The following is a 142816-nucleotide window of genomic DNA, read 5'->3' as shown; positions in this document are numbered from 1 at the left end:
TCCAGATTCTTGACTTTATTTATTGAATGACTACGACTTTCATTCTTGATGAACACCAGCAGATGCTATGCGGATGTGACAACTAACAATTTGTGTTTTCTGATTAGTTAAGGTATTTTTAAATTGTTTTACTCCCTTCCTTCCTTCCTTTTGATTCCATAGAACATTAGATGGAAACAGCTTATGCAATCTAACATCAGAGGGACTGTTGACGGACTTTTCCCTTCTGCAATATTTGTAAGTGTTTGAATTGTTAAGTATTGTGTGAAAGGCATGAAAGTAATTATGTGGTAAATTTTTTCTTATAATAATGTCCAGTGACGAAATGTGTATTCGCGTGTTCCTAAGTAGAGTGGCATCAAAGGTTTTATTGTGCTACTGTGCGTCTAATTCATAGCAATAATATTTTTACATGCCCAGGTTTTCTCGTTCCTGTGGAGAAAACAGAAATGGGAAAAAAGAAATGAACAAAAAAAGAGAAAACATCCTTATGACGCTTATTAAACATTACCATCCACATCCTGTTATCTTCATGTTTTTTTATTCTTTCTTTTTCGAAAAATTAAAACCTATCTTCCACCACGTTCGCATCTTCAATATTTCACACCTCCATAAAAAATTAAAACCGCATCTAAAAAGTACACAAATTCTCAGCACATTCCTATGAATAAACTATTAAATTTGTTTCTGCTTAAAAGGAAAATGCTCCACAAACGCAATACAGTAAAAAAAAAAAACTCGCTGCCGTGAATAATTCAGCCTAAAGAGATTTCTGAGAAAAGCCGTTTAATGGACAAAGGCAGGAAACGGAATTATTATATATTGCCATTGCATGACTTTTTTACTTGAAATAAGCAAAAAGTAAATTATCTGACCACCCAATACAACTTGTGACTTAAAATCGCAATTCACGAGTTAAAAATAAACATTGCAAATAATGGAGCTGATTTCAAATTACAATTTAGAGAGCTTTCCAACTTTTACGTTTGTTGCCTTTTGTTTCAGTTCTGTCTGGTTTGATACTTTTAAATAGCTGTGCAGGATTTGTTTTGATATTTTTATCAGTTAGTAGATTAAACGAGTGCAAAATCCATTAACGAAAAAAGGTTATTCTATTGCGGTGACTGTTTCAGGTCACTTCAAAGGAACTCCATCAGAGATGTGGACAGCAAATTCTTTAGAGGACTAAGTCGGTTGAAATACTTGTAAGTATCAGAAACATATCAGAGAATTACGACAATGAAGCCGAATCGTTTAACAAATGCAGACACTTTGAGGAATAGGAGATTATCCCCATGTGGTTCTTTCATTATCAATACATTTCGTCTTGCTTAAATTTGAGGATTTGGTCAAGTATACTGGCCTACCAACACGAGCAACGTATTCTTCGCAAGATCAGAGATTTTTTCAGTCTAGTCCCTTAGCCAATCAAGTGCAAATTTAAAAAGCAAAACCCAATAGTTACTTGGCATATTTTCTTGGTTTGATATTTTTAATGGCTCTGCACAATTTGTTTTAATATTTCCACCAGTTAAAAGAACGAGTGCTAAATTTAATGAGAAACATTTTTCTTTCTTCCACAGAAATCTGAGCCTGAACAATATAAAGAGTTGGACTGGGAACCAGTCACAAGGCACCCATGAACTTGAATACTTGGACATCACTGGAACAATCGACTGGGTCCCGGATGAAAACATCCTAGCCCTTCCAAGGCTCAAAGAACTCAGGGGGGTCACCTGGTGTAAATTTTGCCCAAACTGTACTGTAGTCAACCCACAAAATCTTGTGAACGAATCACAGCGAAAACGGAAGGCAGAAGAGTGCCTTCGAGAATTTGACGAGATGAAATTTTTAGAATTTGGACAAAAGGACCCTACACGATTTATAAGACACCGATACTTACCTGAATGCATGTGCGTGAAGCAATCGGATTGCGAGTTCCGCCATGTTGTGATGCCATACTTTTTGACACGCACTTTACTTCCACAGACGTTATTTTACATAGAATATGCTGTCAGTCCTTTTACAATCCTGCTCAACATGGTCGTTATTGTGACAATTCTGTCATCTCGCTCTCTGCGAACGGTACCTTCATTTATCTTGATAGGCCACACGGCCGTTATTGACTTCCTAATAGGTATTTACTCGATATGGGTGGCTCATGTAAACATTACGAATATTAATAGCGTTCTTGAAGAAGTTATGTGGGCAGGGAAAGAGTTGCAGCCTTCAACTGGTCCAATCTTTATCTCTGGACAACTGATCTCGGTTTCTATTTCATTGCTTCTTACACTTGAAAGATATCTTGCAGTTGTTTACTGTGTGAGGCCCTCAAAGCGCATGACAGCTAAAAGTGCTCACATCTCGCTGTTTTTTGCTTGGACCATGGCCATCACTTTTGCGGTGATGCCCATATTTGGTGTTGGCGGTCTACATTACAACATCAAACGTGCCTGCACTCCTTTGAGTTATGATGAGGAATTCAAGTCAGGGTCCTCGCTGATTCTCCTGGCTTCTCTTGTGTTCATCGTGTTGCTATACCTTGCAAATCTTCCGTTGTATGTCCAACTTTTCAGGTTTGTAAAAAAGAGCAGCAATCAGGCTGGCGTGAAGAAAGAGTTGTCGCTTGCCAGAAAAATCGCCATTTTGGTTCTCACAAACTTCATTTTCTTTGCTGTACCCATAATACTTATTCTCGTGTTCTCCATCTTTGCCAAGCTTGACAGCAACCCGTTTGACTTCGAAGGCGATGCTTTTCAAAGCACCGTTTTCAAAATTTCTATTGGTCAATGGCTCCCTGTCACGTGTCTGAACATAAACTCCCTATTGGACCCGTTTCTTTATGCTTTCAAGCATTCCCATTTTAAGAGGGAGATCAGGCGCAGAATTCACCATTTCTCCAGAAAGGTCTTTCCTTCTTGGGCGCCTTCCATGAACTTGAACTCCGTCGGCGATTCAGTGACCAATGAGCCACAAACAAAGAAAATGTCAAGAATTGACGGCCAGCCGACCGCAAGTAACACCAAGAATAAAACTGTCCCCGATGACAACAAAGAACTGGAATTCCAAGAAACAGACAAAGAGTTATCTAAAACAATGTAAGAGACTAACTTCCCCGTCTGATAGAAGACTGTTGGAGGTAAAAGCAAAAACGTTTTGAGTGAAATAAATACACAACTAATAACCAGAGCTAAAATAAAACTCTAACTGAGATGGAAGCATTAAAAAATCATAATAATAGTAACACTAACACAAACACACAAAGATAACCGCCCATAGGAGGGCACTTCGGGTTGGGGGCAGTCTACTTAACAAATAGTTTCATGTTGCTGTGTGTCTGTTCAGTAATAGATCACAGATGGTATCAAAATGAGGTAACAACAAAAAAAGGCACACGAGCCGTAAAGAGAGTGGGCCACTTATTAAAGAGGCAATGAGCCAATCGTGTGGAAAGGTGTTTCAAAGTACAGCGACGGTTTAACTTTAATCTCCACTTAAGGGAAATCTTGGGTAAAAAACAGTTTTGTTCCAAATCACAAGCTGATGTTTGTGTTAAACTGTGTCCGCGATTTAAAGTCGATAATTGTTTGCCTATTTTCAATGCTGGGTGTTTCGCTCAGGTTGTTTTAGGATTTCAAATTTCCTGCGCGGCCATGTTTACTTTTGCAAAGCTTGATGGAGATTATGACGTCAAGCACAGTTGGACGGTTTTAAAAGACAAAATTGCGTGAATCTTGACATATAAAAGTGCTTCTGATCGTTTATAATCCATGTCTGGAATGAATATGCAGTTCCAACTAGAAATCGTCCTTTGGAGACTTTAGATTGAGATCTCTGACCGCTCAATGACGTCATCAATTACTATAAAGTAAAGATGACCACGCCCAGGTGATTTAAACTGAAAAGCAAACATTTCGTATTCGAACCATTCACACAAGTTCAGTTAAAGAGAACCAGCGGGAATACTTTGGAACTTAAACTACTTTTCAGCCAAGATTCCCTTTAATTGTAAAGTGTCAATATTACATTGCAGATAAATATGTTTACAAATATTCATAGAGGTTTTTTTTGCCCCGTACGTCAACAACTCCGAGGCAATTTACGTGTGGCCACCAAACCGAACGGAAGTTCACAATTTTGTAATTATTTCTTAACACCTTTTGAATCCAAGAATATTTGAAGTGGGAGCTTGGGTCGATATCGATCGCGCTGTAGAGCGGTTTCAATTGACGGTATCGTAAAACCAAAACCAAAGTAATCACTCTAACCAATCACAAATTAAAGGACACAGACAATACAGTGAACAAATCAAGAGTGAAAGTAATTACAAGCAGCTGATGCAAAGGGCGGGAAACGTATGTGAGCGAGTAATGATTAGTTTTACTTTTGATTGGTGTGTTGTTTTGAGTGGCGTGAGTTTTTTCAGCCAATCGTGTGGTGTGATGCAAAACCAATCACTTTTGCCGCTCGAAGGGCCCCACAGACTGGACACTTAGTTGTCGACAACTCTTTGTTATCGACAACTAATTGTGTTCGATGCGAGCATTCCACACATTGGAGTGCTAGTCGTCGATAAGTAAGTCAGGTCAGCGAAACCTTGGGAGCTAACGTTCACTACGCATGCTCAAAACACAATACGCGCGCTCAAATGTGTGTCATGTTTCGATAGATGTCGACAACTAAACCAATGATTCCCAATTCATTTTTTACTAGTCGTCGTCCTCGGCGCGTCGTCGACGTTGCTTAAACTCCGTATTAAATAGTTGTCAACAACTAAGTATCTAGTCTGTGGAGGCCCTAACGTAGTGATGTGTTCCTTATTAGTTTAGACGTGATTTGTGTTTGATGTAAATAACAATTTACTCACATTATGGTTCAATCAAGTGCAGGCACATTCTTAAATACTATGTTATACTTACTTCATTGTACCTAGATATTTAACAGTGTCTATGCTTGATGACAATGCCTCTACCTAGGGTAAAGATAACTCAGTGACAAGCTTGAAAAGATTTTTTTGTTTTCCCGATCACTGTGAGAACTCTGTAAATGATATCACATAATGTAAAATAATGGAGATTTGTGTGAAACCACTGTAGTTTGTGATCAACATCTGAGAAGCATCGTGGCCAATCATTTGTAAATATGTAGTTAAAAATCACTTATTAAAACAAAAAAGATCACGAGAACTTTGTGTTTGTTCAGCTACCGACAGGAAACTCCCCCATACTTGAAATTATGTATATATCGCCCACGGGCGATATTCTCGTCCCTTACATAAATCAAGGATTTACATTCAGCCTGGAAGTATTGTGAAAATATGTTCGGGAAGATTCAAACAGTAATTGAAGTCGTGGCAACTACGCATCTTGTTCCCGGTCAATTTGAATTTTGTGGACTCAACAATTCGGGCCAGTTTACCTTTTTCGCCTAAAAGAAAATACAAAACTTCTGCTAGTTCAGTCAATAGGGTGAAATCAAAAGTGGCATTTCATTGAGAGAAAACAACAATCACAAGTGATTATATCCCGAGAACCAATCAGTGCTTTTACGGAATTTTGGATCGTTTCAGAGGAGAGTTGAGGGTAGTTTTCACAAGATTGTTTGCACATCATAAACCTGGGAGTATCTCTAAATAGTACAAAACGGCCGGACTGTCAGGTTGTAGAGACACAATTAGAATGAGATTACAACCTACTTTAAATAATCAGAAGCAGAAGGAATTATCCATTTATCTCTTTTATTAGAAATATAGCGCATGGCCAATAATGTGCCATTGTTAGTTTAAAAATAATTGACAAATTCACAAAAGATGTCGCCATTTCTTTCAAGATTTCCATAACTTTCTATTAGTTAAAAATATTTGGTTAAAGAGTATATAAATTTCTTATTTAAAATTCTAACAATTTATTTTGTCTAGCAATTTAATAAATAACCCTTACTTTGTAATATTTCACTGACAGGAACAAAAAAATATATATCTTCAAAATTTAAACATATCACAAAGAACAAAAGAAAAGTTTTATTGATTAACATAAAAAAAATATTCTACAATAAGTCATTTCAGGTTAAATATTCCTGTACTACATCCCAAAACATATACCTGAAAACGTCCCTGAAAACTATCTAAACTCTTATCAATTTTTTAATCAGTTTTGTGAAAACTGTAAAATTCCGTCATGCACCCACTATTTGGAAAACAGGTGAGATGAAAATCGCTATGTTTGCCCATTTTTTTTTTAAAGAACATCACAGAAATCCTTACAAATTTTAAAAATTAATATGGTGTTTAGGGACGCCGTCCTAAAATTAGAAACGTTTGCATGGATTTTAAACCATGTTTCAAGGTCCATTACTTAGTCTCTCTTTAAGCTAAAGGCATTATACTTGGTCAAATTAACAATCTGAAAGTGATATTTCATGTGGTGGTGCAGTTTGTCGATTGGTTAGAATTTGAAACTCACCCCAGCTCCCTGAGCAACTCCGAAATGGCCAGTCGTTGTCTAGCCCTGTGGCATTACAATTACAATTTAATGAAAACAGTGACAATTTGCAATGAGGAAATGAAATGTAAGCAATTAAGGAAACGAAAATGACCACACTGCTAGAAAATTAGCTGATAGCAATAGGATACACGCTGTTGACCTGTAACAGCCTGGTGGTGAATTAAAGTATTCACTTAAAGGTATTGCTTGATTCATCAAGAACTATTACACATGATTAAACAACACCAGTGTAAGTTCCAGATTGGTCCCGTCCCCTGAGCAAGGGTTCATTCTCTCCTGCACCCGGGCTGTCATTTTCTGGTTCATCAGACGCTTGAACCTGTACACAAATCACAACGTTTTACGCTTTTCTGGTTTGCCTTTATACAGCTACATTGTAGGTGTTAACAGCCAAAGTCGGCTGGGGTGAAAAAAGCTAACTAGAAAGTCACAAGCTATATTTGAATTCCCGATAAAATTTTATATTATTTTTAGGATACCACAAGTTTCGAGCACAGAATTCAAATCTTTTCATGACAATCGGTTCAACCAGGTACTCTACAATACTGTTAAAACAAGTAGCTCTTACACAGGAGGCGAAGGTGATTCACATACACCAAATCTCAAGTTTTGTTAGTTTTAAGTTCCAAGTCGCCTAAAATGAAGACGATTCAAACTGCAGTTTGTTATTAGCGAGTCACAAATGAAGGTCAAAAGCTAATAAAGGAAATCACCATCGTTAAGTTCTTGACCTAAAAATCTGATGTCATTAAGGCGTTTAACCTGAATTAACCTAGTACAGTGCAGCTATCCTATCATGATGAAATTACCTGTTGTGGTGGATCAGGCTTAGGCATCAAAGGTGGAATTATTAGAAGCTCATTGTACAGGGCGGTGCCAAGCAACAGGAATAGAAATCCATCAACTGTAGGAAATAGATAAACTGTACATTGTAGTATAAATAAACTGTACGAGGCACAAAAGTAGAATATTATGCCAGCGTTATTCAAGATATATACAAGGTATACATGTACAACCGAATGTTCAGTTTCAACATGCACGTATCATTTTCAGTCATAAGAGCTCTTCTTAAAAAGCCTCACAAATAAGTGTGCGGAGACATTTGAGTTGAACAAGTTTTCAGTTGCTCATCTTCTTGCCATATTTTATAATTCATACATTGCACATTAAAATGCACTGCATTTCCTATCTGTCATAACATCGAAAAAGGAGATTACAAACAATTACACAGGAAGACACGTTCTCACCTTGAAATATGCCATATTTACTATCCCAAGCTTCACCAAAACTCTATCAACATAGAAACAAGTTAAAAAAGAAACATTAAAACGTTGAGATAAAATTTACAAGGCTTTGTCAAAACACACATTACTTTCTGATCCTTGTTATGGCCCTCAAAAGGTTTGACTGAAATTATGGAGATTGTTATCACTTTAAAGACCTTTCAGAGCATTCCAGCATTCCAATCGTCATCGTCATCGTCATCGTCATCGTCATCGTCATCGTCATCGTCATCATCATCATCATCATCATCATATTTGAACATATTTGAACATATTTGAATTTACTTCCTTTCTGGATGAAGCTCAATGGAGCTCACTTAAATGACATGACAGAACTTCATGTTTTGCAAGTCACACACTACAGCATTGTAACTCATCAAAGACGACCACAATTTGTCATATAAAATACTTGTGTTTAGTGAGAATACCTTATCAAAGACGTAGTATATAAAAAGGTCGACAGCCCACACAACAATGGTTCTACAAGCATCTACTAATGTTCTGTGGACAGCTAAAAAGATAAAAGTACACAAAGAAGAAGATGGAAGACAGATTTTAGTTCAATACTGAAAAAACAGTTTGTCAAGTAATATATCAAATACGAAAGACAGGTGTTTGATCACATTAATTTTCCAAACACCGAGAAGAGAGTTGAAAACGCGACGCATAGAGGAGTATTCAGTTTTTGACGAACTACGAGGTGTTTGGAAATGTGGTCAACAACTGTCTTGAGTGTTTGATATATCTTCTCAATCGAATTGATTAATAATACTAAACAATTATTGGATGAGGTTTTTGTGATATCCGGAATAATCAAGGTCGAGGTAAGTGTTATCAGCCTCAGCCTTCGGCTTCGGCTGATAACACTAATAATGATTGTAATTGTTTCATGATCACTCCTTCCACTCACATCTTTCAGTCATTACTTTGCAAAAGGCGAAACTTAATGATAAAACGCCTTGCCGATAAAACAGAGCATAGAATAATACGGTGATAAGAGCAAAACCATTTCTCTACTCAACTCATAGGTACAATTTTAAGTTTCTCACCTGTTAAAGACTTTGTGACTGACAATCCAAAGAAATTGTAAAACGAGATAGAACAGATATACAAAACTGCAAAACAAAAGATTCAAAAAATAGATATGTCAACTAGGATTGTTGAGGAGTTTTCTACACAGTTAAATTCTGTTTCCATGAATTAATTTCTCTGCGGTGCTGGGAAGTGTTTTGTACATACTTACATGTAGGAAACTTTTAGTTCTTGATAACTTTATTTCTTCAGGATCACATACATGTAAACTGTATAAATATATACTCTTTTTTTTCCTGAGAGCGGAGGGCGTAAGTGCAAAACACTTAAACTCCTACTCAAGGTTCGATTATTTAAAAGGTATTTCAAATGATAATTGTGATTTAGATTCAGTATCGTCAATGCCTATTGTTCATACTAAATTGTTTTTTTTTTTTTTGCAACTTGCATGTATATCCATAATTGTTGCTTCCCGTAACATTACTTCGTGGTCGAAAAACACTGTTTCATCCTCTATTCTTAAGCAGTCATTGACTTCTAAATAAAATTTAAAAACTGTTGGTAAAAATTCCAGGAGATTTTCAAAAAGGAGAATTGTTTCCATTTTCAAAGGATCTCGCCAATTTTCAAGAACTTTTCTGGCTTTCACAAACTATGTGAACACACCTGACATAATTAACAATTTAGCATCATTCTTCATCATCAATAGAGCATCGAGACTGTTCTCGTAGCTGTGATGATTCTGATCTCCTGGAATGTAGTACAGCACAGGAAGGACTATCTACAGCATAGACATACAAAAGAATCAAAACGTAAAAGATAAAAGCAGACGAAGAACTAATTTTTTAAAAACGATCAATCACTTACAGTTTGTGACACAAATACGTTTACGATATATTTCAATCGTTCAACGATCATCATCAGTTGTAAGTTTACATAATGATTTTATAACAGCCATTATGTACATGATGTATGTAATATGATTTAAAACTAACGTACAATATTCTAATGCGCGAGACATGTGACAATGTGTAGTTCAATACAGTTTCGGATATCCGATAATCTACAAGACAAAAATAATAAGACAGAAGAAGCAGGATTGCATTGAACATTTTCAACTTCTCCCTGAACACATCTCAACTCATGATTAGTAAGACAGGCCGAGCAGCACTCAGTAGACATACAGTTTGCACAGGTATCGTTAATTAGAACTGAAAGTAAAAAAAGGTCACAATGTACGTCTAGATCTTTAACTACATGTACTTATTTATCGACAGAATCATCAACTTACGGATTTCCAATTACAACCCACGCAAAGGAGATACTTACAACACTCATGAAAATGACTCCAAAGAAACCTTCCATTCCAACAACCTATAAATTGCAGATTGTATAACATAAGAGGCTAATAAATAACCACAACAAAAATAAAAACACATTAAAACACATACTTATTATCATGTCAAAAATAATTTCCAGATATAATATCCTTTCCAAATGTAAACCTAAACATTCCTTTGCATAACATTGCTAACATTCCTTCTGATAAGCTTCTATCAGTAGAATTATGACACATGGACGTAAATTACACACTATTTTATTCTTCTTTTAAGTCGTAAATGACAAGCGAACACTGCCAATAAAAGCTCTGAAACTTTGTAATCACAGTTAATCTAAGTAAATGGTACAGGTGTAAGCATCAGTTTTCTCTAACCTCTGTAACTACTACCCACTGAATAAAACAAAACATGATTATCACATGCAATGTAAAGCAAGTGATCAAGAGTGGAAAATAACCACCATCTAAACTTAAAAATATATACTATTTTAAAATAAATGATGAATACCAACACCGTGGACAAAGTTTAAATAATAATAATAATAATAATAATAATATTATTATTATTATTAGACAGCCGACTTCCAGTATTATCATAACATGATAACAATAATAAGAATAAGAATAAGAAGAGTAAAAAAAACACTATCCAACATATACTAAAGTTTTGATGAAAATAAAAATATAATAATAAACGTACAATAATAATAATAATAATAATAAGAGAAAAAACACTATTCAACGTATACTAAAGTTTTGTGAAAACAAAAATATAATAATAAAAATATAATGATAATAATCAGAGAAAACAAACACTATTCAACATATACTAAAGTTTTGATGAAAATAAAAATATAATAATAAAATATAATAACAATAAAATATAATAATAATAAAATATAATAATAATAATAATAACAATAATAATAATAATAATAATACCTGTAGAGGATGGAACTTCCTTTTCTTCAAGAATAATTCTTCTACAATCATCTGAGTGGCACTAACACTCTGACCAGCCAAGATCAAAACAATGCCTGGTCATAGAATAATTGAGGATGACATTAAAAGGGAAAAGCAAACTGAAATACTTCATGTCTGTTAAACCTAGTTAAAAATAAATCAGACAAGTACCAACAACTTCAATATTTTGCTCAATGGTACTTTTTGCCAATGGTTCAATTAAGGTAGCTCCAGAGAGTGAAAAAAGGAAACATTTATAAGACAAAAACAGAACACAATCCACTGTAGGAAAAAAGATGGCGGCTGTACATTCTACCACAATGCCTTGCAAACCTAACACAGCCAACAAGGCACAAAGAAAGCCAAATTTTTACAAGATTTGTCCCTGTACTAAGGACATTAAGTAGCCTAAGTTTGCAGATTTTGTAACGTTTCTGTACGTTTTTATGAACATTGTAAAGGTTTTCGTTCGCTAAGCACTATGGATAAATGTACCAGTTGCCATCTTTTTTCCTATGGGGGATTAAAACAACGTGATGTACAATGTAGATTTTGCTTGAGAATAATGGTCAGCCACTAGGCGAGGTGTGTGTAGTAACAATTACCAAGCCTGATATTATTCCTACACAAAACTGCACACTTTAAATTAATATGTAAACAAATTAACCATTCCACTTTGTCTAAGAAAATATCCATGGATGCATTTTTTTTTTTTTTCAGAACTGTACATTTGATGTACATGCTGAAAACATTATTCTGTAGATTTGCAGCTCTTTACCTAATACAACTTGTCCTTGAGAGGAACCTTGATGGTTGTCTCTGAGAACACTTGACAATCCAACAAGCACCAAACCAAGCTGCAGACATTTAATTTAGAGAGTAAACTCATTCAGTTATTATAGTAATTAAATTTAAAATTGTTAATAAAATCTTGATCACTGAAAACCATCTTCTAGCATAGTTTTACGAAATAGAATATCAAATAAAATTTCCTAGCATGCTATAAATCAAATAAATGACGTTCACGAGACCTTAAGACCTTATGAAGTGACAAAAGCAAAATCATAACGAACAATGTACAATCATGTACAGCATGTTCTTGTACTACAGCAAATAAATTCTGTAACAAGGACAAAATACATTCTACATCTACTCATGATCTCAAAGAGTGGGCAAGTTGAATCAAATCCTATGCTACGATAATGGTTACCTGATCATAAAGTCACGCTGGGGCGATCGCAGCAGCTCAGGATTATAATATAATTATTATGCAGTGTCTTGTCAAAGTATATCAAGAGTCATCTAGGTCAATACAGTAAATTAATACCAAATTCAAGTATGAATTTAAAACACACACCATAGTGACCATCATGCCAATCCAGTGAATTGGCCATAACTTTCTCTTGAGAAATATTTTCTAAACAAAAAAGAGAAACTGGATTAAAACTCACTGACAATTTGTTCCTATGTCAAAAGTAAAAAAAAAAAAAGATCAGCGTGAGAAAACAAATTTATACTCACAGAAAGCACACCAGTGAAAATAATAATTGAGCCTCTCAGCATCTGCCATACAGAGGCATTGACATAAAGCAGACCAATTCCTAGTAATGAAAATATTAAGAATGGGGGGAAATGCAGTCTAATTCTCTATTTTTGTAGTTAACTGTGGCAGTCTTCACTACCCTTATTCTATATAATTTATTTATACTGCATGAAATCTCTACTCTTCTATACACCTGCAACCTGAAACAGGCACCATTTCAGGTGCATCATAAATATTTACATTTACTTCAATCCAGCCAAAAATACAATCATGTGCAGGCCAACCTAATTACACGTATAATTATACATGTATAAAAACTTACATGTACATTAAAAATGGGAGGTTTCATTTTAAGAACAAGTAGTAAACACTGTAATTGATATGAATACAATACATCTCATTTCTTAACTTTACAGTAATTGCATGAAAGTTAAATTAAATTTTAGTAACCCATTCTGTTGAACATTTTTAACCTAAGCCAAGATGTATCTGCTGGATAAATGTCACCTGATATTCAGTCACATGCAGGAACATTTATTTAACAAACATATATATTTCTCTCACCTCCTAATGTGGTTCCGAACAGATCACAAATTGTAGGAAAAGCAAAGATCCATTGGAAAACTCTACAAGGATAAAATGCAATGCACAAATGCAATATATTTCATCTTTGGATCAAGAGGAAATATTTTTAGTTTACTCTGGATGTACAGTAGTGTAGTTAAAACCACTGTTAAATAATAATGTGACTATATTGTTATGAGTCCAGAGGCACATCTGGCCAGATGACAACTTGGCCTTTGTTAAATAGCAGGGATGGAAGAGCTATCAAAAATGATTGCTAAGTCAACAAGGATATAAAATTGTGATATTACAAACTTTGAAGTCAGTCGGTGTTGGCTGAGAATGAGAGCTGCCTCTTGAACAGGTGCATGTTTCTATGCTAGAGAATGAAAAACATGACTGTCGTTTTGTCCCAACACAGATAAGAAGAATTCAGCTATAAAATTATATGTCCATGTGACATGGCCCCACTCTAAAAGTAATATGTACTCATGATGTTCAGTACCTTGGTTGTTGACTAAGTTCTGCAGAAGGTTCACCAGTGCTATTACTTTCACCTCTATTGACACTCATTAAGTTCTGGTTTAGGACAAATGAAAAACATTTTTCAGTAATTCATGGCCAACATACATGTACCAAAGTTAACTGAAGTCTGAATCTTATAATAGGACTTTATATTAAATACAGCACTGCATGTACACCAGGAAATTTTGGCTAGCCAAAATTGTTTTAGAACAGGCTCTCAAAAAAGGCTTTTAAAAAAGACTTTTTCAGAAATATACTTTTGGATTGTGCAGTAATGTTGTGTAATAAAAACATACATACCGTATGCAAGAAAGTAAAGGTTTCGTGTAGTGGAAATAAGTTAAATGATAACAAAAAATGGAATCATCAGCATGTGATTTTAGAATCATCCCTGATTCACTGAGCTTCTCTGAATAGCTTGGAGAGTTTGGACATTTAATATAAATTCTATCCTCATTACTTGCAAATGTATTTCAAGATAAAAAAGTTTTCAATCAATAATAAAGTGAAAAAACGACACGTACATACAAAGCCCATGTACAAGATAAAGAGAAGTACATTTAAGAATATTCAAACCTGCCGTAATTTCTGCCTTTCTCTCCTCCGATGAAAATATAAGCCAATCAAACACATTGTTTCCCCTGACACAAAGTAAAAGAAAAACTCTATTAAAATCATCACAAATATGTTATGCCTGCTTTCAGGTACATGGCTCTTATAGCATGGCCAATAGGAAGTACCAGGTATATGTAATATACAGTGTGTTTTCATCCTAAGTACACGTAAGTTAATCAAGTAAACAGACAGTTCAACTTAAAATACTATTTTTATCGGTATTTGTTGTTCCAAAAGATATTTTGGTTTGAATCTGCTCAACCTAACCTCTAACCCCTCAAGAAATTCCATTTTAGACTTTTCTTAGCTTTTATCATGAAAAAAAAAAAAAAAAAAACTTTAACTCCCGCTTGCCCCAACCTCATTCCCAGGCTCTCTCTCCTCTGCCTTCCTTGTCATTGGGAGAGAGCCTGGGAGTGAGGTTGGGCTTGCCCTTGGGACAAGTAGCTCTAAAATTTTCCTTGCCCTGGGCAACTCTTAGTTTGCTTTAGATGGTAGATGACTTGCTCGATCCCTTGCCATTCAGGCAGGTGAGAATGAAAAATTACTTGCCCAGAAGGACAATCTTCGAGCCCTAGAGTCACCCCAATCCCTAAGAATTTTCAGTAGCCTTCGACGGTATGGGTAGCAATTTTTACTCAAACTAGGCAGTTTGTTTCAATAGATATATTTTATTTTGTTTCCTTTATTTAAATTGTTAATCTTACCAATAAACATGAGCCCAGTTTGAAACCATGGGTGGTCAAATTTGTGGACTTCATTTCCATGTTCATCTTTAAGTCCCCTGGCTCTAAGAAAACAAACTGTTATTTATAATTATAAACACTCAATTTGAAGCATTGCCTGTCTCAGAGAACTAGCAACAGGTCATCATTGACACTGCAAGATGAGTGTGTTCAGCTTCTAACTATAATAATAATAATAATAATAATAATAATAATAATAATAATAATGCCAATACACACAGACAGGAAAATAACAGCCAACAGACCCGATATAGTGATTAAAGACCACAAAACAAAAACCTGTAAATTTATTGACATGGCAGTACCATCAGACAGAAACACATCCGTGAAAGTCAGTGAAAAACTATCCAAATATAAGGACTTGGAAATCGAAACAAGCCGAATGTGGGGCATGAGAACGGAAACGATACCAGTTATCATTGGAGCACTTGGAGCTATCAAAAAGGGACTAGAAACTTATCTTGGAAGAATTCCCGGCCAATTAAGCATCAGTGAACTACAAAAGATAACCTTGCTAGGTACAGCACACATTTTGAGGAGGGTGCTATCAAGCTAAAAACTGGCTATCCCCTAGTGCCCCAGGACCATGGTTTGGTCTCGGCCCTAAGGACTCTAAGCAAACATTACGTGAGGACGATAATAATAATAATAATAATAATAATAATAATAATAATAATAATAATAATAATAATAATAATAATAACTGTGGCATCACAGGGTGCAATGTCATCACTCCGCATTGAATTCACCCAGCTGACTACCTGTCTTAACAAACATTATAATACATAGATTTGTGACAGGTGCGTGACCTTGGAGAATTGAAAAAAGTCTGGATATGAACCAAGTGGCCCATCAGGCTGGCGCTTATCTATGGTTTCTGTAGCACAAAGTGACTAGGAGTATTTCTACTCCCCCTAGATGGGATGCTGGTCCATTGCAGGGCTACCCCCAGCATTAAATTGGCCGGTACCCATTTATACACCTGGGTGGAGAAAGGCACTGTGACTCGAGTACAGTGTCTTGCCCAAGAACATTACACAATGTCCCCAGCCAGGGTTTGAACCTGCACCGCTCTATCCATAGTGACACTAACCATGAGGCCACCACATCTCCCTTGGAGAATTAAAACTCATCCAACAAACCATGACAAGAAACAATATACTTTTGCCTTGGCTTTTAGCCAGGATTTTTAAAAGTGGGCATCCAAAATGTGCTATAGGGCCTGCTCAAATTAGCTAACAATTTATAAGGCAACGTATGAAAAGTAAAACGATTGTGGCCATCCACAGGACGCCTGGACGCCCATCTGAGTGTGGGTCAGACCTTGACCTAATCTCCTTTGCAGGTGCTATATATGGGCTTACCACACAATCTTCCTCTCACACAAATGTCTGCTAAAACAAAGAGCACATACCTTTCAATTTGTTCATAAAGATCTGCTGGAGATCATGTGAAAATTACTTTAAAGCCAATCAGCACCAAGTCATCATGTAATAAAAAGCCAATCATAAACTGAACAGGCTTCCCAGGGGTAATCACTACAATGTGTACTATTGCATGTCACATCAAATTCAATGGCCACATTTCAAAGTAAATATGAATCAAAAGTGCAGTTTTTAAAATCCAGCTGACTGAGTTCATAGAATAAAATTTCTTTATCTTTCTCACAGACAGGGAAAAACACTTACTATAAGTTTCTTGAACAGGATTTAAAAGTCTCACACACTCACTGAAAGGCCACACTTGTACAATGTAGTTTGATGTCTTGAGATCATCTCTCATCAGTCAAGTTCAAAGCAGACTTCCTGCAAGATTCCAGCATTTGAGTCTGAGATGAACTAGACACATGAATGTCTTTGTGCAAACACATCCATCTCTTTCTTCAAAAAATACTCTACAGCTTCTGCTGTTAAGGATTTAAACACTTGTTGAAATGCCATGGAGGTATCCATTGAAGTCTTTTACAAAGTTTTTCAAGGTCCAAAATTTGTTGCCTTGGTCAGGAAGTGTACTGTGATTAGGCTAAATAAATAGCCCAGTGTTTCAGCAGACATTCATAGGGGAGGAAGATTGCACGAAAAGTCCAAAGAGCATCTGTGAAAGACACTAAACTTGACCCAAATTCTGGCAAGAAGTGAGTGCTTACTGAAACCAGTGGTTTTCTCTCTTGTTGTTTCATGATTCATTTTTTGCAGCATGATCAATCACAAGTTATATGCACAGCAATGCATCAGTCATTGCATGCACCCAGCTGGCACCCATGCTCCCTATTCCCAGGGTTCCCTGTGAATGATGTACGTTGCATCATTCTCCAGGTCTAACATCTCATTTCTCGGTGTCCTATCTAGATGTATTTCAATAAGAAACTTTATTTAAAAAAGCAGGATGACCAAATGCCCTGGGGTAATTGGGTGGAAGGCTACAGGGGTGTATATTAAATGCCCGACCCTTGTGATGGACAATGTGTAAAATACCCCAGGTTGACTGATGCATTAAGCTACAGCTTTTAATAGTACCGTGAATAAAAAGATAAAAGTTGGCAAGATTAAAGTGGCAAAAATTAAAATCATGCAAAGGAAGATATATCGTATTCACATTGTTGTCAATACATCATAGTCAATCTACACAACACTAAAGTGTTTTATCAAAATGTTATAGTTACGAGCGCTAAGAGTCACATGCTGTACGTTGTCAAGCTCAGGATATCCCGTTAAGAAATGTCTTGGAAATCACAAACCTTCTTTTCCCCGTTACAAAATTATTTTTATGTTCTTCCAAAGGCCATCTGTATTATAATTCAACTATGGAACCCATAAGCTTATAAATTAAACTCACGACTTGAGTTTAAATAGAAGAACAACTGAGCTTGCATAATTTCATTTCGCGTCATGGTTATCTCATTGAAGTTCGAAAGCAAAAACGGGACATGCCAACCAAACTTCACACACATCAAGCCAAATGGCACTTACGAGCAGTCGTTCTGTGCTTTCTTCGATAGCGTGTTCACAGATCCTGAAATAAGCATTCCAAGAGCTAACAAAATCTGTGTGCAAGTGAGAGCGGCCATCTTTAGTTATTCGATACACCGCGACAAAGATCTGGGTACAAGTAGACGATTTTGCGGAGAGGGGAAGGGTAAGGGAAATTTGTTCTGTTTGGGTGAATAGAGCTCTTCACCCGCTAAAAAGTTTTAATCGCCCAAACGAATAGGCCTAGCAAAGGAGAAGAAAGAAAAAAGAAGAGGACCTTTTCAGCACAACAGCACTGAAATGAAACAAGAGTTTTGCATTGGTGGAGACAAAGTAACATCATTATATAAACATGATCGATACATGACCCCTTCTTACATTGTTGCACTCGAAATTGCGTAATAAGAGCTGCAATATAGCTTTTTAGGAATGAATACACATTATAAAGATTTTGTCGGTAAAAGTTAGTAAATAGCTTCAGCAAGATAAGGTTGCAGAACATTTTACATCAAATAAATATTGTAAAAAATACGATTATAACCTAGGGAGCCCGGTTAGCTCAGTCGGTAGAGCATCAGACTTTTAATCTGAGGGTCATGGGTTCAAGTCCCATATCGGGCGACCAGAATGTCTTTTTTTTTTTTCTTGAAATTTTTCTAACCTAAACAGATATGCACTTTCCTTTGTTTTAAAAATTCTTTTAAACGATAAATGTGGAGAAACAAAAAAGATTTTTCAGCCAGCCTGTATATTTTAAAATAATCCCTGAAAATCGAGCTTTCGAGGACAGTACCGCTAATATTACTATGAAATTTCCGTGATTCAGAATTGCTCAAAGTTCCTGACTTTCACGATTATTACGTTTATTCAGGTTTCTAAAGATGCCAAGAGAAATTTAATTAATTTCATTAAATTGCGGGGAACAAAGGCTGGCCGAAGAACAGCTGAAATTTTGACAATTCGACGCAAATGGCTCGAATTTCATAAACTCGCAAATGATTGGTTACTTTGCACTTCATTGACCAATCAGAGACGCCAATAAGTACTCTTCTTATATGAGCAACATCGCGGCCATATTGTCATTATTTTGTTGAAAAGGATAACATGGCGTCTAGTCCAGTAAGAGAGGGCGACGAAGACAACTATATGCGAAAGTTAGAGACGATTAGAGATATAAGGTAAGGAAGGCTTTTCAAGAAACAAAATGCTGCTAAATACCCAGCGATATCAACGTTTCCAAACGTTTATAATGATTAGTTTATGCCTCAAAGGCTCTTTGACATGCATCAAATGACTATTCAGCACTCAACTCGTTAACTTAATTTTGTTAAACGCCCAAAATGTTTTCTGCATAAATAGCTACCAGCACTAGGATTGAACAAAACATTGCGCCGTTTGCAGCAAATTTCGAATCAAACTCTACCAAGCTTGCTACGACCTTTTCTCAATCTGGAACTTCCCTGAAATAAAATACTAGAGAATACTGAAGCCCGGGCTTATGCTTTATTTATTGAAATGTATCAGCTGCTTGTTGTAGATAAAATTGCTTCGTTTAATGTTTTGCGAAGTTTGCTTAACCCTCCACAAAGTTTACTTAGCCAACTTTAATTGATTGCTGCATAAAATTGACGGACAAGATCTTTTAGGAGTCTATGGTAGGTTATTGCGTTTTCTTCTTTCTTTCCTTTGTGTTCCACAGTACAAAGAAAGAGCAGCTTCTTTGTTAAAATATTTTTAACAAGGAGTTGTTACTTCTTTGTTCAGTTAGAACTAAAAATCTTACTTTGACGTGTACTTGAAGACAGCCACTTGGCATTGTGTTGTTCAGCAGGAGAAAATAATTTGGTACCATTTCAGCTTTACAGATTGTAATAACAAGTGGTTAATTTGTCTTAGCTCACTTCTGTTTAATTAGATTTTTTTGTTGATCTGAATAACCCAGAAATTTAAATATATACATTTAGCTTATAAGGAAATGAAATTCGGAATTTTAATTTAACACCATTGATCAAAACCAGTGCTATAAAGTAAATGCAAAAAATGTATATTATGCACTGTTAACCAAGCAGGTCAATAATTATCACTCAGTAATGGCCAAGATCTTTTTTGTTGTGTTGCATGTTGATTGACCGAGATGCAGTAGTCGTGCCCTGTAAATTTGCCAAAAAGGATCAAGGACAATATTCAGTCATCTTTAACCAATTTTAAGCTGGGCAATAAAAAGATCTTCCATTATATGGCACGCAGGATACATATGAGTATTATTTATTGAGGAATACTGTTGGGAAATCCTGAGTAGCCAAGATAGCTGTACATGGATGTTACTCTCTCGAGCAGGCAGTCACAACAGAGAATCTGGTTCATGTTACCCACTTGCAGAGCTGAGATATGAATTTTATTTTCCTGTGGTAGAAACAGTACTTTACAAATGAGCACAGCGAGTCAGTTAAGTATTATTTTAGCCTAAAGTTGGTCTGGCTCTGTGCATGACATGCAATCATAGACTGCATCCAAAAAGTTTTTAATGTGTTTTTAGAATCAACAGCATGATGCAGTTGGTAATTTCCATAAAACTCCCAAGTTATTTTACCATCTACTGGTTTCTTTACTAATGAGGGGAGACTTTATAAGAACTGAAAGTAGAGAACCCAAATTATCATAATTTTACATTTCAGAGTCAAAACATCACAGATGGAAAAGCTAAAATCTCAACTGATCCAAGAGTTAGATGCAGCTGAGAAGGAAGGAAAACTTTTGAAGGACTATAAAGCAGAAATGGAAGCTCTTCTGCATGAGAAAATGGCACATGTAGAGGAACTGAGGCTTATTCATGCTGACATTAATTTAGTAAGTCAATATCGTCAGTGCACTAAGTCAACATTGTCAGTAGGACATGATAACTGGCCTTGTAGCAGTACATACATGCTTAAGTGTGGATGCACAGTGGCCTCAAGCAATCCAGGTTGGAGCCCTGGCCAGGGATGTTGTGTTGTGTTCTTGGGCAAGACACTTGACTCTCACAGTGCCTCCCTTCACCCAGGCATACAAATGGGAAGCAGTGAATTGAATGCTGGGGGTTGCATTGCAATGAATATTCATTGTGCTGGTATTCTTGTCTTGAGTGAGAAAAGTGATATGACTTATGGCTTTCTGTTAGCTTGCATTTGGTGTTAGGACAGTGCAGCTTCCCTCACCTGCTGAATACTCCTTGGTTGATTCAAATTTTAGAGCCATTGGTCATAAAATATATACAAGAATGTTTCTCTTTTCCTTATCCAACAACTTTCAACGCCTAAAAAGAAATGTCTTGACAATAAATTAGTACATTTTAGATGAATTGCATAGTGAAGCCCCTGAATAATACTGAGGGTGGCTCCATTTGTAAATGAATACTCTACTCATACCTGTTCATCCCTGTAAGTAGTAATAATACCAAGTTAAGAATTCTTGGTACATGTTCAACACACCAAACAAGTCCAGTTCTGACCAGAAAAGACAGACTGTGGGGAAAATTCCTATGCTCAATATTTTCATCCTGCCAGACCACGTGTAAATGATAGAAATAGCTGCATCAACTGAAAACTGTGATCAAGGGTGGTTGGTTGTGTCTTTGTTTTGCCTCAGTGTGACTGCGTGATGCAGTTATAAGTTCATATGTGCCAACTCATCATCTGAGAATTGGCTGTGTGACTGCATGATGCAGTCAAAGACCCACATTTCACTCTTGCTCACCGTAGAGTCTCTAGTGGCTCAGTGGTTGGTGTGTCTGGCTTGATCACGGAGGATTGTGGATTCATATCCCATGTGGAACTCGGATTTTCTTCTGAGTTTTCAGTTGACGCTACCTGTATTTCTATCATTTAATATGCCTACTAAGACTACTTGTATGTAAGAATAATAATTTTGCCATTTGTCTTTTTCAGATGGAAAATACCATCAAGCAGTCTGAATCTGAGAGAGAAAGAGGGTTAGAAACTCTGAGAAGATTGCATGAAGAATACAAACCATTGAAGAGAGACATTGACAAAATGAGAGGCTCTCTTGGTCTGGAGAAAATAGCCAACCTAGATGAAGAAAGTAGCCTTGCAGAGTAAGTTGCAGTCAAAAGAGATTATAAATTCTGTACATTAGATGCGAAGAGGTCTTATTGCATCGCACTGCTCGCTTTTTTGCCCCAATTATGGGGGTAAACTACCCGGTATCAAAAATCATCGGCCGTTTTCAAAAACACTATACTGTAGGTACATACACGTACAAACGTGATATAAGGTCCGAAGACGATAACTACAAGGGCTATGCCCATTTTATCTTATTATCGATTTTTATGCTTTGTATAATAGTACATGTATATCCGTTTCACATCTGGAGCCTTGTACTTTTCATAGTTCAATAATTTGTTATACTTTTTCAATAAGCTTATGGCGTTAGCGCTCAAATCAAGTTTCATCATCACCGTCAACATCGAATGCCCCGTACAGTTGCGGCGATCTTTTTGATTCAAATCATTGAACGTGATTTAAGTACTTTGTAGCGTCATGCGATCATGTTAATGGTGCTTTCCTTCATTTAGAGACTATACATGTACTTAACATATAGCTTGGTACGGCGCCCACTAATGGTTCTGTTACTTGCCAGGTTTCTTGAACGTGCTCCACCAGGTTGGAAGCCAGAGCCACAGGAACCCCCTCCTCCACCGGTGGCCTCCCAGTTAGCTGCAGCAGCAGCTGCCGCACAGCAGCTGGTCAATAAGCGGGGCCCTCCGGGGGAGAGGCATTTCCGCCAGCAGCAGCCACCTCCCATGAAGGCCTGCCTGTCCTGCCACCAGCAGATTCACAGGAATGCTCCGATCTGCCCGCTGTGTAAGGCCAAGAGCCGCTCTCGACACCCAAAGAAGACCAAGAGAAAGCACGAAGACTGAGAGAACTCGGATTCTGTGTAACACGATAGACTGTATGAAAGAGTGGGAAACCAGGCTTGTTTTTTGGCGCGTTTTCATAAAGAAAAACGTTTCTGGCAAGCTTTCCTATCTATAGTATCTATTCTTCCATCTAAGTGTACAGCATAGATAACTCTTCGTATTGAAGTCTTATGTAGTCGCACAGTTTGTCGGATCTTGCCTAACTTAAATTCGCGAAGCTTTGCTCATTACCCATCTTAGTGTCAGAAGCATATAACCGCATATATGCTTCTGCGAGTATATATACGTCAAGATATATATTAATCTACGTTATATTATAGGCCTTTTAGGATCTTTGCGATATAATATATGGAACCTTATTTATTGAATATTAAGTTAAGTAATATTTATAATATATGGCGCTGAGATTATTAAGCAGGAAGCAAAATCTACGTAAGTATTGTTATACAGCTAGTAATAGATACATGATATCATCAACTGTAATCAAGGCTGTTGAAGAAATAAAATAATGTAACGAAAACAGTACAACGGTATTGCTTACTAGTTAGCTACATGCACCCTATGTCAGGCACCTTTTTCCAATTAACCGTCTGAGCAGATAGCAAGATCTTCTATTCAATGCCTAACCTTTTCAAAACCGGAATAAATTTCTCTCCCAAAGTCAAGTTTTCACTAATGAAAATTAATAGACAAATAGTTGATAGGGAATGGATTTAAGGCTTGCTTAAAAAGACGTTTTCCAGCTCGTCAAGCTCGGAAGATTTTGAGACGATCAACACGTTAATTTAATTAACTTTTTTTTTTTTATTCTTCTATTCTTAAGCTGATTTCTATTATGTTTTTTCTTGTACAATTCAGAGTAAGTAAGCACTTGTGCATTTTCAAAAGACCTCGAACTGCTGTGAAAATTTACTGGTTATTTAGTCCACATCATACTGTGAATCATTTGCCGTGGTTACCTGTACATGTTCAAGTTGTCAAATTCGCTTTGATCTGGACAAATACGAGCTAAATTGAGCGCACAACGATAAGAAACCGAAAAACAAAACAAAGCTTAATTACGTTGTCAACAGACCCTAAACGCAAAACAAAATGCAAAATGACTTGTTGATTACTATATTGTTCACTTGCGTCATTAAACCACATTGAATTTTAAATCAGGATCAGTGAAGAAAAAGAGATTTGTTTTGTCCAAGATAATATTTGTTTTTCAGTATTTATATGTTGAGTACTGAAAAACCGAAAAAGAAACTTTAGGCGCCTTATCAGATTGAAAGACTTGTGGTTAGAAATAAATTCTCAGAAATACTGAACAAAGGAAATACTCAATTTACTTGAAGCAAATTGAAGCAGTAGAGAGACAAAAGAGTCGCCGATTCGCTTGCGGAAAACAAAAGCGCGAAAAGAATTGATTATGCGCAACATGAAGTAATCAAAATACCGCACACTGTTTGGTGACCTTATTTCAGATAGGAACTGCGCCGACTGTAGATTTTTAATGCGGAAAACATAGGCACACGTCTCGTTCACTGGACAGCGAAATGAGGCAGTTTGGAACAGTCAGAAATCTCAGGAAATGGTAGCTAACAGACCTTTAAAAGCCGTCATTTGCTGTAAACTTTGCCTTGTTGCAACTCGTCGCAGAGTTTGGCTGTCATCGCAGCTAGACGATTTTCGTCTGAACGACTGGCTTCAAAGTTTAATAGCATTTGCTTTCGGGATATTAACGGTTATCAGTTAATTTCCGACAAATTTCTGAAGTTTCAAGATGGGCAATGGTAACACAAAGCCTGGCGTCATGCGACGAGTAATGCAAGCTAATAAGAAATTCAGAGCAGTACTTCAACTTTGGGAAGACGATCGTTGGGACAGGGAACCATGGAAAGCAATCCTTAGGAACGGGCCCTTCGTTGTCCACCGCAAAAGGAAGAAACTACTTGAATCGAAAGACGAAGATTTGATGGAATACTTCAACAATCTTCTCCATGGACACATACATGCGGATTCACGATGGAGTCTTCCAACCAGAGAAATTGCTATATTTTTGAGTTCAACTTTCACAGACATGGCAGTAGAAAGGGATTTATTAATGGAAGACGTGTACCCATATTTGCGAGAATTTTGTCGAAGGTTAGGGTACAATTTCGGTGTGGCGGACATGAGATGGGGAGTGCGTGACGAAATGACGGACGAACATCAAGCTGTGGAGATTTGTATCACGGAAGTTCAGCGATGCAGGTGAATAAATTTATAGACGATGCGTCTGAGTTTGTTATTCCAGGAAATTGATACCCGTAGTTGATTGCATCTTCGATAGAGGAAAGGGTTTTGCGCAGCTTTACATAACAATTCAACACCATGTCCGTTACGTGTTGCATAAATATTCACTTAGCTAGAATCGAAAAGTACCGTTGCTTGGTTACCCCAAAATAAATCCATTGTCGTTTTTCAATACTTTCTAAATGGTCAAGAAAGAGGACAAATCCGACAAATTCGGCGGTGAAATATAATTCTAAACCAATCACAGTAAACAGGGATGTAAGGCTGACATGTAATACCACTTTTTAACTACATAAGGCGATAACCTTGCTTGTAAGGAAAATGTCTACTTCCGGGCAGGGTAATATAACCTCTGCCTATGTCCACGAATGGTTCCTCTTCACGGATTGCTTGAATATGACTGTTGATATAATGTATTAAGTGAGAAATGATGTATTTTTCTGGCGATAAGTTGGAGTTTGTGACTAAAAAAAATGGCAAAATTTCCTTCAACCAAACCCATGTATTTTAATTAACTATGTCTGAAAATTTTATCAGTTCTGATCCGTCTCTTTGAAGTCGTTGTTGAAGAGCACTTATCAAACTTCTGGGAGAAATTGCTATGAGAAAATTCGCCGTTGTAGAGTCACTCCTTTGTTATTTGGAAAATTATAGAAAAACCAACAGCAGGCTCTTTTCAGTTGACGACAGGTACCAGGAATTTAAATATTCTACTTTGTACATTACCGATTCTTTGTACACCTGTACATCTTAATTTCAACCTGTGAATTTTAATCTTAGCTCTCTATTTTTAACTTTGGAAACTTCGTAGTGTTGATTAGAATTCGCTATCTTAATTAAAGTATTTTCCGCTCATATTATACGTTAGAAGTTGCATTGTCATATTGTTAACACTTGACGTGTAAGGGATGATACATAAGCAAGTGCGTTCGTAAAGCTTTTTGGATTACATTGATTACACAGACGATTACGATCATTATTGACGTATGCAGAATAAACTACTGTTGGACCAAGTTATTTCTCTTCCTTGACGTCCGTAGTGAAGACCTTTGAAGTAGATCCTCGTGGGCGAGGAAATCGTGACGACTTTCCGATCCCGCAGGCAAGCAGTGCTCTCCAGCATAAACTCCCCCCCAGTTGTCAGTTCAAGGGTCGTCCAGTTAGAAATTTACAGTGTTTGCAGGAAACCTATAGTCACAAAATTCAAAACTGATCGATTTGAGTGTTGAAACCGTAGAATTATTTGGTGATTTTTTCCGAGTGGTACGAATGTTGCTGTTGAGGAATTTCAAATGTACGAAGATCTTAATATATTTCCTTCACGTGAAAGTTCAGTAACCTTTGCACATGGATCTATATATAGCAGCTGACTACTCTGTATATGCAAGATTATTTTGAAAGTATGTAAAAGAGCAAAGTATTGATTGAATGATCCGCTGTCTTTCGTATTGACAATAAAATCAAATCGAACCTCGAATGAATGGGTCCAAACAAAGTTTTTGTTGGTTTTGTTGTTGTTGTTGTTGTTGTTGTTGTTCAGTTGTTACTGTTTTAACACCTGAATGTGTGTACTGGTGTATGATTACACCACTGTACAACAAGAACACACTTTTCCCCCCTGAGTTTGTGTTCATCCACATCATGCCGATTTACCATGCCCATTTATGGAAAACTGATGGTGGTTTGTTTTCAGGAAAGAGTCCATAGGACCTTACATGGTTTGCATCATTGGTGACAAGTATGGCTACAGACCAATTCCTGTCAAGATTGACAAGGAAATCTTTGAAATGCTTCTGGGAAGCGTCAAAAGTCACAGTGGCAGTAAAAATGCTTCCGAATTGTTAGAAAAATGGTACAAACTTGATGAAAACAGTGTACCCGCAGCATACGTCTTGCTGCCGGTTTCAACATTCCTTCCTCACGCTTATAAGAACGTTGTTTACTCAGACGAAACGAAGGCGAAGCAAGAAAGACAACAATGGTGGCAAACTCTGGTAACTATGAGAGAGGCTTTGAAAAAGGCGGCAAGCCAGATCGATTTTACGGCCTTTCCTGTCTGCAACATGACCGAGGAGGATTTTAAGATATCAGTGACAGAAGAAGAAATCACAACTGGAATTAAAGGAGAGGACATGGACCCTAGTTACATGTTTTTGTTTCTTCGGAACCTGAAAGGGTTAGAAGAAGTTGATCCAAACAACAACGGTTTTGTGAAGCGTTTTATGGACGTTGACGAACGTGGGCGTAAATCTCAGATTGCAAATGGAGATGATGCGAAACTCTTGCTAGACAAGCTCAAAGACCACTGCCAAGGGTTTATACCAAGCAATAACATCTGTAGGTAAGATAACCGACAATTTTACCTGTACATGCGCAAGCAATAACGTCATATATGTCATATATTTGGGTTGCAGATCAACTGTCTGGGATAAAAAGTTTCTTTTGGTGGGAATAGTGAAACAACGACTTGTACAATGACGATTTAACTAACACTGGTCGACACTAAAATGTGTCACTTGTTGTAAATGTTTTAATCAAAACCTCTGTGCCCGCTGTGGGTTCAGTTGAGTATCATATTGTGTTCTCTCGGTTTATAGAGTGCTAAAAGTGCTCTCGGTAAGTGGATTCATGATTCACCCAATCTTAATTTGATTTCAACTTTCATAACACAGGAATTTATGCATAGCCTACATGTTATGTGCTGCGACAGGTTTCAGCCGAAGAAGGAGTCTTCGAATAGGGCTCATGTGAGATACGTTTCACCAAATTTCCCTGATGAACGATCTTGAAAGCATTTTGTGCTTGGAAACGAAATCTGTCAGTCATCTGCCAAGCTTTTCATAATCATATTCAAGGAACTTCTCTGCAGTTTCATTGGTGTAATTTGAACATTTACATTGCAAAAACCAAAACAAAAAATCAAACAAACAAAACCAAAAGAAGTGGTCACTTAAACACTCGAATCGTTGGTCCATTTTAGCTGCCAGCAGGGGCGGATCCAGAAAATTCAGAGAGAGGGGGCCGAATGCGGATTGCAAATCTGGAAAGCCTCATTGAATGACGGTTGGACGGATTGGCGTTGTTGGTTACAAAAACGCTTTGAAAATACAAGAAAGAAATGGGGGTGCCGTGGCCCCCTCGGCCCCTCCCCTAAATCCGCCCCTGGCCAGTTATTCTTTCTAAAGCATGTAACATTCATTCTCTCGATTATTTTTGATTAAGAGCTCAATCGTAAACTACGTCCAGATAAAACGCTTGTTTTATTACAAGCAGCTTACTGAACAGCACCATGTGGTATAGACAACAGCTAGATCTTGGTTGAACAGAATGAAATCAACAAATAACGTCCCTTTTTCCAGCGATATGAAATCTATTCAGGAGCACAGACGTTCGGGGTAACACGTTTTGTTTTCCAGATACAGCCTTGAATTTCACGTCACTGAGAATGGCCATCTCGATATGAAACAGAACAAAGAGGACATAAAGACATTCTGTGACAAGTTTTGCCAGTTAATGGTGGATAGCATTCAAGAAGGTTAGATAGTTACTTCTTTATGACTTTACACAGTCAACATAAACAATGATTAGCTCTAAATACTAAAACGTATCCAAAACCAGACCAGAAAATCCATTGAATCTTCTTATATTTATCATTTGATAAGCCATAAGTACAAATTAAAGAGCCTCAACTCCAGGGTCGGGCGGCAGCGCTCGCAAGTTCTCACATGAATGGTCTGATACCCTTTGAGAAGAAAATAGAACAAACAACAGAAACAATGCCCCTAGCTCCAAAACAATAACAACTGCTACACTATGACGACAAGCAGAAGAATTACAAGCTTACGAGAGCTGCTGCACTTCTTCATCTCTATCAAGCATCACTGTTAAATCTGCTTTGATTTAACTTACAGCTGTGGCCAAGCATCGGGTTATTAGTGACCCACTATATCTTGAAGTTCTTCATCACGCAACAATGGCAGAGAAAAGGACGGAGGCATTCGTTGGCAGGGAACATCTTTTGCGAAAGGTACTACTACTGTACGGCTACACTCTCTTAGCTGGGCCTGAAGACCTAGGGCTGATTCACTCAGATACATCTTGTTAACTCAGCCATTCTAATAATTTCGTGATTTCCTGACCCTTGACATGCTTCTGTGATTTACCTCTTTAGATGGAAGCATACCTAAAGCTGGAGAACGGTGAAAAGGTTTGTGGACACATAATTAACACTTCCTTTGGTCGAAAAGTGACACTCAAGCTAAGGGTGCCGATCACACCTTGCTATTATGTTGTTTTCTCTTCTGGCCATAAACGATTAAGAAAGGCATGCAATAATACTAGCTGTTTGGTAGTCTTTCAGTACATTTGTACGTCCAGCGTTTAGAGCTAAGCTGTTGAAAGTGTATTCCGTCTTGATAATGCTTTTTAAATTCTCATTTTCTTTGGGGTCTTATTACTAGACACTACTATGTTTGAAGAAGTTCGAAGTATAGTTTATATTTTCTTTTTAACCTGAAATTCCGGGTTCAACGTTTTGTTAATCTACACGTCTTTGTTATTCTATTGGTTATTCATATTCGGTTCTTTTTTAACTTGGATTTTTATTCTCATGAAGCATCATTATTACTCATTGACCATTCGTTTATTAGCCATTAATTGTTCATGGTATATCTGGATGCGGCAAAACATCTCTTTTGGCAAAGGTGTTCACTACGTCCATTGAAAACTGGAGTGGAGTGGACACTGGAAGGTAATCGTTTCATCCTATAATGAAAAAAAATAAACATCGTAAATACTTGAACTGTAGAGAATTTCAGTTGCTCGTTTTCAATGACCAGAGTGTTCTATAAGGTAGATTAGACGGCCGTAACCAGGAAAAAAATTATGTCTGAGGCAACGCCCGTGCAAAAGATTATGACTGAGGCAAAATCCATGTTTAAACTCTCTTCCTAGTTATTTAGCGCATTTAAATGACTATATACAACAAAATTAAAACGAAAAAAAAAATGACTGAGGCAAGTGCCCCTGTTTGCCTGTTACTAGCTATTGCCCTGGATTAAGAAAAACAATCCGAAATGAATGTGTGACTATAGACTTACGAGTCTTTTTAGAATACACATATGTCTGGTATATGATTATATACGGCATTTTCACTCAGCAATTTCCGATCCCTTTTACACTAAGTATAGCTCTAACTTGCTGTGTTCTTACAAAGGTTCGTTTTTGATGAATTAGGTATTAAAATTTCCGTTTGTAGGCCATTTCATTTCATAAGATTCATTGGAACTTCGCCTTTCTCGTCCAATGTGAGGTCGATGTTGAGGAATTTATGTCAGCAGGTAACGATAGATATAGCTACAAAAACTACAAGTATTTAGTATAAATATGCTAGTGTTCTATCACGAATGCCGCTCTCTGATTGGCTGCGCTACTCACTATCTTTTCTTGTGACAGGTAGTGAGTAGCGTGGCAGTGTGCCCTTGTTGACAAATTGACGGACGCTTCTTGGCGTTTTCGAAGTGTCTGTGAAGAGGATTTAGAGAAAGTTTTGAATGTCCAGTAGATGTATACTAAAAAAAAAAAAAAACATTATTCGCTCTCGATTCTATGCGCGATAGAAATCTCGAGCTCATAATCTAATTGTTTAATTGCTCAAGTTCGCAGGTTAAGAAAACCTGCTGTCCCAGTTGCATATTTTAGATAAAACAGCTTTGTATTCTCTCTCTTCTCTCACTTCTTCTTTATTTTTGTTCTTTTCCATTATTACAGATTTCTCTTGCTCTGAATGATACATCAGCTGTCATTACAGATAACTATGAGCGTCTGGTAGCAAGATTTAGGTCGCTTCTCCAAAGAGCCACAGCAGAAAAACCAATCGGTAACCAATAGTTTCACTTATATTTGATAGAAGTGTTTACCCACTTATTTCTTGAGGGCACCTTGAGAGTGTTGGTGACCCAATGTATAAAAATATTATCAGCTACAAGGAAGAGTTTTCATTTTTTCTCAGTTCTGTTCCTTGACTCTTTGGATCAGCTGTCCGACCAAGATGATGGTCGCTCACTAAGATGGCTGCCGACAAGTCTGCCAAAAAATGTTCACATTGTCGTGAGCACCTTGCCTAACACAGGAGGATGCCTTGCTGTTCTGAAAACTAAACTGAAACCGGAGAGCAATCCTGACTTTTATCTTGAGGTACGTTCAATTTTGTCCTTTTTAACTTCACTTAGCTAAAAGTGCGAACGATCAATGTAGAAGAGGTAGAAAACCTGGTCTAGTGACAATTTTTATTTGTCACATAAAAGATAAAATGGCAGCTGTTTAACAAATATATTTGTCCAACCAGAGGACAACGCTGACTTTTATCTTGAGGTACGTTCGGTTTTGCCTTTTTCCTCAGTTGTAGTTTCTCCAAGTTCACTTAGCTAAAAGGATTTGTTACTTGGAATTTGGCCAACCTTCCTCATCTGCACGAGCAAATAAGAATTGTAACATAAAAATTGTAGATCAGACTTAAATGTGCCTTGTAACTATCGTCCTTTCCAATTTTCAACAACGTGAATGGTTCTTGATGAAATTTACTTAAGTTGGGCAACCTGGAAATCATTATGATACAACTTAGTAGATCTCTACCACACTTGTCATTACTTGCCACATCTCAATGTGGCCAATGCTTTTTAAGTACTTAATTAGTTAAGCGTCACACATTCCCTGACTTTTGACATTAACTCTTAACGCTTAAGCACCTTGCAGTTTTCTGAAAACAAACGTTCAAATTCATGCAATAAGAAAGATATTACCCTTCGTGTGTTAGCGATAAGGGGACAGAAAGTCTTTTATTGAAAGTATTCTTCCAGGTATAGGAAAAAATATAATATTTTAAAAATCTAAAACCCGCAATTAGGTTGATAGCAGTGTTAAATGTCATTTTTATTCACTACTTTTAACAGGTGTCGGCCCTCGAATCGAGTGATGCCGAAAGCATTCTGGACACGAGACTGGAAAACGAGAAAAGGTACAAGTGTCCGCTGATTTATCAGCCAAATCCGACTCAAGTAAACTCAGGCGCTCTTTTATATTAGCAGCATGATTCTTCCGAAACCGCCTTGCTATAGTTATATCCAATGTCTGCCTTAGTTAGACCTTTTCCAAGATAACGCCTACAAATTGTGTTCATCACAATTAGACCTATTTCTTGCCAACTTATCAGAAGTTTTCTTAAGCGCAATCAGTAGTTTCCACACATAAGGCTTAAATATCAGGAAGAGGGCCGATCGCCAGGATCGTATATGCTTCGTCTTAATTCCATTTCCTTTTAAAATTAATTCATTTTGGCAGGAGACTCACGGGAGAGCAAAGAATGCAAGTATTGGAAACCTGCTCCAAGCCAACAGCTCTGTATATGAAGTTAGCCTGTGATACAACAATTCGATGGAAATCATTTTCTGAGAACACGCAGAAAGAACTAAGACCCACAGCTACCGAACTAATCATACAGCTCTTTGAGCGGTACGTGAATCCGGCTACCTTCTTGTGTCATTACAAAGAATTTGATGTGACCTAGGCCTATTCCTTTGTTGCTCCGGATTGGCGTTTATAATTTTTCATTGTGTCATTACAGAAAAGTTGATGTGACCTCCTCCTCTTTTGTTCCAATTGCTCCAGAATGGGTCTTTGTAAGGAAACAACATTCTCTACACTCACCCTCTTTCTCTTGCACCTAAAAAACAAGTTAATTAACCTTGGATACACTTCAGGAGCACCCAACGACCGTTTTCTCTCGAATGCTTTAAACGCTTTTTTTCAGGCTATCTGGAGTACTTTTAAAGTTCCGCAGGTTAATTTTAGGTTAGGCTAAAAAATTTTTATCTGTTCGGTTATTCTAGGGGAACTTGAATATTCTCGAATTTATTAGCGCTTTTTTGTCCATTTCCCGAAAACGTTAGGTCTTATCGCCTTTCCTAAAATGATAGCTGACCTTTTTTCGGTACCCAAAACGACATTAAATTTATCATATCACGAACGTTCGAGGTGACAATTCTCTTAAGAAAATCAGAGGGGATTAAAGGCCTTCCTGACACTTATCTTCCTCATACTGTCGATTTCCTAAGTTAAACCGATAAAAAGATTCCTCGTCGTTATCGTTTTGAATTGATTTGATTTTGTTGTTGTTCCTGTTGTTCACTATCATTTCAGCTTAGTCACCGAACATGGGGAACAATTTGTTCGTCGAGCCCTGGGTTACATTACAGCGTCCAAAACAGGTCTAACGAAGTCAGAACTGGAAGATATCTTATCATGTGATGATATCGTGCTCGCTGACGAAGTCTTTAAATACCACGTTCCCCCAATCAGAAGACTGCCCCCGTTACTGTGGACACGACTCAGGAACGACCTAGGTAACAAACCTTATTTGCCTTAATTGGTAATTGAAATAGAAAACCTGAGGTGATATCTTTCTGCAGTGGTTGTGTATCCTGTTTTACACTTAAGGGAGGTTCGTTCAGAACGAAACATAGAGACTTTCGTAAAAAGGGTGCATTTTCAATATGCCGTCCTATAATAGGTGTCAAGGAGACACAGTCTTCAAGGAAAAGCTTTTCCACGCGAAACTTCTCTATCTAATGTGTTGAATTCACTTTAATTAATTCAACCCAAAATGTACCGACTCATACATTTCTTCTGGTGAATCTCGGCAGGGAGAAACACATACACATCTTTTTTTAGTCGAGAGGCTACCTTAAAAGGCTAATTATTAGCACGAATAAAGGAAAACCTGCTTTTCAGTACCAGAGGTTTCACATTTCTTTATCCATTGTAGGTAGTTACTTAGTCAAAGTAGCAGCAGATGGTCACGTGGTGTACAAGTGGTATCACAGATTGTTCCTGGAGGCTGCGAGAAGTTACTTTCTAGGTGATAAGCCTTTTACAGACTCACTTCACAGAGATCTGGCAAACTACTTCAACGGCAGGTAAATAATAAAGTACGACATGCCTGTCAAGTGTTCCTTACCTCTAACAGGCCATAGTTGTGTTCTCGGAATTGGACTGGAACTAGCTTGCAATAGAGGCTCGTGCGGGGGAATATCATTAAAAGGAGATTAACTTCATTCGCATTTAAAAAGACTCCCCGCATTAATTAGCCTCAGTTGCAGGCTACAACCTTGGTCACAAGGGTTGGAAAAAAAAATCATTCTATACACATTTTGCCCCTCCCCACCTCTGTGCAATGTTGACAAAACACTTTCATCCGACACAAGTTTGCATTTTACCGTTTTCCAACATTGAAAGGGGAAATGGGGGTGTTGACACTTATTATGTAGGTATTACGATTGCCATTTCATGTTTTTGGCATTTTCCAACACAATTTGTCCATGATTGTAGCTACAGTACAATACTGAGAATACGAAAACGGTCTATTATACAGTAATGCCAAGATTTAATAACCCTCGATTTCATATTTCATTCCTGGCATGAATATTGTTCAATATTGAAACTTGAAGTTTTGTTGTGAACTTGTAATTAAACCAAACAGATGTATAAGCATGTGATGAGACAGTAGAAGAGAACTCATGCTTCAACGATCATTCCCAGCACCGTAAGAAAATTGTACAAAAACGAGGACAAACAACAGAAGTAATTTGGCAACAAAGTATAATTGCAAGAAGTTTTATACTTAATCGTATATGCTACAACTATCGATACATTGTTGTTAAGGTTTTAAGACAGTTTCTGTCTTGAAGGTGGGCGCGCGAGGCAAAGCCGTACACAGATAAGCAAGGTAACATAAGAAGTGCTCACAGGATGGTGGCGGACCAACCGCTGATACTAAGTACTGAGGTCGAGGAAAGAATGGATTTGGAAGATGAAGAGGCTGGACCCAGATACAATTTGCGTAAATTGAGTGAGCTCCCTTACCATTTAATACGATCTGAGATGTGGAATGAATTTGTGGAGGTTCGAAATATATTTCATGTTACTTCTATTTAGGTAATTCTATAACGCACATGAAATGCATATTGCAAGGTAATGAACCAAGCTATTTTTAAAACGAGAACATTTTCATATGAATGATATCGCACGAAGACTCGATTTGACAAAAAGGCAAAAGACAGCTCAGAAAAGATCTATTAGGTAACCAGATATTCATTTATATTTTAATCAATAAAGAGAAGAGTTATTTCATGGATGCTGTCAAGTTTCTACGGAATACCACGGCCACTGCTATTGATTTGCGTAAATAGCTACATGTACTGTGTTCTCAAGTGCGTTCAGTTGTACTCAGTGATGTATTTACTTGATGTAATGTTCATGTGCTTTCTAGGTTAAATGACGTTTTTAAAATCCTTATATTCTAGATTGTATGCCAGATTCCGTGGCTCATGGCAAAATGTAAGGCTGGTAAAGCTTTTGAACTCACCCTAGAACTCTCCGAGGTAATTTAGTTACAAATATAATGTTTCCGTACAGTAAAAACACGCATGTAAGAACCCCAAGTGGTTTAAGAACCTGCTGGCATAAATGTGCTATTTTAAAACCCATAAATATACAGAATAACAGTAAGAACCTGTTTAGCCAAGCAAGATCAAGCAGGTTGTTATCTGTGGCTTACAGTTCAATTATGAACTCCTTCATATAAATTAAGAACCTAATTAAGAACCTACTTAGCCTAAATTGCCAATAACTACCGGAAAATATAAAAACCTTTTTGCCAGACTTCGAGGTTCTTACACGTGGGTTTTAACTGTAATGAAGAAGGGAGTGTTATCAAAAAAGAGAACACCATTTAGAATTGTAAGTAACACACACGTAGTTTACTTTGAAGATTTAAAACTTCTCAGACCTCAAAGGAGATAGCTCGAGGAAGAGATAATTAGAAGTAATAAGGATAGAAATTAATTACATGTTGTTTTTGTAGGCCTCGCTGAAATGCGCCAAAGACAAATCAACTATCATCGAAGATGTTTACAGTTGTATTCGAGCCAATGCCCAGCACCTGAGCCAGTTTCCTGAGTTGGTGCCACAATTGTGTCTTAATGAACCGGACATTTCATACTGTACAACTATGGCGCAGGTGAGTTGATTCGATTTCAAAGAGTATTTCAGTCTTGTTTGTTAGGCTTCCTCTACAGGCATGAAAAACGAGTTTTTGTAAATTCGTTTCGCACCAATTGTTTTGTAGAAAAACTCTAATATATCTAATATTGGGACAAAGTTTAAACATACCTCAAACTGCACAGGGTTTTTGGTCAGGAAATGTTCCGAAGATGCCTTATCAGTTCTTTATCTGTTCGCAAGAAACGTTCATTATGCCACTACTCAATGACGCCCGTTCGACTTTCTTTAATGGTGCCGCAGTGTGTAAATTCCATCATCTCGACAAGAATTTGAGTACCCTTACTAATTGATGAGCCTTCTGTGTATACTTTGTGTTTCTGATTACTACTGATGACATGCCATTAGTCTTCAGTATTTTTATAATGGGATCAATATGAATTGTCCAGCAAATAGGTAACAAAGTTGACAGAAGTAAATCATGAAAATAAACCGTCTCGATGCCCAACGAGTTCACGCTAACAAACATTCAAAGAAATGCAGGGCAAAATGAAGCCGGTAAATTTCTTATACTTGGCACATAAAAAGTTAAGCCCTTAGCAGTATTTTTTATCTGTAAGTATTTATAGAAAGTCGTCGATAACTTTCGTCATTGGTTTCTTTTATGTTTCACATCTATTTTATTCTATTTTGCATCTCTTGGTCAGTCCGCTACAAATTAATCTTAACTTAGTTATGAACAGTAACAAGTCCAACCTGACAATTTTCTTCTTTTTGTTTTTTTACAATAGAAATATCTGAAGTCTACCAACAACTTCACAGGTAAGAAAACGTAAAAGTTAACGATAACTCAATGTCTTTGAATTTCAACTTTGTGATTTTGTAGTCGGTCCCATGTACCTTAGTGCGCGAAGTCTTTTTAACAACCAAGGATTAAAAATATGAATGTTACTAAAATGCCTTTCAAATTGTGTCGTTGTTGTCGTCGTCGTCATTGTTGTTGTTCTTAATGTTGTTGTTGTCGCTAATATGTTGTTGGTGTCGCTATTAGTGTCTGCTCCTGGTTTGGGCTAACGCCAAGACCACCAGCCTTGGGGCAGCTGGTACAAAAGATGGTGAACTAATTCAATGAATTTTATCTGGTTCGAAGGTAACAAGATCACTCTATGGCGAGACTTGACAAAACTTGAATCTCGAAAGATTAACGTAGCATCATTTAAGCACCCGGCTGCGGTCCGAAAATGTGTGTTTTCCAAAGGATGCAAATATCTGGCCACTTACGCCGCAGATGGAGTGTTACGTGTTTTCATGGTGAGTTTTATGGATGTTAAGAGAGTCTGTAATGCTGGTGGGACTGTAATGAACTATTGGTCTCATTTCCAACAGCTCATGATTTAATTACTGTGAAAATAACTTAAATTAGTTTCTTCGAAATCATTATTACCCTGGTACACTCAAGGGCCTAGCTAACAGATTTTCCAAAGGACCAGATAAAATCCCGATAAAAAGTGAACTGCAAACTTGTAACTGGCAACTGGCCAATGCGAAGTTGCTTTATGACACCAGTTTCCTTGCCGAAGACTGACAAAAGACCATGTAATATCCTCTATGTAGATGTATTTCTATATAGTTTACCTTCAAACAAGGACAAATGAGTATAAATCCTCTCTCAGATTCTCAAGAAAGTTAAGCTAGGGAGCTTAATCCCCCAACTAGAACATTGTCATCCAGAAAGGATGGATTGAGAGTGCTGCGTGTTTCAGGAAAGGCACTTAACTCTCGGTTGCTCTTTGCCTTTGTTTAGGTTGCTAGTGGCTACACCGTGATGAGTAGACATTGTGACTGTCACGTGATATCGTTTCCAGCAAGTATCGACCAATGTCATTGGGTCGCAGTCGCAGGTACAAAGTCCATTGCCCGTTTCGGCTTAGGCTCTGGAGGCAAACACGAAGGTAGGTTATTCAATCATGATACACTGAGCCGACAGACCAACAGTGTATTAATGATCTCACCACTTTGTGCAACTATCACGTAAACTATTAAAGGAGTTCAGTCAGTCTTTGGGTCATTTTGACCACGTTCAAAATAACCTTTAAATTTAACTTGAAAGTAATAGTTTACTAAGATAGAGAAACACCAGTGAGATAATAATAAACCATAAAGGATCGACTGAACAACGATGGTTTTTAAGGGTGGAGCAGATTAACACGGATTTCAAACGACGAAGATGAAAAATTTAGGCTGAACTTTTCAAGATATGTGCAAAGCGTGACGTTCTAGCTTCATTAAGGATGAACGTGTCAAGAGGCCAGACCATACTTTTGCAATTCGCGGCAGACAGGCCTTCCATCGAAAACAATAAAGTGTGTTTGACGTATTCGCGGCTCTTGTTCATTGTGGTCAATTTTGTAGGTACTTCGCTGCAAGAGATAAAAGTCGATTGCGATATGGACGATAGAGCAAGCATCGCAATTACCAAGAAAGGAAAAGTTTGGGAGGTAAGTGGAATCGAATGAAAGGGATTCCAACATGCATGTGACGTTCTTGGGAAATTATTGTACAATTACTTGGACTTACTCTTTCTTTTGAACTGATCAATTATCTTATTGCTTCTAACTTTTTCAGTTGTTTAATTTTAAATATTTTTTTCAGGTCTTTTTTCCAGTAGTACTATGGCTGCATTCGCATCTATCATCATGTCTTTTTTAGTTGTTTCTGAAGCTATGCCGTAACGATTAATTTGTGCAAGCTGATATCTTTCATTGCAGATTTTTCTGGCGACGTCGCATGGCAAGCTACGCTCATACAGTACTTCAGCATCTTCTCATGGTCAGCCTGTCCTGAAAGAAGAACTCCCGGTGCGTGAAGAGGGCGTTGAGTTTTTAATTCGTTGGTCTTTGATTCCAGAAGACAAAGTGAAAACATTTCTAAGTTATGTTTCTGCTTTAAACGCTGATACATGAATGTGACCAATTTTATGAAATTAAAGCTATTGGACGGTATCTTTTGGTCTTTAACTTTGTTTTCTTTGGGTGTAACAGTTCCATGTCAGGAAAAAAAAAAAAGACAAACAAACAAACTTCGACATAAATAGAAATTGAGCCCAGAACGTCATTTATTCTGATCGTTCTGAAGAATAGAGATCATGCAGCGAGAAGTGATGACTAAGATTCTAAAACAAGTTACACTGTACGACATTCATATTCTGTGGTCATCACATCATGTTTAATTCTATATAATAAAAATAACTATGCATGGCTATATAATCGTTTGCTCTGTTTCAATGGTATTGCTGGAGATTTGCTAATTCATTGAAGCTCGAAGTTAAAAGCATGAACATTATTACGATATGTTAAGATTTTTCCTCACTAAGAAGTTATGCCAAAGGGTACTTATAAGTGTTTTTGAAACTTTCTTTATCTTGATAGAGAAGACCCAAAGTTCTCACAATCTCGCCAGACGGAAATTCACTTGCTTTTGGATCAGACAAGGTGTATTTATGGAGCCCTAAATCTCAAAAGGTACATCAAAATACAAATCCCTTGTCACATCGTTCAGGCTCGATTTATTGACAGCTTAGGAAATGGGATTACGGGAATTGAATCTACACAAGTGACGCGGTTGTGCAGAGCACCTAAGCACAAAACATGATCTCCCGTTTGCACTTGGCTCCGTTAAAATAACGAAGCTAACCAAACGACCACAATTAGTAGGTTATGGTATACAACTTTAACTCTAAATATTTTTCTCTAAAATCTGTAGCTAACTTCAAGTTCTAGTAATACCTTTCATGGTAAGGGTTCCGCTCCCTTTGTCAAATACTAGTTGTTCTGCTCTCAGTACTTTATCTGGTTTCGGCATTTTGAACTTGAGAAACTGCGTCGAGGTACCTTTCCTTTAAGCGTTCCTTAGACTCCACTAGTTATTGTACTTATTGTGGGTATGTCAGGCCAGGTCAATTCATAGGTTCCACCGTGGTGAGCACAGCGCCTAAATTCAAGTATCGTGATTCTGAATGTGTCATGTCAGCCATTATTTAAAAATATATATTTATAAATAAATTATGGTTCTTAATTCCTTTCAACTAGGATGTCAAAGTATTTGAAACTGGTAAGAAGACAACTCCTAAAATGGATGGGGCCAGCTTGAGCTTCTCAAAAACTGGAGCGAAACTTGGAGCTGTGTTGTCAAATGGAACGTACATTTGGAACACACAATCAGGTGTGTTATTTATCATCTATGGAATATCTACCTGTAACTGAAAACTGTGTATGTGCATATTGGTTAAAGAGGACCAACAAGTATTACATTTTTTTCGAATTTGACGTGCCCTCACTTGCTCTGAATACTGAGCTAGATTCCTCTAAGATCAAAGGTCATGGCTTACAACTGTCTTTAAGAATTTAGCCCGGAAAATAAGCGTTGTTATAATCGGTCAATTTCTCTTATAAGAACTTTTCTATATGCTTTCTAAAAGAAATTGATGATTTGAGCTGACTACTTAAAGCTTGCTCCACATCGATCGCGGAACATTTTTCGGCGATGGTAGCGATGATATACGTAGAAACCAGCTTTTAGAAGAGAAGTCTGTAAGATCAAAACCATGCTGAGCTTCAGCTTATACATTGCAGTGTAATATCTATCGGCTAGAAAAGTAAAGCATCTCGACACAAAAATTTGGCTTTTTTATGTTTTTTTTTATCATGTTTAGAGTATGTTAATGTTCTCTCAAACGTTACTTTTACAACAGCAAAGCTTCTAAAGACCCTTGCCTTAAATTGTGTGGGCGTGGAGTTTGTGGTGTTTTCTCCTGAGTTTGACTACATTGCATCTCAAGAGTTCAAAGACAAGGAACATCTTCAGGTATATTCATTTCCTTGTACATTCGCATCTGGGCCTTTTAAATTTTTCGAAACGTGTGTAAAGTTATTTTTTCCTGCAAATTACACCTCCAAAAAAAGCAGTGCATTTGTAGTAGTACTAAAAGCACCAATGTTTTCTGGAAGACACTATCCGTTTCGTTTAGAGAGAAATCCATTTGGAACGTTGAGGAAAACTTACGTTAGCAAAAGAAGTAAATTTTACTGTTATGTAAGAACAATTTAAGGGCATGGTAAGTGTCTATAACAATGTAACTAGCGCTTAACGCGCACAATCTAACAGTTCGCTTCTTCCTTGATACAATTTTTGTCCAGCGCTATATGAAACCAAGCCACTTGTGGTCAAGGCGACAATAACAGAAAGCTGCATGGTGAAGTGTATTTTTTTTACCTTGTAGGTGCTTTGTATGGCGCCACCATACGATAAGAGTCCCGAATGGGAGAAACTGACAGGCCACTCAGCAGAAGTTAGGGCCTGTTGTATTGGAAACAGAGAAAGCGGCCATCCTTTGATAGCCACGGCATCAGATGACAGCACTGTCCAGCTGTGGGATACAAGAAACATGCCTTCACCAAAGATCGTGAAACTTCCAGTAAGTTGCCCTCAGTTACGTCCTCTATTCATAATTTAGTCTTTTCTAGCCCCTTTTGTAATCTCCTTGGATACCCCCGAAACAGGCTATTTACAATAATCAGTTGGAACAACGTTGTTTCTCATCAACACATAAATATTTGTTGCTTAAATTCCATCACTGTCCCCACCGCCCCACCGCCCCACCGCCCCACCGCCTTTGTTTGTTTTTTTAGAATCACAGTGGTCCAGTTCAAGAGTGCACGTTTTCAAGCGATGACAAATTAGCAGTTAGTTGCTCTGCACATGAAATATGGGTGTGGCAAGCCCAGCAGCCAGTCCAGAGGTTGTATCGCTTATACCCCGTTTCTGTTACTGGAGGTAAGACGATAACCTGCTAATCCTGTAATGCCTGCTACGCAGTTAATATTGTACAAGAAGGCCCACTCCCTTCCCGTAGTCTAGCTATATAAGAATCATCACCACAGAACTTAAACGACAAATTAAAGTGCGAGTTGCTATTAGCATCTTATAATTACTGAGTTAAAAACGCTCAAAGACCGAAGAGTTGGTAATGAAAGGGAGTTTTGTTTCTTATTCGTTCTATACCCAAAGTAAAAGACCCCAAAAAATATTTGCAGCACAGGCAAAATTGTTTTAATTCCTTCCAGTGTTGTTTGATTTGCCACGATATTCTTTCGCAGCTTGTGGTACCTGCCCATGTTTCTCTGAAGATAGCGAGTTTGTATCAGTGTTTGTTGAGACTGGAGTTGACGTATGGCACCTCAAGTCAGGACTTGATCCCCATGGGTCAGACAGGAGTCTTCTGATGGGAGCGCACAGGTAAAACTTACACCTTAGAAAAAATGTTGTGCACTAACTGACGGAAGGGAAAAAGGAAGGCTGGATGACTGACAGAAAAACAGATAGGCAGACAAACAGACAGACAGATAGAAAGACAGACAAAAAAGGACAGACAAAGAAACAAAAAGGTTAACTGATGGACCCATCGCCGACCGACCGACTAACTGATTGACACGGACTCAAGCCGACTGATAAAGAACAATTGACTGATTGACTGATTCATTGATTCATTGAATGAATCAATGAATTCATGAATTGAATGAATCGATTGTTTGACTGACTGACTGACTGACTGACTGACTTACTGACCGACTGACTGACTGATTGACTAATTGATTGATTGATTGTTTGATTGATTGAATGATTGGTTGATTGATTGATTGAATGATTGATTGATTGATTGATTGAATAAATGATTGATTGACTGACTGGCTGATTGGTTGTTTATTATAAACCAGAACTCTGACCTTGCTGACAGTAAGACACCTGTTCACCAAGTTTACTTCAGATGGTCTATACTGCTGTTTACACACTGAAAGTGAACCCGGAACAATTCGACTCTACCTTGCTATCAACAAGTACACCCTAGAAAGATGGTCGAAACATGCACTCAAAGATCCACCTCCAAAGGACTTGAATGATCAAGAACCCTTCGAACAAAGATTTTCAGTTGACGAAGGGAATAAGGTAAGAGAGGGAGGTTGTTAGTCCGTGTCCTTCCTTATAAATATGTGAACTCGTGTCGAGTCGCTCAAACAGTGAAGGAAAACAATTTGAAAAGGATCTCTTCATTTTCAAGGTAAAATGCGTATTCACGCATATTTGGATTATCTAACCTGGCTTTGTGACTACCTAACGGACGTGCAAAGAAATTCTTGTAGAAAAACCCATCTGTTCGCTTTTTGTTGGTGTAGTGCTCCAGTTGATCTGGTCAATTTTAATAATCTGACTACCCATTTGTATTAATTTATTTGTACTTTCCATCGTGCGCGGCTCAAGACTTTGTTTGAACTTTCTGATCAGATTGATATGCACGCTAGGTACACATTCACCTAATATTTAATAGCTCGATGAAAAAAATTCCTGAGAGGGAAGTAACGGAATTTTCTCAGAGTCTGAGCAGTGCAGGGGCTAATAATAGTCCTCAGATTGAATCCAGCCCTTGGGGGTGCCCCTACATCTTTATGGTACTGCTCAATATTAGCATGATGTTTGGACTTCTAGAGATTCCGAATGGCGATAACCCATCTGTAGGCAATAGCAGATCAAAACTTTCTTTCTTGCCCCTGCAAACAGATCACAGAGGCAGCCATCTCAAATACCTGCGGCAAATTGGTAGTAATAAGTGTACCAAGGCAAAGCAGCAGTCAGGAATGGATGAAGGGACCCGCGGACTTACACATGTGGGATCTTAACAACCGCACAGACTGGAAAGTCCAGTTGACCTTACATCCCTCTATCAGTCGCCAGCTCAAAGTCTGCTGTGACTATCTGGTGACTTTCGTTCAATGCCAGAAAAATGTCTCTGATGCTGAGAGAATTAAAAGCGGCATGCAAAGAAGGAGAGGCTCAAAAGCGGCTTTTTCTGTTGTCGATGAGGCGGTCATCCAGATCATTGATAAAGACGGATCGACGCTTCAAACTCTTCAAATTCCTGGTAAGTTTTCTGGCTTGAGTGTAGTCAACAGTGAATCCAATTTGAGCAACACATCCAACGGCCTACTGGCATATAGTCTGCAGGAGGGTGTCGTGAAGTTGCAAAATGTCAAATCGACTCAAGTGCTGGGGACTTTTACGGTTAACAACACGGAGATAACAGCCGTGAACATTGCATCAAATGGAAATTCTGCTGTTGTAGGCTGCGCAAACGGAAATGTGCATATTATTCAGAAGATTTGATGAAGCCTCGTATACAAGAAGGGTTGTACTTGGAGAGGACAACGACTAAATACAACGTATACGGCTACTTCGACAAAAGTGTAAAAGCGTACGCGACAATGTCGAAAGGTATTATGGGTGATCGTGCATGGTTCACGTTGCTTGATTGAAGCTCAAAGTGTTTCAGTGTTACAGAGGGAAACAGCTCAAACACGTGCATTCATGCTTTCTTCTTTCTTCTTTCTAAAGCTCCGTAAACCTCAAACAAGCATCGTTAAACTATTATTATTGCACCAGAGAAACATCTCTATTTCGTGGAAGTTGTTACTGATTTAAGCTACTTCACCGTGGGATTTTGCATCTCAGACTTTAATGCGACTCAATTAATTTAGGCCTTATACCAACTCGAAAGTCAGAAAGGCCATTGACTGTGTAATCCACGAGCTAACGGAACTGATTGAAACACATCAACTGGTGGACTTGTTTTCTTTTCTGTCAACGTTCAATGAAAAGTACCGTGGCGATATACTCCACGAATTACATAACCCAATGCTCGACACTAAATGGCAATTTAGGCCAAAACGTTCCTAAGACAAAACGTCCCGAACATACCCAGCCTACGTTTAAAGAACGAGAAATAAACAGTCAGATGTTTCTGTTTTCATTCGAAGATTAATTAATTTTGAAAGGATCGCCTTTTCAGTCATTTGTACATTTATTTCCTGGCTCAATTATTGATTCATTTACTTATTAATTTATTCTTTCACCATTTTTCGCGAATAGAGTAGTTCATTTATTTTTATCTGAGACAGCCAAATAAAGATAAGGTGACTGAGTGATTTTCTTGCTTGTTTGCTCCCTGTTGAAAATCGACTAACACACACCTTGGATTTCTACCTGATGTAAGCTAACATCCGCCAATATTTGAAGACTGAACCATACGTAGAGAACCAGCCGGAAGAGCGTCAAAACTCAGAACAATCATAAGTGCCACATGTACGACAGCATGCTAGGCTCAGTCGCCAAATGAATAAAAGAAGATGTGAGGTTTTCTTTTATAGAAACTGTTGAGTCGAGTCAGCAAGCCTGACTGAAATACTTTGCTATTAACAACCGTTATCTGACGAAGGACTAACGCTCGAAATGTCAGTCTCGCAAAATCGATACGGCGATTAATTTCCCATTATCAACCTCCAGTCAATTAACAGCTAAATGTTTCATGATCAATGGGCAAAAAATCTGACATACCATCTGGCCAATTGTTCTGATTCAGCGCGCTTTTGAGGTTATTACCGCCTTTACTGAACTTACTCGTGCAAAACGAAACAAAAGAAATTCAACAACGCCATTCCCTGCCTGCCCCATGATACTGAAACAATTTAATAACTCATTTTGGAAGGCAAGACAAACATTTTTACCACCAGCCTCGGTAATGCGCTGTTTAACGCAGCAACGGGGGCTAATCAAAGTCTTCCAGAAGGACTTCCCAAGGGGGAGAGGGAGCGGGGGAGAATTAGCATGTTCTCTGCGCGCATGTTTACCCTTCTTCCCTCAAATTAATCCCAAAAATATTCCCTGTTCCACTTAAATAATCCTTTGTTTCCCCCAACCCCCTGAGAGTGACCAGAACTCACAGGAAATCCCAAATTATTTATTCATTTATTTATTTATTTACTTATTTATTTATTTTTTGCTGCCAAACGTTTGACTTGGAAAATGGGCGTATTAATGGCAGAAAACGGCCCTAGCTTCTTAAGTCCTATTCAAAGATATTTACTGACAAAACTAACACAAACATTTACGCCATAGACACGCCTTGAAGGTCTCTGTTTGAAATGTTACGTCGAGCGAGTAAAATTTACACAAGACAACGGAAACTGGACGAAACTCGCTTACAGTAGTGAATACAACCATTTTATGGTCTCACCTGAATCATGGAGTACTAGTAAATAAGCTAAACCTACTCCTCTTGTTTCTCTGCCGACTGTGTCGAGGACTGCTCATTCAACTTGTATCAGTCCAAAAGCTGACAAGCACGTGCCTATCTTCGGAATCGCTGCACTCGACAATGTCAATTTATTCATGTTGTGTGTTGAAGCTTATTTAACAAATAAAGAAGCCTAAGCCGTATATTACACTGTGATAAAACACGACGGGCATTTGAGAACACGAGGGAAATGTAGAAAACACGAGCCACAGGAGAGTGTTTTCTACATTTCTCGATTGTTCTCAAATGCCCGGAGTGTTTTATCACAGTGTAATACACGGCTTAGGATTCTTCATTTGCATCATGATATAGAGGTAATGTGGCGAGAAACAATAAAACACGCTTTTTCTATGCTTTATACTCTGATAAAACATGGGTTTTTGACCAATCAGAGCGCACGCAGGGTCCTATCTGTATTAAAATGAATTATCAAGCATAAGAATTATTGACAAATGCGTCATCTCATCACCTCTGAGCGACCACTGTTTAATCTTCTGCGTGATGAAATCAGGTGTTCCCAAGGCACCTGGGAGAACCATTGAATACCGGTCATACAAGCACTACTCAAAGCAGGAATTTCTCAAAGATCTTAGAGACATTGACTGGGACCAAGCGCTAAACAAAGAGGACATTGATTCCGCTGTCGGTTGTTGGAACAGGCTCTTTACAAACGTAGCTAACAGCCACGCTCCGATAAGGAAATCAAGAATTAAAGGAGTTCATTCTCCATGGATGAATGCAAGGTTATCTGAAGCTATGCACCAACGAGATTTTTACCATCGTAAAGCCCTGAAATCACAAGCTGCCCACCACTGGTCGCGCTATAAAGAACTGAGGAATAAACAGGGAGATAAAGAGGTGTAAATCGGAATACTATACCACTCTCATTACCGAAAACAAATCAAATCCAAGTGCATTATGGAAAACTCTTAATGACATAACATCTCGAAAGGAGAGAACTCCCATATCCTGCATCGAGGCAGACGGTGTTCAATACTTTGACCACAAATCTATATCCAAGATCCTCAATGACCATTTCTCAAGTATAGGAACTAAACTAGCTCAAAAACTCAAGTCTCACAGCTCTTTGTTTTTCTCAAAGTCTCCGGAAAACTTCCATTCACTTCAGAAATTTGTTCTTAAGCCAATTGCAGAAGACTTTGTTCTCCGTCAACTAAAACAGCTGAAAACTAATAAAGCAATCAGACTCGACAACGTCAGTGCGCGCCTTTTGAAAGATTCAGCCTCAGTAGTTAGTGGCAGCCTTACTAGATTGTTTAATCAATCTCTTGAATCTCGCACCTTTCCTTCTCTTTGGAAATTTGGAAAAGTGTCAGCGTTGTTCAAGAAAGGTGATCGCTGCGATGCAAACAATTATAGGCCCATAACAGTCCTGCCAACGGTGAGCAAAATACTTGAAAAAGCTGTACACATCCAACTATACGCTTATCTCACAAACAATAAGATCATTACATCCAAACAGTTTGGGTTCAGACCGAAGTTATCAACTGGGACAGCCTTGGCTCACTTCACAGATAATATTCTCCAGAATATGTACACTGGTATGTTTACAGGTGCTGTATTTCTGGACCTATCCAAGACCTTCGACACGGTAGACCATCATCTACTACTGAAGAAGCTAATAAACATTGGCCTTACCGACTCTACTGTCCAATGGTTTAGATCCTATCTCACGAACAGGTCGCAAATTACAGCAGTTGGAGATGCTCACTCCTTAGCTGCTAAAATGCCTGTTGGGGTACCCCAAGGCAGTATTCTAGGTCCGCTACTTTTTTTGATTTATGTGAATGTTCTTCCGAACTGTCCTTTAGCAAGTGATATCGTTCTTTATGCTGATGATACTGTACTTTACTACTCATCTAAAGATCTTACTGATCTTCAACGTCACCTCAATGTTGACTTAGAGACAGTGTCGAATGGTTCTCCAGAAATCTCTTGACTCTTAATTTATCAAAATGCAACTTTGTCATCTTTGGGAGTCCACACAAACTAAAACGTATCCAGGAAATATCTATTCAAGTAAAGGGTACTATAATCGATAGAACAGAATCATTCCAGTATTTGGGCATAACACTTCATCAGTCTATGTCCTGGGCAGATCACATCGAATCTGTTTGTAAGAAGATTAATCGAAGGATAGGCCTAATCAAGAGAGTTAGAAATCTACTGCCATTTCAAGCCAGGGTCACCCTATACAACACCTTAATCCTACCACTCTTTGATTATGGAGACCTCGTTTTAGGGGACAAGAACAATCTCACTATAATGTCAGAGTAAGTGCTTAATTGGGTCAACAGATTTTGATTTCAGTTTTATTAGAAATCAAGCTGTTCGCTCGCACAATACGAGACAATTGAACGATCTTCGTTTGCCCCTCCCTGGCACTAACTGGGGCAAGCAAATGTTCATTTATCAAGCAGCGACTGGAACAGCCTCCCGCGTGAATTAAAAGACACACGTGTTTTATCTATTTTTAAAGCAAAACTGAAAACTTTTTTGAATGATTTTAGCTGATTTTAATCTTTAGAATTTGAACTTTTTAACTAATACGAACTCTTTTTACTCTTATTTATTTTAGCTTGTAGTGATTTATTAGCTTACTCTTATTTATGTCATTTTTAGGTGACTTTTATTTAGGAGGGCTCCACTGAAAACCGTCTTTGGCGAGTTGGATTCCCTCAATAAATATTATTATTACTATTATTATTATTATTATTATTATTAAAATATAGCGATAACAACACTCAACAAAGCGAAACAAAATTATGCGTATTGAAATTTTATTTCTTCAAATGAAAGGTAGTTCGCAATGCAAGAGTCAGAATATATATAGAGTGGGTGGATCCTACACAAATAAAAGCACGCACTGACCGTATAATGTGCTAGAAATTTAATGGAATGAAGAAATTTTGAGCTCATTATACAGTCAGCAAGTGTATTTGCCTGCGCACAATGCACGAACCGCAATATTCTATCTCTTGAGTTCACTGGGATGCTAAGTATTTGGGGGAATTCTTATTATCTATAAAAAAAACTTGTTTAGAAGTGGTTTCCCTCTGCTGCAGAATTTCTTGTTATGTTACTTGTAGTTCATTCAGTGGTAAGTTTCTCAGTTGTTGTATAATGCTTAGAAATGGGTTTGATTCTGTTGAGAAAAAGAAGAATGGAAAGTATGAGTGATTTTCAATAACAAAAATGTCCTTAGACATGAGAGGGTCATTTTTGTATGGATGTCAGGTTACATATTTTGTTCGATAATTCTTTGTTTGTTTTGTTTGTTTACTTGCATGCTTGTTTTTCTTTTGCGCTGTTGTTGATTTTGTTATTGTTACTGCTGTCATTGTTGTTGCTCTGCTGTTGTTGTTGTTGTTATTGCGATGTTGCTGCCGTTTTGCTTTTGCTCTGCATTTCTTTCCGCAGTTTTGCGCTTGAAATCTAAGCTTGGGTATCGTAAGTGTTTCTAGTCTTCTCCTTTTTTCATTCAAAATTGCTAATATCTTTTCTTTATAGCTGGGTTTTGCACACGACTATGACTCTCCTACCGATAAAATGTAAACACTTAGTCTTCGTGACGTTTTGTTTAAGAATGTCATGTTAAAAGTAGAGATAACAGGAAGTGGTCCACCAAGCTTAGAGGTATGCTGTATGACCTACACAGAGCATGCCCACCTTTTAAGCGTGTACTTTTGAATCCAAAGGCAAGAATAAAGAACAGTGGTAGCCAGAAATTCGTCTCTATGATGAAAATAATTATTTGATAATTAGTGCTTTAGCATAACTGTAAAATAACCCACATGATTTAAAAGTATAAGAAGGCAAGCATTTAGGCTATCCCAATCAATAATGAGTCACATTTTCGTTTTGCATCACGACAGAATTTGAACAATGCACTACAACTTCATTAGCTAGGCAAAAAGTGCTTTTTTTTTTTAAAATAGAACTCACGGTATGAAACATTGCTGTACACAATCTGTGGAATACATAAACAATAGCCTCTATTTGGCGCGAAAATATGCTTGGGTATTTTCCGCGGACATTATCTGTTCCGAGAAACGAACACTATTCTGAGAGCGTAGTTCGAGGAAAACTGTGAGCTTCGAGGAAATCTTCAAATCTTTTTCGCAACGCGCGCAGTTTGGAAAATTGGGGAATATTCTCGAATATTCCCCAGTTTCAGCTGGGGAATATTCGGTCATGTGACGTGTTTAGACCAGTTGCGCGCGAGCGAAAATATTTGATGGATTATAAGAACGAATATACTTGTACAGTGCTTTTTCAGTATGCTAATGCATATTTGCGTATATGTGTCTTACCGTTTGAGACGCAAAGCGAGGTGGTTTGCAGTGTCTGGGACGATTCAGTTTGTTGAATCATTTCTTTACCGTATTCCTAAAAAAAAAAAAATTAAAAAAAAAATTAAAATGAAAACAGTGCATGTTTGTATTTCATTCGTGCCGTTTCTTTCTTTCCTTCTTTCTTTCTTCATTTTTTTTTTTTTTTAGCAAAACGTCTCCTGACATCGGTTTCTGTTTGGTCCCTGATTTTGTACCTAAGACGGACAGAATTGTCACAGCTAACTTAAAGATAGCCTTTCTTGAAACAACCACTTTCATTAGCGAGTTTTCTCTTTCCGTTTATACGACGATTTCTCTCGTTGTTCCCCTCAACCCCCTCCCCCCCCCTCCCTCCTTCCTCTCTATCCTTATCTCTCTCTTTGTCTCTCTTGTCCCTGATGTCCTATGTAATAGCTACCTTATGATCATAAACTTACCCGCTCAAAATATGCTACGACTTCGCTGTTGGCCTGATCGTTTTCATGTGACGCTGTTATTCCACAGAAAAATGACTGCTTCGTTTTGTCAACGTGTCTGATGACAAAATGGCAACAAGCGAAGTCTGTGGCGTTCTCAGGTGTGTTCCATGCATCCTTTGATTTTATCGTCTGCAGCAGAATAAAAGAAGAAAAAAACATCAGTCATCTAACTGTTACTTTCGTAACCAGTTTCTTAACGTTTTTGACACCCAGAAGACGCTTTAGCAGACATTGAAAGACCCAGTAGTGTGTCGTATTCATGAAAGTTCCACTGAAATAAAGTGGTAAGCTGACGAACATCATTGATAAGGTTTAAGCTTGTAACAAAGGGACAAACACTTCTGGCAAGGAAGCAGGGAATGAAGTTATTACATGCCATGCAAAGTCTTTTATGACTAGCAATGAATGAATGAATGAAACTTTATTGTACACTCCCAAAAATGGGGTTTTTCGGTGAACAATACAAATACAATAAAAATACAATAAAAATACAATGAATTAAAAAGTGTATTACTACTGATTCTTGTTTCAAAAACTCGTCAAGCGTCTTTGCTTTAAGATTTTTCTTAAAGTTTACTGAACTTTTGCACAGTTTTAAATCTTTATCTAACAAACTCCATAACTCTACTGTCCTGTATTGAAATGTCCTCTGACCAGCAGCGGTTTTACATTAAGTGCCTACTAAAAGTGAGTGCCAACTAAAGGCGTATTTTATAAAGTTCATAACCACAAGGTGTTTTCCATACCTTCACTTTGCTATCTTTGACCTGAAATCCGGGTTCTAGAGCAGTAAATTCTATTCTGATATCTTCATTAGTGTTGGACACAAACAGTCCAGCGAGAGCTGTCAATAGTCTGTTTCCCATTTGTTCTTCTTTCTTGCAAACGTTCTGTTTATACGAGATAAATAAAGCTCAGTTATACTAAACTAAGAAGAGAACAACACCATCAGACTTTCTGCCACTTTGGTTGCTAAATCAACTGTGCAATCAGATCATCTTGATCGATACCCACGAGGTACTTGGCTAGGAAATTGAAGAATTGTAGACCAGTAAAGTTACTACTATGTTTCCCAGCTTTTCCCTATACAAACAAACCATAATGCAACAACAACCACAGTTTTCCAATTTTTACGCTTTAAAAAGTGGCTAGATACTTTTGGCCAATGGTTAAAGCCATTGAGACCAATCTTACAACAGATATGGGTGCCTTTTAATTTACACTGATTGCTTGTATTTGTTTTCTTTCAGTTATGTTTTACCTTAAAGGCTATTGTTGAATCGTCGATGAGATAAACCCGAATTTTCCAGTCTCTTCCTTGTGTTGGTTTTCTTCCAAAGATCGCCATTTGCATTCGTTTCTGGTCATCATTTCCTGGAATTCCAAAGGCCGCGATCTCAATGTCTTCACACAGTGTTGGTAGGGTCACTTCAATGTCGTTATGTTTCTCCACTACTCTAGCGTCCGGGTACACTTCTGTAACGTTCCTCCACCCGCTTGTCTTTGGAGTCTTTCCCTCGCAGTGGCTTGGCATTGTTCGGCATTTGACCATAATGTTCCATTTGTTCCCAGAAGCTCTTAAACAACAATGCTCAATCAGTACGGGTGATGGACTTGAGACTCTGTAGCAGCCGCTTACTTGATGTACACTTGATTCGTGGTCTTCATCGCTCGCTGATTCTAACTGACCTGAAAGTTGTAAGAAATCAATCAATTGATTTTGATCATCGACGGATCTGATTCTTCTGCAAATTTGAATGAATTTCTTTTAACAAAATCCATTCGTGAATTCCCTCTCCTGATGAGAGGGCAAACCAATGAAAAAAGTGTCGTTCTTTCTTTCTTGAATCAACCGATGGCCGTCAGAAAGCAAGTCGCATAGATTTCAAGAAGCATTGGCAAAAGTCACTTCAATACCGTTACGTTTCTCCACTACTCTAGCCTCGTCTAGCGTATTATTTCTCGTTTAGTAGTTGTTTCAGTTGATGCGATCGATAGGAAAAACCCATGTAAACCGTCCTGGATGAACGCAACATATTAATAGATGATTAAAAAGCTACGTTACCCTCTCAGGTAGCATATTTGTCGAGTCTTGCAAAAACAAAAACATTGCATCGCACACAGACTGACGTAACTTTTGCAGAATATTTCATCATGTTTCATTGTCAGCGCGAATCGATTTTAAATTATAACTTTCATGAATTTGATTTTTTTACGAATTTTCAAGAGAACTGTTGGAAGACAGCAAGAAACAGGTTTTGCGAATCACTGACAGGTGTTTAAGACGAATGTCCTCCCTCAAAGATAGACAAAGTTGATAAATGTTCTTGAACTCACTCACGGCAATTAGAAAATTCGAAATTTTTTTCTGAGGGTCGTCAAGTGGCCTGACCGAATGTAGAAAAAGAAGGCAAAAATCACCGATAAAATTTAATTCATGTTCATAGTATAACAGATCGGATCGGTTAATTCGATATATTAACTCAATTTTACCGCCAAGTCGTGCAACAGCCGTTTTAAATTTTTTACCTGTCAAACAACGGCGGAAAAATAAAAATTCAAAAAAAAAAAAAAAAAAAAGAAACGAATTTCACTTCAGCTATATCTAACAGAACAACAACATTTATAAATCTAAATTTTGTGCGAGTTAAATTTTCAATTTGTATTTTTTTGCTTCTTTGTTTTCATCGTTGCTTCGACTAGGACCAAATTCGACACCACTTTCACTTATATGTTCCATCACCATTATTGATTTTAACTTACTCTGTGACTCGTTCGATACTTACCAGTATCCTTGGAAAATGACTTGGTTTTAACTCCGCCGAGTGACAGTAGCTTGCTTCGGCACATGATGAGCGCAAATCATACTGTGCGGAACGCACAATTCGACCGTATTTATCGGTGAAGGAACGAAACCATTACATCACGTCACCCTGTGACATTGCTATTTTCGAGCTTCACGGACGAGGTGCGCAAGCAAATGCCATGACAACACGCTGATAATCGTTTAAATAGATATGACCACTTAAAAGAAACCGCGATGAGAAGGGATTTTTCCCTTCGCTGATAAAAGGTCTTTGGCTTTGTTTCATTTTGACATTTACCTTGGAAAACAAAGGAAGTACAATAGCTTGTTCAGGCATGTTGTTTCGGTTGTTAATCACGAAGGCAAACGTAAAGAGAAGAATAACAAAATAAAATTGCTGACAATTAATTTCAATTCATTTTAGAAACACTCAGTTGCTTTGAAATTCTTCACAGCTGTATCTGAGACATTTCAAGTGATTCACATCCTTTACGGGCTTGAGGGAATTTTCCCGCTGAACGGAAATAATACCCGCTTACAAAGCAGATTTGGTTGTCAATGAACTGTTGTGCAAACATTGATCGGGGGAATCCCCTAACCACTTTCGACTGCTCTATTACGCGGGCTTTTTCCCGCATAAATATGTCACGAGATCTGTCAAACTCCTTCCTGTCTTTGAAGTTTTGAATATTCCAGAGGCTTCATATGATAGAAACATTAATAAACACAATAGAAAGGCCGATAAATTATCAGTAAAACTTTCGTTTTCCCGTCAAAGAACAAAAGGCGGCCTTGAAAATCCGTAAATAGCAGAACTTCTTACGTCATAAGCAATAATAACAATAATAATAATAAAAAAAACTCCGAACGGTCTTGTGACTGCGAAAGAAAAATCAGTTTATATCAGACTTTGAAAAGATCAATTCGCTTTAGTCTGCTCTCGTGGATGAGGAAGAGAATTATAAAACTTAGCGAGGCATTTTTTTTTTCTTCAGTTCAAAGCTAACTGTCTGTTGTAGCAGTAGTATTGAAAGGGAAGAGAAGAGCGAAGCTCGAGCAGACCTACTGAGACTGAAGCCAACTGTCAAAGGGCCTTTTCGAACGAGCAAAGTTAGATTGGAAGGAGACGGTAAGTACTTTATACGGGTCTTATAAGGATCTTAAAGCCATCTTTTCGATATTTCTTTTCAATTTCGTTCTTCCTTGTTGTTGTTTACAAGCTTAGTGCGTTGTCAATATTTATAGAAAGCTTAAGTTTTATTCGGGTGAAAGACGCGACACGAGGTACCTGTCAGCTGCCTAGCATTTCTAAGCTGCCGCAAACAGATTTGACTAGAAAAACTCAGTCGCGTGGCGTCATATTAATAAAAGACATCTCGTGCACGCAAATTTAATGTCAATCACGCGATGATGCCAAGGGCACTTACTAGAAACTGCATACATTGCTAAACAATAGTTTTCGCCTTAGATTTTCTGATACACTGTAATAATGCACTCTGTCTATAACTGCTGCCCAAAGGGCAACGATTTGCCAAAGAAGAAAGAGACTGAACCCAAGATAACAAAACTGATTTAGCTCCGTTAAAGCTGAAGACTTCAATAAGACAATTTATTATGGTCACGCAACAGAAAGTCGAAAGGTGCTGTGTAATCAAAATGCACATCTGAAGGGAAAAAACCCTCGCGCGATGAACTGATAAATGACAGGGAAAATTGCACCTGATGAAATTACGACACCATCGAAGTGAAAATCTATGTATTGGCATCCTGAAGTATCAAATCATCAATATATTTGTAGCACAGGCGATGTTTTCTCATTGACGCTGACAAGACGTATTTAAGGAAGTGCTTCGCTCAGCAAAACTCAGGAGTGACGGGGAATCCCCTGACAACATGGAAAGAAAGAAAGTATTTTAGCTTCGTAAAAGGACAAAAAAGTTCGATAAAAATAAGTGTGCGTGATTCTATTTTTCAGATATATTTAAGTCGGGTTAGGTAGCAGGAAGATTCTTGATCACCTTCCAGTTATACACATCTTGGTGTCACTAGAGTGCTATAAAAAGACGGTCTATTGAGGCAAGGACAGTGTTCTAATATCAACATCGAGTTAGAAAACGAGAAGTCCATGGAAAGAACATGTAAGATTGAGCAGTCATTTTAACAATGATATTGTTTTACTTTTCACTGTCGCGACTAACTAGCCAATTTAAAATTTATTGATTTCTTTCGATGAAACATTTTACATGGCGAATCGCCATTTTTCAGTGTGAAGGAGATATTTATTTTCCTCTGGAAACTAGTTTTGATACGTAACTGCCTCGTACGACCGATGATTCAGTTCTTTTTTTAAAAAAAAAATATTGCAGTGATGCTCCATCTTATCTCACTGGCTGGTTCACTGTTTTCAGAGATCACGTTGTCACGCCTTAGAGTCAAGTGAAAGTCACGTGACATTCACAAGTCCTCTAACAGACATATGAAAAATGGCCGACATATCTATGGACTAGTTCGTTCATCCTGCATTTTGAACGCAGTCAAACAGAATATCATACATTGTCGAGTAACACATATGGTAACTGAATGACGGTCTGACTTACCGCTCATGATTGAATGACGGTCTGTTTGTCTGACTCACTGACTGTGTGAATTATTGAATTATTGAGCGAATGAACAGCCGCTGTTCATAAAACTGTGAAGGTTACAAGACGCGTCCAAGTGAGAAAGCTATAGAACATGTAAGACAATTCTATACTTATTGCATACCATTTTCAACGAAAATGACTTTCATTTATGAATGTGCTTTTCGAACTCGTTATGAAAAGGCATCCTTCGTTTCGTCCCATATACATCACATTTCCGTGAAAGCTAACAACTCTAAATATAGCTCCTTTTTCAAGGACATTCATCAATAATGCAACAATATCTGTCGTTCATCTCAACAGAATCATGTCGGACAATGTCACAACTGCAAAGCAACGCTCCTGTACAGCTTTGGACTGTGAGCACAAAAAGTATGTCCTCGACATCTTCAGCCACATGGAGCCTGGGCATCACGGACACAATGAGGCTCGTAAACAGCTCTTCCTGTACATTGCAAGAGCGGACGGAAACGGCAGAAAGGCCTTCTTACAGGTGATCATTAACTAACTAACTAACTAACTAACTAACTAACTAACTAACTAACTAACTAACTAACTAACTAAATAAATAAATAAGCATTTTTCCAAGTACCTTTGATGTACCAATTGTTTACCCTCATATATGAAGAGGAGATTTAGACCAATCTTAGCGAGGTTGAAGCTCCGCTTGACCTCTAGAAGATGCTATTCTAAAACAAACAAATAAATAACTACTATAGTGACATAATAACGATAACAACGTCGCCATTGAAGTCCCTTATCTAAGAAGAAAATTGAAGATTTCATGGTTGATCGATTTAATCCACCAACACAGTACGACACAGTGTTATTATTACTACTTCACATGCAACCTTATTCGTAGATGCCTTGATTGGAAAAACAAACATTAGTCATATGTGACAATAAAGTCAATTTAATTTTGCTAAAAAAGAACACAAGCATTCCCGACCATTTTATCACATGGGGATCCCATTAAAGAAAACTGGGCAGTTACAGTTACTTTCATACATTTGCTCCATAAGACAGAATGGAATGATTTATAATTTAACATGACAGTGATTGGCAGAATGACGTCACCCATAAATTAACACTACAGTGACTAATAGTATGACTTGTCTTGTAAATCAAATGGTAGTGATTGACAGCATGGCATGACTCATAAATTGACATACCAGTTCCTTCGTTGTCAGGAGGAACAAATCAGACTTGGTTTGCTTAAAGTCCACTCGGACAGATTTTGCTGGAGCGAAGAAGCACAAGCGGGTACACTCACTGCCCGGTTGGAAATGGGTGATTTCCAAGCTGTTAAAAGGGTACGTCTAGTATTGCTAGTTCATCAACCTCGTTCCCAGGGCGTTGCTATTTCACATTCAATATACAGTTAAATGGCGCCGCGAGAAGGAGGTAGTAGAGAAAGCCAATAGCCCTTGATTGTGAACCTGAAGTTTCTCCAGCCATACCCAATGAACTAATTAATCTGGCTTTTAAGGTGACAAACTCAGTTATCTCTCAAACAAACTATTCACTATTCACGCCTTAATTTTTCTGATGGACTTATACTTAACAAATCTATATAATCTCTAAGCAGGTGGAGAGAAAGAAAATAGACGAGATGAAGCTGCCTGAAAAGCTTACTTACACGCTACCAACTAGTGATGCATCGTCTATGAAAATTTTCGCGAAACTGTTGAGCGGAAGCTTCGAGACGCTCTTGGAAACTGAACAACTGAAAGTCAATCTGTCATTGGTAAGTAACGTGTCAACCATGACTGAACTTGCTTTACATAATGGCTAACAATTAGTGAAAGACATACCAACCTACTATTTATTGATCCACTAACCAACCCTGTCACTCACCTTTAAAAAAGTAGCGAAAAAAATACTCATTTAACGGCTGTAAATCGTAAATTGATAATACTTTATTCTAGTGTCAGTCGGTCATTCGGTTAGTCAGTGGCCAGATAGACACTCAATCAGTCGGTCAGTCGGTCGGTCGGTTGCTCGATCAGTCAGACAGACAGACAGACAGACAGTCAGTCAGTCAATCCACCAGGCAATTATTCAGTCACTGCCTCGCTTATACACTTCTCCCTTTTCAGTTCGTTCGTTCGTTCGTTCGTTAGCTTGTTCGACCGGTGTTTCATATAACTAATTTATTCTGCCATTTCTAGTTTTCCCAGAACGAGAGCAAGCCAGGAATTGAACATGAGTGCAGGGCAAACCAGCCAATGGAAATGGGCAGTGAAACTGACGAACAAATGCTCGCGTGATTTCCCTGCTTTGAAGAGTCAAGTACAGCCACGAGATTTGTCAGCCGGTGGTGGTGAGAAGGAATTCGTCGTTAGATGGACAAGATCTGACGTTTCTGGCAGTCCTCAAGGCGCGAAACCGGTCACTCTAAAGGGTGGTACTTCATGTTCGCCTGAGCAGCATTCGCAGCGCCACTTGTCAGAAAGTGTTTCTAACGAAGGGCAAAAATTATTATCAACTTCTTACTACGTCAACGTATGTTGTGCAAGCTTCTGTACTGGTGAAAACTGGTCTATAGTGATCATTCCATTGTCCAATCATTGCCCTACGTTCAGCCTGCTGATGGCAATGATGTTTTCAACAGGAAGTAAAATACTGATCTTGAACTGTAATTATGCTGAACTATTGATCGCAGGAGCAATTCTTTTTGGAGAATGGGTCTTCTTTTTTTACTCAGTGCTGTAAATATGTACATATTATTTTCCGCGCACAGTTGCATACATGAAAGTCCAGTTTGCTAAACTGTGTGCTACATATTCGTATTTCGTGTTAATGTGAACACTAAACAAGCGTCTATTTGTAACGTAGCGCAACAGTTTGTTCAATAAAGTATGACAAGACAGTGTTCATAGCCGCCGTAGACTATACTGAATACAAGTTGCCATTCCCCCTTTAAATTGGACAGACTGTCATTGCTCGTATGAAGAAGCGTACGTCTTGAAGGAGATAAAGATGCACGAGTCAAAATCGAATCGAGAAGAAAATGTTGTCTTTTCCAATTGTTCATTGATTATTTAGCACAAATCAAGAGAAGATCAATCCCCCATATAGGCCTTATACCCAAGGTAAACCCTCTTGAGTTATTTTTAGACATGGTACCCAGTTCTTCCGAAGTTGTTACTTGCGCAATGCGTTGCCAGCCCAGGCGACTTTCTCGCAACTACCTGAGTTGAAATCGTGACTTCGAAAAGTTTCGTTTTCAAAAAGTCAGCGTTTTCAAATTCCTCCGGTTTGAAGAGGTTTTCGAAAAGCTCCGTTTTCGTGGCAGACTAGTGTGGACAAAAGGCCTAACCGGAGAAAGGAAGCTCCATTTTCAAATTCCTCTGGCGTTGTGTCTACGGGACCTCGGTTTTAGGGAGTTTTTAAAGAGTTTGTTCACAGAAAACCATGCCAGGCAGGAGGTGATACAGCTGAAATCCCCAATTTCGCTCAAACTTGGTCCAAATGTTGAGTTTGGTGAATGTGGGAAAAAAGTAGGTCAAAATATTTCATTCCCTTCAAGTTGTAAGGCCCCTCGCAAAAGTAAACATTTGATTTTAATTTATGCTTAATTAACTAGTTGTCTTTGGTTTAGTATTTTTGCAACAAGAAAGGCCATTTGAAAATGAAATCCCTTGCATCACGTTCTACAATTATCAGTCTCAAAGCACAAATATTCATTTAAACTGGGCGATTTGATTTCTCTCCGTGGCTCCATCTTAAGTGAGGTGTATATTTCATTGGGTTGTGAATAGCCTCTCATCCATGGTAAATATCTGCAACGAGCAACTGCCAACAAATACGAGCGAATTGGTTTGTATAGCTTTGATTTCTTTCTACGTATTTGAGAGAAACCACTTAAAACTTAAAATTTCTCAAGTTTCACAAAGAAACTCAAATTTCATTTAATCCGGTCACAGCTACTTTGACAATGTTATGACGAAATTCATGATCAATAACAGGACAGTCCCATGAAAAACTGACGTCAAGTTGTTAAATAACGGTTGTAATTTTTTTTTTTTGGGGGGGGGGGGGGGCTGGTGCAACATTTTTGCTCCTAAATCATGCTTATTGTAGCAAATAAGTATGTCAAACAATCAAAATCAGGAGCCATAATCGGGGACGGAGACCGTAAGCGCGTGCCATTTCTAGTATTGGGGTTGTCCCCATGATATGGGACAATTTTTCTATTTTTAGAACAAATTTCGCCATCGCCTGCGGCACACGCGCGTACATGCTGCGAAGATTTTTGCGGATGTCGCGCGAGGGAAATGGTGTCCGAAATTCCCGGAATCTTTTACGCTTTTGGCCCACAACTCAACGCGTTAATGTCAGTTGGAATTTTGCTTAATTAAGTGTTTTCGTCGTAAGCTGCTCCTGTTTGAGTGAAGTAAGTCAGGGTCGAATTTATGTATGTCCCGCTTTAAGCTTATATCACTGACCAAGTTGTGTTCCGCTGCTTCTTTTACAAGAGCTGTACAATACTCCATTCTAAATTTCACATATGGTGAAGATTAACAGATTTTCCATAACACAGCAAAAAACTAGTTGGATATATTTGGATATAGCAGAATTACAGGACTTCAAAGTTTCCTAGCTCCTCTTGCTACACGCTTGCGAGGAATTCGCTCCTGCCAGAATCTATCGCGACTAAAAAGTAAAAATATAATTGTAAGTTTGAGTTTTACCTGAAACGTAAGCAACGCTTGATGTTTCATCAAGGCCCAATAAGTTTATGTTTGTAGATACTGCTCAGTTTTGTTTGTGTAAAAATCCAATAAATTGTCTGTTGTCGATGAATAAGAGCGCCCGCCGATGCACGTTTTGTACAGTCAGTAAAACATGACAAATTGGACTTCCGCACTTTCGTGTGAAAAAGAACATCGAACTCATATAATATCTCTAGTTTTTAAATATGTTTAAGGTTGATAAATGTTTGAGAAAATATTAAAAGCTTAGCTGAAAATATGTGAATACAGCAGAATAATCAGCAAAGTTACGATGACGTTTTCTTTAATCAACTCGAATAACGATTTCGATTTCGTTGGTTGAGTTATCAAAACTCTTTGTCTACTTATTTTCGCAGTGTAAAATTTTACTATGTTAAAGAAACACACATGATGTTAGTAGCCTTTTGGCGTTGGTGAAAATTGTTGCAGCATCTCAGCACAAAAGACAACGAAAGAAATCTTTGTCAAGATTTGTTCACGATTGAAAACACCGACTCGGATTTGAAAATGCACGCACTGCACTATGCAAATGAGCTACTTCAAGTACGCGTCAGACTTTCCTTTCAAAAACTCTTGCAAACCCGCCAAACAAACAGAAACTTTAATAAACTATCAAAAACAGGGTTTGGTTATGATTAAGCATTGTTTGGGAAACTCAAACATTAACGCGAGTTTTCTTGCATAACTTTTCTTTACATAACAAACGCAAAATCTTACTCGTACAACTAGCGCGAGTAGATATTCATTCACAGCGCGAAATTGTAGTCTTATTTTCGACACTGAAAAACTCACCTTTTCCATTAGCTCAGAGCATAAAACTACATATAAGAGCCCTGGTTCTTATTCTCTGCCTTATCCCTGCCATCGCTGTGAAAAATCTGCAAGCGAATCTCGCAACTCTCACCGTTTGATCACGCAACGCGACAACATCCACGCTAGAGCCTCCGACATGTGCGTGGATCCGCGCCGATATCTGACGTCAGGATGGCGCAATTTGTTCTAAAAATAGAAAAATTGTCCCATATCATAGGTGCGCGCGGATCCCAAGACTTACGGTCTCCGTCCCCGATTATGGCTCCTGTCAAAATATATCAATAATACAGAAACAGTTACCAATGACGCGCGATACTGATCAAGTTTCGAAAACAAAAAAAATGGGTTTTGTACACCCCGTTCGTCAGCCGTTGATGAACTGACCGTTGTCGAGAAAGGTGGCCGTTAGAAGAGGCCGGTTCGACAAAATAATATACAAAGCTAGTACCAAGTGACACGGCCATGTAAAGCACATAAGTGCTTCCAAACTAATGGAATATTTGGCTAATTTGGGGTGACTGAGCAGACGGTTTAACAGATGTACGACGAAATAATAATTACCTTTATATTAAACAACCTTCCTTGACCTACCGTGGATGGGAATAGACATTTAGCAAACTTGTACCAAAACATGTTATTTGTTAAATTGTCAGTTTGCTATTTTGGGTTACTTTGATTCGAATAGGCTCCCACACTGTTTTGGGGAATTTCATATTTTCTGGATTATTTGTCTGAAACCCCAGCTATACTTTATTAAAAGGGTACGAAATTGAACGCTCTTCCAAATTAGAGCCAAAGTGGACGTAGGTGAAGGAACTGAGCAACATTTGTCTCCTTTCGTGCGCAAATGCCCTTGCTGCTAAGACGTCATAGCGAATGATAAGCTCATAACCATTTGTCCTCTATAAGCGGTAATCCGTTGATATATCTAGGAGGCGTCGTCAAAGAAATCATCAAACCACGAGGTTTAGGAGTCTAAGCGCCTTTGTCCAGGGATGAGGTTCGCATTGACTGGAAGTCAAGCTTGCTCTAGTGCGAATTCTGATGAAGTAAAAGTTTGTGGCATCGCCTGAGAGACAAATGCCCCTTGATATTCGTGAAGGTATTACTTTGTCGGCGAAAGATGTAGTGCTGATCAGAGTGCAGTCCACGAATTAAAGACTCTTTTCTGTAATTTACCATTACAACGTCTTGAAGTTGTATACTAAACTGAAGCTGAACTGATAAGCTTTGACGTTTCCCTGCTTCTTGCTGTTGCGAACATCGATTGCCGCTCAATTTATTTCACATATTTTTTAGTACAAGGACCATGTTTTCCGCAATGTTCATTTTGGCTTCATGCCCGATACAACAAGATATATTTTAAGCTTCTTGAAGTGGTCAATTCGTGAACTTCCACGGAAAGCTCGTCCAAGCTCTATTTATTTGTTTATTTATTTATTTATTTATTTATTTATATGTTAGTTAATTAGTTTATATATTTAATATTTATTTATGTGAACAATTTGCCAAAAGCAGATGGTACGCAAAAGAAAATTTCGTCCCCTACAAGGCGCGTCACCCTTACACAGCCCACAAATTGTAAAAACAAATAACGGCCACCTCTCAAGGAAACCCCTTAGAAAAAAAATATAGGTTGATAGTTGCACTTGAAAAGGAAAAAAAGACAAAAGAATAACAAATATTAATAAAACCAATACGACAACACTTAACTATAAATTCTACGTACGTATTACAGTGGGAACTTTCAAAAGCTTTGCGAGTGGAATAAAGATTAGTTCTAAAAACGCGGCTTCTGAAGTTTTTTTTTTCAGAATTTATTTACTTATTTGGCGTTTCTCTGTATTTTGCTGGATGAAAACTATTGCCTGAGAGCTTAACGGGAAATTAATTCATTTATCGTGTTATTTGATGTTAAAACGAAAGAAATCTTTTACCTGCCTTTTTAACAACCCAGATTGATCATTCAAGCCAAACTGCAGTCAGAACTGCGTCCTCTACAGAACGTGGAAAGCACTGAGAACGCTTAAAACTCTTAGTTCTAAACTCAAGTGTAAACGGAATAGGCGTGACACTTCGGCAATGGAAATTAAAAAAGATCAAGAATATGCAGCAGCAGTAGTAGTAGAGACTTTATTTTGTATTACATCGTGACCAAATTCTGGTCCTGTTTTTCCTTTCAAATTTCTATGTAGATGTTGAATTAAAAGATCTTCGTGTTATTGATAATATGTAATATATCTCGAGGAGTGAAAGCCGAAAATCTATTAGAAACGTATGTTTTCGCTAATGTTCCGAGTCCTCTAGTTCTCACGTAGTGTTGCGTATCAGAAACCATGTGTTTACCGGTGCAATAAACGATATGTTTTTGACCAATCAGAGCGCGCATAGTATCTCAGTTATTTTATAACGAGATTTCGTCCATTTGAATGTGATTGGTTGATTTAAACTACAACTTTGAATGTGATTGGCTTATTGAACTGACCGATAACAAACCGTCCAATAACAAACTGTCCGATAACAACTTGGCAAGTGAATTAGTGGAAAATAGGAGTTTTTTAAACCAATCACAATCGAGGAAATTGTAATTCTTATAATTATTAGCATTATTAAAAAAACAATAGCCAGATGAACTACGGCGCGAACGCCCACATATCCATCTATGTTTAAATTTACACTCTAATTTTCATTTGAAAAAGAAAAGTAAGTCAAGATGTTCCAGCCAGCAATTAATGGATAATACATTGAGGCTGAGAAATCTGCCCTCGTATGAAAGATCTTTGCTTAAGCATGTGAACCGTGAAGCTTTCATTTGGACTTTCTCAACTTGCCTAAAGAGCAGAGGAGTCTGACGAGCCCATACTTGTGAAACGTGGCACAGGTGGGATCGCACTGGGAGATATACAAAAGCTTAAGTGCAACTCTGTTGACTGTACTAGCGCTGTTCCATTTGATAAATCCAAGAGTTCGGTTAGCTTTAGCTGCCACGTACGTGACATGGTCAGACTACGTTAAGTCATTAGTAACAACAATATTCCGAAATCTCTGACTGAGGCAACTACTTTTAAGCCTGTGCCATCAAGGGAATGAACAAAGGCCGCTGGAACCCTCGAAATAATTGGAGAACTTTCAACAGTACCATTGGTAAAAAAGTAAAAAAGAAAAAAGTCGCGCTTTCTCTCAAAGTTATTTGGTTTTCCTAGCGTTGCAAAATCCCACAAAAGCGAGAAGAATTTGGGCAATCTTCATATTAATTAATTTATGCATAATTAATGATCGAGGCCAATTTCGTCTTCTTTTGTTTTTGCGAATTTCACGAAGACGTTAAGATTTTAGAAAGTGGCAATGGAATATTCGAGGAAAGTTCCCTTAAAATGCTTTTTCGGTAAAGTATCAAAGCTTTCAAAGCTGGCCAGCGATTTTAATATTTTAATTTCTTATAAAATTTGAAATGAACAAATCCATTGTAAAATTGAAAGTTGCCTTTACCAACGAAAACTATGAGCTATTTTTGAGCCTTGAATGAAAATAGACACGTACACGTATTTTTAAATAGAAGCAAGATAAGAAAGACCAACACTTAAAGTGCACCTAACCCCCCCCCCCCCATTTTTTTGGACTAGATAATTTACCATATTTTTTCTAGTACTTTGGCTAAAAGTTTATTGGATTTGCTCAAATCTACCATCTTTTATGTCCCTTCGAAGTTTGAAAAATCGCACCTAAATGGCAGCAAGTCCTCTCCCGTGCCTCACTTCCAATTTGTATTGACGCATCGGCAGTCAGATTGGGGTTTTCCCCTTGCAGAATATGAACGGAGAAACCGTGATAACAGTGTGTACGTGTCTATTTTCATTCAAGGCTCAAAAATAGCTCATAGTTTTCGTTGTTAAAGGCAACTTTCAATTTTACAATGGATTTGTTCATTTCAAATTTTATAAGAAATTAAAATATTAAAATCGCTGGCCAGCTTTGAAAGCTTTGATACTTTACCGAAAAAGCATTTTAAGGGAACTTTCCTCGAATATTCAATTGCCACTTTCTAAAATCTTTACATCTTCGTGAAATTCGCAAAAACAAAAGAAGACGAAATTGGCCTCGATCATTAATTATGCATAAATTAATTAATATGAAGATTGCCCAAATTCTTCTCGCTTTTGTGGGAAATTTCCAGGAGTACCCCCTCCCCCTTCCCGACTGTAGCTACAACTAAGAGCCATTCAAGACCAAGAAATAATTGCTTCTGGATAGGTCAGCTTTAAGAAGCGCATTTCAATCTACTGTCACTACTTTAAACCTGTAATCGGTTTAGGTAAATTGCGAAATGTTGAACATTTGCGCAAGAGCAGTGAAAGCGTGACTGGGCTGCTCGTACGGTTGTGTGACAATTTTTACTGAGTCTCGAATATCAGCCACGCAGCATTGTTGCCAATATGATAAAAACAGATTCCTGAGGCCCCTGATTCTTACAGCAGAAAGCTTGGGCTCTTTAAGGCAATGTGGAGTGGTATTGAGGGGAATCGACGGCTTTTAGGTATGTTTTCTGTAACATTTTCGGATTAAATTAGTCGTATTAATATTTTGTTTATTTGTTTCGGGGCAGAGCGTTTCCCTTCTTGTTTCCATTTTATATAGGCGAAATTTATTTGGGACTTGCCACTACACTTTTAAACTTACACTTTTGTGACCTCGGTTTGATTTTGTTGTTGTACCGGTAATACATTGCCGAATTAACCTCTCGACTTCTTGAACTTGAACGGAGGTCGGCTGTTTGCCAAATCAGAATAAGGGCGCGATTTTGATTTGCTTCAAGATATTTCAACTCGATTAATTTACAGTCCTTCAACGTCCTTAATGCTAAACAGCATTCCAAGTTGACCCATTATTGTGTCATTACGAACTTAAAGCGTTTTGGTGAACCGAAAACATTAAGGTTACAGGAAATCTCTTGCGTCTGTCGTGAAAACCATTCACAGTGTTGTTTACATTAAGGAAATACACGCGATGACAGACTAGACATGACGGCGGACAGGGAATTAAACAAAGTTAACGCGCAATGTTTCGAAAACGTCTAAAAACAGTTTCTATGTAGTGGACATTATGTTTCTACTGATAGCAGTGAATTGACGGGATTTTAATGAATGATGGCCTTTTACTTTCGCCGTTGAAACTGATTTGTCTCTTGTTCGTGTATAATTATTGTGTTATTTGCGCCCAACACATTGACATAGATTTTCGTTTTTCTCAAAGGGAAATACTGCGAGTTCGAGCATGAAACTTGGCATGATATATTTTTAATAATGATATTTCTAGGCTGTAAAGTAAAATAATCGGAAAGTGAGGTACCAGATGCATTTTTATGCTGTTAAACATGACCTATATTTTGCCGTTATTTTTCACACGCTTCATAGGTGTTTTTAAAATGGTTCGGAAAACCACTATATCAACATCTCTGAGATTAGTTTAAAACGAGGAATAAATTAGAGTGGTTGTTCCACATTTCTGTGAAGTTTGAAGTCAATTGAATTTATTTTAAGACTTTACCAGCGCTTCGTCCTCGCACCTTATTTCGGTCATTTTATTACACGAAAAACCGCACTTTGACCGCGCTTTCAAATTTTCGCGAATTTCTGAAAAATAAAAATTCGCTGGAACCTTGAAATATGATTTTTAGAATTAGGTCACGTAAGGGTATCTTTGGGCAAAATATGAGCGATTTGCCAAATGGGTCGTTGTCCGGCGGTTCTCGATCCTAACAGTCAGCCATTCTTAATACATGACAAGATACACTGACCAAAAGTCGCAGAAAATTGCCTGGAAACACAATTAACCTAGCGATGGAAAGCAATACCAGATACAGTTTCGTGAACTTATTTTGTGATTTTCAAAATATCATTTTGCCTGGCTTACCCACATGTATGAGTTGACGATCTCTAAAATGTTGCAGTCAGTTTATAACATTTCAGACAAATCCAATCATTATTATTGTTATAAAGTTGCGGACACCTGCACTTAGCTGGTCGCTTTTAACTGGGGAAGTAGGGTAACGGTTTGCACACAATCAAAAATTGACCAACAAAATTTTACATTCTTATTTATTGCTAAACTTCTAATAAGTTAGCACGGTGCAACAAATGACAGATACAAGACCGGATTGTTAAATCTTAAAAACCACTTTAAAAAAATATATATATCACAGCTCATTTCATGAGCAAATTATCTTGCATAAAAATATTGCTGAGTAAAAAAGTATACGTGAACGACGTGTTCGATGATTCCATGTCATCATTATCAAGTTCGAAATACATCATAGAACTGAATAAAGAAAGAAAGAAAAGCCATTTTTACTATTTATATTGGTTCAATTCTGTCATGTATTTCGAACTTGATAATGATGACATGGAGTCATCAGGACGTCGTTCACTTTTCATATCGCTTATTTTTGTCTTACGAAAGTGTTGTACGAAACCTTTAACAAAAGGTGTAAATTTAAAAATACCTTATGAAGGATGAAGAGAAATAAAAAGTTGACAGTGTACGGATTAAAATAAAATTTATATGTCAACTTTTATAAAATATATCGGACTGCACTCGACGCTCATTCAACCTTTCGTCAAATAGAGGAATATCAATTTCTCGCTTCGAAATGGGCGTTTCCTTGCTACAAATGGCTTGTCCCCTGTCCGTTAAATCTGTTGACGAAAAGAAAATGGCGTAAATCGGAATACTGTGGATTGCAATACGAAAAACTACTTTCTACAATTTTAATCTTCTCCACCTTCACTCGCACCGCTTACATGTAACTTGTAACTCAAATAATGTTTGTTTTCTTTTGATTTGTTTTCAGGTTTCCCTATTGGGTTTTACTAAATTTTAGTTAAGAGTAAATGTAGAGGTAGTGTATGTGGTGTTTTACTGTTTTGCTATTAGAAAATGTACCTCCCTGTCGCTGCGAGTCGTCGCTCTGATTAAGAAGTCGACTCTGGTAGTTTGCTCTCACGCCACCAATCTTGAAAGTAGAATGAACAAAAATAAATAATGATGCCGCTAACAATAAATGACAAAATATAGGACTAAATATACCTGAATAAATGACTAAGAATAAAGTATTATTACTTAAGATATTCCGTGAAATTTGTATAAAATCACTTGTTGCAATTTTGGAATGGTCTGAATGAGGGTAAAGCCGTCACGTGAAGGACGGATTTTGGTGAATGGCTTTTGTGGCAAACTTTACAGATGTCATCTTCAGATACAGGTGTCACTCGATCTTTTTAAGATTAAAGCAGCTAAGTCACGGGTAGCAAAATTTTTAAAGAATTTGTGGCCTTTTCATGCGTCAAAGTTACTCATTTTTGATAGTTTTTCTACCTTTGTACACTATTATTCCGAATTTTATTTTTTAGCTTATCTTTTGGCCAAGAAATATCTCCAAATAAGGAGTTCTTCAAACTGACAGAACAGGGGAACATGGGAATTGTTCTTGTAAGACGAAGATGGTATTGGATCGGTCATGTGCTCCGTATAGAGCCACTAACATCTCCAAAGTTGCTCTCAGATGGACACCAGAGGGTAAAAGGAAGGCACCTGGAGGAGGACTGCGGAAGCAGACCTTCAGGCCCTAAACCTTTACTGGGAGCAAGCTGCAAGGCTTACCAAGGACCGACTGAGATAGAGGAGTCTTGTTGATACCCTGTGCGCCAAGTGGCGTCTAAAGGATAAATGATGATAATGATGATGATTCCAAAGTTTCCTTCATTACAAAACGTTGACTAGATTCATGGCGACCTGACTCCTTCGAGGTTTCAGAGTGATTTTATCCTTTATTACGCAAAGATTTTGTGTTAGCGCGAACATCAGAAAGCAGTTCCTGTCAGCTGCGATTTGGCAATGGCTAGCAAAACATTTGATCTTCAGTTTTGGTGTGGGCATGAAAGCTCTCTGTAAGGTGGCGATAGTATTGTAGAATTGAAAGTTCCACCTTGGTGACCCAGCTTTTAGCTGGAAAAAGCAGTTTGCAGTTTTCATGTTGGGTTGTGTTCTTGGATTAAAACGATATCACGGTTGGACCTAAGTTCTGATTGCTGTTGATGTCTCTGAAGATAATTCCCTGTAACAGATTCCGGTACTCATCCTTGTAGCCAGAGAGTTTTCCCAAGTTTTTACAGAAGTGCTTTCCCAGGCAAAAAACCTATTATCACACATCCAGACAGTATCTCTGTATGATTGACTGAAAAACTACAATGTTGTTTTTCCCGTGGATTATTTGTAAGATGCCCAAAATGGTTTTGGCAGTATCACAATTGACGAGGAAACCGCAAATGTGTGGCATTTCTACACATAAGGGTATAGTTGCTGCTTCGTTGTTTTCGGACTTTTTGTTTTCCAATGACCTATCATATCGTTCTGAAACAATTGTTCTGACATTTAGGTGGCGGTTCACGTCTACATAAGACTGAAAAATCCTGCAACGACGTAATACTACAGTTCACTTCTTTTTTGTATTCAAAAATGTGCTCGAAAAATTTGTTTTGTCCGGCCAGGGTACCAAAGAGGATATAATTTTGACTTGTTTCTCTTAAACGGTTAATATTTGCCGGCTATTTCCAGCTAAAGATAAATAGATGCATAATCCTAACCAGCGATAATAAACAGGCTTTCATGCAAGCTGCAAAATAAAAATTGAACAATAACAATGCCTTTTTTAGTCTTAAAAACATGCGCACAAGCAATTTATGTCTAATTTCATCGCTTATTGAAAGCCCGAGTAATAAAATGCAAGGCGTTTTGTCTTGGTCGCCAAATGGGGGGTCATGGTCCAGGGAATGAGAATGGGAATGAGAATGCGACAGCTTGATTATCGTGATTGCTCTTCGTGAACAACGTAATGTACAAAATGAAGTGTTTTGTGAAGAACGTTTAGGAAAAAATCACGCCTTGTACGCTCATCTTACATACAAAGATGTCCATCGTTTTATGAGAACTGACTTAAAAACTAACTATGATACTGAGATGAACACCTCAGATGTTGAAAAAAATCAAGAATCGTCGTAAACAGAACTTCGAAGATGAGGCAAACAACAAGCAATTGGTTAAACAGGAACTCAACGAAGCAACTTGAATAGTAGCTTAACTCTTATCCCGAGTCTTTATTTGTTTTTACTGTTTTCAATAAGCTTACTTTGTAAAGTTTAACTTGATATTCCATTACGAAGCTCGAGTAAACGCTATTAGAGCGTCTAGTTTATTTAATGTGAACGTTCACAATTTGTCCCAAATTCTCAGATATCGTTCAGACGTTAATTTATTCTTCCTACATTAGTAGGACTGACCTGCCTACTCATCAAGCAATTCTATGACGTCTTCACTGCCACTTAACTAGTAAAGATTCAAAACATGTCTGTCTACATTCTCGTCCCCAGAGGCCGCGCTCCTTTTGGTCAGCACAAAGAATCGCCACCTCTGGGAAGGTCCAACACCGGATTCACGAACTTCCTGTCACTCTGCGCATGCTCAGAGTCAAGTCTGACAATCTGATTGGCTGAGAATACGAAACAATTACTCTGCGCATGCTCGGAAAAGTGGACCTGCCCAGACGTCGCTTTTCTTGGTGCTGACCAAATGGAGCGCGGCCTTTGGGGACGAGAATAGTCTGACTATAGATTATTTTAGTTAACACGTCCGGCGTGCATCGCAGGTTACTGAACTACTGTAAGTGGGTAGAGTCTGATACGAGCCAAGTGGCCCTTCAGGCCGGCGCTTATCTCCTATTTCTGTAGAATGAAGCAACTAGAAGTATTTCTACTCCACCCTAGATGAGATGCTAGTCCATCGCAGGGTTACAAACCTCGTTTGCAGAGCAGTTTTTCAAGTTGTTCAACTTTGAGAAGCTGTAGTTTCCTCTCATCTTGTTTGGAGCAAATCCAAATTTAGCCTGTAAATATAAAAGTTAATCGTATCGATAAGCATATACCTCCTACGGCACTACAGCACTAGGAAAAGGACAGAATGCACTAAACGAACGCTAAATTGTAAAAAATTGAACAAGCTAAAAACCCTCTTTTATCTCACCATAATGAAACGACGACACCCTAGCCTTGCATTGCAAAATGCAAACTCTGCCTTGGGCTTTTCATTCATTGTTTCCTCTGCTAAGGCAAGTTTTTTTTTTTTTCTGGCATTAGTACTTAAAATTTTCAATAAATATGTTCTAACGTTAAGAAAATAAAGCTCAGGGTAATTAACGTTATCTGCTAGAGTAACAAAGAATAATGTTCTTTTAAAATTCCATTATAACTCAACAAATCTCACTTTTTTTGACGACTTTTCCAGGCGCTTTACGTAAAATATGTTCCACTTTCGAAAATTCCTACGTTTTTGGCCGAATTGATGGGGCCAATATACAGCTTCAATGTTTCACGTTTGTCATTTCTGATCGTTCTAAACCCTTGCCAATTTCATCCATTATTGTTGTTGTTGTTGTTGTTGTTTTTTCTATTACCTTTTAATGCTTTTCGATCCTACTTTACGTTTTCTTGTGGTGGGAGCTGAGCTGTCTCTCATTTTGAAGATACCTTATATTGGGACATAGCTCCTTAAGTCAGCGATTGGGAACGGGACTTAAAGCTGCGACCTCCGAATTTCAACTTCGGTGCTCTAACTAGCCGGCCTCGTTAGCTCTCATAAATTAGGGAACTTTAGCAATGACGACGAGAGCGTGAACGTCACCGACCGGAAGTTGGGAAAACGAACTTCGAAGCTACCACGCATGCCCAATCGAGCACTACTCGTCGTCCACATCTCGTTCAGGACGCCATTTGCCGCCATCTGCCGTCTTGTCGAGAACGCGAGTATGTTTTATTTGTTTTCTAATTTCTACTTACGTATCTTAGGAATTTCTTTAATGTAAAGGGTCGGTTAGTGAATAAATACAGTGCCGAAGTAATTTGATCGTACCGTGATGGAAAAAAACTTGATTTCTTTCGAATTGCAGGTAGAGCTTTACAGTATAAAGTGGAGAAAGCAATGGCGGATGTTAATAAAAGTACTGCAGGGTACGTGGTAGTGCTTTTATAAATACAAATCGCGGGCATTTCGTTATAGTTTTGTAATTTATACCACTTGGCATTTTTAAGAAGACTTCTGGGCTTTGAAGAATATCCGAACTGCTCGGATTGACTTAGCTTAGCTCTGAATCACTTGACGTTGATTACAACACTGAATAAACGTTAAATTGTTGTAGTGGATAATTTTTGCATTTTCAAATTAACGGAACATTTGACATTTGTTTGACATTTTCCTGTTGACTGCCACAGAAAGCTGCAGTAAAGGGTTCGTCCACGTAACCGGTTTACTAAAGTGTTTACGTTTCCCGCCGTGGACGACGGTCCCGTTCCAGGCCTCAATCGGTCATATACGTCGTCGTCCACGGTCTCGTCGTCATTGCTAAAGGTCCCTAATATTGAGGAGGCGGGGGTGCGGGGGGAGGGGGGGGGCGGTTGGAACGAACGCAGGACTGATATAGAGAATTCAGTGTACAGCATACTTACCCGTATTTTTGCTTGAACACTGATGGATTCAGATTTCAAGATATGACAAGCAAGTAACGTTTAAATTAAGAATGCTTACCTTCTGGGCGTGCATTCGAAAGCGTAAAAGTCAATACGGCTTCAGCCACAATAAGCGATAGAGCACAGCTTATTGCTACAAGAAGGAGCACTAGGACAAATCAAACGAAACAGCTTTTAAAATGACCGACCAGAACTGTTTTCAGCCATTGCATACTTTGAGAAATACTCTGAGTATTCATACTTCCAACAGTACAAGATATTTAATTCGTCAACATTTACTAACGCCTTCCCCCGCCCCCCGCCCCCCCCCCCCCTTCTTCACACTATAAGAACGAAGAAGATTTATGCTGTCATATCTCATGCCACTCATCTTACCGTGACGAATCAAGTAGTGTATAAGTATTATTCATGGTATAACACCAGATATGCTTCCAAACAAAATTTATATAAAACTGAAGAGCAAGCTAACTCTGCTTTCAGTTTGCCTTTTCAGATAATGTCCCATTAGACTTAAAAATCTTAGAAAAGTGTCTCCAGTTTTTACTAAAAAAATTAAAACTTTATTTGCTGTCAGAACAACACTTTAAAACCTTGTCCTAAAATCTACTTTCTACATTTATTTATTTATTTATTTATTTACTTATTTATTTAGTTCGGCTCTCCCTGATTTGTTCAGAAGTAACTTTAATGTAACTAGAGGCTAACGCGAAAACTTCCCAGTTATTTAGCCTCCAGGCTCAATATTTGCACTTTTTTTTTCAGTGTGTGTGTGTAAAATTGTTGTAAAGTACAGGAGCGAAAAAAAGTTGTTGCTGCTGCTGTTGATTTGTCAACATTTATTACCTTCCACACTTTAAGAGCGAAGAAGGCTTATGTTAACGCACGATTCGACTTCCGGTCAGTCGACTAGTCGACTACCTACCTTAGACGAATCAACTCAGTGTTGGGAGTATTTAACATGGAAGTTCTGAATAAAAGGATCGCCGGCGGTTTCTTGTTCGATGATGCGGGCTTGTTTTCATTCAACTCCTTTTCTTTCAAATATTGTCGAAGCACATTAATAGCATTTTCGTTGATTCTTTGCATTCACAGGAGTAAGTGGCCGGACAAAACAGTGAGAAAATTCAAACAAGGCGACAAAACGAGATTGGAGGAAGACTAACCCAAGTCATAGAAGAACAATCCGGAGGTGGCTCTAGACGTTAAACTAAATCAAAAAGTTACCTCTTTTAAGTTTATCGGAAGTGATGAGATTCTCTTCTTGAATCTTTTTCTTTCGCTTTTTGTCGCTGATATGTGCTCCAACAATCTAAAAATAGCAAGTAAGTCATGGTAACTGAAGTGCTCGTTTCCGTTTATTTCATAGTCTATTTTAAACTAGTGAAATGAATCAATAAGAGTTATAGTGACTTTCATGCCGCTAAAGACTTTCTCATTGAAGGTTTTCTTCATAAGTGCATGCCAATTCGAAACCATCGCAAAATGAGGAATTTTTTTTTTCTAATTTCGTACTTCGCGTGGAACCCCATACGATACCCTAATGGGTGAAAGTACATTTTGCAATTCTTAGAGACTACCTCTTCTATACCCATTGTTTTCTGTCCAGAACACCCTACATGAGACCAAGTTAAAATCCGCAATTTACACCCTTAAACGAGACGACAAGCATCCCCACTTGTTTCAAATGAAAAACTCAAGCGTAATGAGTTCGTATAAAAAAGGAAAAAAGACAAAGGCATACATACAAACCAGAAAGTTCATTAGAATATCAAGATCTAAAGCGTTTCAGTATAAATCTGCTAGCATTCTATCACGAATCTCATCTCATTCCTCATCGTGCCCCGCAGGACACCTAAGGCCATATTCCATCACGAATTCCGTTCTCTAATTGGCAACGCTACTTACTTGCTTCCATTGGTTGCTTGTTTTGGGGGACGCTTCCTCTTCGCGTTTTCGAAGTGTCTGTGAAGAGGATTACGATAAAGTTTTGAACGACTAGTAGATTTATACCCTAACGATTAGATTATTCGCTTTCGATTTCTATGCGTGATAGTTGACGAGGGCGCATCATGCGACAGAAATCTCTAGCTCATAATCTAACGGTTTAGCAGGAGGTGAGAAGGCTAGCAGTGTGCGGCCTATATAATGACGGCCGCTTTGCGTTTTCGAAGTGTTCGTGAAAGATTTAGATAAAATTTTGAACGACTGCTAGATTTATACCAAAACAATTAGATTATTCGCTCGCAATTGCTATAAGTAATAGAAATTTAGAGCTTATAATAAATATCAGATGTCAGAGAAGTCTGCTTCAAACGTCAGTTGTCATTGAAAATTTTTGCATTTGTCAGCTGTCAGTTAACTCATCTAGTCTTACTTGTTTGAAAATCGCCACGACCTCTGCCTTGGTGGTCTCTTCTCCATGCGAGACGGTTATTCCACATATAAACGACTCCTTGGTTTCATCAACATGTACAATTTCACAACTACAACGTGGAAAATTGGTACCATTCTCTGGAATTTTCCACGCATCTCTCGATTTTATGACCTAGGGAAGAAATAAAATTGTAGTATAGAAATAACACAAAGCAGTTGTTTGTTGTGTCACAGGTAGCCCAAGCTCGTGAGATGAGCGTTAGTATTGAGGTTACTCTACAGTCGAAATAAAAATATTTTGAAGGGAAAAATGGTTCTTTTCTTAGGCCTAAAACATACGAAAGAGTATGAATAAAAATAACCCTATCTCGCTCTAGGACAGTGTTTTCTTGTTATGTTTCTAGGCGGATTTCTAGGTGTTTTTGTCTTTTTGTTTCTCTGAAACCACACCTAAATTTCTAACGATTCAAGATGGATTTTTATTCCGTTAAACAGTAATTAAGCAACGGTACTGCTCTTAGCACATCATGGCTCCGTTTTAAGTGTATCAGGCCACAAAGGCGCAAAAGAACTCAACACGAAATGTACCCCAGGCATAACTTTGGATAAGCTAGCTGTGAGTTATTTTGCGTGGCTGGTTAACATTTTTGCTTGCTTGGCAGGTTTTGAAAAATATCGGATGTAACGGCTAGAAGTTCCCATTTTCGTCCCCATCTCTCCCCTCTCTCCCTCCCCCCCCCCTCCCCCTCTCTGCCCCGTTAAACAATCCTTTGCATCCCATTTCTCAATCATTTGAGTGCTTGTTGTATCAATTATTTGCGGAAGCCTTCAGCTTCGGCAAATAATTGATATTTTGCTCAACCTCCTATAATTGTTAATGATAATCGTCAATTTTGTGGTACCTTTATTTCAGATCCTTTGATTCGCCATCCTGGTTGCAGAGCACTTAGCTCAATGTTGATATCGTCCTCGATGTTGGCAACGAACAATCCCGAACGTGCCGTAAGCAGTTTGTTGCCCCTTTCTCTTTCCTTCTGGCGTAATTGCTAGTTATGTTCAGGGAACAAACAGTTAGTTACGTCTAAACCAACAGGAAGCTTCAATATAATTCTCTTGGTACTGTCTGTCTATTGTAATTATTTTGGAAATCTAACGTTCTGTTGCACAATCATTTTCTTCTTCTGTCATCTGTCCGGTAGACTTTTGAAAATAGAAACTTTCTACATTCCACTGATTTTGCCTTAATAAAACGCAAGTGGGAATCTCCACCCAACTCCCCTCCCGTTATCTTGTACCACAGTGGGGGTATACGCATGTACGCCCGATGGTTAGGACAGGTCTGTTTGAATGAATGATCGCAGTTATTACTATATGAGTGTTCAACTCGATATCTCAAGGGTGTGGCTACTGCCCAAATTACTGTATACAGAATCTTTTACCTCAAAAGCCCGCACAGTGTCATCATATAATATTGTATTGATGGTCCAGGTTTGCCCCTTTTCTGGTTTGGGACCAAAGATGGCAACTTGCTTGCGTATCATATCATTTTCTCCCGGGGTTCCAAATACTGCAATTTCAAGGTAGTTTTGAATAGGAGGCAGATTGACTGTTACAGAATTGTGTTTCACTTCCACTTTGGCGTCAAGGTAACGTCCAAGAAGACTCTCCCACAATGCGTTACCACAGATGTCCCTTGCACCATTCGACGTGCGGCACAGCACCATCATAACCCACTGGTTTCTAGGCCCCATTAAAGCACAGTGTTCAATCTCAACTATTTGAGGCATAGTGGAAGCCATCGCAACAGTGGTGCCACTGACTTTTCTCATCTTAGAGCTCTCTATTTAGATTTATACAATAAGTCATTATTATTCTCGCATTTTGATTGGTTCTTACTTATGATCTCTTAGGGAACTGACGTATATATGACCTCATTACCATTAGCGTTTGTTTCTTCAATGAGAAGGTAAGCACAGCTAACTGCTGCAAGGCTAACTGTCAGAGCAAACAAAGTCAGCCCACATCACTCCAATATTAAAAAACCTACATTGGCTTCCTGTCAAAGAAAGAATAATTTTTATAATTCTTCTGGTCACTCACAGAGTTCTGTATGGCTTTGCTCCAGCCTATTTAAGGTGATTCCTCACATTTGCATTGCGCATCCTTACAGGCATAATTTATGGCGTCACTAGCCCGCGCTCGTGCACGCGCACATTGAAAACATGGCGAATTTGCCTTGACATTGAGTTCTGTCGGTTGAAAAATGGCTATAACTCACTAACGAGCTTGGGAACCCCCCCTTTTTATTTTATAATTTAAGTTCTCATATGATAACTATTCAGTGGATAAAGTTTGAACAAAATCTATCGACAGTTTTATTTCAGGGGAATTACCTTAAACGAGCTGTTATTTCATTACACGCCTCAACGTTCACTGCGGTCAAATAGTTCAAATTTGCTGTCTATCCCTAAAACTAAAAGGTAACGGCTCCCTGCGGTGACAGATCTTTCTCGGTTATCGCACCAAGGCTTTGGAACGACTTGCCAAATGTCGTTAAACAGTGTTCCACCGTGGACCGTTTTGAATCAAGATTATAAACTTTTCTTTTTAAGAGAGCGTTCTCAGATTAGGGCTTTTTTATTAGGGTTTTTATGTAAAAGGACTTTATAAGCATTGAGACTTCCATGTGATGTAAAATGCGTTTCTAAGAACCTATTTATTATTATTATTGTTCTTGTTGTTGTTGTTGTTGTTATTGTTCTTGTTGTTGTTGTTGTTGTTGTTGTTGTTCTTGTTATTGTTATAATCATAAAAATTACAATTTCCTCGATTGTGATTGGTTTTAAAAAACTCCCATGATCCAGTAATTCACTTGCGAAGTTGTTATCGGACAGTTTATTATTGGAAAGTTTGTTATTGGACAGTTCAATAAGCCAATCACATTCAAAGTTGTAATTTTAACTCAACCAATCACATTCAAAGTTGTGGCTAGGTGCGTGCGTGTGTGCGTGCGTGCGCTTTTGTGTTTTTGGCGCCTAATTATCGGTAGGAGGCGCGGTGGCCTTAGAATATTTACATCTCCTTAGCAGGTATTTTAATGCAAATTTTCCGATTTTTTCCATAACTTGGCTATTCTTCTTTTCTCGGAAATTGTAATTTTTATGATTAATTGGTAATAAGACTTCGCGTCGTCCAATTCGTCTGTAATCATACTCGTGATAAACAAATCGGACTCCCGCTCGGCGGTCGTCCGATTTTATTATCACTCTTATGATAACCGACCGTAAGGTAAGGTAGGTAAGTTGGCAAATGCAGTCGTCACAAACATATATCATGCTGATGTCTGGTTTCCTTCTCGTTTCGTTTCGTAAAAAAACAGTTTTTAAGTAAAAACTATACCATCTCCTACCTACAAGTTACAGTAGATAAGTTACACTACTCTGTGTATATTTCATGGCATCATTTGTTTTTTAACAGAATCCAATTCTGTTCTGGAGAAAACTTCCGTGCCTTTTCCTTGTAAATTCCACATTTATACTACTTTTATTTGACAGGGACTAAGAATGAAAATAAAGGCTAGAGATCTAATCGTGTCGAGGTCCGTGAAAATTTGGATCTGAGCTGCGAATAATTATCTTAACTGTATAGTCGACTTTAATTCATTCAACAAACAAAAGCATTTAGCAACACAGACTTCTACAACCTTTCGTGTTTAGTAACAGATAAACTTATGTATATTTCCATGAATTCAAGTTTGAATTTCTCGTTAGGGTTAGAGTTTTTGAAAGACATTTCTACCTTATTTTCTTTTTTTTTTTTTAATATTCTATTATTACAACCAGGAAAAGAGCTTGCACATTTAATAAATGAAGTTAGATCACACTAATATATAAACTGCAGTGTCGACATACACAAATACAGTGTCTGGCTATTGCCTGCAATTGAAAGCTAACAGATTTTGTGCAAGTTCATTTCCAGCTAAAAAATGTGTCGTTTGAGGTCTGAGTGACGGTTTGAGTTACAGATACACAAAGCGCACTAAATCGCTGACCAAGAGAAGTCAGTCACACGAGTGACAGAAACATGAGTCAACTGCATGTTTAAGAGGAACATTTAGCCACACGTAGGTCTAATAAAATCGGGACAACATTTGTAATGATCTGTTCGGGGTTATATTTTTAACCTCTCCCTTTTAATATGAAGGAATTAACGTAATATTACTAACTAAACAGCAGCAGCAGATATTTTAGCGAAATATGCTGTACGCAAAATATTGAGTCCTGAGTTCACGCTAAACTGTTTCTTTGGGCTAATTAATTTTCAATCCATAATTCACAATCGCCGTTAAGAAAGAAAGGTAACCAGGTATGCTAAAATAAAGACTGTGAGCATTGAAAAAATCAAACCCCTTTAAAGCTACTTAGCTTTTGATTTGCACACAAACGTGCCATGAACATTTGCAAATATTTCAAGACGGCTGAAGGAATGGTCAACTAACGACCTGGTCGATTCAATGAATAAATGGGTACACGTAACAATAACTTACTTTGAAAGCATATATATAATTCGAACCTGTTATTCTGTCTTTGACTTCATCGATCAGTGGCCATTTGAAGATAGTTTTTCCCTTCATCCTTGTGCTCCTTGTCAAAGATCTGGCTACCTGAGGGTCGGCTGTCTAAGACGGGAAAACACACGAACAAAGCCATAAGAAAACTTATGTGACGTCACTAATCAATATTCTAGTTTCGCTTCAGAGAGTCACAAACCTTTACTCGCCTAGCGACAACTTGCGACTGAATTAACACTTGATGTGCTTTTTATTTAGAGCATTAAGAAAGCGAAAATCTGTAAGAGGGGTTTTTCCCGTGGAAAACCCTCACGTTGCACATTCCATGTACTCCATATATGGTTTCATATTCGCCATAAGCAGAATAATAGACGTTTCCGGAATTATCATCAAATAAAGCCAAAAATCCAGACGGGAAAAGTCCCTTCAAACTGAAAGTATCGTTTGCTGTTGAAAAATCCTTGAGACAACCGATACAGTTAACTGACGAAGATTTTTTGTTAATTTAATCTTTACCTTACGAATAAATCAACGTGATTACCAGTCGGACAAGCAGTGTCTTTGGTTTTTCCTTCGACCGTAGAACTAACAACAACATCAGACAAGTGACCTCTGTGGTGTCAAGGGGTTTTTCCCTTGACGGGTTTTTTGTCAGTTTCAATTTTTTCACACGTTTCACACGTTTTGACCTAACTTATCACAACATACGTGTAGGATGCTTTAGAAGTGAGAGCTCTCCACGCGACCATCTGCGACTTGGTAAGTGGCTTTTTTCTTTGGCACAGTAGATTTTAGACTTCTTATGTGTTCAATATAGGTTGGCTTTAACAGAATAGAAGTCAATTATTTTAAGTCCCTTGCGTTTTCGGAACAATGCTGCTTGGAGGTGCATATGCATTCCGTAGTATTTTCAATTTCTAAAGCTGAGCTCTTTTAATTTTTGGTATACTTTCAACGCATTTCAGCAATCTGCTTTGGCGAACAACCCGACCTTGAAGTTTGCTGGGAGCTGCTAATGTGAACAGCAGTACTTGCAGAGAGTAATCTTAAACCTCAAATCGCGTCTACTCTGTAAACGAGTCTTGTCACTGAATTATGATGCAAAAGGTTGTCCCAGAAGAATAATTTGTTACCTCACCGTCACCTAAACCGAGACTGAATCTTAAAAGCAAAACGTAAACCAAATTTAAAAGCTAATAACAACAATAAACAAATAAAGGCATGATCATATTCGTGGTTTTACATAATGCACGCGTCTAAGGAAGGAATAACCAAGTAAAACTTAGCAATAAGAAAGAACAACGTTTCGGTGACATCGTGACACCATTTTCAAGTTCAAATGCAAAAAGATAAACTGTCAAAAAATTCGTTCAAGATTAACATGTCACGCAAATAGTTTTGCTTGAATCCTCCATAGGAAAAAAGATGGCGACTGGTACTTATTAGCGCACAAAAACCCTAACAACGTTCATAGAAACGTACAGAAACGTTATAAAATCTTCAAACCTAGGCTACTCAATGTCTTAGCATAGGGAAAAATATTGTAAAAATTTGGCTTTCTTTGTGCCTTATAGGCTGCTTTAGGTTCGCAATGCATTGTGGTAAAATGTACGGCCACCATCGTTTTTCCTTCGGTGGATTGAGTCTGACTGGACATAACGAGATGGTGTTAACTCTCTAATTAGCAGCATTTCATGCACTAAAGAATCGAACTTATTCATGCACTTCCTGAGAACGGAAAAATGTCTGTGCAGGTCTTTCGGAACAATACAGTTTTTGTTAGTGAAGTGTTTGCCAATGGAAGAAGACTGTTTAGTGTGTTCAGCCACGCATTGTTGCAAGTGCCTGAGAGTATAGCCTACTTAACTTGCATCGCACAAGTCACATTGAAATTTATTAGAATTTGAAGTTTATTGCAAAAAGAAAGCGTGACGGAAGAACATGAATCAGCGAAAAAAAAAAATGCTTTACAAAGCACATTGCAAATATATATGCTTACAAAGCATGTTTTCAATAGTCCAGAATGTTATATAATGATAATTAAAATATTGTACTTCCCCTCTTCCCAGGTCTCCTTGTTCCCGCATGTTAGTATTTAATATAATACTTATCTTTCTTTGCACAGAGAAGCTAAGAGTGTATCGTATAAATGGAAAAGAAAAGGAATGATCATTTTCTTCCGATGTCAATGTCACCGCCTTACAGGTGACGAAGTGGAACTAAACTAAGACTTTGTAATTATAAATTTACTTCAGTTCGGTTTAACATAATATGATTAATATAGTGTGTTTTAAAATAGCAATTAATATACATACTTCATACATGTATGAAAATTAATGTCAGATCTCTGCAGATAATTCATTGATCGTAAGTGTAAAAGAGTATAAACAGCAAACATCAAGACTAAAACTACTCCTGCTACTTCTCGAAAAAAAAAGATTAAATATATTGCACCTTGATAAGATTATAATATTGTGTTAAAACTCGACGAATTAAGATCTATATGTAGCTAAAACTAATAACCTTTTGACGGCTGTGTTCAATAAATTTGAGTAATAAATACCCCTTGGGTTAAAACAATATAATTATTATAGTTATAAATTTCAGGACTGAGCTAGCATAATGAATTTTTTAATTTTCTTCTTACTGTACTGAATCTTGGTTTTCAGCCATTATTTCAGCCATTAGCACGATACCTGTGTTTGACCTTATAACGTGGAAAATCATTGAAACTCTACCACCGCGGCATACTAACTAATGCGCCACGCCATCTAGAAAACCACAAAAGGCCATAGCAATATGTCACCATTAACTCAGCTAGGGTGACTTTAATAGGAAACATTTAGTTGAAATGCTCTCTTGTAAATGCACAACAAAAAGCGACCAATATATTTAGGCCAGCGATTAACGTACCGCGTGAAAATTGGTTCTCGGCGTAAAATTAAGCTAACTGAGCACTTCAGTAAATTTTAGTACCTTAAGTTTTGTGTCTAATGTCCACTCTTGTTTTATTTTTGTTTTCTTTATCATCTCGTATCCAGCATTAATCATGGAATTCCCCTTTTCGTGTATTATTTTCTTAGGAGAAGGGATATGACATGTCTCTACTGTAGCTAGTACTTATTTTGCGAGTTTCTTACCTAACCATTCCCACAGTTGAGCTACGTCTGTTATATCCTAGATTATGTCCGATAACATTCCACAACGAAGTCAGAGGGTCCCCCATTACTGTATATATGGCGGCTGTGACTGCAGTGATAAGTATTTGACGAAAAGATTCTGTCGAGAGTTCGCAAATGGTAATGAGCTCCAGAGTCTGATATACTTGTCAAAAGAATCCAACTGGAATGTCTCAAGATTACAAGAGGTTAGTGCTGTTCCCATGTCAATTTCATCAATTAATTCTGATAGACCTTAACAACAACCACAACCTTTATTTGTATACTCATAATGATAATAATAATAATAACAATAAATAGAACATTTCGAAATACATTTGATAATGAATATTAAAAGAATGAAACTACGACGTTTCGAAGTCATCTTGACTGCATTATCAAGCAGAGGTGTTAGCTGTAGTTTCGAGATTAAATACAAATTTAGGTGATAGAGTACATTATTATTTGTATGTAATCTCGAAACTACAGCTAACACCTCTGCTTGAATATGGGGTCAAGATGACTTCAAACGTCGTAGTTTTATTCTTTTAAAAGTAAGTAGAGTGCTGAAAATCATGCTTAAATAGAGAATGACCAGTTAGGGACTAGAGGAGCCAGGTAAACTATTAAAGTATTTTTAGTTGCAAATGTGTTGCTTAGCAAACGTTTACTTCGCAGTTGGTTTTAATTCCAAAATTGTCTATGTACATGTGTTTTTACCAACTGGGTCCAAATCAAACCAAGCCATTTAAATCACCACTACGCGCATTCCAACTAGAACTCTTTATTTACTGATTAGGATGTCATGTTATGACCTTTCCAGATCAGTTAAAATTTGGAATTTCCTAGATTTCACAAAACCTTGAACTAGCTGAAACTTTTAAACAACAGCTCACCAAAAGGGATGTAACGTGTAACGGGATTCTCCAGACACTCTTGTCATAAGCTAAGTCACAGTATTTCTTGATATCACTACTTATACAATTTTAACTAAAGTCATGACTGAACATTTTTAAAATGGTCTCTTGATATCACTACTTATACAATTTTAACTAAAGCCGTGAATGAAAATTTTTCAAATGGTCTCTGGATATCACTACTTATACAGTTTTAACTAAAGCCATGAATGAACATTTTTAAAATGGTCATAAACTATTTTGAAGAGCGGTGGCTGAAATTACGAAGCTCTCCTAAGTTAAGATGCATCATAAGCATGGTTTCTCAACAATAGTCTTTTGTATTGGACATATAATTACCAGACATCTTAATCTAAAAGGCCTCCGCGAAGCTAGCCCCCGGGTCTCACTAAACTATCAAACACAAATTACAACGGTCATGTTAGTGCAAATTGGACCTGCTAATAATTATTCTCATCAAATCCAACACAGTGCTCCACACCATAGTGCACCAGTCAACTCTAGCAGCGGGGCCTCTCAAAGCTCCCCATCCCCCCCCCCCCCCCCAGGCCTGCGGGGTCTCAAATCCCCAAGAAAAAAAAATAGGCATTTACTCATGTCGTAATCCCAGGGGTGGGGTATTTTAAATTTAATTACTGTCCAGGAGCCTGACACCTATAAACAAAATGACACACGAAATAAGTTGTAGAAAACTTTGAGTACTTGGTATTTTGTGGATAAGCCCAGGGTGGCCCAATTGCCTTCTTTTTTGCTCTCTTGCAGGGGTATCAATATCTCTAACAAACGCACTGGAAAATTTGCAATTTTTGAGGGGAAGAAAGAAAACAAAAAACTACCAGAAACTGGGAGTTGACCAGAGGGGGAGGGGAGGGATGAGCATTACTGGAATTGACTGAATGCATAATAAACGTCTAATCAAACAAGACCTACTTGTATGTTGAAGTTTGAAGGAGATTCTACCATTGTAGCATTTGCAGTAATGAAGAAATCACACGAGATAACAAGTCACGTGACTTCGAGCTTAGTCTTGACAGCTAATTTTTTGAGGAGTCCTTACGGCACTGCTTACCTTAGGATATAAGAAATATGTAACCAATTTTAATCATTGCAAGAGGTTAGATAAGACAGACGGATCTTTCAACCTTAGTTTGTGATGGATGCAGACCTGACTGTTTTCTTTGTAGTTCATAGATAGAGTATTCCAACAAAATGTTTGTGGCAATTTCTTGCATTTTTGTATATACATGGATATATAATTTGTACTTCTATTTTGTACACTTACATTATCCCCATGAATCAATGAATGATGATGCCTATAAAGTTTCCCCAGTTATACCATTCTATCTACCAGGGTTTTGCATTTCACTGTAATGTAAAAAGATCAATCTCAGGTTCCCCCATTTAGTGATTAGCCTTTCATAGTTATGTTTTCCAGGTACATTTGTGGCATGCAAAGTGAAGCATCGTTTCTCTTGCAATCTCATATACCTATACCCATATTTCTGAGATTCGAAACTGTCATTTGGTTGTCAGATAGCATTCTTATCACAAAGAGTATAGACAAAAAAGGACTGCTTTGATTTTAAAGTATTTTACATGGCACATTACTCTGACATGCGGTGGGGCTATCTACCATAATCCAAAATGGTTGCAACAATGGAAGAAATTTGCAATAACACTTCCATCCCTTACAAACGAAAACATTTTATTTCTATTTTATGACTATTTTAATGCTATCACATCTATTTTTGTCCTATTTTGTTCGTTGCAAATTTCTATTTTACTCCTAGTTTAGCAGATGAAGAAAATAGGGCTTCGATTTTATTTGTGTTTTACCTTTATTTTAAACCTATTTTTAAGCAAGATAGAACAAAGTAAGGTATTTTATTTCTATTTTCTCATAACATCCTGAAAAATAGCCCGCAACTTAGGCTATTTTAATTCTATGTTACATTCTTAGATCGGTATTTCTCTATAAAATAATGATTTTTACCTATATTTTCCTTTTGGGTAGCAAACTTGATGGCCTGCTCCTTTGCAAAATAGACATAAAATAGGCTATGAAAATCCTATTTTATCTGAGTCAACTTTGACTATATGACAAAATAGCTTTAGAATACACTGTTTTATTCCTGTTTGTGGACGTTGGTTTAACCACTGTCTCTTTCATTGCCAAAATATGCAAAAATTAGTCTATTTTAATCCTATTTTATTCCAGGCACCCAAACAGTATTTTAGGAATGGCTAAGTACATGTATATTTGTGATAAAATATTATATTTTATTCTGTCTCATACGTCAATTCAAGATTCGCTAAATTGTTACATTGTAAATTGTGGTTTTCAGGCTTCAAAAACTTCAACAATTAATCTACAAATTATTCCATCAGTTTAAATGTTCAAACAACAGTAGAGGCTTAATGATGTAAGTTTGACTTATGGAAATCTGGCATGTGAGAAGCTTGAATCAACTGTTTATGTTGACATTCGGTATTCCTTTAGAAACATACATTACAAAACGGTTAGTTTACTTTTAGGAATACAGAAGGTTGAAAGAGAGAGATGACAACCGCATGCCACGTAAAGTAAGACTTCTTTTCACGAACAGTACCATGCATTTCATGCTTCTCACAAGTAGATAGTTTTAACTCTGTGAGAGTAAAATTACTTGGGATAATTGTAATCTTCTGCAAATGATGTCTGAACACTTTCCAGCCTGTATCAGGCATCTAAATTCAGCAAAAAGCCGAGTTAATTTCTTCTGTGGAATGCATGAGCCGCCATCTTGGATTTGAATGTTGATAAGACCCTGGGAACTAGTGCTATAACCCATGATGCAATGCTTTGAGAAAGACGCGCGTTTCAACAGTCAAAGAACGATTGAAAGTTTGAAGATGTTTGAAAGCCACAAAATCTGGATCTTTTGGCTCTACAAGAAATTGTAAGTATAAAGAATCACAAGGCTTCTGGATTAAGACTAAAGATGGTGTTTTTGATGTCAGTACTCCACTGATATTTATCACTAAACTCGATCTTGCAGGCCACATGCTGCAGAGTTTTGGATCTTTGCATGATCATTGTCTCTCTTGGGTCTTTCTTCCTGTCCATTTCAGCTTTCCTGTATTACAGTCATTACTTAAACCAAAAACAATTTAAAACTTGTCATAGAGGTTGATCTAAAATCGTGTTTCTGTTATGAGCAGTTGCCTTCAGAGGTCAAACAGAACACCTTATGATCTGATTTTAATCACATGTTGTGTGCTTCTGTTCTAGTTATTGAAGCAGAAAAGCTTGAAGTATAGATTCGCCAACAGAACTACATGGTTAAAAAGCTAAGTGAAAAAAAATTCACAAACACGAGTGATGACACCTTCATTATATATATTTCCACCATAATCTGTTGGACCTCATAGGAAATGCACTGCAGTCTTGACGTGAGTGCGAAGCTTGCAACTTTGAATTTTGAACAAAGATATCAGTATAAGCTTAAATCTGCATGGTACATAAAGAAATCCCTCAATTTTAGCAAATAAAATAAATTATGAACAGAAACAAGATGTTCCAACTAGTCTTTGATCTGGTGTGGGCCTCCTCCCTTGGATACTGGACAAAAATCTTAGTGATAATTTTTACAAGTGTAAATATGGAAGGTTTCAAATGTTGACGAGTCATTGTATTTTGGTGCTAGCTATTACTTTATTTAGATTGCCATTTACTTCTTAATTTAGTGTCACTGTTTTTTATAATTCTGGGCCTTTGACCTGGCTTTATTGCATTACAGATAACATTGCTATTTTTGCACATGCCACAATTTGCAATTTCTTAAATCTCATTGTTCAATGGCTAAATGGTCTCGTGCTATTTTTTTAACCCTGTTAGAAGGCTATTTTAAAGCTATTTTAACCCTGTTTTATGTCTAGTTTAAAGCCATTTTCAGCCTGTTTTCCGAGGTATTTTCCTCTAATCCCAATTTTATCTCTGTTTTGCTACTATTTTAAAACTATTCTAGCCCTGTTTTATGTCTATTTTAAAGCTATTTTAACCCTGTTAAAAAGGCTGTTTTAAAGCTATTTTAAGCCTGTTTTATGTCTATTTTAAGCTATTTTCAGCCTGTTTTCCAAGGTATTTTCCTCATCATCCCAATTTTATCCCTGCTTTATTACTTTTTTAAGGCTATTTTCAGCATATTTTATTTTTAACTTGTTTCATTCATACTATTTTAATACTATTTTCCCCTCAACTTGCATTGACATTATTCACTACTGTAAGGCTATTTTAAAGCTAATTTACTGAAGTTTGGTCAGCACTCCGGACTATTTTCTGCTATTTTTTTTTCAAAATAATGGGTTTAAAATACATAAAAAGATGCTATAAAATAGTCTAGGGAAAAAAAAATACAAAAATAATAGGGATAAAATAACATATAAATAGGCATTATTTTCGTAAGGGATGTCCTTTTAGGGGGCTAACATAATTAAATTAAGGGTTAATATTTTTTTTTACCTAGCCATAACTGGGCTTGGAAGATTATCCTTGCCACTGAGGGACCATTCATCATTTCTGCCTGGGGGAAGGGGGAGGGGGGAGGCTGGCAAGATTAATTACAAACAATAAGAAAACGTTTAGACCACCCTCCCAACAAAACAGATATATTATTGTGACCCCTATAGCACACTATGCTGTAAATTTCTTTCTGTTCATTGTTCATCTCTTTCATTGCATTCTTCATTATCATCCACCACTTCTTTTCTTTCTTCGTCTTCACCTTCTTCATAATTATCCCCTTCTTTTTTACTATGTCCTTCCCATTCAGAGCAGTTTCCCTCTGATTCGGTGAGTTTTGCAAGTACACACTTCCTTGCATCTGAATGCCAATTTCCCTTTTCAATCAGAGACCTGCTAATTAATCCAGCTTTGTGCCTGTCTGCTCTCAATTTTTCTAGTTCATTTAACTGAAGCATTTGTTTTGTAATACACTTAGGGGCGATGTACCTTTTATGGGTTGAAATCTGTGGTTTGGTAAGGTGAAATCGGATTGTGTTATCACAAACTCTGAAATGCTCAGTTTCAGTACATTTAGGCCTATAAGCCAGAAAAAAAAAAAAAAAGAAAGAAAGAAAGAAAGAAAAGAAAAAAACAATGACTAGGGAGTTTAATTGAATTGGTACATGTACCTCTTGGGGTAAAAACGAATTTGAGCCAAGCCCACAAAGGGAGATTGATATTAGTTTCCGGTTCCTTTTAGGGATTTCTTTCAAATTTCCCATGACGAACGCTGTCAATTTCATACATATGAAATCAAAACGACACTGGGAAATCTTATTGCTAACAAGTCTTCATTAACTACAACTTATAGTAATTGGAATGTGTCAAAATCACATCATGATGGAATGGCACAATATCTGGCGAGCTATAAAACAATCCGATAAATTCATTTTGTATCAGAGTGGCCGCTGGGCTAAATAACAAGGCAAATTTGGTTTGTGACACAATATGGCCGCCGAGCTAATTTGCTAAACAACTCGGTACATTTATTTTGTGACAACAAGCCAGGGTCATATTGCTCAATGTTTGCTGAGAACACAGACTGCTCAGTTCCTGTTTTCTTTTGACTAAGCAAAACAGAATCGCAGGCGAGAAGACTATTGACAACAAAACGCTGATTTAATTTGCCTTTTTATATATACATCAATAGATGCACACACCTCCCGAAGAATTAAAAAAATATTATGACTTACTTGAAAGGTAAGTTAGAAAAATTTCACTTGCCAAGAGTACTGAAAGAGTAACTAGAACTTTGGAAATACACAAAAATCCCGCAATCGATGGTGTGACAGATATATTTTCACGTGAAGGGAGGTCGGTATTTTGAAAGCCCAGCTTGCATAAGCAAAACAACTCTTACATCGCCGAGGAAACTTGCTCAGCAACACCTGAATAAAATAACAAAGAATAAGAATGCATCTAGTAAGCTTTTCACGAGTACAGTGAAGTTAATATTCGATGAAAGAAAGAAAACTAATAACAAAGCAGCACGACAGAGCAACTGAAAAATGGAAAATAACTTACCTTGAAAACTGCAATCAAATCCCGACAAAAAGCTGAGGAAAGAATCGAAGAGAAGTTTTCTGAAGTTCCAGTCTACCTCTCAAACTACTCATGCTCCCAAAGCTTTCTCACCGGGCAACCCTAAAATCCGGAATCCGGAATCCACAAATCGAAGAAACCAAGTTCTTCAAATACGCTAAAATTATTTTGCACAGCTTTTGCCTGTAAAAAAGATAGGAGGCGAAGTAAAAAAGACCTCAAACTTTTTTGAAACAAAAATTTCCCGTCTGCTGAAATTCGTGCAACCGTTATTTCTAGTGAGGGCTATGATTATGAGAATCCAAGCAACGTACGTCGCAATGATTCCAAGCACCCTGAGAGCGTCTAAAATAGGCTTCCTGGTAATTGCCATTTTTTTTTTTTTAATAAGTGATCTGCAATTTACTGCAGGTATAAATTTAGCCTTTATGTCTAGTAGATACTGAACAAGGTAGAAAATGTCATAGAAATCAGGGTCTCCGTCAGTGGCAGCCCCCTGTACATTGACAGTCACGCCCCCCACTTTCGATGCCCAAAGGCTAACCTGGCTCGTCTAAATAAATTTGTTTTTCCCAGCAGATACATGACTAATTTCAGATCAACACCATTTCCACACTGATACTGTTACAAATCACCACTACATATTCTTGCCGGCCATCGTGTCAAAACTAGTTATAGAAATGTTGCACACTTACTTCCGTCTGGTTCTCGCTTGCGAACGGATCGGAACAGGTGTTGTTAAAACATGCTAAGAGACTGCCAGAAACTCACCGCAATAGCTTGTTGCTATTGTGTTACTCTCTAGTCTTCTCAGAGCAATTTGATCTAGACAAGAACCGCGCTCTCACCTACGTGCCAGCGAGCAGGCTCTCGTGTTTGGACCGGGGTTGCGAGTTGCGAAGCCGCGAGAAGGGACTCGCTCACATGCCAACACACAAAAAAAACTATACACTAGAGCCTGCTCAGACACTAGAGACAGATACTAGAGCCTGCTCGCAGGCTATGGGTAACTCTATCCACCCGAAAAATTACTAACTCCGACTGGATAGTGATTTACCCAATGGATAGCTTTATCCAGCTTTTGAACAACCGGGCCAGATGTATAGCTAAGGCTTGTTCAGAGCTAGTCAAGAATTTGTTAACCATTACAATTTGTGGTTGAAGTAGAGCAAAGAAAATAAGTAACAACAAAATAATTTTCCCCTATATTTATTTACTAAACATTGCTGAAGTGAATTATTTCTATCGTTATTCATAATATCTGGACTCCGGATTCCGAATTTCGGATTCCGGATTCTGGTTTCCGGTTTCCGGATTCCATATTTTAGGACTGCACTTCCACCATACTGTACTTCGCTTCTTGTCAGAGCCGGAATGTGAGAAGCAAATTTTCAACTTGTCGATCTGTCAGAAGTGCTGGTATTATAAGTCTTAGATGTTTACAATTATCTTAGCTTCGTTCATATTGGAAAGTTTCATCGTAAATATAGTGCCGTAAAAGTTGTTTTCATGGTTTCCAACAAGGTATCGGATAAAACATGTCTATTTTCCTGAGCTCAAGACGTCTGGAAATATTGTCGAACTGAATGGTGTATAAACCTATTCACCGAAGTAAACATCGGCCGCCATGTTGAAAGCTTTCGGCTCACGTCCACCTTACATAACAACAGCTTGACTGGAAGTTTTTGGACTTATTTCTTTTCGCGTGACAAAATAATGACCGCAATGTCTACCTATTATAAACCGAGAGTGAGGTCTTTACGGGAAAGTCTCAAACCAAGACCTTGCCGTATTGACTAAGTGATAGCGAGGTATGGCAAGGTCTCCGGTTTGAGATTTTCCCGTAAAGACCTCACTCTCGGTTAATACTGAAATAGTTTTGATTGCTTAATGATGTAATAACGAGAAAACTTGGGTTTTCTTCTTTCAAGCTTGCTCTTGTTTGAATGTGTGCTAAATACTATAATTTCATTGCCTAATGGTAAACGCCACGCTTTGTTTTGACAAATTTCATTAAAGGAAAAGAAAATTGCGCGAGCCTACTCGAGCCACTCAATGTATGAAATTTTTCGCAATGAACGCGATTAAATCTTTGTAATCAAAAATGTTTCCTAAGAGAACAAAAATAGATAAACTCTGAATGTATAGTTACAGAAAATATCCACATTAAATATGTAAGTGCAGTGGCAGCTCTCACTAAGTTAATCCTAGAACCATGGCCAGTATCTAGATCGACCTTCTTGTATGCTCAGGTCGAAGAAAACGATTCTTAGAAAATACCAGGTGATCTGTGATGTCATTGCGGGAGCCTGGGGAAAGAAATTTTAATGCCGTATCCCATAAACCAACGCGCGCACCAATTCAATCTGTTTTCGAATCATGGCGGCTGCTCGGCCACCATGCGGGAAGGTTTGCGACATAGAAATCGTTCCATGGAAGAGAGATATTTATTCTAAATTAGACTGAAAGTGAAAGGTCAAAAGCTTACTTACCAGGATGTCTTCTGGGAGTCGAATCCTTGTATAATTCTTTCGGATTTCGTCAGCGCTCGATTCTTTCCCGTGGAAGAGTGTTGAATTTACATGTACATTCAATCCGTGAGTACATTTTGACGACGTACTCAGTTTTATTCTGCGGTGGAAGTCAGGCTGGGTGGAAGTGTTGTTAACAGATCTAAACAAGCTAGCCGTCCGGCTAGCGCTCTGACGAGAGTCGGATCGTTCAGGACCGGATATCTTTCCTCGGGATTTCCATGGACGTGCGAACTTGGTGGGTAAGTTGCCTGTAGGCCTCCATCGGCTGCTCGCTTCAAGGGTGGAATTTTTAGTAGCAGCTCTTTCAACTGGCTGAATTTTGACTCTCTTTGACGCATCAGTCCCACCGTAATCCGGTATGGTGGTTCGTCACCAGCCCGAATACATTGCTCTGTCTATTTACCACTCGATTTCTGGTTGACGTCTGCTTCAATGATAGAACTCTGCGTAGCCAAGTGTCTGCGAACCTTCCTCTCCATCTTTTGTAGTGACTTGACATCTAGAACTATGGAATCTTCACCTTCCAAACCAAGAACGTCAGAGGCTTTCATAACTATGCAGGATTTTTAGTGTACCGGTAGCCCTCTTTTTATTTCTAAATATCCTAAAAAGGGTGCAAACTTGTGAAAGACGTGCACATTATTTCCTAATTTTAAAAGTACTTTGACGATTTTTGACAATGGCACTTTATGCTTTGGTTTTTGTTATTCGTATTGTGTAGTTCTAGGAAAAATCCACAACCACCCTACAGATCCCTACCTCCATTGTTTCAAGGAAAGTAAAGCTAGAGAAAAACTTTTGGTGCCTTGGTTGGTTTAAACCAAAAAATCCTTCTCTGGGGAAGATGTGGATACTTTCTGGCACAATACAATCACTGTCAGTGTAAACTAGGTTGAAAAAGCACATTTTACCTGCTGCAATTTTTGCAATTCGCAAACATAGCGTTTCAGCTGACCGAACGCCAAGGTGAGCAGTACCTGGGTAGTACTCAGAAAGGGGTGTACCATTCAAATTTTTACGCCCAGTGTTCCCGAGATTTTGTTTGGCAAACTCTCTGTGCTTTTTTTTGGTGGGGGCTTTTCCGCACAGTTCAGTCTCAATTTTTTTCTGGCAACTCTCTGCATCTGAAACTGTCCAAAATGGTTCTGGACAGATGATCTTCATGTTGCCCAGTTGGATCTGGTGGTCTGAGGCTTCTGGGATTGGATAAGTGGATTTGGCAGATGAACTGCCAGTAGGTAATCTCCTCTCCTTACCATCCCCCACGTGTTCATCCAATAATTTTTATTTCTTGCCCAGTCAGTGGGTTTTAAATTGTTTTTAGCTCTTTAAGTCATTTGTAAAAAGCTTGACCACATTTTCTTGTTGTCTCAGTCATCATTCTCCAACCAAAGGGCACCAGTTAAAGCTGTACTTAGTAAATTGTGAGGCTCAGCTAGTTTCACTCTTACACTGGTTTCTCCTGTCAAATGACGAGACCATTTTAGCCAAGGAAAGCCATCAGTGTAATCCTTTAGAATCAGACAATTATTGGCTGTATTGATTACACTCTAAGTACCAGGTTGGGTAAGAAACAATGAAATGTACTTTTCAATGTCAACATGACCTAAAGCCGCTTCTCCAAATTCATTGAATTCTAGTAAGACCAATTTGTTTCAGTAATTCTCTGCGGGTGTCATTCAGGTGACCAAAAATCTCATCCTTACTTAAAATTGGATTGATGCCAATGGGCCCTTCCAATTTTTTTCCCCCACTTGTTTCTCAGTACATTTTGTGTTTCTTTTTGTCCTGTCGTAAGTGACTTCACAATTCCACACGAAAATTCCATAAATGCTGAGTGCTGTTTTCTAAAAACACAAGGCATAACTTCCTTGAAAAAAGAACCATTGTCAATTTCGAGGAGCTAGTCGCAAGAATAAGGTTTGTTCTTTTGAACTATTTCAGTTAACACTTGCCTCTGATTATAGAAACCAGTGCTTGGTGAGGGTTCTGGACAAAACAGCGCTTGAAGTTCTGGGTAGTGCAGGGACAGTTCATTTTTGAACTTGCATAATTTGCTGTGAAAATCGCGAGTTCCAACAGTTCCGTGCAGTACAAAGTCGACGGATGACACAATTTTGGCCATCTTTGGTAAAACTAAATCCACAAGTTCTTCATCGTTCAGACAGTTCAGCAGCTCGCTGACCCTTTGCTTCCTTGAATAAGGATTACTCTCGTCTAGAAATTTTTCTGCGCATTGTCTAAATGAAACCCGTTTCCGGGAAGTTGGCAAGCTACCCGGTTTGTGCTCCGGATAAAGACGAAGATGTTCGTTTAAACTCTTTTTGTTTTTGTAAAATTTACCAGTTTTGAAATGGGCAATGAAGACGAATTACTGACTCGGTGTTAAGCACATTTTCCTTAGCTCGACAAGACATCCAAACAAACAATAAAAAGCCATAATAAAAACAATTAGCCGGCAAAAGAAACAATACTTAAGTACTTGCCGCGTCAAAATGCCCGTAAGAATTGTGCCACCCGCGACAATGGAACTGACTTCGAGAGAGAGCAACGAAGGCTCCATCGAAACTTCTTTAAAATCAGCACATAAAAAATAAAATTAAGACAAACACACCATTCCCAAAAACCAATAACAGCTTTAATACGAGTAACATTTACCGTTGATAAAGCCAATGTCCAGTACATAACAAAGAAATGAAAAAGCTAACTTCATACAACGCACGAGTACATCGAGCTTACGTTTGGATTGTCTGCAACGTTCCTCGCCAAAAGTTGTCAAAGCATTCAAAAACGCAGAGTTTCTCTTCTTGGCAATAACTGCATTGTACAAGCTACCCAGTGACAAGTCTTCTTACTCGTTGATGGCGAAGTATTTTTAAAACATCGAGCTCACATCACGCCGACCAGCCGCCATGATTCGAAAACAGATTGAATTGGTGCGCGCATTGGCTTATGGGATACGGCATTAAAATTTCTTTCCCCAGGCCCCCGCAATGACGTCACAGAACACCTAGATAGACAGACAGTGACAGAGACAGATAAACAGATAGTGACAGTGACAGTGATAGTAATAGTCATAGTGATAGCGATAGAGACTGTATATTGTACTAATGGTTTATCTGTTGGGCAGTGGATCAAGCCGTGTCCAGGTTCAAGCAATTACTGAATGGTTATGACATTGTATTCTTACGTTACTCCTTATATTTCTTGTTAAATGCTTTAACAAGCAACTGACCATTCAGTAAAAACAATTATTTTATTATAGGCAAAAACCTACTCAGAATAGTTAGAAAACTAAACAAGCTATGACGCTAAACGGGAGACTTTCAGTCCTTTTTGTACTCAGTATAATTTGTCACTTACCACTGCTGCACACGTAATTTGAGAAGCGTCAAGGCCAATTCCCTTTTTTTTTTTTTTTTTTTAGGAAATGGACCTTTTTAATCTGCAGGAGACTAAGGATGAAGCCACATTTTGCTGCAAGACGAGCAGATTTGTGGCTAAAGTTGTAATTTCAAGTTTTGGTGAAAAGGTAAAATAGCCTCCTCCAGAGGCCATGTACTTTTTTTGAGTCGCTTCTCTCAAAAGCGAGGATTACTTGTTGGATTGATGGGTTGATTGTTTGCTTGTTTGATTTTCATTTTGTTGTTGCTGCAGCTGTGGTTGCGTTCGCTGTTTTTGAAAATGATGGTGAAACAGCCATTGAATACGCTGCGAGCAATTTGTTTCCCCTACGCCGACGCCATAGAAACACTTTAATTTGCCAGTCAATAGGGCTGTTCTCAGTCTTAAGAGACATTTTAATGACACCTTGAGATTGTATTTAAGTATGGGCAGGCTATAATTTACTGGAGGCAACATCCGACATACTTTCTTCGTTAGTAAGTAGTTCATATGGACCTTCGATAGCAGAAATCATTCGGTTGACCCCTGCTGTCACGGGTGCATGGGCTGAGTGTGGTACGTGATGTTGCGAGGGGGGGGGGGGGGGGGGTTGGGGAAAGGGGAGCGGTTGGAGGTTTCATCAGCCACCCACGCCCAGTTTCGGATACGGTAAAATGTAAAACTTTTTTCTGTGTCGTTGCGCCTGTTCTTAGTTATCAGTAGTTGACTCCTCGAAGTCTTCCTCGGTTCGAGTGTAGTTTAGCGAGTACTAGGTTTTTGTTTAAGAGTAGTTGTAGTGACATCACTTGACACTTCATTCGCGAGAGCTTATCTGTTCATCGCTGGAGCTGCCAGATGATCTGTTTCTGTGATTCTTGATCAAATTAGTGATTATCTGGCCGTATGTAACATAGTGCATGACGCGACATTTTTTATTTTTTTTATTTTTTTTATTTTTTTAAATTTTTTTTAAATTTCTTTTTTTTTATTTGCAATAACACAAGGGAAACCAATGCTTACTTACAACACTAACTCTATTTACATTATATTGCTCTAATTATTTACACTATTTAAATAACAATAACTAAACGACTTACATTACTAACAAATACAGTTACACGACTTACACAATTAAGAAATACAGTGACGACGAAGGGCAAAGAAAAAAAAACTGAGAAGAAAAATAGCTAGTTATCATTACAGCTTGAGGTTGTAGTACAGAAACATAAAAAACAGACCAAAGGCATGTGGTACATTAAAAGTAAAATGAGTTATGCATCTGACAGGAGATTAGAAATAGATTAATGAGTAGGAGATAGATAACCCTACAGAAAATATAATCTAAAATATTGATTAAATCCTCATATATCCTGTAAGAGGTTTCCATTTCTTCGTGTCTCCACTTTTTGTTTCTATCTCATATTGTGATTTTAGTGTGCATATGAAAAGGGTAAGATTTGGATGATCATCTTTTGTTTTAGCGAGCCATATGTGATATCGTGCTAAGAGAAAGCAGTAATTTATAAGAAGCGCAAATTGAGAGATATCTGGCCTCAGACCCAAAGCAGTAATATTTGTCAAAGCATAATCTCTAGGAAGTAAATTTAAGTTTTTCAGCCATTCAGTAAGTTTAATCCAAAAGTGAGATGTTTGACGGCATGACCAAAAAAGATGAATTATTGACTCAGAGGAGGTGTGACAAAAACTGCACTTTTCATCGCCCTGTAGACCTATTCTAAATAAAAAGTTATTGGTTGGTACACGTCTATGTAAGAATTTAAATTGAAACTCTATCAGCTTAGTGCTCTTTGTGCATTTTTTAGCTAAAAGATAGGCAGCATTCCAATTTATGTTGTCATTTATTGGTAGGCCACAATCCTCTAGCCACTTCTTTTGACTTGACTCTGGGGTTAAACTCTTGTTACTAATCAGTTTTTTATATATTATTGTAGTTGCTTTTTTGACCTGCAAAATTCTTGTTGTAAGTGGCTCATATTCGTGGTCGGTGTTCTGTAAATCTTGAAAATTAGAATCAGTCCGAAGAGACTTACAGACTTTACGCGACATTTTTTAGCAGGCGCTAAAACGAATGTTCCTTACTCCGCCATCATTAATAGAAGACACATTCCATCCTGGCCAAAAGTCTTTATTTAATGTCATTCAAGATGTGTAAATTATTTATCGTGGTGTAAGATAGAATAGATGAATTTTCACACGTTTGTCTCACGATGGAGTCACTTTAAGATGTAGATCGCGACGTTTCGACTGCTATACTGCTAGTCTTCATCAGGCGATGAGGTCAATTGTTGCGTGTCGCTATTGGTTCGCTACTATTGGTGCATTTCGAGTTGAACAGGTTAACGACAAACGATGCCACGATTAAGGATCAGCTTTTTATGTCGATAAACAGCTTATGTTGTTGTTTACACGCAGATGATGTATTTAAAAAAACGATCATGTCAGGCACGATTTGGGAAAAATTAAATAAGCGTCCCCTCGAATAAGCGCTCCCGTCTTCTCATAAATTTGAAATAAGCGCTCCTGGCGCTAATTCGAGGATTTACGGTATGTTGGTTAAAGTTAAGTGTCTAGGAATTTGGTAAGGATTGTGTTTCGTTTTTCAGCATCGCTACGCTCAGCCTAAATTAACGTACTACCACACTTACCCTGAAGTCTACCAAGATCACCTACTTCACTATCAGCTACATCATAACATTATTTTCAACCTCCAGACATAAACCTACGTCCAGATTACAGTCTGTAATAACTGCTGCTGCAGTCGCGCTGCTTTTAAGGCTACCACTTAGTAAAGGTTAGCACCTGCTAGGGGTTAACTATTATTTTGTACTGGTAATATACATTCAGTTAATTTATAGAATCTAAGATCATATCCGAATATGAGGGCATTTAATCAATTTATAACTTCTCTCTTTTCCTTTCTATTCAGGTCTTTGAGACCGAGTTACCAATCAATGTCCAAAAATGTTCTGCGATGATTGGTCCGCCTCCACATCTACCTTTCACTCTTTCCGGGTGGGCGACAAAAAACACGAAAGCCTGTTTGATGATAATTGACGAAAATAAGAAGATCATTTTACAATTACCGCTTCATTCAAAGGATTTTCTCTTGGTAAGTATTTATTGTTGTTTTATAACTTATAAATTTTATAACTTATAAATTATAATCGCCGGTGAGTTCAATCGCTGAACAGTGGTCGATCCGCAATCATCCTCCAAGAAAACGGCCATCTCATGCTGTATATCCCTGCGTATGGAGCCGTAAAAGCCCCCAACAAGCCCTACTCTATAAGCGTTGGGGCAGATTTGAAAATGCTGATTGCAGCATTTTCATTTAAATCGAGAAACAGATAGCTGTCAACCATTTGGGACATAAATAGTGGATGGAGGACACCTTTTCTCCACCATAAAGGCCAATCACTGCCAGATGGAAAAGGAGAGGATCAATTCTCGTCACTGAATTGCTACTCATCAAGCTAATCGTCATGCTTAAGGAAGGGTAGGGACAAAAGGAGTTAAGACACTTTTAAAAAATGACTCTTTTCACACGGTATTTAGCCCGTTATCCTATTTCAAATGCATTAAGTGATAATTCATTGCCACCCCCGTTTCCCTATGCATGTTGTGTAGGCATTGCGGTCTGTACAGTCTAGAAAATAGAGGAATCAACATTGTTTGCGAGGGTGGGGGGAAGTGAGGGGAGGGGAGAATGTTCGCGGATTGAAAGTTTCAAAACTGATCTACCAGGTGCGATGTGTTTGTGCGAACCTTCGCAGGTATGAAGTATCCATCCCTTCCGCGATGAACTTGAACAATTCTGGCCAAATGTCACTTTCCTAGATGAACTCTTTTAGCCATGACCAAACCATGTCGTTAACTGCAAAAAAAGAAAGGCGAGGATTGTACCATGTCTGCCTCAGTTTAATACTCCTTGAGCCACTTATTCCAAAATATTCTGGCATGTAACGCACCTGTCACAACGCACGTTTGCAGTAAGTGCCTTCCTTCGCAAAGATTCCAGGAGGCAAGTTAGGGTTGCTCTTAGAAAGAAAAATGAAAAAAAATAAAAAGATAAAAATAAAATAATAATAATGATACAATAATGAATACCAAAATACTAAACGTCTAAACGTCACAAATGAAAATGTCTGGTGAAACCTATTAAAACTAGACGCTTGCTGCGTGTACCCAGGCAGTCGTTATACTGAGAAGCACTAGCTATATTGCAATTGAGCCAAATGTTCTGCATTTGAAGTCGTACGAAATTCAATCGAATCGATATGCTCAAGCTATTCTGCCTTTGCCTGCATTTCTTGGAATCGATTAATAGCTTATTACTAGTTTGCAGGTCTTTAGGGAGTGAAATGAGTCAAGGTCTTTATATCAGCCTATGAACGTTTCAGTCTATTTTCCTCAGCCTTTGTCGTTGTTGCTGTTGTTGTTGTTGTTGTTGTTGTTGTTGTTTTTGCGTTTCCCAAGCAAGCGAGACATTTTGAATTTCAGAGTTATGGCGGTGCGTGACATTGAGCTACGAACGCGCATATACTTATCTCGTGATTCTTAGCCCATTCAGAAGTTAAAGTATTAGGAAAAGTGCTTATGTAAATGTTTGTTTGCTCAATACAGATAATCAGTCGCCTAAATAGCCAAAGTAAGTTCCAGATGTTTACACTATTTTCCAGCCGCAATGTTGGTTTACCGCGGAGGTACACCAACATGCCGACTCCATACTGAGCTCTGTAAATTTGTGCAAAATATTTCGACGAATATCTGAGGTTTGGGAAAACGCACAGACTTAAAAATTAGATAAGTGCTATCTTTATTAATCTCCTATAACATCACAATTTCTTGACTTTATCCATTAAATGGTTTTCGAATAATTTGTTATTGCATCAGGATTGCGTGACAGTGCAAGCCGAGAATTCTTTTGCTGGGGTCAACATATATTAGTTTCTTTCAGCTTAAATGTACAATAATTCGCTACATGGGTTTCATTCTTGTAAAGACACACAGCTCTGATACAAGAAAATAACGAGAGAATATCGTTTAGTTCGAGATTTTAACTAGATTATACTCTACGAAGTTTCTCAGAACGTTTTACCGAGGTGTAATCGAACAGATACATTCGAAAACAAATTCTCTAACCTTTCCTCTCTTGTTGCTCAGAGGTTCTTGAGTTCGTGCTGGGATTCTACTTGGTTCACGACCACGTCTAAAACTACGATGACGCTTCTAAGATGCTTTTTATCAAGTTGAAGAGTTGATAGCCCCGGTTGATAGCTCTTTTGGTATAACATGATTCTTGATAAATTCACTCAAAATGTTCGCTCGTAAATTGATCTCTCATAAGGCTTGCAGACCGACCCGTTCCGAAAACGCTGAACTTCCTTTAGTGTTGGTCTACCTCGAACGATATGCTCGTTTGTATGTGATTTCATCGCTCTAGAAAACATGGAATCCGTGCTAAGTTTTCACGTCGACAACTTCTGTAAATTCCATGTGCTGTACGCATGCACAGGTGACGCATGCGCCTTAGAGACCAGACGGCGATTTGTGATTGAACGTGGAAAAGTAAAAAATCAAAGGAGACGTATGGCCAAGCTCGTGGATTAAGTAATCTAGAGATGAAACGTATTGGTGAACTTCCAATTACTGGTGTATTGTTAAATGCTGTTAAATCAAGCCGGGTTTGTACCATGCAAGGTCGCACTTAACTCACAAAGTGTAGGTTTTTTCCGTTGGCTTTTTTTGCACACATATTACAACGACATACTTCCAGAATAGCTAGGGTGGCAAAATTGCAGCAGAACATGGAGTGGTAAAGGCTAAGGGTTCTTGGGTCACAGAGGACACTCCTGCCCAACAAATCATAGAGTACTCTCCCCCCTCCCCCTCCCCCTCCCTCACACCCAGATCTTGATGTTGATCTGTCTGCTGGAAAAATTTGCATGTATTCAAGTCATACGAGCTCACAAACGTTTTTCATTGCATTTTATTCACGGCTATAGGTAAGGTTTCTTATGAGACAACAGTTCTTTTCCAATGTGGAACCGCTTGTCTCTATATATATTGCACGTAAAATACATCAAAATAAGTAGACTCTTTTGCAAGCATTTTCAGCGTTGATCCGAAAAATCTGTCGACCCATAAATATGTGTTCCAACAATAATAATAACAGCTTTATTGAAGTGTCAATGTATTTAGTATTGACTACTAATTGGGGACAAGCTCACAGGGGGTTTCTTACCCTTTATTATCTTTTCAATCAGGAGGCAAAAGTGTAAACAAAAGACACGGTAAAAATCATTTAAGCTTATCAAAATCAAGTATTTGGGAATTTCTTTCCAAGTTTATGTGCATTTCACATCCCACGTAAAGTTCAGATCAATGTATTAAAATAATCAAGACAACTATAGAGAACACAACTTTAATGTAAACTCAACTCGATGCCGGTTGAACATCGACAACTCAACATGAAAAACTTAAGTGTTTAAACTGCAAAGCTGTGAACGAAGGTCCTGCTTGATTGAACGTTGGATCCCACAGCAGATCTAATCAGCCAAACTTGAAAAGTAAAACGATAATACGTCACTACTGCAAGGCTAACACAACGTCGTAGAGTTAAAACAATATTTCGGCTGGCCTCAGATTTAGATGTTACTAAATTATAAAAATCATTGAAATTACAATATTATACAATGGTGCCGATGTTTGTCCTGTTTTCAATAGCTGTTTCGTTCATTAAAAGTTGTTCGTTTCGCTCATATAAGTTCATTAAGGTCGAGGAATAAGACACATTCTTATCAAAGCTTACCACATTAGCATGAGATTTAATCATTCTCAGGTCACTTTCCAGCAAACAAATGCACATCTCCTGGTCATTTTGAACGTCTGGACGACTCAAATGCTCGTGAAATTCAGCCTTCAAGTTGGCCATAGTACTAATTCGAACATTCGAAGTCAACTCCACTTCAATTTAGCGAAACACCTAATATTAATGGTCGTGTAAAAGCTACAAAATCTTCAATATTCGGGCTGGCACGATGCATGCATTGAGTAGTGGTCTCGCACTGACTGCACGGTTACTATTCCAATATGGCGTCGGGCTCGGTTACTATTCCAACATGGCGTCGGACTCGGGCGCTCTCGTTCGGGCCGACTAATTACGAACAGTGTCTACACCTGAGTGAGTGAGTGAGCGAGTGACACATTTGCATATCGGAGTCCCCGCAACAAACACTTTTCTACGCTTCGCGTAGCCACGAGTTTAAAAGACGTAGCCGAAATTTAAACCCAGGCCTGGGTAATAATAAACATGCTCGAAATAACTTAAAAACGAAAAAAAGGACCAAAACGCGAAAATATAGCTAGGGCTACGTCTTCAGCGTCTTCCTGATTGACTGGCGCGACTTGACAATACCAGGATGTTGCCTAATTACAATCTGTCATAGAACATCTTTTTACTCGATCTGAATTTCAATGAGACGTAGCATATGGTCGTCCCCTCGAAAACAACACGGCTTCGTATCGCATCTATTGCGGTAGGATACAAAAAATGCGATTTATTTCAATTCACTTTTCCCCTACAAACCATCTTGAGTGAACGTTTTAGATCTCACGTTCTTCATACAAACTCTAGATGGACTTCTTGAATGACAAATGTCTGCCCGAACAAATGGTAATTCGAATAGCCGAATAAACCTGCTGGCATTACTTGTCACTCTTGGTGCAGTTTACCTGTCTTAAGTAAACAACGCATTCCAGTCGAAGCAAATTCCTGTCGGTCGAGACAATTGTAGCTTCTCACCATCTCTGGTTCATTAGGCACCACCAACCTGCCCACTACAATTGGTTGTCACATTATCAGCATCATTTTGAATTCCTTCTAACTTTTTTTGCATACCTTTAAACTGTAGCAATAGCTAAGAACGGAGTACAATTAACACTAAGTGCCAACCTTTAACACCGGTACATTTTAAGCGATTCATTGCTCTTAAGGTATCACTACAGCAGCGTAAGACATCCTGGCCTTGTCATAGACCTTGATCTGAGGCAACCCTTTTTTTTTCGATGTCAGCCATAAGTGCAATCTTGTGGAATCGAAAACAAAGCTGCACGGACACACGGTCAGGCTGAAGAACTGGATCCGACTGTGTACATGGATCATTGCATCAAACACAACACTTTGTCATCTTCCTATCCTTCCTGAATAAGGCATGGTATGGTAGGCTCTGTACTATCCTGTTGTGGTCGTCCTCCTCCTGGAATTCCATTGCATACCCCTTCCCCACATATTGGTTGATGGCATTTTTGTCGGCGTCAGCCTTTTCTGAGTTTTGTTTGAGTAGTTTCTCCGTGCTCTCAAGTCACTTGATTGCTCGATAGTAGTTGGACATGGTTATATAGCGGAGGTACCTCATAACGTTTGCCATCAAACTTCAGTCCCTCCTTGAGCTGTCTAACTGCATCTTCCTCCTCACCAGACATACGTGGATCTTCTTTATCAACATTTCCAGCATACTACAGCTCCCAAAACTTCTTCAAACTGACATACGATTGACAGCATGTAATGAGTTTTGTTAGAGGATTTAATTTCCATTGGTCCTACTACGATCCACCCCTAGTTAGACTCCATTGCTTTTTCCCTATTTTACAATTGCCTCTCAGAAATGATAAGTAGAAGTCTGTTCCTTGTAAGATATCTACCTATACCAAGAGGTGAGGTCTCTTGCCTGTACTTGTAGGTATACCTCTCTAAGCAAATCTCCACCGGTTCTAACGGCAAACAGATCTTACCTATGTTGAGTTGTGCTATCTCCATTTATTTCGACTGGCTCCCCTCTAAGGAGGGGAAAACAGCTGGTGCAGTTTGAAAAAAATGTCTATCGCCTCCCAGCAATTTCAGACGACACAAACCCACTGAAAATGTGGGTATTTGACCCTGCATTTCTTTAAACCTACCATGAAGTAACCTATAATGACAATGACCGCACCCCTCGCCACTGCCTTTGGGCTAACGACAAACTGTATTCTATTCGAAATTGGCGAATCGGATTGGTTCTCTCGTCGTTTTCTATTTTAACAATAGAGTGTTTCTGTAGAGGAAATGTCGGTTGATAGCTGCCCCGCGGAAATGTGATGTTCTTAAAACAAATATTTGCCCGAGAAGAGAAACGTCGGTGGGCAAACATACTTCTTTTAAGAACATCAAATTCCAAGGGGTAATCATCAGACCGATAATTCCAAGACATAAATACTGTATTGTTTTCGTTGCTCAACACTAAATGCTCTTCCGCACGGCAGTTTAAAAACCTTACTTTGATAAACTTTTAACTTTTTTAGATGAAAGGCGTGACAGGCAAATGTAAAATTTGAAAAAGAAAAATCACTGACAAAAATCCACTAAATGCAGATCAATAAATCTTTCAATTTTTACTCGGGCTTCTGTAGGAAAGCCCGATTCATAAAATGCAAGCCGTTTGGTCGCCAAAAGAGGGGTCATGGTCCCAGGCGTTCCTAGCGTTTATAAAATAACTGAGATACTACGCACGCTCTGAGTGGTCAATAGCGTTGCTAAACCTATGTTCTACTGTACCGGTAAACCACGGTTCCCGATCTTTGGCAGCTCTACGCGGGAACTAGAGAACTCGGAACTCTAGCGACAACAAATGTAATGAACAGTTTTACCTTTCACTGGCTGAGATATCAAGAACACGAACATCTTTTCATTCAACATATGCATAGAAATTTGCAAGGAAAAAAAGGACCAGAAGTTGGTCGTCATATAAAGCTCTATCAGTTTTTTCCACCGGCAAAAATTTAACGCCGACTCCGGTTACGCTTGAAATTAAAATTAAGGAAGTTTTAGACCCTTATTTCGGTGCTTTGTCAGCTGGGCTTAACTGATCAATTTGGGTTGTGACAAAAGCAGGGAAAATATTTCTTTCTATCAGAAATTTTGAATTCAAATTCAATGCATGGATGCATAACACGTTAAATGAATTTGGTTTCCGTAAGCTTAACTTTCAAGCAATAGTTTTCAGTAGCAAAATACAGAGAAACACGGACTCCATAGCCTTCAGCATAAGTAAAAATTCTGAATAAATTTCGGAAGTAGCGTTTCTGTAACTAACCTTTATTCCATTCGCAAAACTTTGGATAGTTATCGTTAAACACTGCGTTGAATCACTTCGCCAAGCACATGAACTTTGGACTACTTGAACACTCTTCGTACGGCCTTTTCCTTTCGTGATGACCGATTCCACCTACGAATTTATCCATGCATTTCCCCATCAGAATAATTTTGAGTTTATTAATATCCTTTTTGCCTTTCACCGGTAATCTTTTCCTTTCCTTTCTTAAAACTTTCTTAGCGTGAGACGTTTTCGTCGCTCTGCTCTGCGGATTTCGTGTCCGGCGCGGAGTCTGTGCTTTCATTCTTTCAGTCGCTATGATTCGTTTGTCGCGTCATCTCATCAATTTGATGAGAATAAGCCACTTGATCACGAACGTACAATAAATTTTCCTCTCATTGACAGGCTTTTCCCATGGTTATTTCATATAAGCGATAGACCACTCTTTCTATGGGTTTACCGGCGCAATAAACCATTTGGTATGTTGGGAGAACACTCGAATTAACAAGTAAAGAAGCCTCGACTGTGCTCTGTTCTGTTGTAAAGCACTTAGGAAGCGGTAGAGCACGAAAGAAGTGTAGGGGGAAACACGAGACGCAGTCGAAGTAGCGTAGCGAGTAGTAGGAGTAGGAGTAGGAGTAGCGATAAAGAATCCAATACTTTCCCCACGCATTCGGCTGAATTTTCAAACCAAACTTTATTTTCCAAACGAGTGAAAGTGGCGTCAGCCGTGCTCTGTTCTCTGATAAAGCACGCTAAAATGAGCCAATCACAATCCTTGTTAGAATTGCTCAAATAATTTGATTGGCTAGCGAAGCAACAGCTGTCAATCACAAACTGGACTTCAGCTAAGCTTTCAGTTTCGAGTAGTTTCGAGCGGCTTTCGAGAGAAGAAAGATGCCTTCAAAATTCGCTTTTTGGTTAATTTTTAAATAAGGATCGAAAGGCAGGTAAAGGTTTACAGTCCAAAAGAATCCGGTCGTATTGTGGCTCATGGAAACGTGCACTTTTCCAATGGAAATTACGAACCAAGGAGCTTAAAGCTTGTGGATGAAAATGCGAAATACCGAGTTGAATTTGAAAGGAGCTACAGTTATTTACGGCTTGCAGCCGCTTGCAGCAAGATTGCCCGAACTAGCGTAAAAGTTAGAAAGACTACACTGCTCCCACTGGTTCTACTCCGAGCACAGAAGAGAATATCAGAGCAAGCTTTGAACTGACCACTCGTCGGTTCACTTCGCTGAGATGACCGGAGAACGAGCGTTACTACGCTGCATGTAAGTGTTATGTGAGCAATTGAGTATTTTTACAAAAATAAAGCTTCTCATCATAAACAGAGACAGCTCAGTTGTTGTTTTCTGTCGTTGTTTTACTTCTTAAGTATCATTTCTGCCTTCTTAACAAATAATATATAGATTTAGGCCAGCCTAAAAGCGGAGCTCCTCAGTTATTTTTCGGAATGTTGTTACTAATGAAAATAATCCAACATGTGTGAGGTAAATTGCGAATGATTTAATAGTTTCAGCCAGAACTAGTATTACATCAGCAGATCGAGGTGTAAGATGGTGTGATTATGAAATATAGAGCCACGATTTCAAGGATTTCTGGGAAGCTACCAAAAATCTTGATCACATAACAGAACTGTCTTCTGTGCTTTTTGGTGGCATTTCTTGTTCTTTCCTACCTTATTCAGAAAGACAAGGCATTGTCATTAATCATTATATTCTTCCTTAGTTAACATGGGGACTCCCACACAAAAGAAGTTTACACATTTTTTTGTTGTGGGGACTGATTGAAATGCAGTGGTTACAATATACTCAGTCCCTGAATCTCTACCAAATGAAATCTCACAAAAATACCAAAACAGTATACATATGTGAAAAGTTGGAAAGTTTTGTTTTCTAACTTGTCCCCAAAGATACATTTAACCATCTTCCCTATTGTATGGAGTCTCCTCCTGCTGGAAGGGTTTGCAATAAGCAAAATCACCCTTGCATGAATATTACGATATTTTTTTTTTTTGCTGATCATGAATACTTGCATAGGCTTCTAATAATAATTTTATTATTCAATTTCAATGTGATTTGTTCTTTTTCTCGACTGGCATTGTGGACTACAAGAGCTGCGATTGGGTTCCATTGATTAATTTTGCTATGATTAAATTATACCAAGAATTATCAGTGAGCTAAGAGGAAGTTATATTATGTACATGTATTTTGTCTGCACTACACAACCAAATGCACTCAAAGGTTATGAGGCATAGGTACATTTGTCAGAAGAGCCCAGCATATCCAAGATATGTTTTGATTGACACATCAATTAAGATAATTTACAGCAAAATGGATAAAAAATACATCAATATCCTACATGCACCAAAGCCAGACATGGGGTTATAAGGCAATCGTTTAAACAACAGATTGAAATAATTTATAAATTAGAGAACACTATTTCTACAACAGAATGGAACAAATTAACCTTATCGGACATTGCGAATGGCAAGGCTGTCTGTAGAATGTCGCAAATTTATCAACCCTTTCTTTCTACAAAAATGCTAATCCTGCAACTTTGCTTAAGACCCAGTTCTCCATTTCGTGTTGGCAAAATATGAATTTATGCCATGTCCAATGCAGATTATCACAAAATTGATTTAAAAGCTCAATAAATATCATTTTAAAGCCAAAAAGCCAATTATTTACATAAACCGCGAGTAAATTATCTCTAAGAAAAACTGATTAAATTAACAGGCACTTAAAAAATAATTAGTTAATATGTGTTTCTTAAGAGTGAATGCCTATAAAAATCGACCTAAATCGCCTATCAATGGCACAAGTCGAAAAATTGATTTCGCTTGTATTTTGCCCATAGATAGGTCCTAGTAAGAAAAGAAACGGACCATAGTTAGTTTCTGCTAATACAGCTTTCTTTGGTAGAAATATGCCAAAAACGATTTCACCCCGATTGGGCTCAAAATCTACTTTCGGTTTTGCTGAATTTTCCGAATATTTGATTGCTTCGCGCTTCGTAGAACAGCTACTTGAGAATCTTTCAATGGATTTTATATTTAGTTCAGGTCTTCGTGGTATGACTGAGCGAAAAATAAAATAAATCGAAGCTAGTTTTGAGCTCGAAACGAGATCAAACAGACACGCAAAATTTTACAATGTGTTGCAACCGAATTATTGCATTAAAACATCGCCATATTTTTCTATGGGCTATAACTTTAAATACCATAAAAACACTTTCTACGGGTTAAACATACACCCAGCTGTTAGGATATCAAAAAATATCTCTGGGCAAATGGTTTTAAGTCGCCCGCCTTGGCCTGTGTTTCTCATAGATTTTACCCAAAATCCGCCGTTGGAATGTAAACAATTGCGTGACGCGGATAGTCACTCTCGAGTAAATATTCGTCTTCAACAATCCGATGAAAGCAATTTTTGAAACAATGTGTGGATAAAATAATGGAAAATGTTTTTTTTTTGTTTAAGTTAGTATAAATATATGTATATTTTTCGTTTGCATTGTAACACCCACGACATCCCTATTATTATTATTAAGAAAGTGACTACAGTGCTCCAGGAAATGATTCAGGTGAATAATTTTTAACTCGCTTGTTTATTTCCACAAGATGGCTCAGTTATTAATTTCACTGATAAGTTACAATACAGTGACAGTTTTAGAGATACACTTAACCAATCCTCTATAGTTTATGGCAATTGAATCATTGACTGACAAATAAAGTCAAGTGGAAATACCATAAATTCTATAAACTACTAATTGCGTGACGGCATCTCAACTCTTCTAGCTGTGTACAAAATTTGTTTTTACACAATATTGGCCGTTTTCACACTAGAGACGGATAATCGGACGGATAAAAATAGACGGATTATCCGTCTAAAATGAGCACCGTTCCGTTTTCACACTAAGACGAATTATCCGTAATGGACGGGTTATCCGTCTCTAGTGTGAAAACGGCCATTCTCAAACTCAGATAGAAAACCCGGAATTTCTGGAATTGAATTAGCCGAGGAAAAAATTGCGTTTGCGTTTCAGTCATAGTGGGAAAAAAATCCATCTTTTCTACTGTGGTTGTTTGATAAATTAAGTGACAGTATTAACGCTATTCGCTACCTGTCTGAAATTTGCAGATCATAACACTGGTAGACAAATAAACATTACAGTGGTCGATCTATGAACGGCAAACGTCCATCTTGTTTTGTTCGCGGAAGTCGGTCACGGAAGAGCGAATTTCAATGAAATATATATATATAATTTGATTAAGCGATTAGCCAAAATAGCGGGCGTCGATAAAACCAGGAACATGGAACATTCCGGAACGTCGAATAATTATAATAATTTTGCGGAAAATATATAAAATTAAATTTTCAAAGATTAAATCAAACAAAAAATAAACTGGTATCAACTCGGAAAATAAAACCAAATAAAAAACGTAACAAAAAAAAAAAAAAGAATGAAAAGAAAGAAAATTAAAATGAAAGTGAATGCAATGAGTGAAGGTTAGCAACTAAGAAGAGTAATCTATTCCTTCCAGTCGTTCGCAGTCAGTTTAATCACGTGACTGTCTCTTATTCCCAGATTTCGTTCTTCACAGGAAACCAAGGTGGTAGCGTTCGAACTCCTTAATCAGACCTAAAAATATGGGTACACGAGTGTGATTTCTTTATTCAATTCATTACGTCAATACAAAGAAATGCGTATACACGATTTCTCATGAAGAGATAGTTTCTCCATGAGACAGAAATAGGACTCTTCAGCATTGAGTTTCTTGTCTAAACTAGTTCGGACTTCTCGAGCTCTGATGACAGTGTAAACAAATACAAAAAAAGTTTAAAAACATTTGGCCACGCGTGCGCTGTCTTGCAGGGTCGCTGGTCAAAGCTTTATTGTCTCAAGAAATATTTGTTACAAGCGTTCAAATGCATTTCCTGGAAAATTCTTTGTACAGTACAAGTCAATACTTAATTAATTAAAAATACTTTTACCGTAGGCTATAATCTTTTCATCGCTAGTTCAACTTCACGTGCGGATCGTTATCTGACATTCGATCAAACTTAGTTTTCTATCGAGCCATTCAAGTTCAATTTTCTCTCGCGGGGTCAGCTTGAGAGCTTTAGTCTCGATAAGTTCTTCTTTACTGTGTTCAAAATATAACCATGCTACGCGGTTTTTAGGTAACTTAAATTATTGCTCGAATGTTCTGCGGAAATCATCTTAACCGGAAATCGATCCGTCGAAATCAACAAATACAAATTTAATCACTGTAGCGTTCCTTCAGATCACGTAAGGCTACAAACGAACAATATCAACTTGTTATTACGCTTAACAAATGAACTTAGAACGATTTTCTTTCTAGAACTCGTTCTTGTAATTAAAATGATCAAAGAAAGAACGACAGCTTAAAACGACATGGCGGTAACACCCGACCTCCAAGTGAATTGCTTTTAATTGGCGTTTTTAATTAACGAAATTTCTAAAGCAATGCCTTTCAAATTATTAAAGTTAAAAGTGGTCCATTATATTTTTCTTTTTTCACCAAAATGTTCTAAGATAGCCATCTGCAGTTTGTTGGAAACGAATTATATATTCGGGGTGACCGTCCGCGTCACGCAATTGTTTACATTCCCACGGCGGTTCAGGGGAAAATTTATGAAAAACACAGGCCAAGGCGGGCGACTTAAAACCATTTGCCCAGAGATGTTTTTTGATTTTCAAACAGGTGGGCGTAAAGTTAACCCGTAGAAAGTGTTTTTGTGGCATTTAAAGTTATAGCCCATAGAAAAATATGGTGATATTTTAGTGCTATAATTCGTTTGCAACACATTGCAATATTTTGCGTTTCTGTTCGATCTCGTTTCGGGCTCAAACGAAACCTCGACTTATTTTATTTTTCACTCAGTCATACCATGAAGACGTGAGTTGAATCTAAAAACCATTGAAAGGTTCTCAAGTAGCTGTCGTGCGACGTGCGAAGCAATCAAATTTCCAGAAAATTTAGCATAACTGGAAGTAGATTTTGAGCTCAATCGGGGCGAAATCGTTTTTCGCAAATTTCTTCCAAAAAAAGCTACATTAGCAGAAACTAACTATGGTTCGTTTGTTCTCTAGCTAGGGCCAATCTTTGGGCAAAAAATGAGCAAAATCGATTTTTCGACTTGTGCCGTTGTTTGGTCCATATTTGTGGGCAGTGGCTCTTAATAATGTAATGCAGTGTATCTGTCACAATGTTGCAGTTATGATATTACTACAAACAGAATGGGTTGCAGAACTGAACCTCCAAGTCAGTTTATTCAATGAACTTGGTGCAGAATTTATAATCCCATCAAGTTGTCTGTAAATACAGAGAAACCAAACAAAGCATTACAATCATAAGTAATGAATTACTAAACTCTTTTACATGTACTGTATGAACAGTGTATGTTCCATTAATATTGGGGATCTCTCAGAAGCTGCATCCATGATAAATTAATTTGTTCCCAGATGCATTTGTTTATAGAACTTTTCACAAATTAATATCTCTGTCATAACAGTGACCTCTGTGTTCTCCAACAATTAGCACACAAGAAAAATACACTCAGTAAGATATTGTTTACAATAAAAATCAGTGCCTATAAGCAATCATAAGGACCTTAAATTTATATTACCTCAGAAATATCTCACCAGGCCATGGTTGCTTTGAAAATCTTTGATGTTTTAATACAGGCTCCCCATCTGTAACCTGTTCATATATTGACTGACAGGAACAGGCATGTAATTCCTTTCTTTGATATACAGTATACTTCATTGTTAGCTGTTTACTGAGTGTTAGTAGTGAATCAAATGCTAGGGGTTGGTACTCCAACTTTCACTGTGGCAGGCTCTGCCCTGAGATACAAAGCAAACTTACATAACTGTTATGAACTTCGCCACTTGCTTTCGAGAGCAAATGCAATTTGCTTCAAACAAGCAACTGGAACATTGAGGGTTATAACAATGTGCACAGTCCCAATCACAGGGTCATCCAGGCTTTTTGGTTGTACATATAACTGTACAACTGTATATGAGTTCAGCTTCCAGAAGAAAATCAGAGTTTGTCAGGATAAATACTGATGTTCTTGCTTACTCAATGAATGAATGAATGAATGTGCAGTTCCAGAAGATATTCACACCCAACACCCATTCACGGCCAGTCTTTAGAAATTCCAAAGTATCAGGAATCAAGAGCTCTAATAGAGAAAAAACCTCCATGTGGGGTATGAATCTTTTCTTGAAGAAAACAATGTCTGAGAAATCATTAATTACAAAATAATGTTTAAGAAACATCTTACCTTTCAGAGAATTTTGTAATCTACACTGTCTGGCCAGTTCATATACATGTATTTGACAAGTTGACACTGGGCATGTTTGTAAATTTGTGCACTTCAACATCACATTACTATGTAGTAGCACTGGCCAACTAAAAACAAACAGCATAATTTGGTTAATTAATATACACTGTACATTATTAGGTTGAAATATTGGTGTAGATTGTTGCACATCAACAGATACAGAAACTATTTGCACCTGAATCATAATGAGTGAAAAATCATGCATGAGACATTTACATGTACATGTAACAGCCCTCCACCTCAGAACCATCACAGATATGATATGATATTTTTAAACTCTCTGAAATTTCAGATTATTCAAGATTAACATATGCACATACATCATCTGGGGCAACCCTAAAACACTGAATTTGGAAACCGAAATCCAGAATCCAGAATCTGGAATCCAGAATCCAGAGCCAAAAACCAGAATCTGGAATCCAGATATTATGAATGATGATAGAAATAATTCACTTCAGCAATGTCTAATAAATAAATATGAGCAAAAATAATTTTGTTGTTATTTAGTTTCTTGGCTTTACTTCAGCCACAGACTGTAATTGCTAAAAAATTATTGACTAGTTCTGAACAACCCTTAGCTATATATCTGGCCCCGTTGTTCAAAAGCTGCATAAAGCTATTCATTCAGTACATCACTATCCAGTCAAGGTTACTGAGTTTTTGGGTGGATAGAGTTACTCATAGCCTGCGAGCAGGCTCTAGTATCTGTCTCTATTGTCTGAGCAGGCTAAATAGGTGTCTAGTGTTTTTCTGCATTGGCATGTCACCAAGAGCCTTCATGCGGCTTTGCCACTCACACCCCCAGCCCAAACACGAGAGCCTACTCATAGGCTAAGTTACCCATCTTTTGTTCAAGCTGGCCCTGGTGAGAGCCTGGTTCTTGTCTAGATCAAATTGCTCTGAGAAGACTGGTGAGCAGCACATTAACAACAAGCTACTATAGGCTATTGCAGTGAGTTTCTGGCAGTCTTTTAGCATCTTTGAACAGCATGTGGTCTGATCTGTCAGCAAGTGAGAGGCAGACGGAAGTAAGTGTGCAACATTTCTACAAATTGTTTTAATATGATGGCCGCCAAGAATATGAAATGCTGATTTGTCACAGTATCAGTGTGGAAATTGTGTTAATCTGGAATTGGTCTCGTATCTGTTGGAAAAATCAAATTTCATATTTAGACCAGACGGGTTAGCCCTTGGACTTCGAAATTGGGGGGCGTGACCGTCAATGTACAGGGGGCTGCCACTGATGGATATCCTGTTCTCTATTACATTTTCTATCTTGTTCAGTATGTACTAGACATAAAGGATAAATTTATACTTCCGGTAAATTGAAGATCACTTATTAAACAAAATGGCAATTACCAGCAAGCTTATTTTAGACACTCTCGAGGTGCTTGGAATAAAATTAAGACGCACTTTACTGAGATTCTCATAATCATAGCCCTCACTAAAAATAACGGTTGCACAATTTCAACAGACGGGGAATTTTTGTTTCAAAAAAGGTTAAGTTTGAGGTCCTTTTTACTTGGCAGCTTACTTTTTACAGTCGAAAAGCTAAGCAAAACAATTTTCACGTATTTGAAGAACTTATTTTCTTTGATTTGCGGATTCCGGTTTCCAGTTTCTGGATTCCGGTTTTTGGTTCCAGATTCCGGATTCCGGTTTCTGGGTTTTAGGGTTGCCCCATATTTAACATATTGTTTGCTTCACATTCAGTTTACACATGGCTGTTATCCAGCATAGGCAGACTTATAAGTTTTCCTTCAAAAATATATTGCAACAACTATTGCATCTTTCGTTACCTATTCTTGTGATGAAATGACACAAAATTCAAGAACAAGAAGTCATAAGCATAAAACTAACTTACATGGTAGTGCTTACAGTTCCTCTTACTGTCTGCATATGCTGTCCATAAACTGATGCTGCCTGGACAATGTACTCATTATTTTTCTGATCACACCTTTTAAAACGTCACTGTTATATAATTTGCCCTGAAAAAGCAATACATGAAATGTTATGCCTTTGGCACTCACCAAATACCTTTACATGATGTATAATGTACACCATATCAACATTCACAATTCTCTTTACTTTCATTGTAACTCTTTTGTGTCATTTTCCCTCACTTGAAGACAGGACTTCCACATTAGGTTATAATTTGCCTCTGGAATCTCTGTGAATTCACAGGGAGTGATAACAATTAAATCATGACTAATTTTAGCAAAGGAGGCGTTCAAATGTCAGATTTTAATGCTAAGTTTATACAGTAGCTTTACATTACTCTTCGTACATATATATAACCTCTCAATTATTGCACCTATAGACAGAAGGTGTGCTGGGGGAAGAAATGTTCTAAACTCTCTGAACTTTTCCCCCTTACCTGTAATAGGATGACTATTATGAACTACGGTTTGTAACCAACACCAACATCAGCTTATGTATACACATGTATATTTTGTTGTCGTCTGTAATCATAAAAAAAAAAAAAAAAAATTAAAATCCTCCATAAAGTTCACACTCAATAACACTGCTACATGTAGCGCTGTTACTGGAAATCAATTTAAGTGAAACTGTTGAAACAGCTCTGCCAAAATTTTTCCTAGCAGTTAAGGCAGGATAACAGAATATACATGTACCGGTAGCACACAGCAAAGGCTAGAGATACACACGTTAGTTATCAGTTAGGATTTGGTGAGCTTCTGTGTTGTAGGTATGGTGGAAAATAATAGATTATCAGAAATGAAGGTTCCTGAGACATTTTGACAGCACTGAGAGGAATTAATATATAAATTCACAAAAGAAGGAGAAGTTCTTGCCCTGTCCAGTTCTCTGTAATAAAAATATCATTTACATATGAGTCATTTATAATATGTGGTTTGTGTTTAAAGCTGATATAATGAACACTCTGATTCACCAATTCCAGTGCATTATTTACATTTACATGGTATACCTCGGTAAAACCATAAAACATTGCGTGCGACTAAAATAAAAAATATAAAAAATAAAAAGAAATGCCTAATTCATAACAATTTAAAATACTCAACACTAAAACGAATGTAATTCTTTACTTGAAAATTATTCTCCCGTAATGCCTATGGGCCAATTACAGGCATGCTAAAAAGTCCTAACACAAAGTAAAAGGAAATTAAGAAAACTATTGCTTTTTTCCGGAAAATTGTAGCGACTGAAGACAATGATGGAACACTCTGAGAGTGCATTCTATCAACCTGATGAGATAAAATTTAAGGAGAATAGAGAATTCATGAAGTTATATCACAAACAATTTGGTACAGGACAGGAGAAAGGAAACTGTACAGCCAGGAAGAAACTGAAACTTTCTTCGACCAGCAAAAAAGTATGCATGCACAACAAAGAAAACAGTCAGTGACATTCATTTAATAAGTTAGTAAATAAAAAATTAGTGTGAAGAAGAGAGCAAAGAGAGAGAGAGAGAGTGGAGATAGGAGAGCGCTCTCTCCAACTAAATTGTGTATGTATGTATGTAAAAGTTATTCTTATTACTGAGAAATGGTCAGGGCAAGAACTCCTATTACACTGTTCAATTTACCGAGTCAATTAGTACTATCTCACTTTTTTGGAACATTTCCATATTAAGTGTAAATACCGCATTGGGGAATAACCTGTTATTAACAAAATACGGTCCATGTACCCCCAACCAAAAGCAATGGCACAAATAACATGAAATAGCCAATCAAAATCAAAGCAGAGCTTTATTTGCAGACAGGATTGCCATGCATAATCGTCTACTCGACATTTTGGACTATATAAGCATTTCACCAAACCGAACTAATTGGACAGACAACAAAATAAAACGAGGAAATCTACATTATAAACACAAGATGCATATCACTACATCTGAGCTCGAGTATCAACAGCAAATCCCTTTTCAATGAACGGTGACCGAATAAAAGAGAGGATAAAGAAAATTCGTTTAAGTTTGCGGTGTTAAAGTTGAAAAATTATTCACGCTTAAATTTTAATATTACTGAGAGTCTGTATTTTTGCCGACGGCTTAATTTAGCTATGCAGTCATTTTATTGGCAGTAGCTTTACCAGTCTTCAACCAATTTAACCTCGGAATTCACAAAAGCATTTCGCCAAACCGAATAAATTGAACTAACAAAACGAGGAAATCTCCATACTTTGTAATCACAATATGCAAATATTCACATAGGAACAAAAGTAAACTTAGTAAATCCTGTTCGCTTCAGCTTAAAATGGTTTGTAGACCTTTCTTGGTTCAGTTTTCAACAACAGAAGAACAAATTTTAGCAGTCTACGAAGCGGCAGTGCTAACTAACTCAGAGAAAACTTCAAAACTCGCCCGGCCGTGTTTACAAGTACGATTTTGGTTAAGCTTATTTTTAGATGTGAGGTTATAAGCTTAAATTGACGACGAAAATCGATAGAAAACATAATTTGTTTACAAGTTACAGCAACCTCCAAAGCGACCCACGTGTGAGTTTTATAAACCTGCGAGCCAGCGAGCCATGCGAGCCAAAGGGCGACCCATGCGAGCCATGCGAGCCATGCGAGTCATGCGAGTCATGCGAGCCCTAGTAAAAATGTTAAGATTTTTTATTTGTTACATTTACATTCACATGAGAACAAGAACAAGAGCAATGGAACAAGATGAATAAGATCGCAATATTAAATTCTTGCAATATTAAATTCTAAGGGAAGGGACAACCACATGCAGCAGTCAGCCAACCGACAAAGTTTTGGTAACTCTGATTCACTAAAGTGCGAACCTGTTAAAATTACGCGATTCACTCACCATTCTTGACGCCAATACACGGAGTTGCCCTGAAGTACTGTTCTCTTTTTTCTTGAATGATTTTCAACGTGGATATCAATGAATGACAGGTGCCAATGGATACCATTCACTTACCCATTCGAGTAGCGGTGGGGCGGTGGAGCCGTACGTTTCTCTCAGAAAATTTCTCTACTTTAGTCCTGAACCTTAATAAATTTTTGACGCATCGTTTTTATTTTTTGCGGATCCTGGGCGATTTGAATACACAAAATTTTCTCCAAACAACAAAAATATGAAACAAAGAAAAAAATTCATCACACTCAGGGTAGCCATTACTATGACGCAAGACTTGGCACGATGTGCAGATGTTTAGAGCATTTTTCATATTTGCCGTACCAGCAATAGTTCCGGTAACCGAAGCGAGATTAGGATTTTCTTTTGGGAATATTTCAATTGTAGGCACTTTTGTAGCTAAATTTTTATTTAAAATTAATTTCCCAGGCCCGAAAAGAGAGAGTACCCTAGGAGCGAGGTTGTACCGTTTATACTCGTCCCCAGGGTCATCTCCGCTTTCAAGATGGCGGGCGAGCGGTTTATAGCGATAGTTTAGTGATAGTCGAGCGCGAGATCTATGTTTCTTGGCGAAAAGTCGACGACCTCTCAGACCAGTTGAAGAAAAAAAAAATACTCGCATAAATGGCTCGCATGACTCGCATGACTCGCATGACTCGCATGGCTCACACCGTGGCTCGCATGGCTCGCTGGCTGGCAGATTTAGCAGACCCCCCACGTGTTATTGTTTAGAGACGAGCGAAATTAAAACGATGCAATTTTTAAAATCTCTTACAGCATGGCTTCAAATAAGGAAGACTTTTAATGGATTCCAATTGAAAATAAGCTTATATCGCCGAGGAAACTTGTTAATTTTCATACCAAACGCAACAACAAAAGTCACTTACCGCAAGTTGGCAATTCAGTTCGGCCAGTGTAAATCTTCCAGGCAGAAACTTGCAGCAAAAGTTGTGAAGACTAAACTGAAGTTATATTTTCGATAGATCAACGAATCAACCACTTCTTTCCGCTACGTTTACTGTTTTGCAATTTCTCTAAAACACTCGGGTACGTTTGATTTCTCTAATGTTCATCACCTGACCAAATCAGGTGACTTTTGAATTTTCTTGCACGGCTGCACAGCATCACGTTCGCGCGAATTTTGAACTTGGCCATGGGGAGTTCGGCAGTCTTCTGAATCAATTTGTCGGGTACTTTCGCCTCCTTTCTATAGCCCTCGTTAGCTTTGGTTCACGGCATTGTTGGGTATTATTTCACCTCCTTTCTCTAGCTCTTGACTAGCTATAATTCACGGCATTGTTCAGTACTGTTTCGCCTCCTTCCCCAGCGCTGGCCAGCTCAGTCTTTTTCGCGATCTTCTTCGCTACTTCTTTGCCTGTTAATTCTTGCTTTCTGTCTTTTGCTTCAGCGCAACCCTGTCTTAAAAATATTAAATCAACCTCCGCTATCGTTTTTCTTTTCCCGCCAAGAAAAATGGCATTCACCCGCTACCAACTGAGGGTGCATGTCTCTGTCAACCTGTTAGCTGGAGTATGGCCGCCATCTTGCGCGACTCCGTCGTCGTCGTCGTCGTCGTCGTCGTCGTCGTCGCCGTCGTGCGTACGCGCCCACGAGCAGTACCGCTAGCCATGATAACCATGAGAAAATCAATTCATGGGTTTCCTTTTCTTCCCTACATGGGTATGGGGCTCCGCCGGAGCTCCGCTATAATGTCTTTTATCGAAGCACTGGTTAAGTTGAGAATTTGTTTATTCGCTACGTGTTTTGTCGGCGGTAATCTAGCAAAACTTGTTATTTTAGTACAGTTTTAACACTGCTGTTGCTAACAATGGTCTCCGCGAGCCGTATTTACTACAGGCATAGAGCTCGTTTCCATTGCGTTTGTCTGAGTCACAGGGGATGTTTAATTTGGGTCAAATTTGTCAAAATTCCGAAGTAAAAATTTGAAGGCCAGCTTACCGTCATCAACCCGTGCTCTGTTCTCTGATAAAACACGCTCTTTCAACCAATCAAAGCGCGCGTTATATGGAAACGTAAATCACTCGCCTAACGGGTCGTGATTTACAAGCTTTTCACGTGTTCTCCCAACATCCCGCGTTGTTTATTGCCCCAGTAAACGCATACAAAGAGTGGTCTATTGCTTAAATAAAGCGCGGAAACTGAGGATGACAGTGCGTCAACTTGTGTTACGTATTCGCTCTTCTTGAATGCGGTGTTTTGAGTTTAAACTACAACAACACTTAAAAATCTATGACTACTTACTTGAAAACCAACTATGATGCTAAGACAAACACCTCAGATGTTGAAAAATCAAGAATCGTCGCAAACAGAACTTCACAGATAAAGCAAACAACACGCAACTGGATAGAGAGGATACTCAACGAAGCAACTTAACTAGTAAATATATCATATTTGTACGTAACTATTGTGACGTGCTGAAATATCCTCATTCTTTTATATGTTTTTATTGTGTTCAATAAGCTTACTTGTAAAGTTCAACTTGATCTTGCGTTACGAAGCCCGAGTAAACGCTCTTAGAGCGTCTAGTTTTTTTTACATATCCTCGCATGCTTACAGAAAGATTTTCCCGGACGAGTAATTCGGACGGGCACAATGAGCAGCTAGTGTCTTTTCACTGATGAACACTATCAAGTCACGTGATCAAATTAAGCCTATAAGAATCGCAGAAAAATTAGTTGTGAACTATAATCGCTAGTAGACAACAATCGCGCGCGTGCTGCTCTTGAAATTGGAAATTGTTCTTATTTTCTAGGCTTCAAACATACGCACAAATAGTAGGATTTTGCGCAGTAATGTGTCTGTCAACACAATTAGACTCCCCCCCCCCCCCCCCTGGTTTTCTATGAGTGATATTCATCTCGGCTACGCCTCGTTGACTATTCGGCTCATTAAAAAACTCGGGCTCGTAGTCTAAATGTTAACTACTTGCAAGCTTTAAACAGTTACACACAGCAGGTTCTCTCTGGCCAACTGCCACTGTACTTCAACAGAGTAACGTTAACGACCTGAACAGTTTGAGTTATCGTGCTTTGTTTCCTTTCACAGGATGCATATATAATATTTCCAGAACTTGTCTCAGTCCCCGTTAGGGCAGAGGCAGTGGACATTCTTTCGAGTGTGTTCTTGACTGCAACTCTGTACTTTTCTTTTACGAAGTTTGTCTTTGCTGCCTCACTAAGTTTGGGTTAACTAAGTCCTCCATTGGCCAGACTGCTACTCCCCTCTTCATCCTCCCTGGAAAGTACTTGCTTACTAAAATATTCGAAAAAAACTGCAAAGTTGGCTTCTTCCTTGACCTCGGTCAGTTCCAGTTCCCATTGCCCGGACAATTCTGGGAGAATCTTGGTTTCCATGAATTGCTCAATGGATTTTCACCCAGGGCTTCAAGAGCTCTGACCTAGTCCCCAGTTTTAAGTGTCTAGTAGCTCACGTAGTACAAAATCTGTTGGGATCTTAAGTAACTCTCTGTTTGGTAGCTTCAATTGCGACTGTTTTTGCCCTAACCACAAAAGGGTGGCTTCATCAGACTTGGCTTAGATAAGTACTCGAAAGCCATGGCTAAAGTACTATGAAATGTTTGTTGGTATTCGATCCACTCATGAGCGTTTTTAATCCTTTCTTCATGAGCAATAATCCCATCTCATGACAATTTGGCAAATAAGCATCCATCTTCTACACCAACATTGAGAGCTCTGTTCTCCATGACGGATATACTACAAACTACTTCAAATGTCAGACAGGGCTGCCCTCTCTTCCCCAACCTTTTTATATTGGGGACAGAGATCTTAGCAGCCAGGGTAAGACAGGAGAGAGTCATTGAAGGTACTACAATGTTTAATACAGAAAGCAAGATAAACCAGTTTGCTGACGACACGTCTCTACTCTTGAAGAATATCACTTCAATCATCAACGTTATTGGATACTCCGACTCTTTGCAATCATATCTGGACTTAAACTCAATCTAGGAAAAACCAAGACAATTTGGCTTGGATCTTGGAGGCATAACCTAAGCAAACCCGTATGACTAAACTGGACGAGTGAGCCTGTGCGAGCCCTTGGAATTTTATTTCCTAAGATAAGCAAGAAAACAGCAAGAAAAATGTGGTCCAAAAAATTGACAACCTTAACATTAAACTAACTTTATGGAGAGGGCGCAACCTCTCCCTCTTTGGCAAGTACCTTATCGTAAAAAGCCTGGGAGTTTCACAAATTGTTTACTCAACATCTATGCTGTACATTAGTCTAGATGACACCTCCATAATCAAGAAGTCCATAATTAGTGACTTTTAATATATTACGTTACTAGTTAATTTTTGTAAAAATGTAATATATTCTATACCTAATAGTCCAATGGTTTTGTGCTCGACCACATCGTTGCCACTTTGTCTTTCTGCAGTTCTTTCCTTTAGTTTCTTTTAAGTTTTGTAACGTGCTTAATGTAGCAATGTGTATGTGAATAGTTGAACAATGCCAATAGAATTGTAAATATAAAAAAAATTCACCTTCTGTATGCGGTTTTCCACTTTAATGGCGTTGTTTCCGGGAATTTAAATCGTTTCGAGAATAACTTGCTTTATGGCATCGACATCCATCTTTAGGTTCTTATCTTTTCTTCTTAAACTCACAACAGCTCTATTATCATCCGACTCCGAAGGACCATAATAAGCATCTCACAGTCAATTTAAACGATAAGCAACGACGAACTTATTTTAATGCGGAAAGTTCGACTTCAACTCGTTTATCGATAGCGTACATGTACATGAACAGTTAACCCTGACCAGAACGAAATTCTTTCTAGAACAGGTCTAGGCTGGAACACTTCAGTCCTTGTCCTCAAGTAGGTTCCTAGCAATTTTACAGGTTTTACAAAGAGAAGTGAATAATTCGTGTGACAATTCGAAGTGAACAAGTTACAAAGAAACGCTTCTTCGGTCATTTCTTCCAAAAGGTTATCAAAAAGCGATTCTGGTAGAACAGCAACGTTCAACGCTTCATGTTCATTCATTGATTTGGCGAACGATATATTTTACTAGTGACATTTGATCTTTCGTATTCCTAATTGGCTAGCCTTTGAATCAGTGAATGATTTTAGCTTTCTTATTGGTACAATAAGTCTAACAGACCATATTCGTATTCTCGGTATTCGACTGGAACTAGATTATAACTGAGGCTAATGCGGGGCATCTTTTCAAATGCAAATAGCATTTATCCCTTTTTAGTGCAGAGTGCACTATTGGGATGGTTATGGGAGCTGCCTGCCGCTAAGGCACTATGGCGCTATTGCACTATGGCCCTATTGCACTATGGCGCTAAGGGGTAAACTTTAATGTTTGTTTAATTAATTAATTTCAATTAATCAATTAGTCTAGAGGCAAGGAAATGGTGGGGATGGGGTAAGAAAGGTACATGTGTACTCTACGCAAAACACGTTTCATCGCCGTCAGTCAGGTATGAACATCGCAAAGCTATATATTTGTTTCAGGTAACCCCTTGCTCTCCTTGCGGTACCATTCTCTTTAGAACAAAACGGAATCACGCACAAATGTCGAGTGGTTTTCCTTATGGTAGAACTCAACATGTAAGACGCATGCGTTCTAGCATCGTTAGTGTTATACACTATCTTTCCACGCGGTATTTTAAATGTCATGTCATGTGACCAAGGACGGCAGTTATTTTTCAGGTAGCGCCAATTGTCCCTTTTTATTGCAAAAGTGAAACGTTACTGTCGCTGCGTAGCTTTTAGAATTACACACAGGTCGGTTCAACAAATATCATCTGCTGTTTTCAATCTACAATAGTGTGCTTCTCAGGGTTCAAATGTATTGCTTCTCCTTAGCGGCTTGTTTATTTCTTTCCTTAATCGTGTCTGTAAGAGAGCCCAGAAAGTTCCCAAGTTAGTGGCTTTAATACTCCGCAAATTGTAAGTTTGTAACAAAGGAAACCAGGAAAGTGCTCAAATATTGCTGCAGACTCCGTGGCACCTAATGAAAAGCGGATATTAATTTAATCAGTCTTTGACGAGACTCATTCATATCGGCCAAGTAGCGCTGTTTATTTTCAGTACTTTTCGTTGAAAAGCTTCTCAGCCATCAATATCGTTGTGTGTTAATTTTGAATTGTTTTTATTGTTAACAACAAAGGTGGCAACAGAAAAAAAAGTTTATTTCGTGACTATCTGATAATTAAATTAGTTCTTGTTCATCGGTAAAATTTTCATTTTTAGTAAAACAACATCGTTTCTGTTCCGTTTCTTCATCACTACATCAGATATTTAACGTTCTTTCATTTATCTCCAAAAAACAAGCACATCTTCCGTGTGTTGGAGAAAACAAGGGTTTCATATTACATGCCTTTGCGAGGAAAACAAAAGTATCAAGTTACAAAGTTGGCGTGAAGAGCTAAATTGCCACGTTTGCTGCTTCAACGTATTATTGAATTTAAAATGAACGAAAATCAACGTAAAATACCAGGAGTAATTAATTTGTACGTAATTTTTGGACCTTGAATGAAAATACGACCTTGAAACATATGCACTGCAAAGGGGAAAAGCCCTAGCAGACTACCAAGGTAGACACAAACCGGAAGTGAACCGAGCATGGGTGAGTACTTATGGGACTACCGTGCCAGAGCTATCAATTGCGCTCTGCTCTATCTGAGACTGTCTCACTAGTTAATGATATTCCACCGAATGGGCCTCCATTGCAAGCTAGTTCCAGTCCAATACCAAGAATACGAATATGGTCTATTTATGAGCCACTACGTATACAATTAAGCAAGACCTTGTTTATGTTTTCAACGACCATTCACATGCATGAGTGACCACAATTACGATATCGAGTAAATCGACTCACGCACAAATCAGTTATGCCCGTATATACCTGGGATTATAGACTAATCAACAATTAAACTTGCAAACTTTATAATTTATTACTCCATATAGCATGCACTTTTGCGGCTCACTGAAAGTGCGTGGAGTGTTTTTTTTGGCAGTAGCCGTGTGCATGAATTTTCGTTTGGTACAAACATGCTTGCAGATCTTTTTTTTTTTTTGCAAAATCCCCCACCCTCCTCCCTCCTCAAAAGTGAAATGGTCCACTCCTAATATCTGCTTTATTTATCACTCCTACTCCTGATGTAATTGATAGACGGACGGACGGACAGATGGATGAACGAATGAATGAAATGATATGTCAGTGTAAGGATTCTTTTCTTGTTTTTATTTCCCAGGAGTCTACGAAGCGTCCAGAAGAAAACGGGGAGATGGAACAGGCAGAGCATGCATACACCAGCGGGGAACAAGAAGCACCTTAGCAAACAGAGAAAAGCCAAAGAGTATGATGTTAACCTTAAAATGTAAATAATAATGTAATAATGTCAAATCTGACCGAATTGGACTCCACTCAGTCCTATTACCATTGCGAATGGTACTCCCTGAATAGTACTCGATAAATAATGAAAATGATTTAGAAACTGCTGTCATAGCGAAAGCAAAAAAAAAAAAAGAAAGAAAGAAAGAAAGCAAATAAATAACACTTGATTCAGTCTTTAATTATATAGCAGTCAGTTAATCCAGCGATTGTCAGCACAGCTATTATCCTTTAATTTTTGAAAACTGTCCAATTTGGGAAAAAATAGGACAGTTTGTCTCAGCCAATGAAATTAAGCTATTAACCTTCCGAAGATCTCCGAAGATCACCCGAACGCTCCCGCAGATTTCCGAAGATTTCCGAAGATCACCCAAACAATTCTAAATACTTCGAAGATTACCCGAACAATTCCGAAGATTTCCAAATATCACCCGAACATCTCCGAAGATTTCCAAAAATCACTTGAGTACTTCCGAAGATCGCCCGAACACTTCCGAAGATTTCCGATGATCCACCCGAACACTTCCCAGGATTTCCGAAGACTTGTGACAATCTCCGGCGATCTCCAAAGATCACCGGATATTTTCGAAGCTTTCCCAAGTTTCGGAAGATCGAGGGCCCAGTCTGTTTTTCTTCAGTTACTGTAGTTTTCCTTGCAAAGCCGTATTTAATACCTCGCGAGCTATATAATTAATAAGTAACAGGACTACATACTTGTCCAATTTGGAAATAATTAAAAAATTCCTCTGACAGCCAAATTGGACTTGGCCTGCGGCCTCGTCCAATTTTGGCTGTCCTCGGAATTTTTTTCATCCAATTATTTCCAAATTGGACAGCATGTAGTCCTATTACATATACTAACAACGTTTTTATAAATTCAGACATATATTTCAAGGGAACAAGAACGGATGACCCATAACTTATGGTTTGGTGGCCTGGGGCCAAGCATATAAATCACACCTTGAAAAGCTTCTCAAGCTCCAAAAGCGAGCTCTTCGCTTTATTTATTTTTCTGAGCGAAATCAACATACGATTCCTTTATTTATTGATGCCAGTGTTTTACCGTTAAAGTTTTTGTATTATGAGCTTTTAGCTAACCTTATGTTTGAAATAAGACACTGAAATGCTCCTGGAAACATTCAAGATCTCTTTCAAGACATTTCTGATATTCATTCTTACAATACTCGATCCTCTGTCTCAAATAATTTTTACACACAAAGTTCTAGACTCTCAATTCAAGTAAATTCATTTTCTAGAATCGGAACAAAAATTTGGAATGAAATGCCTATATATTTATGAAAGCTTCCAAAAAACAAATAGTTTTTGAAATTCTAGCTTCAGAAGACTATTATATTGATCTTACAGAAATCGTTCAAAAAGTAAAGCTGAATTTATTTTCCTCCTAGCATGTATTCATTAATACTCAATAATTTCGCTTTAGTGTATCTGTAGTCTCTCGTCGTAACTGTTGTTTATTATTATTTGTAATATCGTTAGTTTATTAGTTGTCTTTAGTCATCGCTGTCAATTCTAGTCTCTTTAGTTCTCTTGTTACCTTCCGTTGTATTTAGTTGTACCTAGTTGTATATTAATAACTCGTCCAAACATGACCCGCCTAGATTAGCTCAGCTATCCGCGGGCATGTTACAATTGTAATTTTAATTTGAGAACAAATAAAATGTATGTATGTATGTATGTAAAGGCCGAAAAATGAGCGTTTCTCCTTACTGTCGAACTTTCTAAAGCATCTAGAGTCAAAACTAGGGCATTTCGTGGTCAGTTTCGGACATTCTGTGCCAATAATTTCAAGCCACCTCTATCTACCTTTTTCGAGTTCACACCCCTCACACTGCAAAAGAGCAGTCCCCTTTGGGGTAGCTTTAAGAATCAAACGCAATTGTTCTACTGACGACTTTCTACAAAATAGATGTAAGGAATACAAAGGGTATTTGAAATCGCAAAATTATCCAGCGGAGCTTGTTGATAAACAGTTCGACAAAGCTCTTAGTATACCAAGAGACGAACTTTTGAGGAAAAAGGTCAAGCCAGAAAAGAAAGTTTTTCCATTGATGCTCGACTACAATCCAATTTTGCCTGATATCCAAAAAGTTATCAAAAAGCACTTTTATCTATTACAATCCTCACCAGAAAAAGAAATTTTTCCATCCAAGTCGATATTTCCCGCTTATCGTAGAACCAAAAATCTTAAGGAGATGTTGTCGCCATCAAAATTTCGGGTAACCTCTAGGTGAAATCAAAGAGAAAACGGAGGTTGTTCAAAATGCAACAAGAAGTGCGATCTATGTAAAAATTATTTAATTCAAGCTTCGAAATTTCAAGGTTCGGCAACTGGTCGTCAATATCCCATTCAACAAAGGCTGTCTTGTTCGTCACAAAATGTTATTTATTTAGCCACTTGTGCCAATGCAACCTGCAATATGTAGGCTCCACCTCGACTGAATTTAAAGTAAGATTTCGTAACCACAAGTCGAACATGCTGAAGAACAAAAGAACCTGTGAATTGGCCATCCATTTTAATAACTCTGAACATGAAATTTCTCAAATCAATTTCATCATCATTGAACAAATTAGGTCTTTTGAAAATTCCTTACATCTTGAACAATTATTACTCTCTAGGGAGGCCTATTGGACCGCGCAATTAAGTATTTACCCTTAATCCTCATGGTCTTAACAAACGGCGGGAATTTAGATCAAAACACCGTATTAATTAATACAATTGAGTAGTTGTGATTTGCCACTTTTCCAATATGACGCATTTTAATTTTAATTTTATTCTATTATCATTTTTTGTTATTTGTTTATTTCTGAGTTCAGGAGCTCTTTTCAAGGATTCTGCTATGTTTGTCGTCGGCTTTTCATTCGGGGGCTTTGGAAGGGAGATTATTACTGTAGTTTAATGGCCCTTTCCTGGGATCCTGTTATGATTTCTACCTAATTACATTCATTCAGAGACCTTCAATGGGGAGCTTGTAACTTCAGAGTAAACACTACTAATTAAGTTAGATTTTTTCTCTCTAGTGTTTGTCACTTATTTGTATTCACCTTATTTGTATTCACATGTCACCCATAGTTCTTTATTTGCCTTTGATTGTTTAATCTTTTTCACGTTGTAATGTAGACCTTTGTTGTATTACGTAATCTCAATCTTAATATTTCTGCTTTGTATATAAGTCGGTGTTTCTGTAAATCGCAACCATTGTAAATAGCTTTTTAGTTTTTAATTTTTAACCTAAAGAAGGCCGAACGGCCGAAACGTCGTACATTAAACTCGCCCAGAACAGTCAAGAGTTGGTCTCTTCGCCACATCGTACACTAAACTATATATAGATAGATAGATAGACAGACAGACAGACAGACAGACAGACAGACAGACACAGACAGACAGACAAACAGATAGATAGATAGTTATTACAACTTTTGAATAAAAACGAGCTTTAAATAAGATTAAGGTGCTAGTGATTACGTAATTACAAGTGACAACTAATAAAAGAGCAGAAAGTGGTGCTAATTAACAAAGGACAAAAAACAAAATCAACAAAGCGAAAAAATATTGAATGAATCGAAAACAAACTACTATGAAGATAATCGGCAGAGTATGAGAGATAAAAACTAAAAACTAAAAAAACCAAACCGGCTAAAACAAATAAAATAACCGAAGAGGCAACGCGGCAAGCATTGGAAAAAGCAAAACCCTCCCCTACATATAACTGAAAACATCAACTGTAACAAAATCCCAAAACGAGGCCTTTGGAGCCTGAAAGGGCAAATTAGCAACAAAATCCCTGGAGGGGCCCTTCAATAATATTGATCATAATAAGATCCCTTGACAGGGCCTTTGAGTCCAATCAACACCTAAAAGGCTGACAAAATCCACGAAAAGGGCCTTTGAACGATCAATCAATAACGTACAATATAGGAGAGGAAATTAATTATAACAAATTCTATTTTTCGAATGAAATTCCTTTCTTTTATTTAAACCTGAGACAACCTGCATGCCTCTTGTAAGATTTGTTTGTCAAATAGAACCAATAAATTGTATCCATTTTAGCATTCTGCAAACAGAATATAAGTGGACATAAATAAATAAACAAATTAATTATTCAAAATTATTCCATTAAATTACTGTAGCTAACATAATAGCCACCTAATTTGTTATAAACTACAACTAGATTCTAATCTGGGACCTACAGAAATTTGATTACCTATGATATTTTGAACTTTAACACCCAACATTTAAGTCCATTGTATATGGGAGTAGACTCTTTTTCCTTTATGTTCTAACGATACTAATTTATGCACTGCGTCATTTACTCTGTGCAGATGATACTGCTTACAAAATTCCAACAGTTTAGCTGTTCTATATATTTAAATGATTCTGTGGTTATTTTACGAAAGGGCCTGTACGGTCGAATATTCTTTGATGGCCTATGTAATTTAGTAATGTACAAAGATGTTCCGATTTCACTTCCACTTTGCTGGCAATCAAATTGAAAATCGTCAGTGTAAAACGCAGACTGCGAACTGCAAACCGGGGTAAAATGCAGACTGAGAGTAAAACACAGACTGAGAGTAAAATGCAGGCAGTAGACTACAGACTTCATAAGTACATATCGTTTTATAGTAATAGTATCAGGCGCTGATCTTAAACATGATTATTCAGGCTAATTGCAGTGAAAGACATCAGTCCGGTCAGCTGCGTCGCGCTCCGGTTAGACTGAATATCACTTTAGTTAGCCTGGATATCACTTAGCCTGAAAAAAAAATGCTCCAGTTAGCCTGTTTTCGGTTAGGACTCAATGGTCAGTCTGCATTTTAGTCTGTAGTTTGCGGTCCGCAGTCTGCGTTTTACACGGACCGAATCAAAACTCTAGTGTAAAATAAGCTTACTTACACTGTAAAACTGTAATCAACCCTAAAGCCTACCACTATCAACAATGAAAAATATCACATGGCTCACCTCTTAATCTTTTCAAGAAAGTACCTATTCTTGTGTCAACATTTCATGGCGTTCAACTTCAAATTTTTCTGTTGCGGATCTTGTTAGGGACCGGTCATTATTTATCGCCTGGTGGGGGGGGGGGGGGGGGGGACGGAGTATTTTGGGCTGAACACGGCGAAATTTAGCCGACCCCCCCTTTAAATGTTATATCACCGAAGTGATCCCCCCTCAACACTGTTGACAGCTGTCGTGATCTCCCCCCCCCCCCCCATGCCATGTCTTCGCACCCATATTCAACTTTTGAGGTGTATATTCAGTGTTTTTTAACATTCCGGTAGAATTTCAATCTATGATGTACTTACAGTATAATGAGGCCCTTATCCCGCAGTCTCAAAAGTGTCTCTTGATCCGTGTCTTTTTCTAGTCTGGATCTCATTATCTGTTGTCAGCTGACATGCAGCAATATAACAATCTCAAATGGTTGAACAGTGCAAAGTTACTTTTTTAATAGAGTGCAAATTTAATAAGAGTCCACCAAATACCTATGAGCAGGTCATATTCAGCAGTAATTCGGCCATCTGGAAGGGCAAAAATGAGCGAAATGAGACGACTATTCTGTTGATCTGTAGTGATAGATCAGCCTTTGTTTTGTTTTTTGTTTTTTTCCACTTTTTCTTGTTTTCTTGTGTTCTTTTTGCTTTTTTGGCTTTTCATTCAGTGTGTGCTTGTACCGTGACTACAGCTATTTACTCATCTGGTACAAAAGTTAGATCTGGTATACGACCAGTTGACTGTTCATCGAGGTCAGCAATGACAAGATCTTGTTCGGTATTCTCGTCGTCATCTGACTCGTAATAATGATATTTCAACGGGAAGCTTTCTCACCCGTAGGTGATCTACAGAAAGGTCCCGATCCAAAATAACATTAAATTATTAAAAAATAAATACACAAATTAAAAAAAATGTTAAAAATACAAAAGTAAATTATAGACTAATAGATTAAAAAAAAATACTTTTAAACTGACATATGGTGTCAGAGTTCTTCAAGTCACTGTCCAAGGCATTCCAGTCTTTAAAGGCATGATAACAAGTTCTCTGTTTACCCCTGTTCCGTTTTACTGTTGGAAGTCTAAGATGATCTTTGGAGCGAGTGTTATATCTATGGACATCGCTATTTCTAGATAATTCCAATTTGTGAGATGTAATTCATTCACACATTTATAAACATACAAGCAGCGATGGAAGTGTCTGCGTTGATTTAAATTTAACCAGCCAAGCTGACTGAGAGCATCGGTTGCAGAAGAATACAATGGTTTATTTAGAACAAGTTTTGCCGCCTTGTTTAGCAACACCTGCAGGTTGTTCATTAAAACAGCGTTATCCTTATCGCCCCATACCAGATCAGCATAATCAAAGATTGGAAGAACAAGGCTATTGTAATAAAGAAGGCGTGCATTATACGGCAACAAGTGCTTAATCCTACGCAAAAGACCTAGTCTCTGGTTCACTTTAGATGTCACATGATCCACATGTTCGGTCCACGTAAAGTTAGAGGATAATACAACCCCTAGGTATTTAAAATTTCTAACACTATCGAGTTGATTATCAAGAACAGAAACCGAGACACTCTTTAACTTGCGCAACTTGGAATCGCTACCAATAAGCATTGTTTTGGTCTTATCAACATTAAGAGTGAGTTTGTTATCATTTAACCAGATAGCAATAGAATACAAGTCGGCATTTAGGGCGATCTCTAGACTAGCTGGGTTTGAATCATAGCAATAAAGCACTGCGTCATCAGCATATAGGGCTACCTCCGAGTACCTGATGACAGTGGGCAAATCGTTTATATATATAAGAAATAACAAAGGGCCCAGTATGCTGCCTTGAGGTACGCCATGCGTAACAGGTAACAAATCGGACAGTTCCGGACCGCAAGATGTACATTGCATTCGTCCATTAAGATATGACTCAAACCATTTAGCCGTGTCAGAAGTTACCCCAAAAGACGACAACTTTCGTAGCAAAATTGTGTGGTCGACCGTATCAAAGGCCTTGGACAGGTCCAAGAATACGGCTCCACACAGTTTACCCCTTTCCACATTTAATAGAATTTCATCGGCAAAACTAGAAACAGCGCTAACTGTTGAATGTTTAGGCCGAAAACCGAATTGCTTTTCGTTGAGTAAGTTATGTTGGTTAAGATATTGATAAAATTGATGATGCATAGCCCTCTCTAGGACTTTACTGAGAGTTGGTAAAATAGAAATAGGGCGATAATTAGACGGGCTAGTACGATTACCGGCTTTGAAAAATGCTGTGACTTTAGCGCATTTCCAGATGTTAGGAAACTCGTTGGTTGCAATTGACAAATTTAACAATTTCGTAATTGATGGAGTTATAGTTCGAGAAGCACATTTCAGTAAACGGGCACTTATTCTGTCTAACCCGATGGCCTTGTTGCGCTTAAGGGCACTAATCTGTTGCAGAACAAAGGAATGGCTTACGGGTCTTAACTCAAAAAAATCAAAAAAATCCGTGGCTGGTTCAGTAACATTGAGTTTCACAGGATTTACATAATTGAGAGATTGAGAGAGTTTTTCTGCCAACAATCTTCCAACAGAAGCAAAGTAATCGTTCAGAGCTGTAGCGATGGATTTGGGGTCAGTATATTGTACTCCACTTGAAATTATACACTGCGGGATGGATGAGCTAACGTTGCGTGAGGAAGCTTCATTCACTGCTTTCCAAACCAAGCTGGAATCACCTTTACCTTCTTCAATTAGGTTGCAATAGTAATTTGACTTCGAGGACTTAATTTCACGGTTCACAAAATTTCGCAACTTTCTATACATTCCCCAATGGTATGTAGAATTTGATTTCTGTGCTTTCCGAAGATGATAATTGCGATCGCGCATCGCTTCAGCGATTTTATTATTCATCCAAGGAGCTGTCGTGCCCTTTACTCGGCGCTTTTTAAGCGGTGCGCGAGAATCCAAAACTTCGGTAAATAATTTGTTCCAAGTCAAGACTGCGTCGTTGACATTGTTCTCATCGTCAACAATGTGCCACGGAACATTATTTAAGTCCTGGATGAAGGAATTTTCATCAAATCCCCTGTATGACCGATATTCTATTGTCCTTGGTGTGGCCTTTGGAACACCAGCTTTCACTATACAATAAATTAGTGAATGATCACTTATTGATAGGGGCACAACGCCGCTATCAACAACTCGTCATCAGACTCCGCCTCTGATTCTTCACTCTCTTCTTCACTGCTGGACAACTCATTTCCACTGCCTGTACTTTTTTGTCTGAAGTAATGACAGCGAATTGCCTTTATCTTGTCCAGCTTTAGACCAACAGTGGTCAGGCCATGTTCTTTAAGGTAAAGGTCAAGCTGTCTCACCTTCAGCTTCTCAACTTTTCCATTCTCAATGAGTGTGCCCCACTTGTAATCCTTGTATGTTAGCTCCTCTTCTAATCTTCTTTTCCCGTTAGCCTCCCTTGTTCTAATATCCTTCCTGATGTTTATATCATTTAGATGACCAAGGTATTCAATGACATGCTTTTCCTCGACATTGTATTATTGACAGGAAGCGAAAGGGGCTCTTTCATGAAGACCACACCCCGAAGACGTTTGCAAGCGACGAGCTTAAATATTTTCAAGAAGGTCAAGAACGAGTGAAGGTGCTGTACGAAGAACTCCAGAAAGCCTCCAATATGCTGACGACTACTCATATAAACCTGAAGAGGAAGTTTCCCTCTCGTTTCGGAAGAGATAAGCAATCGCGAAGAAAAAAAGAAAACAAAAGAAAGGTAAAAAAACAAAGGAGAAGAGATTACAGCAGAGGGCATATATGCTTCTAGAAAAACTTACCTCAAGAGAGGTAACTGAAGAGGTCTTTGATTCGCTCAAAAACAACAAGAATTTTACAAGCGTCACAGCAATTAATGCAGAGTTCACCGGGAAATTAGTTAGGCGTCTCCATCTGGACCCACTCTTATGGCTCCTGGAAAAAGACGTTTTTGACAAAGACTTAGCCCATAATATGGAGATGGTATAGACCAGTCTCAAGGAAAGTGGTAAAGGGTTAAGCTCGGGGGAAGATTCTCTCGATGAGACTGACGAAGAAGCAGTCCAAGAGTTGGATGAGGGGGCTGAGTCTGCCATGGAAGCGTAATGGGAACAGGATGGTGAAACAGTCACACACAAAAAACACATTTTATGATATATGTGTATTTTTTCTTGATGCTGTTGTTGTTTTTAATAATTCCGCGTTGTTCGGCCGCGTTCAATGAACTTTTCCATTAACTCTTTTCCACTGACTCTATTCGATTCTCTATAAAAGAATTTGAAACATGGAACTTTGATATTTGAAATATTAAAAATTAAACAGTTTCAATCTATTGTCACTGATACTACATGCACAACAATTGATTATTTTATTATATAATTAAATAGCATATTTTCGTAAAAAGGAGGCGATCATTTGACATGGTTTTATATGTTAAATATTCATGGAGATCCCACCGCCACCAGAAATTCCATTTTTTTTATTCTGGTTCCCCCCTTTGTGTCTGTCAATTACGCCTGATCCCCCCTTCCGTTTCTCAGAAAATCATGTGATCCCCCAAAAAATCCTCCGCCCTCCCCCCCCCCCCCGCCCCCAGGCGATAAGTAATGACCGGTCCCTTAGACTTTTCGTGAACACATTGCTTATGATCTGACATGTTTCTAACTGAGCATTAATTTTTCCGATACCTAATAAAGAGGAAAAATCACTTGAAACCTAAAAACTCTGATCAAAATGATTAAATCCGACGTGTTTTGCAGGGTTAACTGGCCACGAGCGGCGAATTAATGTCTTGTTCCCAGTGTTCCTCGGCCCTTCTTCGAGAGGGGAAAATCCGCTGAGTGCAGGCGCAGGGCTACTTGAAGGGCAACCCAACATGGGACGATTTGTGTAACGAACGTTCGAAGAGATCTAGATAGAAAAAAGTCGTGGGGGAGGGGGAAGGGGTGACCTCTTAAGTTACCCTGAAATCTTCCCATGAATTAAGGCTCAATGTTCGTTTTCATTATCACATCACCTAGACTGCAAGTAGTCTCTCTCTTCCTCGAAAATCCATGGGGGAGAACGCAAAACAGGTAAGCGCGAGCGTGACTCGTGACTGTGAGCGTGACGTGCGAGCAACGATGCCGCGAGCCGTTAGTAGCGCGGACATCGGAAGACGGCTGCTAGCGGCTCGCGGCATCGCCATTCGTCGCTCGCACGTCACGCTCACAGTCACGCTCGCGCGCTTATTTGTTTTGCGTTCTTTCCCACGATTTTCGGTATGGCATGCGTGGGGCCGCACATACGAGGAATGTGTTCAATACAGAAAAACCCTTTCTCTCTTCTTCTCACACGTTGATTTATTTAGTGCATACATTTCAGCCCAATAGCCCTTTAAGTTTAATGCTTAGCTTTCTTTATTTGCATTACAGTGTAATCCAACGAGAATGCCGTGCAAGTTGGACTATAAACAATTATTGGTTGAGGTTTTTGTGATATCCGGAAGAATCAAGGTCGAGGTAAGTGAAGCTGATAACACTAACCGAGACCTTGATTATTTTGGATATCACAAAAACCGAATCTAATAATTGTTTTATTATACATTGTTTTAAAGAAAATAACGACAAACGCATTATAGCACCGAACACAGTTTATTTTCGACAAGTCATGTTCTTACTTCGCTGTCCGTGAACTTGACATTGCTCTTGAAAATCATGCATGGCGCGCGCAACCTACAGATTATTCACTAATCTGCTAGCAGATTAGTGAATAATCTGTAGGTTGCGCTGTTTCCCAGAATTAAGTGAAGTTTTTTTTTTTTTTAGCCAATGAGAAGGCAGATGGTGACTGCAATGTATCATAATTTTAATTATTAACAACATCCAATTAAATAACTGAGGAGCTCCGCTTTTAGGCTTGGCTAAATCTATATATTATTTGTCATCGCATGTTTTTCTCGGAGACGCCGTAGCTTTAGTTCGAGAAAGCTATACGTTTGTCTAGAGACATTCTTATATGTTTCTTCCATCTATCTGATCGAGCTTATGTCGCTCGATGTATAGGTTTATTCGGCATTTTGTTCGTTCAAGCACCACATGATTCAATGTAGCTGTTTACGCGCAAGTCTGTTGACTGTTTTGCGTGTTGTATATGCCATTGCTCGGCTTAGTTCCGGGCTTAGTTCAGGCAAGACCACGGTTTCGATCCTCCATGTGGATCTCATCAGTTAGGGTATTTCTAAAATACTCTGAACGAACGCGGCTACATGGTTACGTGGCTACGTGGCTACGCGGCTACGTGGCTAAGTGGCTACTTGGCTTCGTAGCCACGTAGCCACGTAGCCACGTAGCCACGTAGCCACGTAGCCACGTAGCCACGTAGCCACGTAGCCACGTAGCCACGTAGCCACGTAGCCACGTAGCCACGTAGCCACGTAGCCACGTAGCCACGTAGCCACGTAGCCACGTAGCCACGTAGCCACGTAGCCACGTAGCCACGTAGCCACGTAGCCACGTAGCCACGCAGCCACGCAGCCACATAGCCACGTAGCCACGTAGCCACGTAGCCGTGTAGCCGCGTAACAATGTAGTGTGTCTATTTCTCGTTCTAAAAACGTGAATAGAAGAAAGAATGTGCACAAACTGCGTAGCCGCGTATCCATGTTTTTAAGGGGTAAAAACTTCGAGTGGCCGGGTATTCTGCAGTTACTCCGTCACAGGTTTTACCCGTTGGCACTGTACCGAATGGTACTACAGTAACTTGAAACTTGTTTTTTACGCAAGAGTGATTGCAATTCAAACTGACGGATCAATGACTGTTGCTCCCATCAGAATAGGCCCTTTTTTTGAATTATCAATTCAAAAACGAGATTAGTCAGTTCAATATTTAACACTTCCAAAAGAATTTATAATTGGCAGCCAGTTATAAAAAGGTCCTATAAACAAACAAGAAGGTGAGCTAACGACACGTCCAGAAACTTCAACTTAAATGTTTGGCTAGTTTTCCCCTTTATTTTTTGTTTCCGAGTGTGTCTTCACCGGCATATTGTAAGGGGTTTGGGGTATGGAAACTCTTCAAATATTACTGAAGGCTTCTTGATGTCAAGTTAAAAATTGAAATTCATTAGAAATTAGACTTTAAGGAGACTCAGTGGCTCTTCTGTCTAACGATTCACTTTTGCCGTCGAGAAGGGTTATGTGACAAAGAAACTTCCCAAAACTTAAATCATTAATATGTCTGCAGCAATAATTAAAAGCTTAAATTAATTTTACACAGTCCCTTTGGTGTCTGGGTTCCAGTTTTAAGAGAGTGTCTCTGTGAGAGCGGTCCGGTCGATTTTGCTTGAGACACAGATTTAGCTCATTTCTTGTGTGTTGTAAGACATTCATGTACCTATACTAAAACTACAATCCGTTTGATCTGATCTCTTTATTTTTCAGTGTTTTACGGAAATTAAATTTCACTCGAGCGAAGGCCTGTCGTGACACTTTTTAAGACGTTAATTTGAGACAACTTTGGAGGACAATTTACGAAAAACTACGGGACTCAGCAAAGAACAAATACCACAGATATGTATATTAACTCTATCTTATCCATCGAGGCTACTTTCATGAACATCACGTTTCAATCAAGCAAACAGGAAGACTTGAGTGACACCTTATCGGTTCGCTTAAGTCACACACGCGAAAACCGATCAAATTCAAGGTAAATTTTTGAAAAAGTGAGGCGTTCTTAACTTATCCAACTAACATAGCTAGGAAGTAGGTGCCATAGAAAAGGTAACTACAGAAAAAAAACTTTGCGGCCCGACCTTTACTAAAACTTTATAACTCCGTGAACTTACCTAATTTTCGGCAATCTCCAAGTTTGGCCGCCATTTTGAGGGACTTGTCAACATGAAGCGTAGCAGATATAAATTGAGCAGGTAGATCTAAAACCGTCAGAAATACATACGAAAGCATTCAAATGAACTTTATTTTCAATTCAAGCGGCAAAATTTGAAATTGTTCGTTAAACTTACCATTCCTACATCTCCATGCGACCATTTCTTCCAACAATTCAAACACTACAACTAGTGTTCGAATTCCCCTCGTCGATTCCACCGTAAGAAATAACCTGTGCCACCTAAGCTTCGACTCGAATGTGAAGTACAAATCAAATAACATAACTGCTTCATCTTCGAGACAATATCACGCTGGTATTTTGATTTTCTGATCGACAAGGACACATGCCATTAGGGACAGCGCGTCTCCCAACCCCAAAATGCTTTGGAAACGAAAGAATATCGAGGTCGAAATGTATTATGGACCAAAATATAACAAGACAGCGGGAACCTGGTCTCTAACATTAGTAGGCCTGGTTAATTTTATCATTTTTAGCGGGAACCCAGTAAATCCTGAATAAAATTTTTCACTTGAATTGCTCCAAGCATTGTTCAATATTTATGTATAGAATGATCCTTGCAAAGTTGAGCCGTCGACAGGGCAAACCCAGTGCTTACAACACTGAGATGAGGTGGTTTTCGAAAGCTTTTCGCCGGCCCAAAACTCGGCGAGAAATCGATCGACAAATTCAAAGCCATGATCTGGGACAATCCTACTGACGATATGCTACCAAGTTATGGTAAGTGTTTTTAAAAGAAAAATTAAGAAATGACTTCATGTGGAGTGATGTCGTGATCTGTAGGCTTATTTTTCCAGGTATATCCTGAACTAGTACTGGAACCGGCTAAAATATGCAATAAAGTTTATGTAATTTTGAAGATAAACAAAACGAAAATGCGTGCACGGGCCCGAAAAAGTAAAATGATGTAAAATAGAAAATGGGGTATGTTTATTTTGTAGCTGAAAAAATGCGATTAGGGTTTTAGACATGGTGTCGAAGGGTGGAAAGGGGGTTGGGGGGGGGGGGGGGTTTGGGGGATGCCATCTCCAATACAGTATCACAGTTTTGTTGAATTAGAAACCAGTGACGCTTAGAACTTTATAATCTTATATACATCTTTGTCCGCTAGCAGCCTACTCCAACTCCACTTTTTGAGGTCTATTACCCCACTCCCTTAGAAAATATTTAATAAAGCCTGATGAAAAGTATATCATGTTGTTACTAATTAACAGGATTGACTGCAGATGAGCTTGCCTGTCTTGCTGCATCGGGAATGCAAGGCTGGGTCTATACTGATCACGTCACATGGGTTTTAAAACAGCTTAATGACATGCAAAACGATACCATGCTACCATGCCCAATGTCGTTGTTAATATCTACAATGAGATGATGAGGAAAGCTAAGTTACTTAACCCTGGACCATTAAAAAGGCTGGTTTTCACTCTGAATGTGGGACAAAGGAATGGCAAAACTTTCATTGGCAACCCTCAAAATGGTGGTAATCATTGGGTACTGGTAGATGTTGAGCTGCGACCTTTCATGAAGATCAATACTGTAAGATGCTGGCTTGGCAACCTCCCCCAGACATCATTGATGTCGTCAATGATTTTGTACGGTACATTCCACAAGTTGGAACGCACAAAAAGAGTCATTTGGTGCTTGCCCACTCTCCCAGTGCGACTAATTGGCAGGGTCATGAATGTGACTGGCGATGCCGTAACTATTCCCTGCAGAGTTGCACTGATATATGTGGAGTTATTACTCTGGTGAACACAGCTGTGGTAGCCTTGCACAGCCCTCTTTTCTGATGGTTAACGGGTCCAGTGATCAAAGAATCGATCTTCTTGCAACACCTGACCCAATACTGGTTATATTTTGTGTCGCCCATGAGCAGAGACGAAACCGTATTCTTGTCAGTGTGAAACAAATTTTTAGTTTGTTTATTGTGGAAGTGCCACAACTTCCACTGATGACCACTCCATCTTTCCCTCACCCCCATTAGTGGTCATTATATAGTTTTACACATTGTGCTGGCATTATTTTGAGCATCATAGCGAGGCAAAAGAATCTAGCATTACGCGGGAATAACAGTGACAAAAACTGGCCGATGTCTTTTGAGCATAATATATAGTGAGATTTTTTGATCATCAAGCATTTGCATAATGACAACAAATTTGAGCATTATGTGTAAAACCCTATTTCATGACCCATTTCCAGTACTATTCTGATATTTACAACACATGTTTGCAAACACAAAATCCTTTAACAACAGAAAGACAACAATGTTGGAAAGGAATACTCCTTCTAACATGAACCAAATGCACTGCCCCATGAAAAATGCAGGACATGTGGTTAGTGTAGTACAAAGATAGAAGAGTGCTTTTAGAAACCTTTTGACCTAAGTTTTCATCTTTAAAATGGCCCTTGTGATATGATCAGTAGCAGGCTGTACATGTTTTCATGACGATTTGAACAGCTAGAGATAACTGTGCAACCTGACACTAGCCTTCTAGCAGGCTACTGCCATATTGGCTTATGATATTGGCTTATGTTATCCACAGGTCTTTAGCTTCCTCATTGTGAAGAACATCATCATAATTTACTTCGATCAAAATGAAAAAGATCACCAGGGATAATGAAAACCTGGATCTACAGGTCCCTTGGCAAAATTGTTTGTTTGATGCTGTGCCAAATAGAGAAGATGATGTCATTATTTAGAGCATTTAGTGCAGGAAACATTTTCACACTAGAAAATATATGAAATCATTACAGGTCAGACTAGTGAAATTTTAAAAGCTGATTCTAACTGTTTCTGGACGACCCATATGGAACATGCGAGGTCTCTTTCAATTGAAATCATTTTGTTATTAGCAAAAAAAGGACAGAGCAGTCATTCAAGACTATTCCAGCAGCTTGTATTAATAATAATATTAGACCATGTTTTTGATGTTCTGTAAAATAGAACAGGGATCAGGGATAAGCATGTGAAATCATTATTGGCATGAGGTGAAACTAGTCTTGCGTTTCACACATTTAATTTCAGTGAGCTATCACAATACTGGGCATCGTGCTTTGCATAAATATTTGATCAATCAGCTCATTTCCGTAGGATTTTTATCAACTTGGTCCCCACCACAGATATATGTATGTACATGTACATGTAAGTACTGAACGGCACAGTGCGAACTATATTGATTTTGCAACAA

General features: G+C 38.1%; 8 protein-coding genes, 2 long non-coding RNA genes, 1 other non-coding gene and 2 pseudogenes across 20 annotated transcripts in view; 7 read left to right on the top strand and 6 right to left on the bottom strand.

Annotated features, from left to right (window-relative positions):
- LOC145481316 (uncharacterized) overlaps positions 1 to 5729 on the top strand; it is a 9759-nt gene extending 4030 nt beyond the window's left edge. The window contains exons 4-6 of the mRNA XM_081459782.1: positions 163 to 237; positions 1134 to 1205; positions 1584 to 5729. Coding sequence (XP_081315908.1) covers positions 163 to 237; positions 1134 to 1205; positions 1584 to 3102 — 1666 coding nt within the window. The 3' untranslated portion in view covers positions 3103 to 5729. The remainder of the gene's footprint in view (positions 1 to 162; positions 238 to 1133; positions 1206 to 1583) is intronic.
- Positions 5730 to 5986: 257 nt separating this feature from the next.
- On the bottom strand, positions 5987 to 18812 carry LOC145481318 (solute carrier family 35 member F6-like). 4 transcript variants are annotated; one of them, XM_081459784.1, is made up of 16 exons: positions 18083 to 18812; positions 15075 to 15157; positions 14329 to 14393; positions 13733 to 13806; positions 13228 to 13289; positions 12642 to 12721; positions 12478 to 12537; positions 11899 to 11977; positions 11100 to 11194; positions 10148 to 10192; positions 9485 to 9599; positions 8836 to 8901; positions 8215 to 8297; positions 7772 to 7793; positions 7313 to 7425; positions 5987 to 6822 (listed from the first exon to the last, which is right to left on the bottom strand). In XM_081459784.1, the coding sequence occupies exons 1-16, from the start codon at positions 18178 to 18180 to the stop codon at positions 6718 to 6720; spliced, it is 1245 nt and encodes a 414-aa protein (XP_081315910.1). In that variant the 5' UTR covers positions 18181 to 18812; the 3' UTR covers positions 5987 to 6717. The 4 variants fall into 4 exon arrangements, with proteins under 4 accessions (XP_081315910.1, XP_081315909.1, XP_081315911.1 ...); XM_081459783.1 differs by having other exon boundaries at positions 7313 to 7407; positions 7751 to 7793; positions 18083 to 18807; XM_081459785.1 differs by having other exon boundaries at positions 7313 to 7407; positions 7751 to 7793; positions 15075 to 15170; positions 18083 to 18147.
- Trnak-uuu (transfer RNA lysine (anticodon UUU)) lies at positions 18631 to 18703 on the top strand. Its single transcript has one exon. It is a non-coding gene; the product is annotated as a tRNA-Lys (tRNA).
- Positions 18813 to 19005: 193 nt separating the features above from the next.
- LOC145481315 (zinc finger C4H2 domain-containing protein-like) lies at positions 19006 to 24006 on the top strand. The gene is made up of 4 exons (XM_081459781.1): positions 19006 to 19260; positions 20758 to 20929; positions 22006 to 22172; positions 22718 to 24006. Exons 1-4 carry the CDS (start codon positions 19187 to 19189, stop codon positions 22998 to 23000), a joined length of 696 nt encoding a protein of 231 aa, XP_081315907.1. The 5' UTR covers positions 19006 to 19186; the 3' UTR covers positions 23001 to 24006.
- A 398-nt stretch (positions 24007 to 24404) lies between these two features.
- Positions 24405 to 46183, top strand: LOC145481314 (telomerase protein component 1-like). Its single transcript, XM_081459780.1, has 29 exons — positions 24405 to 25238; positions 26974 to 27621; positions 28697 to 28815; positions 29192 to 29307; positions 29452 to 29487; positions 29930 to 30030; positions 30538 to 30619; positions 31050 to 31158; positions 31291 to 31475; positions 32231 to 32295; positions 32619 to 32789; positions 33477 to 33679; positions 34102 to 34252; positions 35024 to 35237; positions 35639 to 35716; positions 36199 to 36354; positions 37127 to 37157; positions 37486 to 37646; positions 38140 to 38287; positions 38748 to 38833; positions 39104 to 39193; positions 39764 to 39856; positions 40424 to 40556; positions 41086 to 41198; positions 41614 to 41808; positions 42023 to 42167; positions 42491 to 42629; positions 43109 to 43337; positions 43947 to 46183. Exons 1-29 carry the CDS (start codon positions 24769 to 24771, stop codon positions 44547 to 44549), a joined length of 5070 nt encoding a protein of 1689 aa, XP_081315906.1. The 5' UTR covers positions 24405 to 24768; the 3' UTR covers positions 44550 to 46183.
- Positions 46184 to 49282: 3099 nt separating this feature from the next.
- On the bottom strand, positions 49283 to 54253 carry LOC145481313 (uncharacterized). Its single transcript, XM_081459779.1, has 7 exons — positions 54136 to 54253; positions 52611 to 53038; positions 52096 to 52239; positions 51308 to 51478; positions 50850 to 50925; positions 50206 to 50271; positions 49283 to 49681 (listed from the first exon to the last, which is right to left on the bottom strand). Exons 1-7 carry the CDS (start codon positions 54197 to 54199, stop codon positions 49611 to 49613), a joined length of 1020 nt encoding a protein of 339 aa, XP_081315905.1. The 5' UTR covers positions 54200 to 54253; the 3' UTR covers positions 49283 to 49610.
- A 786-nt stretch (positions 54254 to 55039) lies between these two features.
- Positions 55040 to 60508, top strand: LOC145481312 (uncharacterized). 3 transcript variants are annotated; one of them, XM_081459776.1, is made up of 5 exons: positions 55040 to 55284; positions 57098 to 57287; positions 57985 to 58107; positions 58383 to 58541; positions 58966 to 60507. In XM_081459776.1, the coding sequence occupies exons 2-5, from the start codon at positions 57102 to 57104 to the stop codon at positions 59062 to 59064; spliced, it is 567 nt and encodes a 188-aa protein (XP_081315902.1). In that variant the 5' UTR covers positions 55040 to 55284; positions 57098 to 57101; the 3' UTR covers positions 59065 to 60507. The 3 variants fall into 3 exon arrangements, with proteins under 3 accessions (XP_081315902.1, XP_081315904.1, XP_081315903.1); XM_081459778.1 differs by lacking the exon at positions 55040 to 55284 and adding an exon at positions 55291 to 56293 and having other exon boundaries at positions 58966 to 60508; XM_081459777.1 differs by lacking the exon at positions 55040 to 55284 and adding an exon at positions 56336 to 56890 and having other exon boundaries at positions 58966 to 60508.
- A 7963-nt stretch (positions 60509 to 68471) lies between these two features.
- On the bottom strand, positions 68472 to 80922 carry LOC145481311 (uncharacterized). Of its 3 annotated transcripts, XM_081459775.1 has the most exons (11): positions 80862 to 80922; positions 77729 to 78129; positions 77192 to 77335; positions 76291 to 76461; positions 75822 to 75878; positions 75141 to 75225; positions 73975 to 74064; positions 72418 to 72497; positions 72194 to 72280; positions 69286 to 69355; positions 68472 to 69038 (listed from the first exon to the last, which is right to left on the bottom strand). In XM_081459775.1, exons 1-11 carry the CDS (start codon positions 80920 to 80922, stop codon positions 68908 to 68910), a joined length of 1377 nt encoding a protein of 458 aa, XP_081315901.1. In that variant the 3' UTR covers positions 68472 to 68907. The 3 variants fall into 3 exon arrangements, with proteins under 3 accessions (XP_081315901.1, XP_081315898.1, XP_081315899.1); XM_081459772.1 differs by lacking the exon at positions 80862 to 80922 and having other exon boundaries at positions 72418 to 72494; positions 77729 to 78415; XM_081459773.1 differs by lacking the exons at positions 75822 to 75878; positions 80862 to 80922 and having other exon boundaries at positions 77729 to 78417.
- Positions 80923 to 81566: 644 nt separating this feature from the next.
- Positions 81567 to 127339, top strand: LOC145483035 (uncharacterized). Of its 3 annotated transcripts, none has more exons than XM_081461657.1 (5): positions 81567 to 81618; positions 84041 to 84226; positions 96981 to 97085; positions 99885 to 100067; positions 126568 to 127339. In XM_081461657.1, the coding sequence occupies exons 2-5, from the start codon at positions 84044 to 84046 to the stop codon at positions 126649 to 126651; spliced, it is 555 nt and encodes a 184-aa protein (XP_081317783.1). In that variant the 5' UTR covers positions 81567 to 81618; positions 84041 to 84043; the 3' UTR covers positions 126652 to 127339. The 3 variants fall into 3 exon arrangements, with proteins under 3 accessions (XP_081317783.1, XP_081317781.1, XP_081317782.1); XM_081461655.1 differs by lacking the exon at positions 81567 to 81618 and adding an exon at positions 83016 to 83064 and having other exon boundaries at positions 83529 to 84226; XM_081461656.1 differs by lacking the exon at positions 81567 to 81618 and adding an exon at positions 83468 to 83681.
- Positions 92831 to 96704, bottom strand: LOC145483034 (uncharacterized; annotated as a pseudogene).
- Positions 113884 to 116639, bottom strand: LOC145481310 (uncharacterized). Its single transcript, XR_014048618.1, has 3 exons — positions 116338 to 116639; positions 114414 to 114541; positions 113884 to 113970 (listed from the first exon to the last, which is right to left on the bottom strand). It is a non-coding gene; the product is annotated as an uncharacterized LOC145481310 (long non-coding RNA).
- A 5327-nt stretch (positions 127340 to 132666) lies between the features above and the next one.
- On the bottom strand, positions 132667 to 133334 carry LOC145482316 (uncharacterized; annotated as a pseudogene).
- A 6938-nt stretch (positions 133335 to 140272) lies between these two features.
- Positions 140273 to 141618, top strand: LOC145483033 (uncharacterized). Its single transcript, XR_014048866.1, has 2 exons — positions 140273 to 140348; positions 140843 to 141618. It is a non-coding gene; the product is annotated as an uncharacterized LOC145483033 (long non-coding RNA).
- Positions 141619 to 142816: the final 1198 nt, after the last annotated feature.

Source organism: Orbicella franksi, chromosome 3 (genome assembly GCF_964199315.1).
Source record: "Orbicella franksi chromosome 3, jaOrbFran1.1, whole genome shotgun sequence".
NCBI classification, from domain to species: domain Eukaryota; kingdom Metazoa; phylum Cnidaria; class Anthozoa; order Scleractinia; family Merulinidae; genus Orbicella; species Orbicella franksi.
This window is presented reverse-complemented; position numbering and strand designations above follow the sequence as displayed.

Coding starts and splice junctions, on each gene's coding strand:
- LOC145481314 (XM_081459780.1), top strand. CDS start 24,769: ATGGGCAATGGTAACACAAAGCCTGGCGTCATGCGACGAGTAATGCAA. Junction 25,239..26,973: donor ACGGAAGTTCAGCGATGCAG/GTGAATAAATTT, acceptor GTTTGTTTTCAG/GAAAGAGTCCATAGGACCTT. Junction 34,253..35,023: donor GCAAACTACTTCAACGGCAG/GTAAATAATAAA, acceptor TCTGTCTTGAAG/GTGGGCGCGCGAGGCAAAGC.
- LOC145483035 (XM_081461657.1), top strand. CDS start 84,044: ATGTCCGATAACATTCCACAACGAAGTCAGAGGGTCCCCCATTACTGT. Junction 84,227..96,980: donor ATGTCTCAAGATTACAAGAG/GTTAGTGCTGTT, acceptor TTTTTTTTTTAG/GAAATGGACCTTTTTAATCT. Junction 97,086..99,884: donor TTTCAAGTTTTGGTGAAAAG/GTAAAATAGCCT, acceptor CTTTCTATTCAG/GTCTTTGAGACCGAGTTACC.
- LOC145481313 (XM_081459779.1), bottom strand. CDS start 54,199: ATGTGCCGAAGCAAGCTACTGTCACTCGGCGGAGTTAAAACCAAGTCA. Junction 51,479..52,095: donor TCAAAGATAGCAAAGTGAAG/GTATGGAAAACA, acceptor ATTCTGCTGCAG/ACGATAAAATCAAAGGATGC. Junction 49,682..50,205: donor CAAAAGTACACGCTTAAAAG/GTGGGCATGCTC, acceptor TTTTCTCAACAG/AATCAAACCCATTTCTAAGC.
- LOC145481311 (XM_081459775.1), bottom strand. CDS start 80,922: ATGAAGGGAAAAACTATCTTCAAATGGCCACTGATCGATGAAGTCAAA. Junction 75,879..76,290: donor TCGTGGCGATTTTCAAACAA/GTAAGACTAGAT, acceptor TCCTCTTCACAG/ACACTTCGAAAACGCGAAGA. Junction 75,226..75,821: donor CAAGCAACCAATGGAAGCAA/GTAAGTAGCGTT, acceptor TGCTATTTTTAG/ATTGTTGGAGCACATATCAG.
- LOC145481312 (XM_081459778.1), top strand. CDS start 57,102: ATGTCGGACAATGTCACAACTGCAAAGCAACGCTCCTGTACAGCTTTG. Junction 57,288..57,984: donor GCAGAAAGGCCTTCTTACAG/GTGATCATTAAC, acceptor CTTCGTTGTCAG/GAGGAACAAATCAGACTTGG. Junction 58,542..58,965: donor TGAAAGTCAATCTGTCATTG/GTAAGTAACGTG, acceptor TGCCATTTCTAG/TTTTCCCAGAACGAGAGCAA.
- LOC145481315 (XM_081459781.1), top strand. CDS start 19,187: ATGGCGTCTAGTCCAGTAAGAGAGGGCGACGAAGACAACTATATGCGA. Junction 20,930..22,005: donor TTCATGCTGACATTAATTTA/GTAAGTCAATAT, acceptor TGTCTTTTTCAG/ATGGAAAATACCATCAAGCA. Junction 22,173..22,717: donor GAAGAAAGTAGCCTTGCAGA/GTAAGTTGCAGT, acceptor GTTACTTGCCAG/GTTTCTTGAACGTGCTCCAC.
- LOC145481318 (XM_081459783.1), bottom strand. CDS start 18,180: ATGGCCGCTCTCACTTGCACACAGATTTTGTTAGCTCTTGGAATGCTT. Junction 9,600..10,147: donor GAGTCATTTTCATGAGTGTT/GTAAGTATCTCC, acceptor TCTATGCTGTAG/ATAGTCCTTCCTGTGCTGTA. Junction 6,823..7,312: donor AGCCTGATCCACCACAACAG/GTAATTTCATCA, acceptor ATTTGTGTACAG/GTTCAAGCGTCTGATGAACC.